We start from the raw sequence: 144,179 nt of genomic DNA, 5'->3' as shown, positions 1-144,179 counted from the left end.
CACTTAACAATTTATTGCACTAATCGCCAACAAAAAAAAAAGGTAAAAGAAAAACAAGAGAGAACGCTATAGTCGAGTTCCCCGACTATCTGATACCCGTTACTCAGCTGGTGGAAGTGCGAAGGAGAGTCTTAAACAATGACAGTTTTTGGCAATTTGTGGGCGTTAGGGTGGGCGTGGCAAAAAGTTTTTTTGCAAATCGATAGAAATTTACAAGACTAATACAAAAATGAAAAAATATCAAAACATTTTTTAAAAGTGTGGGCGTGGCAGCTTTGGGCGGTTTGTGGGCGTTAGAGTGGGCGTGGCAAAAAGTTTTTTGGCAAATCGATAGAAATTTAGAAGACCAATACAAAAATTAAAAAATATTAAAACATTTTTCAAAAGTGTGGGCGTGGCAGTTTTGGGCGGTTTGTGGGCGTTAGAGTGGGCGTGGCAACATGAATCGACAAACTTGCGCTGCTTCTATGTCTTGGGAGTCTGTATGCTTAATCTCAACTTTCTAGCTTTTGTAGTTCCTGAGATCTCGACGTTCATACGGACAGACAGACGGACAGACGGACGGACAGACGGACATGGCCAGATCGACTTGGCTATAGATCCTGATCAGGAATATATATACTTTATATGGTCGGAAACGCTTCCTACTGCCTGTTACATACTTTTCAACGAATCTAGTATACCCTTTTACTCTACGAGTAACGGGTATAATAAAAGATCGACCAGGAAATATTTCAGGTGATCGTATTTGGATGAAAAGATGCTTTATTGGTTAGATAGTACTTCTATTGAGGAAGCAAATACATAGAAGTGGAATTTCGAGCGAGCAACAACAATGTAAGATATGTATTTACAAATCTTTATTGAAAAGAAGGAAACAATAAATTATTTGGGCTACAAAAACTTTAATGACAGAAAAATAGAGTCATTTGGAGATCACTTCATGTGCTCCTTGTAATTTATCTAAAATTTTTAAATATTCCTGAGCATGCCCTAAATTGATGTGTATAAAAAACATGTACAAAACCATATGACCGTAGAAGATAGTAATAATAATTACATTTTTTTAATTTTATTATTGTTACTTACTTATGTATTTCTGGAGAATCATAAGATAAAAGACGAACTAATGGCGGTATTCCTCCCAGGGATCTTGTACGTTGCTTGTTTGGATCATCCATGTAGCACAAATGTTGTAAATAGGCTGCGGCATTAGCCTTTATAGCACTGTTCGGGTTGCTCAAGAAGCTTATAACTTCCGAAAGATTTGGATCCCGCCACCTCATTGTAGAACAAATATCGTTTTCTGATCCTCCCATGTAGTCATCCTTTTCTCCCAATCTTTGCGGCACAGTAGTTAAAGAGCTCATGGCGAATTGAGGTAATTTAAATTCAGCTGAACTTTTAAACGTTCGACATTGGGCATTTGCAACAGCTTCTGATCCATTAAGGTTATCATTAAAAGGCCTTCCAGAAAATGGTTTAATATTTGAAGTTGGGTTTTGAATTCCTGTATAGTTTGCATCCGACGCATAGCAGTAAGGTACGACAGCTTCAGCTGTGTACTCGGAGTCTATACCACAAGGTAGACCAGCTACACCATATTCGGGTGTATCCTCAAACTGACCAGCTTGTAAATATCTTACTGTGGGAGCTAATGGATGATTTTCAATGTCTGGAATAGAATTGTCTGTAGATGTCGTCTCAATCTTATTTTTAACCGAACAGTGAGGCGCAACTTTTGTTATTGCACCTATTCCTGGGGGTTTTGTTATATATACAGGAGTGCTTGAATATCCTGATGCCGAAAATTGTTCATAATTTTGAAAAGATGCAAACTGGGCTTGCATGTTTGCAGACTCGTGCGTCAATGAAAGGTCCATGTTTATGTGAGTTCAATTTATATTTAAACTGAAAAAGGAATACAATTTCTTTGAGATACGGATACTTCTGGCATATTTGAAGACTGTAATGAAAACAAGAGAGAATGCTGTAGTCGAGTTCCCGACTATATGATACTGGGGATACTGGGTCATGGCGCTACGTCTATGTCTCTGGAGTCTGCATGCTGAATCTGAACTTTCTAGCTTTTATAGTTCCTGAGACCTCGATATTTATACGGACAACCAGACGAAGAGACGGGTATGTCCAGATCGACTCGGCTATTGATCCTAATTAAGAATATATATACTTTATATGTTCTACCTTCTACCTGTTACATACTATTCAACGAGTCTAGTATACCCGTTTTCTCTCCGTATGTTATTTTGATTGTTTACAAAAATTAAACCAAATAAGTGCCTAACATTCTTTACTTAGGCTTTATACCTTTGAAAATTGAAAATAACAATTATCGACCTTTTTTGTTGACGTTATCGAATTTTAATGTCATTAAAAGAAGACTATACCTAATTCATTCTCTGTGCAAGTTTGCTTCACGAACCACCCAAAACTGTAATGCTTTAAACAAATTTTTGTATTACTTGTCTTACCAATTTCTACGTGCCAGAAACATTTAAGCCACTTCCAATCTAATCTAACGCCGACAAACCGCCCAAAACTGTCACCCTAAAGACATTTTAATAACAAGATGCGTAACGGCCATACATTGGTTCTGCACTATGCAGCCACTTTTTTCGCTCGCCTAAAATTGAGAGCGTAAAAATCTAAAAATAGAATTGTCTTGCTTGTGTGAGTAAAAACAATTCAGGACTAAATGTGTTGTAGAAGATGATTTTCGGGCCAAAATCAATTTTTATCTAACAAACGAATTTGATAAATGTTTATTTTATTTAAATATTTTAAATATATAATATTATTTTTTATTAATATTATTTTAAATGTTATTATTTAAATAATCTTATTAATATTATTCAAAAATTGATGCCGAAAGACTAGCTACCGTTTAAATATTTATATTTATATTGATAATTAATAAATAATAGAAAAGTTGGCGAGCTATTTTCCCAATCAAAATTGGGTGCAAAATTGATTCCTTGAAGCACGGAGTGCGTACATAAGCGCCGAAGAATCATTGTCTAATATTTTTCGCACGTCGTAAGCTGAATACTCTAATGATTTTAATAATAAATATTCTAATATAAAGTGAAAATTGTTATGTATTATTATGTACATAGATTGGGATATTATTATTTATATGATGAATTCGAATAATTGTTATGTTAAGGCAATGCAAAACTGGAGTTTTTACGTGGTGGTATATTTAAACAAATTTTTTAAGGGTAACCAAACGAAAAAATAAATTTTTTAAGGGTGGTCAAACGATAAAAAGCATTTTTAGAGAATGGTCAAACGATTTTTTTTTTAAATATTTAGTTTTAAGAGGTGGGCAAACGTTTTTTTTTTTTAAGGGTAACCAAACGAAAAAAAAATGTTTAAAGGGGACAAAAAGCATTTTTAAAGGATGTTCAAACGATTTTTTTAGAAAATATTTAGTTTTAAGAGGTGGGCAAACGTTATTTTTTTTTAAGGGTAACCAAACGAAAAAAAAAATTTATAAAGGGTGGTCAAACGATAGAAAGCATTTTTAAAGGATGGTCAAACAATTTTTTTTGAAAATATTTTGTTTTAAGAGTTGGGCAAACGTTTTTATTTTTTTGTAAAGGTAAGCAAACGAAAAAAAAAAACAATTTTTAAAGGGTGGTCAAACGATAAAAAGCATTTTTAAAGGATGGTCAATAGATTTTGTTTGAAAATATTTAGTTTTGAGGTATTGAAAATGCTTAATTCCTTAAGTGCTTATATTTTCTAAACTACAAGTTTTTTCAAAATTCTGAAGGGTGGTCAAACGAAGTTATTGCGATTAAAAAAAAAAGTTCAACACCGTCAACTGTTTGAAGTTCGAAAATTTTCGAAATTTTTCTAAATTTCATATCTTCAAAACTGGACGTGGTCAAAAAAAAAGTAATTGATGGTCAAACGATTCCACCTTTCAAATTTCAAAAATTCGATTTTTCGGACCCAGCTTCTTTGAGCTTGACAAATCTTATGCCGGAATAGAAACACACAGTTTTAGAAAACACTACTAGAACAGCCGTTCTAGAATGCAATTACATACATATTTAAATACCTTGTATTGGCAAGAAACGAAAAAGCAGTTCAGGACAATATCTTTCTAAGAATTATTTTAGGAAACATGGATTTAAGTTCTCATTTTTTTCTTTAATTCTGTGTAGAATTTCGCTACACTACAATATCCCGTCAGAAACAGTAGCATAGTAACTGAAATGTAGAACTAAATATTAGGTATTAAGTAAAACGTAATTGCAAAATCATTGATTTAATTTAATGAATGATTTAAGTTCATATACAGATATTGTTAAATGTTAACCTATAAAAATTTAATAATAACACCAAAATTACTTTAAATATACTCTTTAAAAAAGAGCGATTTGCGATTAAATATACATAGCTTGATAAAATGTCGCATAAAGCTAAAATATTACTCACAAACGATCTATGCGCGACTTAAAATGACTTAAGATAAAATCTCTTGGGACGGGTAAATAAAAGTGTATACATACATAGCCTACATAGTTCCTTTAAACGCAAAACATTTTAAGCGGCAGGCGTAGACGGCATAGACAAAATAATATATATGTGTACATATTCATTTTTTTAAATGAATCGTCATTAACAACGAATAAATGATTGCTTAACCATTTTTGCATACAAATTTATATGTGCCTACAAGTATGTATATACACATAAATACATATTTCTTCATACTGTGTTTGTTTAGTATCGAAAATCGATAATTTATATTTTTCTTGGTTTTATTATGTTACTGAAATAAGCATAGTTCAAATTTTCAGATTTCTTAAAAAAAACATATTTTAATTTTAATACCACCCACTTTGCACTTTTTGATTGTGAATTCCGACATATGTATGCTTAGATTAATATCACATACCCGAATTAGTCAATATATGATAGATTTGGCTCCGATAAATAACCATATGTAACAATACATATTCACCAAAATCCGATCAAATCAGTTATTCTTAATATTGATGTATATAAGTTCAAACACAAAATAAGAGAAAAATCTGGAGATGTTGTGACAAAAGAACTAGTTCGTTTTTAAGTGGTTCGATAATCTAGTATATTATAGGTTAATCGAATACTTGTGAAAACATCTACTAATTATCTCCAATCATAACATTGCTTGTAGTCCAAAACACGAAAAAGGTTGTGAAAATATATATAATATAGGGTTTCGACGATATTTCACTTTTTAAGAAATTATAAATGTATATCTTCCGAAAAATCGATATATCAAGTATTCTTAATATTTTGTTAATTTATTACTTTCTTTGTTACACTTTCACCAATAGCTTCTCTTGAAGCTTTTGAATTAATTATATTATATTTATTGACAAATAAAATAATATTGTAATTTAAAGAAAAGAAAACATCATCTGTTTTATCTTTAACAAAGTTTTTTAGATTTTGAGAGATTTCATTGAAATTAGTTCTCACATTCAAAAGATAAATTATCAAACAATTATATTCTCGGCTTCTAATAGTATATTTTAAAATAAAAAACTGTTCAATTTAAAATACTGTTGAAATAAATTTGTTACATATATTTTAAATTGAACAGTGTCTATTAGATGACTTTAACAAAAAAAAACCCAACCAAGCATTTTTAAAATCGGAACCAGGTAAGCAGAATATTTCAAATGCACTACACTTTTTAATTAAAAATAGTGTGACATGAGTATTGATGTGTGGATTTTTAATGGAATTGCTGCAAATATTACAGGTTGCGCTGTTTTTGTATGCGCTCATTTCCCCTCCGTTTTCGGTACGTCTTCTTTTCACTAAAACGATATTCAATGTATCATGAGAAAAAATATATCACTATATATACCTTTTTTTTATATACACTGGTAGGCACAATTATTTTGACAAAACGTTCTTTCGTGTTCCTCAGTACTCTTTTATCAGCAGCGTTCAAAGAGTGCGCAAAAGTTCATAAATAGCATATTAATAATAGCATATAAAAAAGTAGCAAGAATTTTAGTTCAAGCTCAAGATCAAAGAGTACTGAGAAACACGAAAGAACATTTTGTTAAAATAATTGTGCATACCAGTGTATTTATTAATCGATATTTTTCTATATATTTTATATAACTAATAATGAATTTAGAATAAAAAATGCACTTCTTCTATTAAGATGTTATGAATTGTAAAATAAATATTAGATATTGAACTTATTTAAAATTATTTGTTTTGATATATCTTAATATTTTCACACACAAAATTTACTTCTGGCAACAATGGAACTTGGTAAATGTAACTCATCGGAACAGCTTGTCTCTGCTAAGAAAATTGTGTCATATGTCGAAAGCCTTATGATGGCATTTCAGCTTGTAATTGAGAGCAAAGATATAGATTTAAGATAGCTTTATTATCAGACTCCTCGATAATGGACTCCTACGGTCCTCGTCGTCTGTTGCGCGTCGATTCTTCGTCGACTTGCGTCGTTTTCGATAACAGGCCCCGTACCGGCTCAAGCGGGACCTATATTATGGTTGCGCGGCCGCAAGGTGTGTTTTCCGTTAGATCGAACCAGAGCCTCTTCTCAGAATCACCTTTGCAAACACCTGAAAGCGCACGTCTGTTAGGATAGCTCCTGTCGCAGGACACCAATCACTGACTCCACAATCCCTTTTGACCACGCCAGGTCCTTGTATTTTCCGTTTCTAAGATTTTCCTTTGGTTGTGCGTTCTCATTGAAAGGTCCCGAGCTTTGTTTGCGCCGTCGTTTTATAGGAACTATAAAAGAGTGGGCGTGGCAAAAAGTTTTTTGGCAAATTGGTAGAAATTTACAATACAATTACTAATACCAAAATGAAAAAATATCAAAACGTTTTTCAAAAGTGTGGGCGTGGCAGTTTTGGGCGGTTTGTATGCGTTAGAGTGGACGTGGCAATATGAATTGACAAACTTGCGCTGCTTCTATGTTTTTGGAGTCAGTATGCTTAGTCTCAAATTTCCAGCTTTTGTAGTTTTTACCCTTTTACTCGACGAGTAACGGGTATAAAAATAGGATACAATATGAATAGGATAGATGTAAGAGTAATGTGTTTATATGCTTAAGAGTAAGAGTAAGAGTGTACTTATCCTTGTGCGTGTGGCAAAAAGATTTTTGACAAATCGATAGAAATTTACAGGACGAATAATAATTTGAAAAAATATCAAAACATTTTTCAAAAATGTGGGCGTAGCAATTTTGGGCGGTTTGTGGGCGTTAGAATGGGCGGTGCAAAATTATTTTTCGCAAATGTTAGAAATTTATCAAGTATCTTTTGTTTGTAACCTTCATACCAACGAGCTGGTAACCTTGTAATCTCATATGCTTTACACATTATTATATTCTCTTACTGAAGTCAGTTCTTTATTAAACGTTCACAATTCAACATTGCGCGTCTGTTTTATTATCTAAATAATCAACAAAGGCTATGGGCTCAGATCGCTCGTGAATTGTGAAAAAGACTAGAAAACGTCAGTCAAGAATTCGTAATGTGTATGTCAGTTCAAATAGCAAAACTTTATAACGGGTTTGTCTATGTGGAGCTTATTAACTAAATTGGATTTGTGGAATGTTGGGTGCGAAAAACACATCAAGCCCGATGAAGCACCGCAGGCAAACAGCTGATTAAAAGGCTTTAGCTAGTTTAATATTGAATTTTAAGCACTCGCAGTAGAAGTGAGCAACATCGGCAGAAGCATGTAAAATATTGGTCAGCACTCATATTCCGGCGGGACCAATCAGTTATGTATATCAAAGACTAGAGAGATTGAAAATGTAATCTTGGGATACTGCCTATCAGTACGTTAATTCGTTTGTGAACATAAATAGTAAATTAGCAGAGCTTGCAATAACTTTGAAATTTGAGTTAAAGGTCATAATGTTTTTGTCTAGTTTGCCTGATTCTTGGGAAAATTGTGTAGTCGCAATAGAGACATGCGACGAGATGCTGGCATTTAAAACGGTTAAAATCAAATTTCTCGAAGAAGGCGCCAGAAAAGAATAAAAACTAGAAGAAACAGAACCCGTGTACACATACACAAAGCAATACAACAGTAAACAGAATGACAATCGCCAAAAAGACAAAGATAAGTTTAAAGGAAAATGCTACAATTGCCAAAAACCGGGATATCGCACAAGTGAATACAAAAACAAAAAGAAAGAAGAGAAAAAAGAAAAAAAGCGAATAATCAAATTTATAAATGTATAGGAGTGTGGTTAAAGACAGAAAAAATATGTGGTGCCTTGATAGTTACGCTACTTCACATAAGTGTTGTGTTAAAAAAGCTTATTTATAAAAACATTATTATTGCTGAAAATATTGGGTTCAAAGTAAGGGGTGTTGTTTATGATCAAGGAGGTAACAATAGAAAATGTACCTCATTACTTGAAGTCACCAATGAGAAACCTTACTTTACCTTAAATAGTAAGAAATATTATATGTTCTATGACATTCCGCATCTTTTCAAGTCTATTAGAAATAATTTTCTAAAAGCTAATTTTGAAACCCCGGACGGATGAGTTGACTTTGATGACATCCGAGAGGCTTATTAATACGATCAGGGATTAATAACGAGAATGACTAAATTAACAAGGAGTCACGTTAATCCATTTTAGTATTGGCCGTATACAATAGTCTTGAATTAAATAACGTTTCAGTTTGGCATAATATACGAGGGTCGTTTGATAAGTCCGTGACTTTTTGTATTTGCCGCGCACCTGCTCTAAATACAACACTGCTCCTGTCAGCAGTTATCGATTAACAGCTGACTGTAAAATTTTGAGAAAGCTGCGTTTTTTGGTTTGCGTTTTATAGGCATTGAAAGCAGACGATCTCGTGAATTTTAACGAAAATGGAAAAAAGTGAATTTCGTGTGCTAATTAAGCATTATTTTTTGCGTAAAAAATCCATCACCGAAACCAAGGAAAGACTTGATAAATGTTATGGGGACTCTGCACCATCAATTTCAATGGTTAAGAAATGGTTTACTGAGTTCCGTTGTGGTCGTACCAGTACAAGTGATGCCGAACGTTCAGGTCGCCCAAAAGAGGTCGTCATGCCAGAAATCGTCGACAAAATCCATGGAATGATATTGGATGATCGGAGAATGAAAGTGCGTGAGGTAGCTGAGGCTGTAGGCGGGTACATCACATTTTACATGAATATTTGGACATGAAAAAGCTTTCCGCGCGATGGGTGCCGCGATTGCTCACACACGACCATAAGCGCAACCGTGTGACCATTTCAAAGGAGTGTTTGGCGATGTTCAACCGCAATCCAAACGAATTTTTGCGCCGTTTCGTTACCGTAGACGAAACATGGATCCACCACACCACACCAGAGACCAAAGAACAATCAAGACAGTGGGTTTCTCCGGGTGAACGTGCACCAAAGAAGGCCAAGGTGGGTCTGTCGGCCAACAAGGTCATGGCCACAGTTTTTTGGGATGCACAAGGTATCATTCACATCGATTACCTTGAAAAGGGTAAAACGATCACCGGCGAATATTATTCAGAGCTTTTGGACAGATTCGATATTGATTTGAAGCAGAAACGACCGCATTTGGCGAAAAAAAAGTGCTGTTCCATCAGGACAATGCACGGGTGCACACGTGTGTAGTCAGCATGGCAAAATTTCATAAATTGGGCTACGAACTGCTACCCCATCCAGCATATTCTCCAGATTTAGCCCCCTGTGACTATTTTTTGTTTCCAAACATGAAGAAATGGCTCGGCGGTAAGAGATTCGGGTCAAATGAAGAGGTCATCACAGAAACAAACGACTATTTTGAGGGCCTTGAGAAAACCTATTATTTGGAAGGAATAAAAAAATTGGAAAAACGCTGGACTAAATGTATAGAGCTAAAAGGAGATTATGTTGAGAAATAAAACGCTTCTTTGACGAAAAAAATATATTTTATTCAAAAAGTCACGGACTTATCAAACGACCCTCGTAGTTGCCCTCTTGTTATAAGTAAGATTATTGTCGCCTATTCTTCTTTTAAGTTAATATTTTAAAGATTTTACTACAGCTTTCCAAATGCCTCCGAAATGAGGTTCTGCCGGAAGAATAAAATGTCATTCAATTTGTCCATTTTCTAATATTTGAATAATTTTAGTGCTTTAATGTGCCTTAATGCCTCAACAATTTTAGCAGTGGTAACGGATGGTTCTATTATTAATTGCAGCCTGTAAAGGGGCTACAGTTTTGAGTTGGTAGGTTTAGTAGTTTTTTCGGTTTCATCGAAGAACTTAGTCACAATTCAGTTTGGGTCTGTACTTTTGTTTCGTGTATATTTTCTTTTAATTTAAGGGATTACGCAAAACATGTTCTTCGATGAGCGCAGCTATTTTATTTATTATATTGTATATTATTGTAAATTGGTGGTTGCCCAACATTTTTTATCTCCAATTTCTGTGCCACGATCGGCTGCGCTGTGTTAACGTCTTATTTTCCTACCTATTTTCATTCGGAAGACCATGCTGACAGTTGCTAACGTCCTTGCGGTTCACAATAAGCCTAATTATTTTCCGCGCGATTGCTCGCTCACCGTAGGTACAAGTTTATTGATTTGCTTGATAATTTTGCGCTTTCGGGTATCAGTTTGCGAAGACACAATATGCCCAGCTTTAAAGCGAACGGTCGTGTTTCAACGCTACGAATTTATTTATGTGTTTGTCAAAACCAGGGGCGGTTTTTAATAAATTCTTTATAGTTATATTTTGTAAACATAATTATTAAATTATTATTATTATTATTAATTATTAATAAAAAAGTTAACTTAATCTCTAGCTTTTCTGTCTTTGTGCTTTGTGTACTCTATCTTTCGTGCGTTGTCCGCAGTGCCATTTGCTGTTGTTTTTGTATGCACATTAACTGGGCTGTGAACCCGCTCTCTCGTTCTTACACACAACATCTAAAGTTCTAAGCGTGAAGACTGATCTCTTGCAGTAGGTTTGACAGTTTGCTTGCAATTTTTGATTTTGTTTTCTTTTTTGTACAGTGAGTGCCGATTAATCGGGGTTAGGCCAGCTCAAGGGTTGGCTTAGACTGAGGCTCGAGGGTGCAGTATAGGCATTGGGCTCACTCTACGTGACGGAACTGGAGTAGATAGGCCCGAAAGCAACCGTGGCCCGTGGGGAACTGCGTTAGGTGGTAGTCCACACATTTTTGTTGAGTTTTCTGGCAGGATTTCTGGGACCTCCAACGTTGGGCATAAGTCTAGCCAATGAGGTAGCTGTAATTGCAGCCTTCTTCCTAGCGTATCTCGCATGGTCCTTAAACGATAGCCCGTGATCTAACGTAACACCCAGGTACGTTAGTGACTCTGAGGTCACCTGGGCCCCGTTGACCGAGACCAGCATAGTCTCGGTCTTGTGCGCCGCGATTGCCAGACCGGCTTTCTCGAGCCAGTGGATGGCAGCTCCAATCGTAGCGTTACCTGTGCCCTGTCAGTCTGCGCTTGTTTTGGCCACGTCGTTCGCAAAACAGTGCAGCTTTACTCCCAGGGGTCTGTTGATGCCCGGGATCTCATTGTACATGATGTTCCACAGAATCGGTCCAAGTACAAATCCGTGTACACCTGCAGTACAGTAGTACACCTGCCGAAACTCGGTATCTTTTTGCGCCAGCTTCGGTAGCGTACCACAGGACCCGGTCCCAAAAGTAGCTGACAACGACTATCCTCAGGTACGCCTGGATCCCCTTGAAGAACACCCATCTGGCGGTATTAAAGACGTTCTTTACGTCTTCCGAAGGACGTATTGCTGACTTTCAAGGCCTTTTATGCTCTCGGTAATTGATTCTATTCGACTATACAGGATACTTTTGAACAGTTTTCTGACGATACCCAGCAGGCATAGAGGGCGGTAGCCGTTTGCAGCGTGTTCTGGTCCCTTGCCTTTCGGCCACAGGTCTAGTTTCCACCTTGTTTGAAAGACCCCGTCCATTGCTGGAATTCCGTCTAGGCCAGATACTTTTATTGGTTTGATAGGCTTGGCTGCCTCGACGACTTCCAGTTCTGTGACGCACGGAATATCGGGGACTGGGGCTACTGCTGTTGGCCGCCATAATGTGGTCTGCACTGGGAACAGTTCCCCTACAATGTTAGCCAGGACCCCAGGGTCCGATGGCGTTACCTCTCTTTTTCTTAACTTGTTGGTAACGAGTTTGTAGGCAAGGCCGTCTCCGTCTACGTATTTAGCAATTCCTTATAGGAACGCGTTTTGCCAGCCGCTATGCTGTATAGTCCTCCCTGAGATCAACGTGGTGGGTACTGCCTCTGGCTCGTTGCGCCGTTCCTCTAACCCTCAGGCATTCAGACCGTTGTACTATAGGCCAAAAATAAAAAACGTCGTATGATAAAACCGTTTTGTCTTAGCTTTTATGGGACTTTCTAAAAATAGAGTGTAAATAGAGAACAAATTAATTTTCGAGGCAGAGCGGAGTTTTGATTGCTTTTCGTCACAACAAAAGTTAATTTCAAAGTGGTTAAACGTGCGAAAGAGAGGTCCAATGTTAATTATTTAAAATGAGTTTAATAGTTTCCGCTATTTACTTTAATAAATTCTTATTGTGAAATTAATTGAATTGACCTATCATTTTTGGCGAATTTTTTTTTGGATTTTAGCTTGTTTCTGTATAATGTGAACATCATTTTCCTAGTTTAAGTGAACTTTTAGATATACTGCGCCGCGATCCTCCCTTAATGAGTGCTTTTACTGTTTTTGTCAATGTTTTAAGGCAATTAAAATGGTAAATCTAGCTGCAATTATTTGCAAACATACTCTCAGAATTCATAACTTTTGCTGCTCGTCCAATTTTTCGTGATGTTTCTTTTGTAATAATCATTTGTGTTTGTCAATTATGTTTTTTGACAATTTTGCTTATTATACTCGTTACTCGTAGAGTAAAAGGGTATACTAGATTCGTTGAAAAGTATGTAACAGGCAAAAGGAAGCGTTTCTTGATCAGGATCAATAGCCGAGTCGATCTGGCCATGTCCGTCCGTCTGTCTGTACGTCCGTATGAACGCTGAGATCTCAGGAACTACAAAAGCTGAGACTAAGCATACAGACTCCAGAGACATAGACGCAGCGCAAGTTTGTCGATTCATGTTGCCACGCCCACTCTAACGCCCACAAACCGCCCAAAACTGCCACACCCACACTTTTGAAAAATGTTTTGATATTTTTTCCTTTTTGTATTGGTCTTGTAAATTTCTATCGATCTGCCAAAAACTTTTTGCCACGCCCACTCTAACGCCCACAAACCGCCCTAAGCTGCTACGCCCACACTTTTGAAAAATGTTTTGATATATTTTCATTTTTGTATTAGTCTTGTAAATTTTTATATCTATTTGCCAAAAATCGTTTTGCCACGCCCACTCTAACGCCCACAAACCGCCAAAAACTGTCAGTGTTGAAGACTCTCCTTCGCACTTCCACTAGCTGAGTAACGGGTATCAGATAGTCGGGGAACTCGACTATAGCGTTCTCTCTTGTGTTCTTTTAAATTTTTTCAGAACGCAAAAGAAGTGTATTCATCAAATCGGTATTCGTCAATATGCGAGATATTTTTCGAGTATGTTTAAGCCGGCACTTCTTTATTTTCTTATTTTTGACTCCGCAGCTTTTTCTGAAAGCTCTCCAATAGACAACAACGCATTATCTACCACCTTCGCACCGTGAATTAATGGTTAATTTATCCTCCGCACCATCCAGACAATTTTAATAACAGTATTTGGAGCTGTAATAAAAGCTACGTGTTTCATATACTGTCACACCCCAATAAAAACTCAACCTGGTGGCATCCTTATAAGTTCCATATGTACACATTTGGTGTTGGAAAATATAAAAAGGGAATGCCATTAAAGAGAGTCGAGAGAGAACCAACGATCAAAGTGGACGTGATTGCAACGAGCGGAAAAAACATTAACATCGACTACAACTTATTTTTACCTTACTCCGTGTATTATCTTTATTTGATTAATTAAATAAAGTATACCCAATACTATAGTCGAGCTACCCACTCGCTTAATTTCTGACAAAACTGAAAGCTTACACACATATGCATCGCGAACCAAATTTCTTGGTGTGTATGTGACATTCTCAGAAGTGGGATAATATATTGTATTGAAGAGACTAAATTCCCATAACAATGACAACAATTTGCCGAAGTGGAGTCGGAGCGGTATCTGCTCACCAATCTAAAACGCTCAAAACGCAAACGAAATTATGGAGTGTAGTGCACATGGTAACATTCGTATGCCTAACACGTCTCATGCCTAACACGTCTCATCGCCTTTTCGCGATCGGGTGCGTCACATGTCAATGTTGCTACGCCTCAGCAATAGGGTAATATCGTTACGTTACAGCAACACGATAATACTGCTACGTTTCGGCAGCACGTTAATCTTATTACGTCACAGCAACATGATAATATTGCTAAGTCTCCGCAGCACGCTAATGTTATCCCGTCACAGCAACACGATAATGTCGCTGTCTTTCCTCACGCTTTGGGACACTGTAATGCAACAACGGCACCTTTCGGCAAGTACAATACACATTCGCAACATCGTCAAATATATAACGTCATATATAAACATCAAGTCCTTAGACTCGCAGCATTCATTAGACGCTTTAACTCCCTTCGAACTGCATATCGTTGGGATGATCGAAGGCTAATATTTGCAGCTTAACAAAAGATGCTCGGTATTGGGTAGACTCAACTGAAGAAGTCTTCCAAATATGGCCATAGTTTAAGTCAAAGTTCCTCAACGATTTTTCATGTCTCAGTAATTCCGCAGACGTTCACCTTAAAATGTCCAAAATTCGTCGAGATCTCAGTGAATCACCGAGACTATTTCTGTATAATGCTAGCTATTGGTAAAAAGGGTGAGTTAACCGATTCAGCAATATCAACACACATCGTCAACGGGATTAATGATTACGATTTTAAAAGGAATAATTATATATCTTGTACGATCTGTTAAAAGATATTCTTGCCTATTCAGCGCATAACGAAATAAAGCATAATCACTTTAATATGTCTAGCAAACGTGATCCCAACGCTCAAAAACAAAAAAATTGAAATTGCATTAAAGTGCTACAACTGTCAAAAGGTTGGACATTATTCCTCGAAATGTCCTGAACCTCAACGCAAGCCCCGTCGCGGTCACTGCAATCGTACCACACAAGACTCAGCCAGTTGTCCCGAAAAACCAAAGGCGGCACCAAATATTAATAAAATCGATACTTATGACCATTCGGACATTTGAAAAATAATATCGGTTAACGGAAATGGTACAAATGCATTTGTGGATCCTGGAAGTACACGTACGCTTATTCGGCATTAATTTGCTGAAGATGTAGGCGTATCACAACGTTGTGCTGTCACATTAAACGGCTTTGGTGGCGGAAAATTCTTTTGCACTCAGAAACTTCTTGCAAAAATCTTAATTGGTGGAATTTGTTTAGCGAAAACTTACTTTTGGGAAGAGATATTTTGAAAATGTATTGTCGAAAATATAAAAAAAATTGAAACTTCACAAGGCAGTTCATCGGTTGATAAGAAAATCATAGAACACGTCATATCGGAAAACTGCTTTGCGGATAAAACAAGCGAACTCGGGAATTGTTCTCTAACAAAAATGGAAATCAATTTAACGTCAAACATTCCATGTTATACAAAACCATACCGTACCCTGTTCGTCCTTAGGCCTATCGTCGCCAATATAATCTCCGAACTGCTTGAATGCGATATTATTTGTCCCTCAAACTCGCCATATGCCTCGGGAATCGTCATCGCCAACAAAAGTAATGGAGGGCATCGGCTTTGCGTCGACTACCGTCGTCCTAATAGTATTACTCCAAAAACTCCAATTTCTATGCCCAACTTGGAAGAACAGTTCGCCCAATTAGCAGGCCATGCATATTTCACGCAATTGAATTTACGCATGGGGTATCATCAAATCGAGGTAAACGAATCATCGAAACCGTACACAGCATTCGTTACTTCTGATGGCCACCACCAGTATAACCGAATGCCATTTCGTCTTGTCAATGCTCCAGTTGTCTTTCAAGCCGTAATGAATAAAAAAGTCAGACGCATGGAGCCAGGCGAAGTACTTGCATATTTGGACGATGTGATAATCCCGAGTAAAACATTTTGTTGGGTGTGATAGGGGTTGCTGTCCTGTAATTTTCCAAATCGGCTGAAATAGAAAACACTCGAAAGTGCGAACACTTGACTTTTCTAAGTCAAGCGTATGTTTATTCGTTAGTAATAGTTTTTACACTGAAGCTTATTCTAATTAGCTAGGCTCTTCCAAGCGTAGCGGAGACTCCTTGGAGACTCTGTGGTGAAGAGCGAGATATCATAAGAGGGAGATGAGAGCGGGGGACAGTCCAAACCCCGTAACTTGGACATTCCGCCCCCCTTGCAATCACTGGGCACCCGACACGATCCACCCAAAAACAGTTTTCTGGGCGACCGGCATTCCCTCGTCGAAGGTCAGGAATCCGGATTGGATGACCTTTGGATAAACATCTGCTCCCAAGACCATGGAGACGGTAGCAGGCCGATGGAACTGGTCATCAGCCAGCATGATGTCCCGGAACTTGGACACCACTGTGTCGCTCAATGCCCGGACAGGTGTGCGGATCTGCACACTGGGCTCGATCTTGAGCACGACCTCCAACTTCGTGCTCGCGTCGACCCTAAAGCGATCGTCGTCGTGCAGACCTTCTCGTCGCCAACATTGGTCATCGGAAGCGTAAAGGCTGACGCCAACGAAGCGTCGATGCAGCTCATGGGGGAGCACGGATCGATGAGTGCTGCGGTCTCGAAGGTCTTCGTCCCGGTCTCCAACTTGACCAGCGCTGTCGGAAGGATGTTCACGCTGTGGCGTTGCAGAGCGAGAGCGATGGGCCTGGCGTGGTTGATTCCGGGCGTCGTGGCGATGAACTCCTACGCTGAGTTGGCGGATTTTGCCGGCGGCAACGTTGGGACGAGGCCGAAGCTGCTTGCCAGGTTGGCACCGGTTAGAGACGCGAGCGCGCTCGACACCACGACGACGAGCTAACCTGCTCGTGCATGTGGAGCAGCGTGTGGTGGGATCGGTCGCACTTCTTGCAACGATCACCGCTTCGGCAGTCTCCCGTGGAATGCTCGTGAGCGAGGCAATTGGCGCAGCATTTGTTAATAAGGTCTGCTCCCAGACGCTTTTCAGCGCTGAGCTTTAGGAACCTGGCGCACTTCCGAAGAGGATGGATACCGCGGCAGACTCGGCATCGGTAGGATTGAGTACCTCGGGTACGTCTGCTCTCCAAGGCACGAGCACTGCGTGCGTTTTGTTGACGAGGGGCCATGTTGCGGGTAGTTGAATGTCGAAAGGAGATCGAAAACGAAATGAAAAATAATGGATGATTAGTGCTAGTGAACTACAACTAAGGACGAGAGGAACGCCTATTATTGTGGAGATTCGGAAGACTCCGTCCGCAAAAGCACCACTTTTGCCACTGGACGTTTAACAACTCCAAACTCCAAACAAAAACTAACACATACCCTTTTGTTATAAGACATGCTCTTCCCGTATAGTTCTTTAAATCGAACGGTCCGGCGTAATCCATGCCAGTATACGTGAATGGTCGGGAGAACGATGCTCTTTCTTTGGGCAGGACACCAATAAGTTGGCTTTGCAACCGCTTTTTGTGGATCACACATACTTTGCACGAATTTACTACTGCTTTCATCAGGTTCTTAATTCTCGGAATCCAGTATTTCGACCGGATGAGGCGCACCATTAACTGGTTACCACCATGGAGAGTTATGCGATGAGTGAAATTCGCAAGGAGGCGAGAAAGCAGGCAGTTATACGGAAGAATCACTGGATGCCGTTCATTGTATTGAAGGCTTTCGGAAGCCGCCACACGGCCGCACGCCCTGATCAGTCCTTGCGGATCTAGAAACGGGTTCATGCTTAGGATGGCACTTGAACTTGGCACTGGACGCTTTTCACTTAGGCAGTGGTATTCTACAGGGAATTCTCTGCGCTGAGTGTTCGAAATTAGGAACCGCTCGGCGGCGGCGATTTCAGTGGCCAGCAAATGCACATCAGATGGAGATGTTTGCTTCCTGCACCGCTGAATGACGCGATGAACATAAGCAAGGACCCGTAGAGCTTTCTCAAGCTTAGAGAAACGTGCCAACAACTCTTCAGAAGGAGCTTTTGCGAGATGGGCTTTCAGAGCACGCTTCTCCAGATCGGTCACCGGAGCGTTGTCGACCAGAGTCGGCCATTGGTTGCGTGGATTTTGCAACCAAGTCGATCCGAGCCACCATAACTGGCTATCGGCTAGATCTTGGAGGGAAACTCCTCTACTTGCCAGGTCTGCTGGATTATGCTCAGATTAAACATGAGACCAATTCGCTGTTTTTGTGGCCTGGGCGATCTTCGTCACACTATTGGCTACAAATGTGGTCCACTGGCACGCTGGCTTGCTTAACCATGCAAGCACTATCGTGGAGTCCGTCCTGCAGTAAAGTTCGGAGTTAATCGTAGGCATCTGCGGAATGATGGCTGCAGCCATTTCGGAAAGCAATAACGCTCGGTTCAGCACCAGTCTTGGGAGCGAAACCGTTTTGACTGGTGCTACCCGGGTTTTCGCGGTTAAGAGTTGCACCATAAATGGTGCTGCCCACTTCTACGCGGACATATATTGCCGCCCCATAAGCCTTTTGTGATGCATCGCAAAAGCCATGATGATCGACCTTGAAATCTGGTTGAAACGTGAGCCAGTGTGGAATGCGTATATGCTCTAAAACCGAATAACTTCGGAGAAAATTAAGCCATCGCTGAAAAAGCTCATTTGGGGTGTTTTCGTCCCACCCAAGCTCATGTAGCCATGAAAATTTTAGCTCGAACGATAAACGGCGCTAACCAGCCTGCAGGGTCGAACAATTTGGCAATATGGGACAGGACTTGGCGTTTTGTAAAGGACGTTTCAATAGCCCACTCTGGCGGAACGAAGAAGAATTCGTCGGAGGTTGTCTTCCAGCGAATACCGAGGGTTTTGGCAGTGCTTTCTGCATCGATCTCGAAAAAATCAGTATTTAATAGATGGTTGCTGTGAATGGCCGCTAAAACTTCCTTTTGGTTGGAGGTCCATTTTCTCTATGGAAATTCGGCGGAATATAGAGCGTCTCGGAGCTCTTGCACCATGAGCTGAGCTTCTTCCGTGGAGTCCACTCCGGCTAGAACATCATCCACATACATGAAATTTCGAATGATATTGCTAGCTTTTGGATGGCTGAGTTCTACGTCAGCTGCTAGCTGCTGCAGTACTCGGATGGCCAGTTTAGTAGTTACGCTCTCCGGATCACCGAATCGTATTTCGCTATTAAGGCCTCATCTCTTTTTAGACGCTGCTCATTTCTTAAAAAATAAGCCAACGCGAAAGACCTGGAATGCCCTAGCCCGGAACCGATATGTTCGGGGTCGCGAAAAGAAGGAGTAACGACATATTTGCCGCAATCGTCTCTCGTGGTCGTTTGAAGGAAATTCTTCTCGCACATGGAACCGGATTCTTTTACCAACTTTATTGGTATATTCTCCACCTCCCAAAATTTTGTGAGTAGTTTGTCCAGTGAATTATCGTACGCGTGGGAGATCTGCGCCGAAAAGGAGGAAATTCTGCTTTGTGCTGAGGCTGACACTGGCCCAGTTAATACCCACCGAGAGAGAGCCACAGATGTTGGTTTTTGCTCCACTCAGAAGCACTGAAGGCAGAATGTCGACTCCGATAAGGACATATATTTGTGGGCTCTCAAAGAATTTTGGATCCGCCAGTGGAAAATAGGGAAGATCCCGAAGGAAATTTTGCGGAATTGGGTAGGAAAGCAGATTTCCGGCTAGTTGAGGGAGGACATAGGCCGTCGTCTCCAACTGCATCGCGGGCCTAGTCGGAGATCGGATGGTGAAACTGCAGAGCTTATTGGACTGAGCTGTTACTGTTTGGTTTAAGCCTGAGACTTGGGCTTGAACCACCTGGAATGACAATCTAATTAGATTGAACAGTCGCTCGGTTATGAATGTTGCCTCTGATCCGGAGTCGATCAGGGCACGTGCCTTAAAGTTAGTGCCAACATGGGAAGTATTGATTACGACAGTGCCAAGAAGGATAGCTCTTGAGCCCGTGGCGAAATAATTAATGAGCTTGCTCATTTGGAACGAAATTGGCCTGATTAGCAGAAATTGGCTTGCAGGATTTGAAGGGCTTGAATTGCTGGGTTTTTCGGTGCAACAACGTCTGATGCCGGCCTTGGCATGAGGGCTTTTGCACTCACGAAGCTGATGTCCCTTTGCAAAGCAGTTTAAGCATAACTGCTTCCGTTTAATGTAGGCTGACCGGTCGTCAACCGACATTTGGAGAAAACGCGGACATACAGGGACAGGATGGTTTTCCTTGTTGCGCAAGTCACAACTTTTCGATTTTGGAGCCACTTTCGTCCCATAGGAATTTAGATTTCTAGAGGGCCCACTTTAGTTCATCGCTTTGGAGTGCGACTGACTTGGTACGGACGGTCTCACATCATCGATGGCCTCTAGGGTTCGATGACGTTCTGTGAGGAAGGTGTTCAGCTCTACCCATGTCGGGATGTCGGCTTTCTTATGGATCGACTGCTCCCATAAGCAGAGAGTTATCTTCGGGAGCTTGGATGAACACAGATATACCAGCAGGCAGTCCCAGTTCTCAGTGTTGATGCCTGACAGTTCTAAGGCAGTCAAGCAACCTTGAACAGTACTTTGCAGTACCTTCAAGGCCGCCCAGATTCCTGTGGTATCGACTGCACATTAAACAGTATTTTCAATTGACTTTTTACCAACAATCGTTTATTTTCGAAACGCTCTATTAGGTTTTCCCACGCAGAGCGGAAACCCTCGTTGGTGAGAGGCGAAATCGAAACGATGGCATGCGCGTCGCCCCTTGCTTTGGCATTTAAATGGAATAACTTTTCAACCGGAGTCAGCCGTGGATTATTGATATAAATGGCTGTGAAAAGATCCCGGAAAGTCGGCCAGCGAAGATAGTCGCCTGCGAAAACTTCTGTATCGCATGGAGGCAACCGACAGCCAGAGGAAATGTAGGCCTGGGGCGCAGCGTTCGCGGCTGGGATGGACTGAGACGTGCCCTGCTCAATTTTATCAACGAGCTGGGAAACACACCTTTCATAGACTGAATAGCAATAACTGTATTTAGCCCTGAGAATAGGCATGTTGCCTGCTGCCGCTTTGCCTACTGACACAAGGCACTCTGAGCAGAGGTCGAATTCCTTTTCAACCTTGTCTCAAAGGGTTTGGACTTGGTCGCGACGGACGCTAAGCATCGTGACGGTTGGAGCTGCGGATTCCGGAGTGTTAATCTGAGCTTCAAATTCGCTTAAGCGGTCAGAAACCGAAATGAATTTGGCTAGCGCTAGATCGAAAGCAGCCATATTTTTAGCTGTGCGCTGTACTGTGGCTTTGGATGGAGTAGCACAGTCGTCGGAAATCTGCGCAGGCGTTTTCACCGAAATGCTTGAGATTCTTGGACTCTTGGGCCCTTGTGGTGAAAAAATAGACCTGGGTTTGTCAGCGGACAATTTCTTCTTATCGTCCCCGATGTGCATAATCGAAGAAATGCGAAATGAAAAGGAAGCGGTTTTGGAGCACGGTCACACTTTTTAAAATGTGGACAGATTTCTTAGACTGCACTTAATAAATTTAGGCTTGCCGCCGTGAACGGTATAAAGCAGCGGAAAAAGATCGTATAGGATGTAATGGGTGAGAAAGTGGTGTAAAATTTACGAAGTGGAAACGCCGTAGTTTCGACTAATTGGACAGGTGACTCGGAAAGAACAGCGAATTATATAAATGACCTGTGATTTATGGTAATGAGGTCCACCTGATTAACGGTTGGAGCACTTGGAATGTGGAGCACGGTGAAAAAAATGTTTATTAGAACGTAGAAAATTGTATTTTTTTGTTTACAATTGGAAACGGAAAAATTGGAATGGTGGAATTGGAATCTTTTCTCCACGTTGTATGTACTTCTAAAACAAACACAAATTAATATCCAAGCAATACAGGAAACAATATTTGTCGGATGAACGACTTATTTATTTATGGATGAAAAAATTATTGTCTTGTAGTTTTTTTAAATTTTTTGAAAATTTAAAAAATAATTTAATAAGTATTGAAAAAATTTATTTGTTAAAAAAAGAAACAAAACGGATTTAATTTATTGCTCGGATATTGATTTGGAAATTATTGATTTGGAAAAAATTGATGGAAAACAAAACGCCTTTGCCGACGGCAAACAATTTACACTTTGGTATATGTTTAAAAGGAATGCAGATAATATGCGCAATGTATGTCGGAAATATATGTGGATATCATATATGTAATGTATATGTGATATATGTGGATGTAATATATGTAATGTATATGTGATATATGTAGATGTAATATATGCAATGTATATGGATGTAGTATATGCTGATGTAATATATGGAACTGGCGGGTAAATGTTTAATTAATATTTTATTTGGAATGGCCACAGGGTATGTGTTGTTTGTTTCGTTATAGTAATCTTCGATAGCAAAGCAAATTTTATTATGTGGACTGCGGAGTTAAAGCAAAAATGTGTTGCGAAAAGAATTTGGCTTGCGTTGGAACCAGTAAAAACGAGAACAGAATTTTTGCCACTTTTGGCAGAGCTTTGGACTTCGAAATTTTCACTGAACTTCTCACAAATTATTTTCACTTTTTCACATTTGGAATTTTGCACTTTTCGGACTGGATGAATATTTAAATATATTCGGAAATTTGGACTTAGAAATTTTCACGAATGAGGGTGAAAGGAGAACGGTGGGTAATATGGCGGCGCCCGTAGGAATGAATAAGTACTTTTCTTTAATAGCCATTTGTCGGAGAAATCCGTTAGATTTGACAATAAATTTTACAGCAAATAGAACGAAATTCGATTTTCAAACCTTTTGCTGCTGACCGGCAATTAAAAGGAATGGAAATTTCGTACTTAGAAATAGAAATAGAAATAGAAATAGAAATAGAAAACACTCGAAAGGGCGAACTTGACTTTTCTTAGTTGCGCGGGCGCGACCGAGCGTATGTTTATTCGTTTGTAATAGTTTTTACACTGAAGCTTTTTCCAAAAAGCTAGGCTATCCCAAGGAGGAAACTCCTTGGAGACTCTGTGGTGAAGAGCGAGAGAGCGTAAGAGGGAGCGTCCGCAAAATCAAGTGTTGCTGCCGAAGTTTAATCCGGGTCTGCCTGGCCTGATGCAACTCAATGGTGCGCAACTGCAAGTGTCGGTTTGGAAGAACAAACGATTGAAGAAAGTAACATAGTTATGTTGCTAAGTAACTGCATGCAGGGAAGTGCTTCGTCATGGCTGACCCAAATCTGCTATACTGGCATTACTTGGGAACAGTTCCGTACAGTTTTTACAACGCTTTGAAGGAAAGGAGACACCGGCAGCCGCAATTTTGAATCTGATAAACAGTCGTCCAGCACATAATAAGTGTCATGCAGTGTATGCAAGCCGCATGGTAACAACGTTGACAACAAAATGGCGCAACATGACAGCCGAGCAAATAGCTGTGTCAACTGTACTAGGACACATGGCGAATTCTGACAGCCGTTTGCAGCGTGTGGCGTTTTCGTCAGACGTTAGCTCGAGGAACCAACTGCAGATGGAGTTAAAGGCGTTTACCTTTAAGAAGAAGCGCAGTGCTGGACACACGGAGATACTGGCGGAGATCACAAGCGTGCCAAAATAATATGCCACGCATGCAAGCTGCCTGGGCATAAGATGGCGGAATGTCGACTCATGCGATCTTACGTGGAAGTCAAGCAACAGCAGCAGCGGGATTTGCGAAACGTCACCTGTTATCGTTGTGGACAGCTTGGACATTTGGCGAATGGGTGCATTAACAATGAAAAAAACCTGGAACATTCGAGAAGAAAGTAAATCAGTGCTCTGTGTCCGAACCAAAAGGAACTATGACACACGGAAGTGAGCTCTTTCCGATTTGTTTTGACTCTGGGGCGGAATGCATGCTCATTCGAAACAGTGTTGCTGATAAATTTGTCGGTAAAATACTTTATTATGTCGCTATTATCCGAGGTATAGGAGATTCTGGAATTCCGTGTAGACAGCAGAAACTATGCAAATGTAAAATTAATGAAAATAATTTAGAAATATTGTTTCATATCGCACCAGACGGAATCATTGTAATTGACATTTTATTAGTTAGAGAAATACTTGGTGAAGGATATGAAATTTTGTTTAAGCCTAATGAAATTAAACTTGTAAAGTCAAAGCCTGTACGTAAGCCATTATCCTTCTCAAATAATATTGATACCGAATTGGTCGGTAAGGACAAAGACCAGTTAATTAAATTGCTTCAAAATTATTCAGATGCATTTATTAATGAAATTCATTGCTCTAAAGATAATTCAGGTGAAATGACAAATCGGTTGGTCGATCCTAGTAATACGGTACAACGGACACCATATCGATTAAGTCCAAATGAAAAAGAAATTGTACGAGAAACTTAACAACAATACGGTCGCTGATAGGTTTCCTTTGCCATGACCAAATAGCTAGGATAGCTGGGGCAAAAAACTTTACGTGTTTGGATATGGCTAGTGGTTACCATCAGATTCCTATACACCCTGATTCTATCGAATGTACAGCATTTGTAACACCACACGGACATTACGAATACTTAACAATGCCGTTTGGCCTCAAGAACGCTCCATCCGTTTTTAAACGAGCGGTTATCAACGCGTTAAGAGATCTCGCTCATTCTTACGTAATAGTCTATATGGAGAATATCATGATTGTGTCGTCTACTATAGAGTTGGGTTTCGAAAGATTAAAAATTGTGTAGTAATCTTCGATAGCAAAGCAAATTTTATTAAGTGGACTGCGGAGTTAAAGCAAAAATGTGTTGCGAAAAGAATTTGGCTTGCGTTGGAACCAGTAAAAACGAGAACAGAATTTTTGCCACTTTTGGCAGAGCTTTGGACTTCGAAATTTTCACTGAACTTCTCACAAATTATTTTCACTTTTTCACATTTGGAATTTTGCACTTTTCGGACTGGATGAATATTTAAATATATTCGGAAATTTGGACTTAGAAATTTTCACGAATGAGGGTGAAAGGAGAACGGTGGGTAATATGGCGGCGCCCGTAGGAATGAATAAGTACTTTTCTTTAATTGCCATTTGTCGGAGAAATCCGTTAGATTTGACAATAAATTTTACAGCAAATAGAACGAAATTCGATTTTCAAACCTTTTGCTGCTGACCGGCAATTAAAAGGAATGGAAATTTCGTACTTATCTTGTAATTTGTTCGCTGGTGGACAAACTTGAAAATCCAGGTGATCTGGCTCGAATGAATCAAAATGTTGGGTGTGATGGGGTTTGCTGTCCTGGAATTTTCCAAATCGGCTGAAATAGAAAACACTCGAAAGGGCGAACTTGACTTTTCTTAGTTGCGCGGGCGCGACCGAGCGTATGTTTATTCGTTTGTAATAGTTTTTACACTGAAGCTTTTTCCAAAAAGCTAGGCTCTCCCAAGCGCTGCGGAAACTCCTTGGAGACTCTGTGGTGAAGAGCGAGAGAGCGTAAGAGGGAGCGTCCGCAAAATCAAGTGTTGCTGCCGAAGTTTAATCCGGGTCTGCCTGGCCTGATGCAACTCAATGGTGCGCAACTGCAAGTGTCGGTTTGGAAGAACAAACGATTGAAGAAAGTAACATAGTTATGTTGCTAAGTAACTGCATGCAGGGAAGTGCTTCGTCATGGCTGACCCAAATCTGCTATACTGGCATTACTTGGGAACAGTTCCGTACAGTTTTTACAACGCTTTGAAGGAAAGGAGACACCGGCAGCCGCAATTTTGAATCTGATAAACAGTCGTCCAGCACATAATAAGTGTCATGCAGTGTATGCAAGCCGCATGGTAACAACGTTGACAACAAAATGGCGCAACATGACAGCCGAGCAAATAGCTGTGTCAACTGTACTAGGACACATGGCGAATTCTGACAGCCGTTTGCAGCGTGTGGCGTTTTCGTCAGACGTTAGCTCGAGGAACCAACTGCAGATAGAGTTAAAGGCGTTTACCTTTAAGAAGAAGCGCAGTGCTGGACACACGGAGATACTGGCGGAGATCACAAGCGTGCCAAAATAATATGCCACGCATGCAAGCTGCCTGGGCATAAGATGGCGGAATGTCGACTCATGCGATCTTACGTGGAAGTCAAGCAACAGCAGCAGCGGGATTTGCGAAACGTCACCTGTTATCGTTGTGGACAGCTTGGACATTTGGCGAATGGGTGCATTAACAATGAAAAAAACCTGGAACATTCGAGAAGAAAGTAAATCAGTGCTCTGTGTCCGAACCAAAAGGAACTATGACACACGGAAGTGAGCTCTTTCCGATTTGTTTTGACTCTGGGGCGGAATGCATGCTCATTCGAAACAGTGTTGCTGATAAATTTGTCGGTAAAATACTTTATTATGTCGCTATTATCCGAGGTATAGGAGATTCTGGAATTCCGTGTAGACAGCAGAAACTATGCAAATGTAAAATTAATGAAAATAATTTAGAAATATTGTTTCATATCGCACCAGACGGAATCATTGTAATTGACATTTTATTAGTTAGAGAAATACTTGGTGAAGGATATGAAATAATGAAATTAAACTTGTAAAGTCAAAGCCTGTACGTAAGCCATTATCCTTCTCAAATAATATTGATACCGAATTGGTCGGTAAGGACAAAGACCAGTTAATTAAATTGCTTCAAAATTATTCAGATGCATTTATTAATGAAATTCATTGCTCTAAAGATAATTCAGGTGAAATGACAAATCGGTTGGTCGATCCTAGTAATACGGTACAACGGACACCATATCGATTAAGTCCAAATGAAAAAGAAATTGTACGAGAAACTTAACAACAATACGGTCGCTGATAGGTTTCCTTTGCCATGACCAAATAGCTAGGATAGCTGGGGCAAAAAACTTTACGTGTTTGGATATGGCTAGTGGTTACCATCAGATTCCTATACACCCTGATTCTATCGAATGTACAGCATTTGTAACACCACACGGACATTACGAATACTTAACAATGCCGTTTGGCCTCAAGAACGCTCCATCCGTTTTTAAACGAGCGGTTATCAACGCGTTAAGAGATCTCGCTCATTCTTACGTAATAGTCTATATGGAGAATATCATGATTGTGTCGTCTACTATAGAGTTGGGTTTCGAAAGATTAAAAATTGTGTTAGATGTTTTGACTGCAGACGTTGACTTCTCATTTAACGTTACCAAATGTGCGTTTCCTAAGACTACGGTACAATATCTGGTTTATGAGGTGAGAGCTGGAGAAATAAGACCCAATTCCCGAAAAATACTTGCGTTGAAATCCTTGCCGCCGCCGCAAACATTGACAAGCGTAAGATAATTTGTTGGATTGGTGTCTTATTTGTTCCTCGATTCTCTTAGATCATGAAACCAATATATTGACTAAGTTCGAGCAAAAACACTTTTAACTGGACTGATGATTTGGAGGAGATTAGGAAGAATGTTATCACTATTCTGACAAGTGGGCCAGTACTTTTTGACCCACAACATCCGATAGAATTGCTTAGTGATGCCAGCTCTTGTGGATATGCTAATGCTAATTCATCGGATCAAGGGGGATCCTTATGTGGTGGAGTATTATTGTAAAACCACCTGCCCTGCTGAGTCTAAATGCCATTCGTATGAATTGGAAACATTGGCTTTAATAAATCCGTTAAACATTTGTTCTGATGAGAGTTTGTTGTATTTACAATTTGCAATTCGCTAAAAGCATCGCGAATAAAAATTGAACTAATACCTAGGGTGCATCGCTGGTGGGCATAATTGCAATCTTATGCTTTCAAAATAGAATATAGGGAAGAAAAGAGCATGGCGCATGTGGAATTTTTATCCAGGAATCACGTGCCTGATGCAACACCAGTTCAAAAGACTAAAATCCTAGAAAAACGTGTAAACTTAGCAGAAATCTCAAATGATTGGCTCGCTGCTAAGCAACGTCAGGATTCTGAAATTTCTGATATTGCTTACAAACTGGCTAGTAATGATAAAAAAAGATTTGACACAAATAAGGCAGCAGTTGTAAGACATAAAATTGGATATTTAGTTTTATTAAAAAATGAATAACGTCATCAAACTAAATTAGATCCGAAGTTAAGGTACCATTTAGGATCAGTGAAGATGGAGATCGGTTTACATTGAAGTCATTGCATAGGCTGAAATAGAAAACACTCGAAAGGGCGAACTGGACTTTTCTTGGTTGCGCGGGCGCGACCGGCCGTATGTTTATTCGTTTCTAATAGTTTTTACACTGAAACTTCTTCTAAATAGCTAGGCTCTCCCAAGCGCTGCGGAGACTCCTTGGAGACTCTGTGGTGAAGAGCGAGAGAGCGTAAGAGGGAGCGTCCGCAAAATCAAGTGCTGCTGCCGAAGTTTAATCCGGGTGTGCCTGGCCTGATGCAACTCAATGGTGGGCAACTGCAAATGTCGGTTTGGAAGAACAAACGATTGAAGGAAGTAACATAATTATGTTGCTAAGTAACTGCATGCAGGGAAGTGCTTCGTTATGGCTGACCCAAATCTGCTATACTGGCATTACTTGGGAACAGTTCCGTGACTTGTTTTTACAACGCTTTGAAGGGAAGGAGACACCGGCAGCCGCAATGTTGAATATGATAAACAGTCGTCCAGCACATAATGAGTGTCATGCAGTGTATGCAAGCAGCATGGTAACAACGTTGACAACAAAATGGCGCAACATGACAGCCGAGCAAATAGCTGTGTCAACTGTACTAGGACACATGGCGAATTCTGACAGCCGTTTGCAGCGTGTGGCGTTTTCGTCAGACGTTAGCTCGAGGAACCAACTGCAGATGGAGTTGAAGGCGTTTACCTTTAAGAAGAAGCGCAGTGCTGGACACACGGAGATACTGGCGGAGATCACAAGCGTGCCAAAATAATATGCCACGCATGCAAGCTGCCTGGGCATAAGATGGCGGAATGTCGACTCATGCGATCTTACGTGGAAGTCAAGCAACAGCAGCAGCGGGATTTGCGAAACGTCACCTGTTATCGTTGTGGACAGCTTGGACATTTGGCGAATGGGTGCATTAACAATGAAAAAAACCTGGAATATTCGAGAAGAAAGTAAATCAGTGCTCTGTGTCCGAACCAAAAGGAACTATGACACACGGAAGTGAGCTCTTTCCGATTTGTTTTGACTCTGGGGCGGAATGCATGCTCATTCGAAACAGTGTTGCTGATAAATTTGTCGGTAAAATACTTTATTATGTCGCTATTATCCGAGGTATAGGAGATGCTGGAATTCCGTGTAGACAGCAGAAACTATGCAAATGTAAAATAAATTAAAATAATTTAGAAATATTGTTTCATATCGCACCAGACGGAATCATTGTAATTGACATTTTATTAGTTAGAGAAATACTTGGTGAAGGATATGAAATTTTGTTTAAGCCTAATGAAATTAAACTTGTAAAGTCAAAGCCTGTACGTAAGCCATTATCCTTCTCAAATAATATTGATACCGAATTGGTCGGTAAGGACAAAGACCAGTTAATTAAATTGCTTCAAAATTATTCAGATGCATTTATTAATGGAATTCCTTGCTCTAAAGAGCAAGTACATTCTATCGAATGTACAGCATTTGTAACACCACACGGAAATTACGAATACTTGACAATGCCGTTTGGCCTCAAGAACGCTCCGTCCGTTTTTAAACGAGCGGTTATCAACGCGTTAAGAGATCTCGCTCATTCTTACGTAATAGTCTATGTGGAGAATATCATGATTGTGTCGTCTACTATAGAGTTGGGTTTCGAAAGATTAAAAATTGTGTTAGATGTTTTGACTGCAGACGTTGACTTCTCATTTAACGTTACCAAATGTGCGTCTCCTAAGACTACGGTACAATATCTGGTTTATTCAGCGATTCTCTTAGATCATGAAACCAATATATTGACTAACTTCGAGCAAAAACACTTTTAACTGGACTGATGATTTGGAGGAGATTAGGAAGAATGTTATCACTATTCTGACAAGTGAGCCAGTACTTGTTATTTTTGACCCACAACATCCGATAGAATTGCATACTGATGCCAGCTCTTGTGGATATGCTAATGCTAATTCATCGGATCAAGGGGGATCATTATGTGGTGGAGTATTATTGTAAAACCACCTGCCCTGCTGAGTCTAAGTGCCATTCGTATGAATTGGAAACATTGGCTGTAATTAAATCAGTTAAACATTTTCGGCATTATTCGGATGAGAGTTTGTTGTATTTACAATTTGCAATTCGCTAAAAGCATCGCGAATAAAAATTGAACTAATACCTAGGGTGCATCGCTATTGGGCATTATTGCAATCTTATGCTTTCAAAATAGAATATAGGGAAGAAAAGCGCATGGCGCATGTGGACTTTTTATCCAGGAATCACGTGCCTGATGCAACACCAGTTCAAAAGACTAAAATCCTAGAAAAACGTGTAAACTTAGCAGAAATCTCAAATGATTGGCTCGCTGCTAAGCAACGTCAGGATTCTGAAATTTCTGATATTGCTTACAAACTGGCTAGTAATGATAAAAAAAGATTTGACAAAAATAAGGCAGCAGTTGTAAGACATCAAATTGGATATTTAGTGTTATTAAAAAATGAAGAACGTCATCAAACTAAATTAGATCCGAAGTTTAAGGTACCATTTAGGATCAGTGAAGATGGAGATCGGTATACACATCGATTCAGGTTGCCACGCCCACTCTAACGCCCACAAACCGCCCAAAACTGCGACGCCCACACTTTTGAAAAATGTTTTGATATTTTTTCATTTTTGTATTGGTATGGTAAATTTCTATCGATTTGCAATAAAACTTTTTGCCACGCCCACTCTAACGCCCACAAACCGCCCAAAACTGCCACGCCCACACTTTTGAAAAATGTTTTAATATTTTTTCATTTTTGTATTGGTCTTGAAAATTTCTATCGACTTGCAAAAAATCTTTTTGCCACGCCCACTCTTACGCCCACAAACCGCCCAAAGCTGCCACGCCCACACTTTTGAAAAATGTTTTGATATTTTTTCATTTTTGTATTAGTCTTGTAAATTTCTATCTTTTCGCGAAAAAACTTTTTGCCACGCCCACTCTAACGCCCACAAACCGCCAAAAACTGTCCTTCGCACTTACACTAGCTGAGTAACGGGTATCAGATAGTCGGGGAACTCGACTATAGCGTTCTCTCTTGTTTTATTTCGGTTTTGTGCTTAAACCTTTTGTTTGCATATAATTTTAATAGCAAGTATTGCTATGCTTGCTGGTCAGACTTTTGTTATTGATTTTGATTTATTTATAAAACTAAAAACATTTATTTTCAAATCGAAGTCTGAATCTTGTTGTGGAACACGTTAGAACCAAATAGATTCCATAGCGATCTCAGAGTTCGGAACTTCGATAGATATTTTTATCTTTTCATTTTTTTTTTGAACGCTTATCTTAGCTATAGTTTATTTAGGAGTTGTATTTTTTCGGTTTTATTATTACTTTTTGTTTGTTTTTGTGACTTGTGACGATAGAAATCTTGGAGACAGAAGCTTCGGGGTAAACAAAATGCATTCTCTGCGACAAGACCTCGCTACCGGAGTCGTCTTTCCATCATTGAACCCACGCATTGCCGTCACAAATTTCATAGCGAGTGTATTGTAGCATGCGCACTTGTTTATATACTAATAACAATATAGTAACAATATATTCACTACATACGTTAACATAAACAGCCGAGTCCAAGTTGTGACGATCTGTCAGTGCTCGGATGGCTCAAGGATGGCCAGGAGTCGTCTCAGATATTTATTTGATTCAGGTGGGGTTGTTGGAAGAGACCGCTCCGGTCTGCCAGTTAACAGTTTACAGGCCGGTTAGGTCTGACAACGGTGAGAACAGTTTTGGGACCGATTAGGTCTGCTAATGGTGAGAATGGTTTAGAGGCCGATCAGGTCTGCTATTGATGAGGACAGTTTAGAGGCCGATAAGGTCTGCTAAGCATAGGAACAGTTTAGAGGCCGATGAGGCCACCACGTTGCCACGCGAAATGGTCATTCTCAACGTTTTTTCTCCGTTCCTTATGAGGCACGAAATCGGTTTCCCGTACCTTTTGTTCTCTACTCTTCGTCCTATCTCCTCGATGGCCCCGGCGATAAATGCGCCTCTGTACCTCTGTGCCTATGTCCAGTACATCGCGAATCTGGCGACGCCGTGCCACGTTGGCGTGGTGCCGGTGTGATCGGAGCCGGCTGCGGTGGCGTCTCTGGGTTCTGCAGTCTTGCAGATCGCCACCCGGTTTTTTAGCTGTGGCATCCTAGGGCTCGTACTCGCCCGTAGCGTGTGCGCCACCCTCTGTTTCCCGCCGGCCGTCCTCTTTCTAGCTCCCTTCTTCGTCTTGCTGCCTATCCTTATTTTGGCCATCATCTGGGATCCGTCGCAGCTTAGCTGGTCTCCCGTTGCTGGCTCTTGTGTCGCCGCCTGAGCCGCCAGCTTTACCTGCTCAGGCTTCCGGCGTTTCCCGACCACTCTGCAGCACTTTGTCGTTCTGACCCCGTTTCTTCCGCAGACCCCGCAGAACAGCCTCGGCGGATTGTTACAGGCTCCCGCCGCGTGTTCTGTTACGCCACACCGCATATAGATTTCCGATTGTACTCGTACCTTTTTTGGCCTGCGGAGGGTTCTATCTCCTCTACTTCTTCTGCCAACTTGGGGAACTGTGTTAACGTCTCGAGCCGTGTTATGCGCGTGTATAGCTTTAACTTGCTTCTACAGTTCGTGTAAATCCGATCGAGTTTCTGTTTCTCCGATAGCTTGGTGAACCGCATCAGTTTCCGCAAGCTTATCGCATACTATCGTACCGGTTCCGACTCCCGCTGCTGCAGCTGTGTGATCGGTGGTAAGAAGTACGAAGAAGAAGGTAAGTAAGAAGTGTGGTATTCCACCAATAGCTTACGGCTCCTTCCAATATAAAGGGCATCGTCTGGACGAGCTGGTCTATGTGAATTCCATACCCTGTCGCCCACTGCTCCATCTTACTGATGAATTCCAATGGGTTGCTTGACCCTTGTAACCGGATACCCCAGCTTCGTACTCGATCCACGATTTCTGTTTCTACCCTCCGCTTCACCTTCTTGTCCTTTCCCTCCTCCATTTCCTCCATTTCCTCCTTTTGCTCCTCTGCCTCCGTTACCACTAGTGGTGCTGCACTACGCGCCGGACTCCTGTCCTTCTTGTGTCTCCGCGTTAATTTTGCGAGTCTTTCTTTCACTGCTCCGCTGTGATCCGTTCCTTTCGCGAATGTGGCTAATGTCCGCCACAATTCCTCGCTCCTTCCCGACGTTTCCAATCCGAACTCGACTGCGTATCCCGTTAGATCGTCTTTTGTTCCCAGGTACACCCAACTCGACATTCCACCGAGAGAGGAGTTCTCTTGCAACCCCTACATATGTTCGGGCGCCACTGTGACGATCTGTCAGTGCTCGGATGGCTCAAGGATGGCCAAGAGTCGTCTCAGATATTTATTTGATTCAGGTGGGGTTGCTGGAAGAGAATTCTACCCGGGTCCCAGAGGAGAAGACGAGAGAATGATACAATAATTGGGTCTTTATTCGTGAATAAAACAAAGTGTTCACAGTCGCTTCAGATTGGCTGCAGTCCTCGTGGCGAGATCGGCGGCTGGTTTCGTCCCTGGAGGGGTTGTACAGCTCTGCGATGGATACGGGTGGGTGCCGGACACCCGAGATGGCCGCTTACTCGGTCGTCGAGTCATGTCGCCGATAGTTTCCCCACTGCCTGTGAACGAGAGATAGTTGGAAGAGACCGCTCCGGTCCGCCAGTTAACAGTAGAGGTGGGAGAGAACAGTTTAGAGGCCGATGAGGTCTGCTAAGGATGGGGAGAGTTTAGAGGCCGATGAGGTCTGCTAAGGATGAGAAGAGTTTAGAGGCCGATGAGGTCTGCTATGTATGAGAAGAGTTTAGAGGCCGATAGGGTCTGCTATGTATGAGAAGAGTTTAGAGGCCGATAAGGTCTGCTAAGGATAGGAACAGTTTAAAGGCCGATGAGGCCTGCTAAGGATGAGGAGAGTTTAGAGGCCGATGAGGACTGCTAAGGATGAGAAGAGTTTAGATGCCGATGAGGTCTGCTATGTATGAGAAGAGTTTAGAGGCCGATAAGGTCTGCAATATGTAAGAAGAGTTTAGAGGCCGATAAGGCCAAGAAGGTCTCCCGCATATCCCAACTGATTTAATGCTGTTGCTACTATGGAGGCGTTCTTCCGGCAGACGCTCAATTCCCAAATTGATTTGGTCTGCGGCAACGCTAGCATGCTCTTCGATGGGAAGGCACGATAATTTTATTGGCGTTTTCACAAAGTATCCGATAGTTCGCGGTGGTATTGGCTTACAAAAGCTTTACGCAAGCAGTCTCGCGATACGCGCAACGGATGTGGATCTAAGAAAGTCAATTAGTGACCGGAAGCAGAAAGAGAGAAAGAGAGCTTCGACTGCTTTTATGATGCCATTGCGCAGATAACGGACTGTCTAGAGGTTCCAATTCCGGAAAAATATCTTATAGAAACTCTTCGCCGGAATTTACGTCCGAAAATTAGGCATAAGCTTTTAAACGTAAGCATAGATTCCGTCCAAAAGCTACGTGATATCTGTCGGCGTAGGGGGGGTTTCTTAGAGGACGTTAAACGTACTTATGGATACCAAAAGCCAGCTCCTTTTTGAAAGCAGGTATCCGAGGTAGTGCAGGAGTATTTGTCGGATGACGCAGAAGTGTTTTCTGACGCTGATCAAGTAGCCGAGGTATATGATTTTCCATTGGTGTTCTGGAACTGCAGGAAAGAGGGACTACCGATGTCACGATTGTGAGCAGAAAAGCAAAATATTTTGATATGGTTGTGGAGCACCAAACTCCTATAAACCATCCTGCCACAAGTGTCAAAAAACGTGAGACTGAACACACGACCCAGAACTTAGATGTCGTTGTCAATTAAAAAAGCAATTTGAGGAATTAGACGTATGTAGATACTGACGGCAATTCAGAATAAAACAATACCGCACATACCGACTTATTTTGATAAAACATACTCTCGGAACATACAAAGTATTAGGAACTTTTGGCAAGCAGCGAAAACGATTGAGGCTATCAGACATAAAAGTCAGGATAAACGCCCGTATGCTGAAGTTCGCCTATTAGATAGAGCAGTACTCGGCCTTTTAGATACTGGTGCGTCCATGAGTGCCGTGGGTGGAAGACTGGCCGAAGAAATTATTAGACAGAGGAAGCCAGAGGATGGCCAAATGCAAAAAGTTCAGTACGAGGAAATAACACAAGAGCTAGAATTATATATTATTCCTTCGCTGAGCCAGGATTTATATTTGGGCATTGATTTTTGGACCGTGTTTGGACTCTTGCCAACGGAAATAAGTATAGTGGAATTGACCAGTGACGCTCATGTCTTGCCTGACACCCAACGAGCCAAGTTGCTGGCAGTTATTGATCAATTTCCTTCTTTCGCTGTTTTGGGCTTGGAAAAAACAAGCATGCTTTTCCATTCCATAGATGTTGGGGAAGCCAAGCCCGTTAAGCAGAGACATTTTCCTTAGTTTTATAGAGTTATTTTTTTTTAGATTTTAATAAAATTTAATAATGTTCTAAAGAAGTTTGAAAGTGGCCGCAGCTAGCTTTGCCTTGAGATGTAGGGTAGCACTTGCAGAAGTGCTGTTCTCCCTTATCCTCTCCAGGGTCTCTATCTGGGACATCCCCAAGGGTCGCATTAGGGTTTGCATGGCCACCATGTAATCTTTGAAGCACTGGATAAATTCTGCTCATGTCTCCGAGAATCTGTTGTTTGCGATGAACCACTTTGGGGCCCTGGCCTTAAGCAGTTTCGGCATCGCTCGTTCGATTTGGTTGATATCCAGACCGTACGTCATTGCTGACCACTCCACCTGCTCCAGGAACTCCAACGACTTGTCGTGACCGTCGTACCGGAAGCTCCACTGCCGCACCTGCTTCGCTACCTTCGCGTAGTCTTGAGGGGCTACTCTTGCGTTGTCTCGCCGATCGCGGGTGGACTCCCGCCTCTCCCTCCTCTCGCGGCGGCTTTCCCGCCGTTCACTCCCGACCTCCTGCCTTTCGGGTCTACTCCCGCTGGCTTCAATCATGCTGTTGAAATCGAGGCTTCTCATCCGGCCTTCCACGCCAGTGACATTGACCCTGGAGCGCCCTGGAGGCCAGCTTGCGGCAGCAATTGCCCTCCTCGTTTCCGCGCCTGCGGCAGCCTCGCGTCGAATTGACGGCCCGCGTGCCTGGCCCCGCGTTGAACTGCTGGCCCGCGTGCCTACCACGCGGCCTTGGCGGCGATTGCCTTCCCTTTCACCACCATCCGCTCGAACCGTCGCAGTGTGGCGCTCCGTGCGTCCGCGAATTCTCGCAGCTCCTCCATGTCCCGCGACGGCATCGCGTCCCCGACGCAGATTCGCCCGTGGCCCTGCGTCGCACGCTCCGATACGCCATCCTGGCCCTCGCCATCCGGACTCCTTCGTCCTCGTCCGAGGACACCTCCGGGGGGACCGTCTCACCCCCGTCGTCCTCCTCACTCTCCGATGAGATTGGGCCCTCGGCCACCGTCTCCTACTCCGACAGATCCATGACGGGCACCTCTTCCGGATCCTCCTGAACCCGGGATGGGAATCGAGATACCAGGGGTGACGCCAGAAGTTGGAGACAGGAATCGGAATTCCTACTCCATATCGCTCCGGGCTGTTCCCTAGTGCCAGTCTCCCGCACCTCCCGGTTGGTATTCGCTGCGCGCTTAGTGTCCATTCTGCCGACTCGATTTTGAAAGACGGACTTTCGCTTTTCTAGCCGCGACGAAACCTCGGTTTTCCCTCTGCTCCTTTCTGCCATTATTCCGCGGGGCCTGTACCGGTAACGGAATTCTCCTCCGTGTACCCGCCTCCCACGGAATTCGCAACTGTGTTCGTTAGCCGTTAACGGTTTTCCGGCTGTATACCCTTCCTGTCCCGCTTTCGCGCTCCAACTGGCCTGACTTTTCGATACCCCGTATTTCGATTCCCCCCTTCTTCACTAAAGGGTTTTATTATTGTTTTCCGCACTCGGTGTCCTCTGGCACGCCGGCGCCCGCTTTTCCCGGCTTTAAGTCGCCAATATGAGTTGTCTTAGTTGTCGCGTGCTCTAATACACAAATTACTGGGGACGTGAATTTCTTTATTCTGAACGGCCCGTCAAACCTTGGTCCCAGTTTCGCCGCGAAGCCCTTGGCTGTTTTCGACAGGTTGTGCTCTTTGGCCCATACTGTTTCTCCCACCTTGGGTTTCCACGGCCGCTTTCGGAGATTATAATGGCGCGCCTGATCCTGCGCTGCCTTTTTCATATTCCTCCGCACCAGTTCGAAGATCTCCTTCAGTTTTTCCGCGTTTTCTGCCGGCGTCTGTGTAAACCTGCCCGTTCAGCCTTGGTTCCCTTTCCTGCGTGATAAATGCCGGCGAGTATCCGGTGGTCTCCGCCAGTTTACTGCCAGCTGCAGCTCCGGCCAGTTCTCGTCCCATGTCCTCTGATCGGCCCCTGTGAACTGCGCGATCATTTTTTTCACGGTCTTGGTGCTGGTGTCGCACACCTAGCTCCTCCAAATACCTCTTGAATGCCCTGCTCGTAAACTGGACTCCCTTGTCCGTGATCATGACTTTTGGCACCCCGTATCTGGCCACTATTCGCTCTCGCACAGCTTTTCGTAGCGTCTCGGTGGTTGCCCTACGGATCTGGACGATCTCGGTCCACTTGGAAAACCTTTCCACCAGGACCAGCAGCATCGAATTGCCGTGCTTTGACCTCGGCAAGGGGCCCACAAAGTCCGCACATACGGTGACCCATGGTTCTTCCGGCACCTGTGTCAGCATATTCCCGGCTGCTTGCAGCTGGTTGGGCTTGTATCTCATGCAGCTCTCGCAGTTCCTCACGTATTTCCTGACGTCTCGGTGCATTCCTGGCCAGTGGTACCTGGCTGCCACCCTCGCCATAGTCTTCCGACTTCCCAGGTGTCCCGCCGTCGGCATGTCGTGGTTCTCGGCCATAACGCGCTGCCTCTTCCTGGTCGGTACACACAGCTTCCATGACACCACATCCTCATTCCCTGTCCGTTGCGGTATGTGCCTATACAACTAACCGGCCTCCCCTAGGTAGTCTGGAAATTTTTGGGGATCCTGCTTCACTTTCCTCCGCATCTCTTCTGTCCACCTACATCCCTGCTGCTCGTCCGGGTGCCCTTCTTCCATCGCCGTTATCCTGCAGCTAGTTTCCTGCAGTGGCTGTCTCGACAGGGCGTTCGTATCGTATTGTTGGACCTCCAGTGCCCGCCTCACGATCCTTCCGGACGGGCTCTCGATGCTGTTCAGACACTTCAGGGCCATGTGATCTGTTATCACTTTGAAATGGTAGCCTTCACTACACGCAGCCCACACTATTGCGAAACATTTCTTCTCTGTTGCGGAGTAGTTCTTTTCCGCTCCGTTCAGCAATCTGCTTGAGCAGGATATGACCCGCTCGCCTTGCTTGGAGTGCTGTGAGAATAGCGCCCAGCGCGTAGTCGCTGGCGTCCGCCTGTAACACGAATGTCTTTGCGATATCGGGGTATACCAGGATCGGGTCGGCGACCAGCCTGGTTTTGAGGCCTCGAATGCTTCTTGGTGGGCGTCTGTTCACTCGCACCTTTCCTGTTTCTTGAGGAGTGCGTTCAGTGGTTGTACAAGCGTCGCAAAGTCAGGTACAAAACGCCTGTACCACGACGCCACTCCCAGGTACTGTCGCAGCTCCTTCACGTTCCCCGGGGGCTTCAGCTTTGCTATTGCCGCTACTTTCTCCGGATGCCTTATTCCGTCACGCGGTGGCCCAAGTATTGTAGCTCCTTTCTAAAGAACTTTCACTTATCCGCGTTTACTTTCAGGTTTGCCACCCTTAGCCTCCGGAAAACCACTCTCAGGTGGTGTCCGTCCGATTACAATTATGTCATCCTGATGGCGCGTGGCTCCATCTAAGGTCCTATCACCTGGTCCAACGTCCGTTGAAACGTTGCCGAAGCGGAGTGGAGTCTGAAAGGCATCACTTTCCACTGAAACAGGACCATTCCCGGCACCGTGAATGCCGTATATTGCCGACTCGTCGCTTCCAGCGGGATCTGCCAGTACCCGTCCTTCAAGTCCAGGCTGCATATGTACTTCGCCTCCCTTATATGATCTAGAATGTAATTGATCATAGGCATTGGGTATGCGTCCTTCACGGACTTCGCGTTGATTTGGTGGAAGACGCCCACAAACCGCAAAAAAGTGTCAGTGCTGAATTTTCTCTTTCGCACTTCCACTAGCTGAGTATAAGGAATCAGATAGTCGTGGAACTCGGCTCTCTTCTTTCTCTTAATTTTTTTCAATGGGATCCATTTCTAAATCTTTTTTTTTTTTATTGATTGCCCTTTTTTTTGTCTCTTAATTTTTTAGTAGTTGTTGTAATTTCTTTGTGTATTCATTTTTTCAAGAGAATTTGGGGTTTGTATACTATATTTCAATTTTGTACTTAAATTATAAAAAAATTGTTTAATTATTGTGAGGAGTCTTAAAACTCTCCACAAATCCGGGTGGAGGAGATGGGCATAGCAACGGAGAAGAAGGCTGGAATGCGAGAGGAGTCAAGGGCGGTCAGGTCAAACTGGAAATAAGGGACTTTGGACCCCGGCAAAGCGGAGAGACCGTGAACTAACGGTACCGCGCTGGACCTTCGACTCGAACCGGGCAAGGGCGCAGAGGTCGTACGGTAACGGTACGGACGTTGAACAAGCACAAAGAGGACGCACCGTGAACTTACGGGACACGAGTTGGACCTTGGACCCGAGCGAGCCGTGTGCAAAAGGGAAATAGCGGGATCCGCGCGGCCTATAAAAAGGCAACGCAGGCGCGGCTAGAGGCAGTCGGTCAAACTAACACGCGTAGGTCATACGAGCAAGCGGAGAGTGCGAGCGCGAGTCGCGCAGTCAGGACACAGACGTGCGGCCGGACAGTCTGAACAGACGCAGAAGGTGCGGACACGGTCGATCAGGAGAGTACGCGGAGTGCCATACGGGCAGAGAGTCAGTAAAGAAGGTGCCATACAGACAGACAGTCAATGAGAAGTATGCGGAGAGCCATACAGCCACACAGTCGATCGGGAAAAGTACGCGGGGTACACCGACATTCAATTAGAAAGTACGCGGAGTGCCACACGGGCAGACAGCCGATCCGGAACAGGGCGTGGAGAGCTACACAGTGACGCGAACAAGTGAAAGTACAAGTGCGTCGAAGCGAGCATCTAAAGACGATCTCCGCAAGGAAGGACCAGCGAAGGACAAGCAAACACCAGGACCTGGCATGGTCAAAAGGGGACGGTGGAGTCAGTGGTCGCAAAGCTGGTTCAGGGAGAAGCTCTAGCTGATCTTACGGACGAAACACCCTGCCCCATAACATCCTAAGCGCCGGCCCAGCCCGCAGGTTGGTCCTTCGGCAAAAAGAGACGGTGGAGTCAGTGGTCGCAAAGGTAGTTTGGGGAGAAGCTCTAGCTGATCTTACGGACGATACACCCCCATAACATCCTAAGTCCAGTCGAGCCGGCACGGATACGCCGTCGAGAGCGACGCGGGACCAGCGAAGAAGGACGACGAAGGAGCGACGACGCGCATCCGAAGGCGAGGATCACAGGAGTTTCTTATCAAGTCACTGAATAAAGGTGGTTTAAATCTGAATCTCTGTCTTCTCTTTGGTCGGGCAATCACACAAATCATAAATTTGGTGGGACGAACAAACAAACTCCCTGAGCTAGCCGTTGCAATTCGTAGCGAGCAGAAAGTAAGAAATCAGTTCGTTACATTATTTTTAGAACTTATTCAAATTATTAGCTCTGCTGATATAGCGTCTTCTATTTGCTGAACATATGAATATGAACACATTCAAATGAACTGAGCGAGTGTTGCAATTGTTATTGACTAAATGTCTTCTGTGTGGTTTTTGAACATTGTTGACCAAATTGGCCGAATTGTCTTTTGTCTGACTGACGGCAGATCCAAACCAATCCATTTCGAGATTATCGTCAATATTCTTTGTTTTTGATTTTGCTTGGGTTTAGGTTGCTTTTTTGTTTAATATTTAGTTTTGTTGCTTTTGTATTACTTTTCATATTAATTTTTGGTTGTGGTTTGCCGAGCCACCACCACCTATTTCTGACTTTCTATCCACGTACTTATCGGGCAGTGAGGGTACCAGAGAACTGCAACGAGTATGATTAAGTATGAACAAATACTCTGTTCAAAAAGAGAATCAAATCGGTACCAATCAACACGACCAACTGGTCCATTCAATATAAGTATGCCCAGCGTCAAACTGATTTGAATTAGAGCGAACTGTGCACGAAGTAGGGAATCAGACTGGGCTATACGGTATGGGCTACTTCGGTTGCAATCAAAGTGGATCGGCTAAAGCCGTACGGCGTTCCATAGCAATGAACGCCTTAAATGATTTGTTTTGATTTGGTTTGATTCAAATCATTTGAGGTATACTCGAGTAAAAATGTATGAACTGTAGGTATGAAGCGCAAACTGAACGATTCTCATAAAAAGAAAGTAACTTCAGGAATATATTTATTTATTTATTTACATATATGTAAGATGAGATTTACTCAACTTTGGTTTTTATTATTATAGATATTTAAATATCAGTATTATTATTAACGATGAATGTTACAAGTTTAGTTTAAGTTTTCTGCTTTCTTAACTCGTTCTCTGACGTCCGTATCTGCTGACTTCTACTCTCCGAATCCCTTCTCTCGCTCTGCTGCTGCTCTCTGCTGTCGCTCTGCTGCTGCTCTGCTGTCGTTTCTCCTGCTTCTCCGCTGTCGCTATTCTCTTCTGTCGCTCTGCTGTTTCTACTGCTCTCTTCTGTCGCTCTGCTGCTGCTCTGCTGTCTTAATACTTTTTCTGCATCTCTTCTTAAATCTACTCGGGTACTGCTTTTTTTGAGAAGTCCCAATACCCCGACTTACATTCGGCCATTCCTGACTATTCATCTGTCCCAGATGACCAATCATCCTCATTGTCCTGGACATACCTCCACAACTTCATGTAATCACAACTTGTGGAGGTCTTACATGGGCCTTCAAAATCTGCTGCCTTTCGAACTTCGTATCTGCCGTTCCTCTTGACAGTTGAAACTTCGTACGGTCCCATATATTCTCCAGCCAACTTCTTTCCCGCAACAAATTGTGTCCGGTGTATAGCGACTAGGTCTCCTACTTTATATGCGACTTCTGGTTTCCGCTTAAGGTCAAAATTCCTTTTAAAAGATTCCTGTGCGCGTTGAATCTCGATCTTTGCATCCTTTCTCAGTTGTCGTTGCTCGTCAAAACTCAAATACATCTCCTCCTCCAAAAGCTGTAGAATACGATCCATTGGCTTATTGTTCATCTGCATTCCGAATAGCAGCTCAAATGGTGACTTCTTGGTTGATGCATGTACGTGTGAATTGACCGCTCTCTGCTTAGGAATCCTTCCTTCTTGCCAAGTTTCTTGTTGAAAATGATGCATCTCACACAGTTGTTCACTACCTGCTGAGCCTTCTGTTCTAAGTGAGGAATCCAATACAATTGTTGAACAGCATGAACAGTTTTCTGTAGTGCAAAATGACCTGCACTATGGGCTTCAACAATTACTTCTTTTTCCATCGATTTCGGGATCACAAGGAGGTCATTGCCGTTCACCTCCTTGAAGACAAGTCCAGCTTTCATCTTGTAGCCCTCATATGGACGACTCTCCAGAATTTCCATAATTGCCTTTAGCATCTCATCTTTTCCTTGTGCGACTTTGATTCGAGCTGTGATCTCAGAGGACACGAACATCACACGATCGGGATAGCGACTAAGGCAGTCCACATGCTTCAACCGTTCCCCAGGGCGATGTTCCACTGCAAACTCGAAATCCTGCAGGTAAACAATCCATTGCGTGACTGCCCTCGGCACATCCGCTTTCTGTAGGGTTTGTTTAAAAGCAGAGCAATCCGTAACCAGCTTAAACGGCGATCCCAGCAGATAATGTCTAAATTTCTTCACCGCTAGATAAACGGCCTTTGCTTGTAGGATATAACTGTGCTGGCGGGACTCAGCTTCTGACGTCTTCTTACTCCAGTATTGTATTGGATGGAGTCTGCCATCGAAACACTGCATTAAAACCGCTGCAAATCCATCTTTTGATGCATCCGTGTGTAATTCAGTTTTGGCCGCTCTGATATACAACGTTAAAACGGGTTCCTTTGTCAACGCATCCTTCAAACTATGGAACGCATTCATCTGCGGATGGGCCATTTGAAAGCAAACATCTTTTCGCAGCAGGTCAGTTAATGGGCGTGCAATCTGCGAATAATTCAATACAAATTTTCTGAAAAATGCAGTCAGCCCTAAAAAAGCTTGGACTGCTCTGACGTTTTTTGGCACCGGAAATTTGCTGACCGCAGCTGTCTTTTCCTGTCCAGGCCATATGTTTCCGTCCTCAATGTTGTGGCCCAAAAAATAAATCTTCTTTTGCAAGAAGTGACATTTTCGCCACTTTATCTTCAGGCCAAATGCTCCAGCTCTGTTCAAACATTGCTCTGCAGTCTCGGCGTGGATAATTATATCATCCATGTACAAGTCGAGTACATCTCTGCTCATCAGCTCTTGGAACACGTGATTAACGTAACGAATAAAAACAGCTGGCGAGTTCCGAAATCCAAACGGGGTTCTATTGAATTCGTACAATCCGGATTTGGTGATGAAGGCTGTGAATTTTTTGCTATCCTCCTCAATGGCCACGTGGAAGAAACCATTCTCCAAGTCCATTACAGTAAAAAGGCGTGCTTTTTGCAGCTTTTGCAGAACGTCGTCGATTATAGGAACGGGAAAACAGTCTCTCAAAACCATCGAGTTCAGCTTTCGAAAATCGACGCAAATACGCCGTGTGCCATCTTTTTTGTTCACCAGTACAAGACGGCTAGCAAAGTTAGATGTAGATGGGCGAATGATTCCAGCATCTAACCATTCGTTGATCTGCTTTTCCACGTCATTCTCTTCGGCAATCGCAAATCTACTTGGGGATTGACGAAATGGGATAATTTCACCATCCGGAACGATTCTTAGCCTCACTGGAACTTCGGCTACCGAATCCACCGCCTTGTAGTTATTGATCAGCAGCGACACCTCTTTAGCGAACTGCGGAGGAACATCTATTTCATCATCTGAATTTATTATGTTGTAAATACTCATCTGATTTGGTTCCCCACAAGCTTTCTCCCCCAGCGGGGAAGAAAGTATCCGTCGGCCGACAGCGAAAAGTCAAACTTCGATACAAAATCAAAACCGAGCATCATACTCGATGTCTTCATCCTCCACTACGACGAACTTGTGTCTAGTCATCTCCTTGTCCACCGCAACCTCCGCCAAAAAGTATCCAACTGTGCACGTAATCTTCCTTCCCAGCCCACGAAGCATCGACGCACACCTCTCCAGAGTAACATTTGGTATCTTGTTAAAGATATACTTGCGCAGTATAGATACATCGGCTCCCGTATCTACCAGACACTCCACTGCCACATTGTTGATAGTGACATTTTTCATGCGACTTGAGCTGCGTACGACTTGGACGCCAGCAGCTGACCCAGGGCAATCTCTTGACATGTGACCCTCTTTGTTGCAACTGAAGCATTTTACAGCAGACTTGCAGTCCTTACGATGATGATCTAATGATCCGCAGTTAAAGCAGTGACTCTTCCTGTCGTGCTGTCCCTCGTGCTGCTTTTTCTGGCTCGACGTCCACTTTCCCTCGTTAGGATTAAATGGCTTCTCGACCACACGGTCGAACACCTCATACTGCTCCTGTAGTTCTTTAGACTTGCAACTGTAGAGAGAGTATCTGAAATCACTTCTCATGTTCAAGCCGTCAACAACATAGCGGATAACTGAACGTGCATCAATGTTGCCAAGTGAAGCGATCTTTTTCATCTTTAGTAGGTATTCGTGAAAAGATTCCTGCTTGCGTTTCTTGCGGTCGCGGAGCTGCTCGTGTACATCCGCGCTGCACACATATTGATGCATACGCATCTCTGAGTATTGGTGTACATACGTAGAGTCCAAAAACAACTTCGCTGTGTTCGTCATATTGGCGCGAGCCTGAACATACATCTGCTTAATGTTCAGATCGTAGGCTGCCGCATTCATCTCAAAATTTTCAAACCAATTTTTAACCGGCATGGACTCATCGTCAAACTCTGGAATGATCTTCGCAAAGCTTTCTGCCGTAATCGAGCAACCGTTGTTTCGCTCCTCCGCTCCAATCTTAATAGCAAGAAGCTGCACTAAATCTTTCAGCGTTCTTGTATTTTCGTCGATCGAGCTGCTTTCGATTAAACCAGCTGCGCCACGTTGCTCTCCACTTATCCCGACATGATTCTGCATGTTGTTTCTTGCATTCCCACCTTGCTCTCCGCTTGTTGCGACAAGTTCTTGCACGATTTTCATTTCTTTCGTATTTTCATTTCCACTTATTTCGCAATCGCTTTCCAACGGCGTACTCATTTTAATCTGTTTGTCTGCTGCAGCCACTGACCTTGTGTAATATGGCTGCTTTCCTTTTGAAATTGGAATCCGCGACGGCTCTTGCTTAATTTGCTTCTCACTCACACGCATTCCCCGTTGCTAACCGGCGTCTGTCAAACTCTTCTTCTTCGTATTTTGAGACTTCTCGGAACGGCGTTGAGACTTTTCGGGACGGCGTCACTTGCAATTTTCAGGTTAGGACGAGCCCCCAAATGTAAGATGAGATTTACTCAACTTTGGTTTTTATTATTATAGGTATTTAAATATCAGTATTATTATTAACGATGAATGTTACAAGTTTAGTTTAAGTTTTCTGCTTTCTTAACTCGTTCTCTGACGTCCGTATCTGCTGACTTCTACTCTCCGAATCCCTTCTCTCGCTCTGCTGCTGCTCTCTGCTGTCGCTCTGCTGCTGCTCTGCTGTCGCTTCTCCTGCTTCTCCGCTGTCGCTATTCTCTTCTGTCGCTCTGCTGTTTCTACTGCTCTATTCTGTCGCTCTGCTGCTGCTCTGCTGTCTTAATACTTTTTCTGCATCTCTTCTTAAATCTACTCGAGTACTGCTTTTGTTGAGAAGTCCCAATACCCCGTCTTACATATATGTCTTTATTTTATGACAGGACTTGTGTATCCGTGTGTAATTCAGTTTTGGCCGCTCTGATATACAACGTTAAAACGGGTTCCTTTGTCAACGCATCCTTCAAACTATGGAATGCATTCATCTGCGGATGGGCCATTTGAAAGCAAACATCTTTTCGCAGCAGGTCAGTTAATGGGCGTGCAATCTGCGAATAATTCAATACAAATTTTCTGAAAAATCCAGTCAGCCCTAAAAAAGCTTGGACTGCTCTGACGTTTTTTGGCACCGGAAATTTGCTGACCGCAGCTGTCTTTTCCTGTCCAGGCCATATGTTTCCGTCCTCAATGTTGTGGCCCAAAAAATAAATCTTCTTTTGCAAGAAGTGACATTTTCGCCACTTTATCTTCAGGCCAAATGCTCCAGCTCTGTTCAAACATTGCTCTGCAGTCTCGGCGTGGATAATTATATCATCCATGTACAAGTCGAGTACATCTCTGCTCATCAGCTCTTGGAACACGTGATTAACGTCGAATAAAAACAGCTGGCGAGTTCCGACATCCAAACGGGGTTCTATTGAATTCGTACAATCCGGATTTGGTGATGAAGGCTGTGAATTTTTTGCTATCCTCCTCAATGGCCACGTGGAAGAAACCATTCTCCAAGTCCATTACAGTAAAAAGGCGTGCTTTTTGCAGCTTTTGCAGAACGTCGTCGATTATAGGAACGGGAAAACAGTCTCTCAAAACCATCGAGTTCAGCTTTCGAAAATCGACGCAAATACGCCGTGTGCCATCTTTTTTGTTCACCAGTACAAGACGGCTAGCAAAGTTAGATGTAGATGGGCGAATGATTCCAGCATCTAACCATTCGTTGATCTGCTTTTCCACGTCATTCTCTTCGGCAATCGCAAATCTACTTGGGGATTGACGAAATGGGATAATTTCACCATCCGGAACGATTCTTAGCCTCACTGGAACTTCGGCTACCGAATCCACCGCCTTGTAGTTATTGATCAGCAGCGACACCTCTTTAGCGAACTGCGGAGGAACATCTATTTCATCATCTGAATTTATTATGTTGTAAATACTCATCTGATTTGGTTCCCCACAAGCTTTCTCCCCCAGCGGGGAAGAAAGTATCCGTCGGCCGACAGCGAAAAGTCAAACTTCGATACAAAATCAAAACCGAGCATCATACTCGATGTCTTCATCCTCCACTACGACGAACTTGTGTCTAGTCATCTCCTTGTCCACCGCAACCTCCGCCAAAAAGTATCCAACTGTGCACGTAATCTTCCTTCCCAGCCCACGAAGCATCGACGCACACCTCTCCAGGGTAACATTTGGTATCTTGTTAAAGATATACTTGCGCAGTATAGATACATCGGCTCCCGTATCTACCAGACACTCCACTGCCACATTGTTGATAGTGACATTTTTCATGCGACTTGAGCTGCGTACGACTTGGACGCCAGCAGCTGACCCAGGGCAATCTCTTGACATGTGACCCTCTTTGTTGCAACTGAAGCATTTTACAGCAGACTTGCAGTCCTTACGATGATGATCTAATGATCCGCAGTTAAAGCAGTGACTCTTCCTGTCGTGCTGTCCCTCGTGCTGCTTTTTCTGGCTCGACGTCCACTTTCCCTCGTTGGGATTAAATGGCTTCTCGACCACACGGTCGAACACCTCATACTGCTCCTGTAGTTCTTTAGACTTGCAACTGTAGAGAGAGTATCTGAAATCACTTCTCATGTTCAAGCCGTCAACAACATAGCGGATAACTGAACGTGCATCAATGTTGCCAAGTGAAGCGATCTTTTTCATCTTTAGTAGGTATTCGTGAAAAGATTCCTGCTTGCGTTTCTTGCGGTCGCGGAGCTGCTCGTGTACATCCGCGCTGCACACATATTGACGACTGAACTCTGTCTCCATCAGCATACGCATCTCTGAGTATTGGTGTACATACGTAGAGTCCAAAAACAACGTCGCTGTGTTCGTCATATTGGCGCGAGCCTGAACATACATCTGCTTAATGTTCAGATCGTAGGCTGCCGCATTCATCTCAAAATTTTCAAACCAATTTTTAACCGGCATGGACTCTCCGTCAAACTCTGGAATGATCTTCGCAAAGCTTTCTGCCGTAATCGAGCAACCGTTGTTTCGCTCCTCCGCTCCAATCTTAATAGCAAGAAGCTGCACTAAATCTTTCAGCGTTCTTGTATTTTCGTCGATCGAGCTGCTTTCGATTAAACCAGCTGCGCCACGTTGCTCTCCACTTATCCCGACATGATTCTGCATGTTGTTTCTTGCATTCCCACCTTGCTCTCCGCTTGTTGCGACAAGTTCTTGCACGATTTTCATTTCTTTCGTATTTTCATTTCCACTTATTTCGCAATCGCTTTCCAACGGCGTACTCATTTTAATCTGTTTGTCTGCTGCAGCCACTGACCTTGTGTAATATGGCTGCTTTCCTTTTGAAATTGGAATCCGCGACGGCTCTTGCTTAATTTCCTTCTCACTCACACGCATTCCCCGTTGCTAACCGGCGTCTGTCAAACTCTTCTTCTTCGTATTTTGAGACTTCTCGGAACGGCGTTGAGACTTTTCGGGACGGCGTCACTTGCAATTTTCAGGTTAGGACGAGCCCCCAAATGTAAGATGAGATTTACTCAACTTTGGTTTTTATTATTATAGGTATTTAAATATCAGTATTATTATTAACGATGAATGTTACAAGTTTAGTTTAAGTTTTCTGCTTTCTTAACTCGTTCTCTGACGTCCGTATCTGCTGACTTCTACTCTCCGAATCCCTTCTCTCGCTCTGCTGCTGCTCTCTGCTGTCGCTCTGCTGCTGCTCTGCTGTCGCTTCTCCTGCTTCTCCGCTGTCGCTATTCTCTTCTGTCGCTCTGCTGTTTCTACTGCTCTATTCTGTCGCTCTGCTGCTGCTCTGGTGTCTTAATACTTTTTCTGCATCTCTTCTTAAATCTACTCGAGTACTGCTTTTGTTGAGAAGTCCCAATACCCCGTCTTACATATATGTCTTTATTTTATGACAGGACATATTTATAAAGTCAATTTAAAAATATTAGGCTATCGACTGAGCCAGGTGCAATGACTTGAGTAAATGCTTTCAGTTAGTATGATGTTCTACCCGAACTCTTTCAAACGCATCAATCATACACATATTAGTGCAAATCATTTTTGGCTGTATCCTACAATAGTGAACGTGGAAAAGCAAATCAAGTATGAGGTGATTGGTAAATACTTTAAGTGTGTTGATTGTTGCTGGTCGAAGGCAAATGGCTCGATTCATATACATGAATCAAACCGAAAGAATCGTTGAGAGTCCAAATCAGTACTCGAGTATGAACAAATATGTTTGACTCGTTGCAGCTCTCTGAAGGGTACCGCTCAATAGTACAATATTCGACTTACAAGTGTGGAAGACAATATTGGCTTTATACATTAAAAAATGTCGTTTCCAGGAGTCCTGCCAATCTATGAAAGCTGTCCTCCTTGTCCAGTATGTTGTCATTGTCAACGGACTGCTCACCGCGATGATGCTGTTGTTGTTTTTGTCATGTTGCTTTAGATTCTTCTGTCCAACCGTTGACGTATTGGCACAGTGTGTGCATACCACGAATTTTGTAATATATATTTTTCTTTCCAATTGTTATTATTAACATAGGAGAGCTGACATGAGCGCGATAACAGATTAGGAATTTCATGATAATGAGTTTGACCGAACATTCCGAAGTTGGGCCACTCGAATGAATCCATCTTTCCCAGGTACGACCCCTTCGATGCGTTCGATTATTCATCGTCATGAATGAGGACCATTGCGCCAACCCTAATGTTCGATGATGATATCGTCCATTTTGTTCGTTCTTCAAGCTAGTTTATGTAGTCGGCTGATCATCCTCGCCAAAAACTGTTGCTAAGCAGCAGTCACTGCGTCAAGCCGTTTTATATTTGTAAGTATTGACGTAAAGATGGTGCGCTCTGGAAGGGGACGAAGAGATTTCCTACCAGGAAATAGCCTGAGGTAAGTGATCCGAGGTCGCTGGGATCTGAAGACAAAGCGTGAATTAAAAATGCCTTCTACTTTTGCTGTGACTGTGCAGAGTTTTTCAAACGTAAATTTAAAAGTCGCGCTTCCAAGAGCCCTCCAAAACTCTAGAAGAAATAAAATGAAACCTTGTAAAGTTGGTGGCTAAATAAGTTATCGTTTCTTAAGTGAAATTATCATCAATAACATCCGCAGATTCTGAAGATGATTGGCAGCTTCAACGAAATTGATTCCACTGTCGACGTAGATGACTGTTGGCATGGTACGCCGAGAAACCACACGATTGTTACTTCACATTCTAAACAATGCCAAACGTCGCAAGCCAAAGTTGTTCAGATAACAAAACATTGCCAAGGTTTTGGCTTTCTTCGTAAGTTGCGCGACACGAAAGACGTATGCAATTGTTCGTAAAAAACGAATGTACGTACTAGGTCAATTTTTTGAAAACATGGTTATCGACCACTGTTGCAGTGAACGTGCTCTTTCTTTACTCCGATTTGATGGCGTCCGGATCTAAGTCGACGATTTGCGGTGAAGTTGGCCAAGTTGCAGATGATTCCATCAAGAAGGGTAGGCCTAAGAACTACATAGATGCTTCGAGTTCTGGTCTGTGCCTCGTGATACAATATCAGCCGGATTGGCTGCGTTAGGCTATCTTTGGTAGGTCCTGAATTTAATAGATTCGGTTTCCGACGTTGCTTTAGCCAGTGAGGTACGATTTGCGAATCCGCCCAGAAGTATGCTGTGTATTGTCAAACAAGGATATACTTTATTTTACAGTTGTGAGCTCCACATAATTCCAGTTTGGGAAGAAATTTTTTCTTCACTGGTGAGACTCTCGATTTTCCAGTCAACGTGATGTTTTCACATTCTGTTTTTTAGCGCAGGTATAAGGAACATGAGTAAGCTTGAATTAATGAATCGCAGAATTCGCGTGGCTTAAGCGACCGAAGCTTGTGCTATAGACAAAGCGGGGAATTGACAATGATGACACCGATTGAAACGAGTGGAGACACTTGCCCTAAGCTGTATGAATGGCTTGCGGCACGCTTCCAATTGAGTCGGGCGAGCAACAGCTCATGGAAAATAATCGGTGACATCGGCCGATGCTTTCAATAGAATGGTCCTTTTCGTGACAGTTGCAAGACAGTCCTTAGGTATGAAGTTTAAGAGAAGCATGTGCTGGTTTCAGCTTATCCCAAGAGCCTTGTTAGGAAAGGCAATTGGTCAAGGGAAAGTGTCCTTGACGAAAAATTTCAGTCACTTGATATTTGATGGTTCGAAGCGTATCCAAATCGTCAGGGCCGGTAAGCAAGTCATCCACGTAAAATGACTACTTAATGACTGAAGGGCCGAGTGGAGAGTCTGCGCGATGCACCGTCTCAGCGAGATGGTGCAGGCTGCCTATTGCCAAGAACGCAGCAGAAGCAGTACCGTAGGTCACCGTGTTCAGCTAGTGCGAAGAATGTCGCCTGGAAATGTTCGCCAAAGATTGTACTGGTATTTGCGGTCATTGACGTCAATATTTACATGCTGCGATGGTGTACCGATAAAGCTTAAATTTCAGCAGCAGTAAATAGTTGGATCATTGTGCGAAGTTTAATTTGTCGTCCGACAAGACGCGTCGAAAACCCTGAGCTAAGTCGAGTCTCTGGTAGGTTTAGTGACACAATGATGGGGAATGTAGTAGTGTGGTTCGTGTAACTTAGGACAAGTCACTAGAGAAATGTGCCCCCTCTTATACTTTTCCATAAACTCGCAATATTGTATCCGAAGCGGTGCTGATTGCGACAATCGACGTTCCATAATCAGGAACCTGCGACGAGCGATACCGAATGACCTCCCCAATTGGCTTGGATTATCCTTGAACGGCAATTTGACGAATATTCGAACCGTATATGAATATGATTTGGCTTCCTATTTTTTGATGGCGCCTCAACACCCTCGAGTTCCCAGAGTCGCTAAAGACTGTGATCAATGGTGGTGGTGCAGAATAATAATCTGCCAGTTACAACCCATCCAAATAATGTTTCTGAAGCCAGAAAGACCTACTCTGCGTTGTCCGATTAACAAAGAATCAAACAATAACATGTCAATATGGCGCGGTTGGGTATATGTGTTGTCCGCTAATGGAGTGTTGTCTGAAAGATTCCACACAGTGGTCTCAAAATCGATGGCAGGCTGGTAGGCGATGTGCGAAGTAACGCAGAAATCAGCCAACAAATTGATGCAGTGGCGCAGTGTTTGACACCTGTTTGTGGCTGAACAATGCTTCGGATTTCGATATTGTGCCTGTTTAGCCGCAAGCGAATCCTCTGTTATAAAGTGCACCTTGGAACACGAATCGAGAAGCGCCCTTCCGATCTTGTAGGTTTCTGAGAACCATTGCGATTGCCAGTAGGATCTGTGATTTGCCCCCAGGATATGAATGTGTGTGTGTATCTTCTTTTAGTATAGATGCTGGAGATGCTGTTGGTTGCGGATGAGAGCATTCTATAGAATGGTTATTGGTAGAAGTGTATAATGAGCCCTGTTTCATTTGCGACAACGATTCCTCGATGAGCAGCTTGCGAGGTGATGACCGCCGCACAGGCAATTTAAGCAGAGTCGATGCGATTTTACCAAATGAAAGCGTCCTAAAGAATTCATGCACTTGAACCTGTCGCAGCCAAACCTCTTGTATGACGTCGATGAGCAAGGTACACAAGAATTGTTGGTAAGTGCAAACGAGGAATTATGTGGTATGTTATAGTTTCTCATGGCTAATAAGATCCAAGAACGAAGTAATCAAGTTTTTATACTCAGTATGATTTCCATTTCTTGACCGGGAGTCTGGTTTTGGAGTGTTGTCAAGGAACGTGTTGTTCAGTTCATCGCACAGTGGTCGAAAAGGCTCATTTAGCGGCGTTTAATTCATATCTTTTAACCCCTTTTTTTTGTAAAACTTGTTTGAAATTTTTTTAAGTTGACTATATATGTACCTTTAAATTAAATTAAATAAAACATTTTTTTGAACTTATATATAAGTTAACGCCAGTTAAACGTATACGTTTTCATGTTGCTCTCGTCCGTTGACAATCAGGGAACGCAAGTTCCTATGCAGGAGAACCCAAGATCTTGATCCCTTCACAAGGAGAACAGAAGTTGGTTGATTGATCGTTATGATTTTATTTATTGAATTCTAATTAGGGTTGGAATTCTGTTTGCCGTCTTGGTAGCCGCCGGTGCTGGCGTAAAAGTGCTTACGCTGCACAGGCGCTCTTGCCGGTCGTCGGAGCGCTTTCGCAAGAGCGCGAGCGTGAGAACGTTTACGTCGCAAAAACTCACCGTCCATGTGCCGGCGTGAGAATGCTTACGCAGCATATGGTCGCTGGCACTGTGCTCCACTTGCCGCTTCCGTTGTTTGTGCTGTGGTTGCGATAATGTTAATCGCAAGGGCGAGGGGCGTCTGCGGGGCTCGGCTAAGGCAGGTTGTTTACCTTAACCAAAACGGGTCATTGGCTCCGGTTGAGAGCAAGTCGTTAACTCCTCCCCATAACAATATCTGTGTCCCACACATCAGAGAGCCTTAGGCGGCCCGGGGGTGCGGAGAGCCTCCAAGCCAATTGACGCGTTGTCGATCTTCGGGATTCCCTTGGTCGAAGTTAACTTCCTCCATAAGAAGTATATAAGTAAGAGGATGAGCAGTGCCATAATTCCTACCGAGATTGAAGAGTAAACCAGCTTGGCCGTCAATAGAGACAACCTCCGAAGGTTCTGGATGCTCGCTTCATGCACGTATTCCAGTGACAGTTGGTAGTTAGTGGCTACCACTCGGGTTAGGACAGCCGGCATTGCCATTAGATGGTTGGAGGACCGATTACCAACCGTAACCGTTTCATTCGAGTATTGTACCACAAACGAACCGACGAGTGTATGTTCTTTTGCCTCGAAGATTACCGAGCCATTGAAATTGGTTAATAGAAGTGTTCCATCGTCGATAAGATTAACCACCTCTTTGTCGTTTCTCAAGTATGTACAGGCGACGTATCCGCCCTTCAATAGTCGAGGGATGCAGTCGCTTTCCTTTAATTTGAGGAGGTCCTTTTCCAGGCAAACGGTCGTGTTGTCATCGGGACTCGCGGCTAACTTGTTGTTTTCCAGTACCACTTGCCTTCCCTCGGAGATGGTCGAGTATAGGTGCATGAACTTGTATAATTCTGTCGTAACCTTCGGGAACGCCAGAATGTACAATATCATTGTACCATTTGTCATTACCGACGGACGGGAGAACTCGTTGGCTCGATCGCATTCTGGTAAGGGAGGTTGCTGACTTCGTTCAAGATCGTCTCCACCTCCTCATGGTCCAGGAGGTTCGAGTTGACCGTCCCCGTTTTAGCGAACTGACATGCCTTGATAATTTCGCCGACTTGATTAGCCAGTATAATGGCTCTGTGCAGGGTTAATGCTGTGGCCTGCAAGCCTCCATCGATCGTGTTGACTCTTTGGACGACCTTGTTGATTAGCAGCGCTGATTCATGCGCTGAGTCGAAGAGCTTCGAGTTGATTCGAATCTGCTAGTCCGTATTCGTCACAACTTCGTTTTGGGCTTTCAATATAGTGATCCAGTCTGTTGGGTCTGGAGACTCGGCGACCCATTTCCAGGATCCTAGAAATTCTATAACCGTGTTCTGCGTACTCTCGATAGTCGACGCATTCCCTCTGACGCTGCCTCTTCGTCCAGTTCACCGTGAAGCTCTTGCATTCTGCCCAAGTCGATAACGTGTGCCAGTTTAAAGACACCGTTTATCCGCCAAATTGCCCCCTGTTGTAAAGGGACTACTGGGGAGTCGTGCTTAATTATGTGGAAGGTACAAACGAGCTAGCAAAAGGCTTCTAACATTGGGAAGGAAAAGAAAGGGAGAGGGAAGTAGAGTGTTACATGTGCTCTTAAGCGGTATTATGCTGTCACAAGAAGTGTGTTTAGTGTGCTTATATCCTAATGTCTGTAATGATATTCTTGTATTGTATTTCGTGTATTGTGTTTTTGTATTTGGAATCATGGTGTTCGGTGTTCAGTGTGTGTTTTTTTATTTAAGAATTTTGTGTTTCTGTATGTTTTTTTTTTAGCAGAATTTCGTGTCTCTGTGTTTTTTTGGTAATATTTTTTGGTTTTTGTTACTTAAGTGATTTTTTTTTTTTATGGTTCATATCCTAAGCTTGTGAAAAATCTTTGCCAATTTGTATTCTTTTTATTAGAAATAGTGAAAGAGAAGGAAGAAGTTTAAGGGCTTGCCCTTGCCACTTCCTAACGTCTGACTTGTAGAAACTCTTTCCGGATTTCGTCCTAAGTGTCACCGTCCTATCCTCCTGAACCACCTCGGCCTTGAACTTGGGCTTTTCCTTTGTCTTAATCTGTTTGTTTTTGATAAAGGCTCTGTCACCTTCTTTATACTCGAGGGGTCGATGTCTTTTTTTATTACGGCCGCAAATAACCAAGGCCTGTTTATGCTCAATAAGACCCCTTATCTTATCTTCCCTAGTTTGTCGTTTGAAATCTGACAAACCCTGATAATTAATTCGGGAAGTACGATCGAAAAAAATATCTACCGGTTTTCTATTTGTTACCGAGTGCACAGAATTGTTGTAGCGGTCTACTGTGATAGGTACCACTTTCTGTTTTGAAAGTGGGATATTCGGTTTTCAAGCAGCGATAAATTTCTAGAAATGTGGAGTGGAACCTCTCCACCTGGCCGTTCACCTCGCTCTTCAGGGTTGGCGTATAGTAGAGTTCGATCTGCCTTATTAGAAACTATAACCCTAGGTACAGTGAAATAATAAATGGCCTCCAATAACTTTTCTCGCAGATGGAAAGCCAATTTGGATTCCAATGGGAAGAGTTTAGCGAATTTAGTAAATTTATCGATACAGCTCAAATAATTTGTTTTCTCTAGGGCGAATAGGTCAATGTGCAGTATTTCACATGGATAGTTTGGGATTGGAGTTGGCTGCAAATCTGATTTGTTAGGGTGGGGGTCACATTTGAATATTTTACAACATTCGCAAGCAGACACTTGAGCACTTATAGTACTGGCCATTCGTGGATGACCGCGCAAACTTTTTCGCTGTCATTCAAATCCGACACTAAACTTTGTGTTATACGAATTTTATAACCATTAAAGTTAGCGGAGCAACAGGTCTGGAAATCTGGCAAGAAGTCGTCGGGAATTTGAACCCCATTGATAATTAATTGCTTCAGGTATTCCTTCAGGATGGTATTGAGTTTAATTCTCGTCTGAGAGTTGATAGGGACTGTGTGACGGACATAAGCAGCATGTGTCTGGTCACAAGCGTATTCGGTCGCGTTTTCATCGAAGATCAGCTGATTTCTGTAAACGTTAATTGGGTTCTGGACGTGCGATATCAGTTGTGAAGCGTCTTGAAGAGCGTTGTGTACTGTTGCAGAGTCAGACTCTAAGTGATTAATTTGCGTGGGGATACGTGAAAGTGCGTCTGTGACCAGATTTGATTTCCCTGGTTTATAAACCATTGTACAATTGTATTCATCGATCCGGTACTTCCAGTGTTTTAATTTTGCATTGAAGATCCGGTTGCCTAACGCAAATGTAAGGGGCTGGTGATCGGTGTAAGTCCTAATACAACCAGCGCCGTACAGATAAGAACGAAGATTGTCTAGGGCCCACACTATTGCGAGCATCTCTTTTTCGTTGGTGGTGTAACATTCTTCAGTTTTATTTAGGGATCATGATATAAAAGCTATTGGTCTATCTTTCCCCTCTTCTTCCTGTGAAAGAACGGCACCAATTGCGTAATTGGAAACATCCGTCGTAAGATGAAAAGTTTTGTTGAAGTTAGGAAACGCTAAAACTTCCGAAGAAGAAAGAATGGCTTTTAAAACGGAGAAGGCCTGTAAAGCCTCTTCGTTCAATTCAATTGGGACCCTCTTTGATTGATTAGATTTAACCCTGGCGAATTCCCCGCGTGTAATGTTAGTGAGCGGTTTCGCAACTTTTGCGTAATCTCGTATAAATTTTCGGTAGTAGGAAGTCATGTCAAGGAAACTTTTTAATTCTTTGACATTAGTAGGTGGATTCATTTTCATTATTGCGTCGACTTTTTTCTGATCGGCCTTGGTACCTTCCAAAGTAACTAACTAACCAAGAAATTCAACTTGAGTTGATAAGAATTTGGTTTTTTCAAGGTTAACCTGGAGTCTTGCCTCCTTAAGACTGTTAAAGACTAGACGGAAGTTCGCCCAGTGACTGTCGTAATCTTTGCTAAAGACGATGATGTCGTCTATATAGACATAGCAAATCTTACCAATGTGTACTCTTAACACATCGTCAATCATGCGTTGAAAAATAGAAGGGGAATTCTTCAGTCCAAAAGGAAGGCGCAGGAGTTCGTATTTTTCATTCAAAGTGGATGACGCAGTTTTCGGCGTTTCATGTGAATCTGGTGAAATCATTGTGAGGAGTACCGTATCCACACTGATGCGATTGGCCCGATTGGTTAGACTCCATTTTTATTGCGGCGGGTTGCCGTGTCCACCTTGGTTAAGGCTGAGTGCCTCCAGGTCCATGCTGGTTCGAGTGAACGTAGGGACTGTCTATCGGAGGTCTATTATAGCCCTGATAGGCACCGGTGAATCTAGGCTGATAGTGTTGCGAATGTTGTGCAGATCTATTATTCCCCAGTGAGGGACCGGTGCCGGCTTTTGGAACAACATTTTGTAATTCAAGGCAGAAAGAATAGGCTTCTGGTAAAGTCCTTGGATTACGGACCAACAACCACCTTGAACAATCGCCGCTGACGCCTCTCATGAAGACGTCCAACGCCTTGTCCCTATAAGTTTCGATAAGAGCACTCACGACGACCGGCTCTCTATTGCCACTCCTCAAGTTATTCAAAATCAAAGAGAAATGGCTATTTACTGCCATATAGAACTTTTCTAGGGTCTGGGTACCCTGATTTAGTTGGCATAATTGGTGTTTGAGGGTACGAAGGTCCCTCTTATCAGCGTGGTTGAGGGAAAGGACGCGTTTGATTTCTTCCCAATCATCGTCCTCTATGCCATAAGCTAATATCGCCGTGTCGGCATTACCTCTAATGTCTGATGTGTAAAACGATGGACCTATACAGAGGCTTATTTTTTATGACTTGATGGTCACTTAGAATGGACTGCGCTCTATTAATCCACGATATATAAGCCTCCGGTTGGCCCTCAAATATTTGTAACTCTTTAACGCAATCGGGTAAGGTTGATATTTCCCTTAATTCGTACTCGTTGCGGGCCCTAGTTAATGGTACCGCCCAGGATTCCTGTTCTCGAAATCCCCCTCTAGGGTGACTAACCTAGCGCTCAACTTCTTATTGTCTTCTGTAACTGAGTTAACCGCGGTGATCAAATTGTTCAACGTATCGTTGAATTTGGCGAAGGTTTCTTTAATCTCTTCCATTCTATAAATTCGTAGGGAGGTGATACAAAAGGTAAACAAGGACGTGAAACCCGGATGAGTAAGAGCTAAAGCGGGACTTTTTTTTTTTAAACGGTGTTCAATACTCGAGTTTATATTTAGTTTTTATTATTTGCGACCTTTTGGCAAAGTTGAAACTCACCGTTGTATATGATTTCCTTTCTTGTTTGCTCTTCGAACTTGTACTCTTTCGTTTGAATTGATCTGTTAATGAAAGGAAAATTTATTAGTAAGGTCGCATAAATTGCATATTTTTTATAATTTTTTCCTAATAAGTCTTTCACTTGTTTGATGATCCTATCGTTAAATCGTTTAATATAATTTTTTACAGCATTGTGATAAAGGTGCTGTTTGTTTAGGGTTATTGATTGGATTCTCGTATACTTATTGGGGCACCGGGCGCGAAGGTCAGTAGATATCCTTTTTGGCACACAGCCTACTAAGGTACGGTTGCCTTACAGACTACTGGGCAGCTTTCTCGGACGCAAATGAGGCCGCTCGCAAATAAATTGCCGCCGCGGTTTTCTTTTTTACTATTTTATATTGGTGTTTAGCCACGACATTTTAACACTCGCGAAAAGCTATATCGCCGCAGTGCGTAGTCGTTTTTCATTACGCGGAATCACTACAACTTGTATGCACCCGTGGAAGATGTTGTTTGCATATTGTCGCGCATCTCCACCGCAGCGGGTAGTTGTTTTATTATTTTATATTGCACATTCGAATTTTTTATCTTTTTTATTTTTTGTAAAGCCGGTAAAGCCGGGTTTGTCGACTGTTCGGGCGCAAGTTAACGCAAGTAGCTTTATTGGCGGTCATCGTGGAACATATACTTCTACCTGTAGCAGTTTTTCATGTTGCTCTCGTCCGTTGACAATCAGGGAACGCAAGTTGCTATCCACTATGCAAGAGAACTTGTTGTTGCCACTATGAGCTACGACGTTTGGTCAATAATGTCCGAAACTTTCCCTAATTTTGTTTTCGTGGAACATTCTGTAAAGGGGTTTTCAGGTCTCCCAGGAGTCGATGGCGTATCAATAAGTAAAAGCGCTTCATTCAACCAGTACATATTTTTATACCCGTTACTCGTAGAGTAAAAGGGTATACTAGATTCGTTGAAAAGTATGTAACAGGCAGAAGGAAGCGTTTCCGACCATATAAAGTATATATATTCTTGATCAGGATCAATAGCCGAGTCGATCTGGCCATGTCCGTCTGTCCGTCCGTCTGTCCGTCCGTCTGTCCGTCCGTCTGTCCGTCCGTATGAACGTCGAGATCTCAGGAACTACTAAAGCTAGAAAGTTGAGATTAAGCATACAAACTCCAGGGACATAGAAGCAGCGCAAGTTTATCGATTCATGTTGCCACGCCCACTCTAACGCCCACAAACCGCCCAAAACTGCCACGCCCACACTTTTGAAAAATGTTTTGAAATTTTTTCACTTTTGTATTAGTCTTGTAATTTTCTATCGATTTACCAAAAAACTTTTTGCCACGCCCACTCTAACGCTCTCAAACCGCCCAAAGCTGATACGCCTACACTTTTAAAAAATGTTTTGATATTTTTTCATTTTTATATTGGTCTTGTGAATTTCTATCGATTTGCCAAGAAACGTTTTGCCACGCCCACTATAACGCCTACAAACCGCCAAAAACTGTGTTTAAGACTCTCCTTTTCCCTTCCACTAGCTGAGTAACGGGTATCAGATAGTCGGGGAACTCGACTATAGCGTTCTCTCTTGTTGGTTTTAAATTGTTTCATAATACTTCTGCTCTGCTCCCAGTTTTGAACCTATTTTGCTACAAAATTGCTAAATTTTTTTCGTATGGCAATCACCTGTACTTCATTATATAATTCCACATCAAAAATATTATCAAAAACATAACATTCAACGGCCTTAAATTTTTCAATTGAAAAGTGCTCACTTTGCCTTATATGAAAGAGTACCCGCTTTTGTACAGACATGGTACCTAAAAGGATAAAAATAAGCATAATAACGGCGAATATTAAAAGTTCTGATCTATGAAAGTTTTAGGTTATGCTAGTTGCTAGAGTAGGGTAAACATTAAGAAGGGCTTTAATCTACAGCATATAAGCAAAGACCATAAACAAAAAGTTTCATCGTCAATACAAACCTTAATATTTATTAAAAACAACTTTTTTAAATTTTTGTTTACAAAATAAAATTTTGGTGCAATTTTTACGATACGCTGCAAAAGGACGAGAAAGCTCAGTGCACGCTGAAACATATGTTGACTTTGGTAGCTCACAGCTGATTGAATCGACAATAGGACCGTTGCCTTTTTGCGAATGTGTGTCTTTAGCCGTTAACAATTTCTGCTAAAATTGGAAATGCGTGTTGAAACTAACTAATTAATATTATTACGCGAGACTTTATATGCCAAATGTTGTGATTGCGGTGAAATAGAATACTGTTTAGTTTCCAAAGCATTCACAAATTGGGGCACATCACGGCAAATTTAAGTTATTGATATTAATTATTGTTATACACTGCCCCACGTTGGACACCAAAATGTTTGATGCACAACGCGTTATTAGTTTCAATGAGATTTCCGCGAGTAGTATGGTATGTGTGAGTGTTACATAACAGAGTAGGAATTTCACAATGGGTAAAAATTTAAACGTAACATTTCACATAATAAATAGGTTAAGATCATGTTAAGGAGTTTTACCGAACACCAATCGTAGTCGTAGTGAGCGGACTGCTCAACAAGATATTTTGTTGTTCATGTTATTGTGGTATTTTTATGAACTTTTTTTACGCCTTACTGTTTGTTGTTTATCGTATTGTGTCTGCATGTGTAATTGCAGAATGCGCTTCCAAGTGGTCCCTTGCAGTGTTGTGGACAGGTGTGTTCTTTGGCTTCGGCAGGCTGGCTTGCTTGGATGGTATGATTTTGTTTTTGGAGTTGATAATGTTTATTAGGGCTGAGTAAGTGGTGGCTTTGGGCATTTTTTCTGATTTGTCAAATTTATCAGATAATCGAGCTCAGTTTGAAATTTTTGAGCGGTCGACCATCCTGGCTTTGGAGTTTCAGTGAACAATACCCACTTTAAGAGCGCTATTCTCTTTTTCACTTTATTTCTTACTCAACTGCGTTTTTTTTCTATTCCATTTACTCTACTCACTGAGGTTATATAACAATGTATGTCGCGATTTTTGGTTTTAGGAACGATAGAGATCACTGTTCCTTATTCAATGATGATCGCTTACATTTCCTTAGGGCTTTGGAGCTATGCGGAGTTGCCGCCTGAGCATATATTAATATAAGTATGTATAACGTAAATACATATGCGTATGTCGCAGAGTTGTAATTTTCTTGGGGCAGGTCTTCCTTTCTTCTTTTATTGCCCTTTCTTTAATTTTATTGCCCCGTTAATGGTATACACTGTTAGATCTTCTTTTTTTTCTTCTAAATTTTCACAATTTTCTCTTATTATATTGATTGTTGAGCCTGTGTAGATCATTCCCTTGTAAATTTTGTTATGATAACCTATTCGCACATGGGGACTGGTACGTTCTCCTGTGTCACTTGAGTGTCCGAGGTAGTTTGATGACAACTTATACCCATTCTGTTTTGGCCACTTTGACTCTCGCGTTGCCTTTTTAATGGCACCTGACCATTAGTATTATTTGAGGTTGAAGGTTGGAAATTTATGGAATGGTTTGAAGGTTGGAAATTAAGGGAATGGTTAAGAAGATTGTTTTTTTGGCCTTGTGTTAACTCCCTTCTAAACGTGTAAAAATTTCCCCTTTGATTAACCGGTATGGGAAGAGTGGAATACTGATTTTGATTTGTTGTAGGTTGATTTGAATTTTGAGGTTGCGTATTATTATTCTGATTCGTTCCAGGATAATAATTGCTGTAACTGTGATTTCTATTATTGTAATATCTTTGATTATTGCTTTGACTATGATTTCACCTGTTCCTGCGTCTGTTCCCTTCTGATCTATTAGAACGCTGATTTTCTGGACTGGCGTCATAGAGGCCTAACTCCATTGAAGCTTGTTTTAATTTATAAATAGTATCAATATCTTTGCGTGCCAATGGCATATAAATTTAACAGATTTAACAGTTCTTTTTAACTTTTCAGTGTAATTTGATTTATCTACAGGGTCGCTTTGTAATTCTAACTTGTCAAACATAATCCAATATTGTGATTCGAGCTTCTCGATGAACTTACAGATGCTTCCGGGGTATGATGTATCCTCCAGTTGTCTTATAAGTGTTATGTAGGGCCTGTGATCCTTAAATGCCATCGCCAAGGCCTTCTTTGTTTCCAGCCATGTATTTACTCTTTCTTGGGCCACGACCTCCAATGCTGCATCCACAAGTAATCGTTTTACTGCTCCGTAGATACCATGTGCTTGTCTGGCATCTTGGGTATGGTATAAGTTAAGTAGCTGCTCGATCTGGTTAACAAACCCAGACAGCTTGCCAGGTGTGCCATCGTAGTAGTTCAGTTCTCTAATTTGATTTAACAATTGATTTAGGTGGGTTTCCGAAAGTTGCGGAATTGCCATGGTGTATTTGTATAAGTTTCTGGATACACGGAGTATAATTTAAATTTGGTTTTAAATTACGGAATGAAAAATTTTAATTAATTTTGTTTCCGACCGCACGGGATTTTAAAATTATTTTGCAAATGTTACTGACCACATGGGTTTTTTTTTTCTTTTACTACTTTCACGTAAATTCTTTTGCGGATCTCAAAATAATTTTAGAATCACTGTTTTAATTCGCCGATCCTGGATAGCTAGTTGTATAGCGTATCCTTCAATGGATCAGTATCGTACTAAAGGGACTCTTTATTTGACAGATCCTACAGACTGCGCCAATTGTATAATCGCAATACTCATATGTAAAATAAATTTTATATTATTTTACTGAATGATTACAATATTTTTAATGATGTTGTTTCCTGATATTAATATTTTGTTGTTTGTACAATCTTGGTTGACAACTGTTTCATGAATATTCCATGTTAAAAGTATATTTGGTTCTATATAATTTATTGGGATATTTCTTTGGGTTTTAATGTATTTGCATTGAGTTTGCTCTTGTTTAATAAGTCCAACAATACATTTGTCGAATATTAATTTATCTGTATCTTTATGAAATACTTGGTTATTGAATACATAAAACTTATCGAATATTTGCTCAGTTAGAATATAGTTATGTTCATCTGGGTACGGAACTATTTGAAATATCTGAACTTTAGTGACCTCGCTAGGAACGTGGGATATAATCAAAATTTCGTTCGTGCCTGTCTTGAGCCAAGTTGATGTTTTTATCTTTAGCCTTTTTTTTCCGAATTTACGTGTTTCCAATGATCGTGTTTTAGTAATTTTGGGTTAAAGATTCCTAATCTGGTTAATTGCATACCTAACTCCATGTCTTCTATGTATTCTGTAAACTGCTGTAGGTTGAATATCAGTATCGCAATTTGTTGCTTCAGTTCTTTTTCCACCTTGAGCCTATTAATTATGTCTATACCGCTGTTGATTATGTCGATAACCATGTTTAGATCATGGGTTTTAACGGAGTCTCCTGACATGTTATTAATTTTTTCCTCTAACTCCTTCCTGTCGTCTTCATCTAATGATTTGGTACATTTAGTATTTATATGCCTTCCCTACTACGTTCAAAAGACCTCTTTTGCTTCTGTTAATAATTCTTAATCCATTTATTTCCCGTTTTAGTTTATCGACTTAATATTGTATCTGAGGTACATTGGGATAGTCGTTTGCTTCAGTTACTAGATTTTCGAACATAAGCATTGTCTTTGTTATGTTTATACTCAAATAATGGTATTCGTAACTGGTTGGAATTTCCTCCGTTCCAGTTTGGAATAAGTAGGCAAGTGGGCATAAGTATTTAGACAAGAAAAATATTCATTATATTTAGACTATCGTTGACATTGTTGATTTAAGAAAAATTACTTTTCTGCAAATTATTTAATTATTTAAATTTCATAAATTGAAAAGAGAAAAAAGTAAATCGTTTCTTCGCGACTTCTAGATAAGTTTGCACACCTTTTTTTCTTTATATATGACCAGAGGTTTTCTATTATGTTGAGGTCTGGACTTTGAGGTGGCCAATCCAACATCTCTCAGAAACTGCGTAATCAGTTTGGCCTTATGACAGGGGGCATTATCTTGCTGGAGTATGAAGGACTCCCCGATCAATTTATCACCAGAGGGGAATGCATGATTATTTAGGACATCCAAATATTTTGTTTGATTCATGGTTCCATTAACGGGAACTAAATCTTCCAATCCAGTGAAGGCTACGCATCCCCAAAACATAACAGGCCCTCCTGAATGACTTATTCTCGGACATACGGGTGCCACTTTTTTCCGATATTGTTTCGGTAATCGAACATAATTTCTTTTTTTGAGCAGTGAAACTCAAAAGAGCTTTCATCGCTTAACAATACATTGTTCCAGAATGATGCAGGCTGACCAACATATTTTTTGGCAAAATCGAGTCGCTTTAACTTATTTCGTGTTCCAAAATCGGCTTCCTTTAGACGTCTGCGAACCGTTCTTTCACTAATATTGATTTCCGCTCTTTATTTTATTTTTTTGACAACCGATCGGGGAGTTTGTAGAACATTCTGCTTAAACTTTCGTAAAATATAACCATCGTCTTTTTCAGTTGTTTTACGTGGTCGGCCACTACGGGCAACGTTTTTGGTTGTGTGTGTTTTTTTATATTTATTTATTTGGTAATACACAGTTCCCCGTGGAATTTTGTATAAATCAATTATATATTTTACCTAAATACCAGAGTTATACTTAATTATTATTTCATTATTTTAATGTTTAACCAATTTATGAATGAAATACAAGTAGGTAGTAACACGTGATTAAGAAAAAATGTTCAATTGATCTAAAAACAAGAGAGAACGCTATAGTCGAGTTCCCCGACTATCTGATACCCGTTACTCAGCTAGTGTAAGTGCGAAGGACAGTTTTTGGCGGTTTGTGGGCGTTAGAGTGGGCGTGGCCAAAAGTTTTTTGGCAAATAGATAGAAATTTACAAGACTAATACAAAAATGAAAAAATATCAAAACATTTTTCAAAAGTGTGGGCGTGGCAACTTTGGGCGGTTTGTGGGCGTTAGAGTGGGCGTGGCAAAAAGTTTTTTTTGCAAATCGATAGAAATTTACAAGACCAATGCAAAAATGAAAAAATATTAAAACATTTTTCAAAAATGTGGGCGTGGCAGTTTTGGGCGGTTTGTGGGCGTTAGAGTGGGCGTGGCAACCTGAATCGACAAACTTGCGCTGCATCTATGTCCCTGGAGTCTGTATATTTAATCTCAACTTTCTAGCTTTTGTAGTTCCTGAGATCTCGACGTTCATACGGACGGACAGACGGACGGACAGACGGACATGGCCAGATCGACTCGGCTACTAATCCTGATCAAGAATATATATACTTTATATGGTCGGAAACACTTCCTTCTGCCTGTTACATACTTTTTAACGAATCTAGTATACCATTTTACTCTACGAGTAACGGGTATAAAAAGTCAAAAATTTGATATTCTTCGAACAACAGATCAATGCGAACTAAGTTAATGTGATGTCTAAGTACTTTTGCCATCGCCCAAATCGTTGTCTGTCTAGCTTTCCTATCAGCAGAAGCATAATTGAAAAGGTAAACGGCAAAACATACCTCTCGCGTGTAACTGTAATTGCACTCTTTGCTTTAACATCAATAGATTACTGTTTATTCGACTGTACTATGAAAAGCATTGCTCGACAATTGCAAGCTAATGGTGTTCAAATACTTATGCCCACTTCTGTAAGATATCCATTCTTCGCACTTATTGGGTTTACTTCGATATTGCTGCATTTGACCATAGTGATAAGTGGTAACATGCAACTTAGCATTATTAGAAATCTGTTGCGTACTTTGCGCTTCTCTGGCTGGTCTGAAATCACGTATTTGCTCATATTAATCTTTTTTTGTTTCTTGAATTTTGATTTATAATGAACAATTTTCCTGCCGCGGTTTGTTTCCTTGAAATGTTTACTGTCTACTTGTTCAATCCTTCCTGTCTTTTTAAATAGATGGGTGTATTTACTCTTTACGCCTGTCTATATTTTATATCAACTTCAAAATCATGCCTATTCTTATTAAGATATTCGATCTTATCGATTTTTTTTTGTTGTACATTAAAGTCTGAGCTGCCTGCATATAAAAAAATGTCTGCCGGAAATCGTTTTGTACTATTATGTTAAGTTTTATGATTATACGTCTATGATTATACGTCTATACGTATAAAATTGTTTCGAATCTTGTACACCTATCTTCAATATTTTGTTCACTACCAATTCATTTACGGTCTTGTGATCAGATACACCATTTTTGCTGGTTGTTTCAGAAATTTGTACGCCTATGTATGCACATAAAAGCTGAATCTTTGTCCGCTTTAATTTCTTGTGGCTTTCCCATATCATTGAATATTTTAGTAATGGCTCTTTTCGCTTCTAGCCAATCTCTACTTTTTACTTCAACTAGTGAGGCAAATTTTGAATAAATATCAATACAAGATAGGAAGATCTGGTTACCCGTGAGATAAAAATCTATCACGTATTCTTCCCTTGTGTTAAATATTTCTGGTGTTGTTTCAAATGTCAATTTTGTGTCTCTATCTTCTGTTTTTGCCAGATTACAGATTTCACATTAATTAATAATATTTTGAATTAGCTTTTGACTATCCGGGTAATAGTATTTTTCTTTGAACCAATTAATGGTTTTTTCTATACCTGGATGTAAAAGTTCCTCATGTTTCTTCAGGATTAAATCCTTAAAATTTCGCATAAGTTAGTATATCAATTAGCTTCGTGGTACATCTGAATAGTTTCGTGAAGTTGTTAGGGCTTATGATTTCGGTAAATGTCAATTATTAGGACACACATCAAAGCACTGCAAGAACCCAGCCGCCTGTGTATCATGCAATCTCACTCCCCATATTACCGTGCCCTGCACTCGCATTTTCTGTGCAAACTGCACCGGCGAACACCAAGCTTCCTCAAAACAAGAAAATAAAATTCAGTTTTCGTGAAGCTCGCATAATCCTAAAACAACAACAAAACACAACAGCCAACTCCACGCTTACCTACTCAACCGTCGCAAACCAAATCCCAGCTTCTGCTGCTCTTATCACAAAAACCCGAAAAACAGACACGATTACGAACACCGACTTGCCCACCAGCTCGACAAAATTACCAACTCCTCTTTCACAAACGCATTCCTCTTCTCATGCCAATACTTTGAATTGAATGAAGAGAATCAAACTACCTCACCAAGCACCTCTGCCAAAAATGACTTATCTTACTTAAGCCCAGCTAGTAAACTGAAAATATATAGGGAACAATCCCGCGCGCTGCGATCGGAAGTTAATGCTCTGATCGGACAAACCAACAACAACGATATGACCTCTAGATCCAACTCTAACGAATCTATCACCTCACACACCTCACACATGTCTCACACCTCAAACCTACAAATAACAACCAGCACAACAGACTCAGACGACACTATGGATGATCTCGACTCTTAGTCCCGATCCTCCTCACCCTCACTTTCTTATACACGCAAACTCATACACACCTCATATAAATAAGAATATTAAATAAAATTGAATCATGACAATCACTATTTTACAATGGAACATCCACGGTATTTTTAATAATTATAACGAACTGACACTACTAATAAAAGACCATGCACCCGACATTGTATTCTTGCAGGAAAGAATGCAATTTCAAAAACTTTATTTGCCCCAAAGAATATACTGGTGACTTTCACAATTTTCCTCAAAACACGGCAGACAAACAAGGCATTGGTGTTTTCATTAAAAGGAACGTCCAACATGCATACCATGACATACAGTCCGACATTCTTTGCTCCGCATTGCAGCTTAATTTGGATCAGGGTATTAATATCATTAATACGTACATCCCACTAAACCAAACATTTTCATCTGCTGACATATCAAAAATACTTCAAAATCTTAATGGATCTTTCATACTCCTCGGAGACCTAAACTCGTGGAGTCCTCTATGGTGCTCGCCGCGCACAAACACAAGGGGTAAAGAAATCGAAAATGTAATTCATGAAAACAGCGTAATTGTCTTTAACGACGGTTCCCCGACTCACCTCTCAACTCACAACACCTTCACTCACATTGATATCTCTCTAATATCTCCACAGATAGCCCATAGGTGTAGCTGGTCTACATCAGGTAACCTCCATGGAAGTGACCACTTTCCCATTTTCATCCACATAGATACGCCTACCCACCCTGATAATACTTTACCCCTTCCCAAATACAAGACTGAGCTTTGTTATCCTTCTACAAAGCCAATATGAATGATTCAAGCCTCATCAGATACAAAAAAGCAAACGCCCTCTATATGCACACGACGCTATCATCTTTACAAAAATAAAAAAATATTGTTATAGTAACGCTAAATTTTTAGAAATATTGCAAGAAATTAAACTGTGGGGAGCAACCTCTGGGGCCTCTCTTGCCATTGATAAATGTCAACTATTACATATTTGTCGTAAACAACGTTGTAATCTTTCCGACATAGACTTTAACAGCCGCAAAGTAAAAGATGCAAACCTTTTAAAAACATTGGATAACCTTTGACTACAAATTACTTTTCCAACAGCACTGTCAGATTCTAAGAAAACAAATGGAAACTAGATTTAACATCATTAAATTTTTATCATCTAAATATTCCTGCATACACATTAAGACTCTCATAGATATTACGCGCGCTTTAATGCTATCCAAAATTTACTATGGTCTGACAATCTTCAGTTGGTGTGCAAAATCGCACTTAAAAAAGCTACAAGCCCCATATTACGGAGTGGTTCGTCGCGCCATTCACGCTTTTCCCACATCTCCAGTAGCGTGCACATTGGCAGAATCCGGTCTACTGAGTATTCAATCACGCGTAGAAGAAACTACAATGATGCTTATCCCGAAGCTGTACACCACGTCGAACTCCCTGTTAACCAAGAACCTCGCTATTTTCAAGCAAAAACGGAAATTTAAATGCATATCCACTTGAAGACGTTGCGCAAACTACATCAAGGAACTTGACCTCCCCTGCCTAAGCCCAGGAGGTCCTTCAAATACCCAGCTCATTGGGGTTCCAAACAGCCAAACATAAACGTTCAAATTTACAATGCTGCTAAAAAGGATACATGCCGTTTAGAATACCAAAAACGTTTTTTGAGTGCACAAGAAGATCTTGGTGAGAAAACCTGGATTTACACCGACGGTTCTAAAGTCACCGACTTACCCACGTTTGTGGTTGTTGACTGCAACCGTAAAATAATTGCAGGAGGTAGGCCCCCGTCGTACAACTCCATATTCACAGCTGAAGCTTTCGCCATTCTCAAAGCATGCCAAGTAGCCTCCAAAAACGCTGGTAAATCTGTTATCTGCACAGACAGCCTCTCCTCTCTTTCCGCTATACGCAACTGGAATCACAATGACCCCACATCACAAGAAATTAGGCATATTCTAATTTCTCATCCAACAAAAATCACCTTACTCTGGGTTCCCAGTCATAAAAAAATCCATGGAAATTAACTCTCTGACAAAGCCGCACAAGAGGTGAGACTTACACCATCAATCCTTTTCACTCCGTTTAACTGCAAGGATATAAGTTAACACCAGCGGAATTTAAAACAACAAATAGCCAAAGCTTGCACGCATGCGCGGCCATGCAGCTGCAATAACAGAAAATTGCAAGATCAGCGTCTGGAGCGCTTCCCGCTGGAGCGCTGACGGCAACTAAAAGCACCGAAGCAGGCAGAGGCAGCGACGGAGTTGACACCGACGCAGGCAGAGGCAGCGACGGAGTTGGCGGCAAAAATATCACCAAAAATTGTAAACCCACTTCAGTTCTAATTTTTATTCAAATGAAACCGGACCTCGAGTCCGAATTACCTTCTTGTGAAACAATTAATTAATGTTTTATTTAACTGGCGCCCAGCGTTAAAAGGGTCCTGCCGCGAAAGAAATCCTTCGTAGTAACAAAAAACCTGTAAGAGCACCCCATAGGCTGCCCTGGTTACGGTACGCGAAATCGCAAAATAAAAAAAAAACCTGTAAGAGCACCCCATAGGCTGCCCTGGTTCGCGAACTTGACAAAAAAAAAGATCTGTAAGAGCACCCAATAGGCTGCCAAGATTAACGCGGAAAGGATCCTGCAAAGAAGAACTCACTTACATCGGCCTAGAGGCTATCGCCGCAGACGACTGGACGGAAGTGTTAAGAAGGTACCCCAGTAGCACAAAAAAAAATTTTTATAAGAGAAATAATTTGAATATACTGGACATCGAATTTTAACAAGAATTACAATAAAAATATATTTGAGAATCATATAAAAATAATAAATACAAAAATATCAAACAGCAAAAGAGTACTGCGAAATATAAAAATCTTTTATGCAAACATCTATGCGAGAAATAAAATACATTTTTATTTAATGAAAATTACAAAAAAATATTTGCAAAACATACAAAAAATATAGGAAAAAATACTTTAAGAAAAAAATAAAAGTTTTTATAGATAAAATCTATATGAGAAATACTTTCAAAATATAAGGTATTCAATTTTGAACAAAAAATTACAGGAAAAAAATATATTGCAATAAAACATACAAAACTTATACCAACAAATTTTGGGGAAAAAAAATTTTTGCCCTTAACAGAAAATACCAAGAAAAATAGTTTATAACCAATCATGTCAAACCCAAACAACCTAGTTAGGCCTGCCCTACTTAATCCGAATACAGGCCCCGCAGTAAATAAAGCTTTTAATGTAATCAATATGCAGGGACAAATTCAGGAAATAGTAGAAAGAATTTTGAGCAACAAACTAAACGCAGACACTGCACCTCTACTAGATCAGACGGTAGATATCAGCAATGGTAATATGAACGAACTAGACCGGATCCCAGATATAGTAAAGTGTCTAAGGGAATTCTTTGGACAAGCAGGAGAATTTAGCTCATGGCGGAAAAGCGTAGAGAGAATATTACAAATCTATTCATCAACAGTAGGATCACCCAGATATTATGGGATTCTTAATGTTATCAGGAACGAAATTTTAGGCAACGCAGATTTAATCTTGGACTCTTATAACACCCCACTTAACTGGACTGCCATTTCAAAAAGCTTGACAGCACATTACGCGGATAAACGCGATGCGACAACTTTAGAATACCAAATGACCTCGCTGGTACAGGGTAATCAAACCACAACAGATTTCTATCAGCAAGTTTATACCCACCTATCTCTCATCTTGAACAAAATCACTTGCATGGAAATGGGAAAAGAATCAATAGATTTTTTTGCCAAATCCTATAGGGACAAAGCACTGGACACCTTCATTCACACCACTTTCAAACGTAGGTCGACAACCATTTATTCCGCACTTGGCTTATGTCCCACAGACTAATAGAACAACTCATTACGTACCACAACAACAATATGGGGGCATTACCAACAATATTCTGGCAATCTGCCAACGCAGCCACAAAGACCATCGGCTCCAAAGCCACTTCCTAAACCCGAGCCTGTGGACATAGATAGGAGCATGCAGACAAGACAAGTAAATTACATGAACAGACCCAAATTCGGACAGCTGGAAAAAAGACCACCACCACAAGGACCAAACGGACTGCCAGACAAAAGACAGAGAAATTTTCACCTAGACACCGCTAGCGAACAACAAAGTACAGGGTACAACGACGAACCTCCAGAAATTGACGAAGCAACACTCAATGAATACTATTCAGAAACCCCAGACTTCGAGCAAGAAACAGATGGAGCAGAATATACTTGATTAAATTTTTTAGAGTATAACCAAAGACATTATAATAATAAGATGCGTAACGGCCATACATTGGTTTTGCACTATGCAGCCACTTTTTTGGTGACGACCAAAATTGCTCTCTTTTCGCTCGCCTAAAATCGTGAGCGTTAAAATCTAAAAATAGAATTGTCTTGCTTGTATGAGTAAAAACAATAAAGGAGATCGTGTGCATGTGTGCGTGCTTATGCTAGAAGACGATTTTAGGGCCGAAATCAATTTTGATCTAAGAAACAAATTTGATTAATGTTTTGGTTTGAAAGAAGTTTTTTATACCCGTTACTCGTAGAGCATTTCTTACCACCCATAATTGCGCGCTTTTTTAAAAATATTAAAATAAAATAAAATTTAAGTGAATCTTATTTGCATTTTAAATACTGAAAATTGTTAATTATACCCGTTACTCGCAGAGTAAAAGGGTATACTAGATTCGTTGAAAAGTATGTAACAGGCAGGAGGAAGCGTTTCCGACCATATAAAGTATATATGTTTTAATATTTTTTCATTTTTGTATTGGTCTTGTAAATTTCTATCGATTTGCAAAAAAACTTTTTGCCACGCCCACTCTAACGCCCACAAACCGCCCAAAGCTGCCACGCCCACACTTTTGAAAAATGTTTTGATATTTTTTCATTTTTGTATTGGTCTTGTAAATTTCTATCTATTTGCCAAAAAACTTTTGGCCACGCCCACTCTAACGCCCACAAACCGCCAAAAACTGTCCTTCGCACTTACACTAGCTGAGTAACGGGTATCAGATAGTCGGGGAACTCGACTATAGCGTTCTCTCTTGTTTTTATACTAGTAATTTGACTAAATAACTATAGTAAATAATTAAAATGTATATAAAGTAAATTATTAAAACTACTGTAATTTAAAACAAAGAATTTTCAAAAAAAAAAGAAATTACATTTAAAATATTTCATAAAAATAATTCATAAACTAAAATATTAATTATAAAATAAATAAAAATATGGAAACTCCTTATTGCAAAATTGATTTCATTGATGCACGAAGTGCGGGGACATCAGCACCGAAGAATCATTGACGTCTTATATTTTTCACACGTCGCACGCTGAATACTCTAATGAAAACTATTCTAATATAAAATCATATTTGAAAATTATTATGCATTATTAGGTACATAGATTGTGCTATTATTATTTCTATGTTGAATTTAAATAATTGTTATGTTAAGGCAATGCAAAACTAGAGTTTTTAAGTGGTGGCAATTTATAAAAAATAATATAGATTTAAAGTCTAAGAACTTCTAAAATGAAGGGCATATTTTGTCATTTTTACAATGCATGTGCATACGTGTGCACCTATACAGTGGTCAGCTGTCGCTGTATGCGTACAAGAGAGCTGCTGGCTCTAGAGCTCTCCGCTCACTGGCTTTTGAAAAAAATTTCGAGAGAGCCTGGAGCCACTTGAAAAGCCACCACGAAAAAATCGTGTGCAAAAAAATCGTATGGCGTTACGCATCTTATTATTATAATGTCTTTGGTATAACCCTCTTCGTTACCATATTTCCAATCTAAAGCAGGTAATGGAGAGATGATTAAAATTCTGATAGACACCGGATCCAATAAACCCTATATCCAACCTAGACTAGTAAAAAAACCAATTAAAAACAACCAACCCTTTGTCGTTAACTCTGTGGGCGAACAAGTTCTTATATCGCACCACACAATCGCCAATCCATTCGACCTTAAAGATACTTTTATAAAATTTTATATGTTACCATCCTTAAAGACATTCGAAGTAAAAGCACAAATTAATATGCAAAAGGGGTATATTTCAATACAGAATTAAAATAAAGCAGAAAATCTCACGCGAAGTCAACAAACTAGATGTCCAAATAGAACACGCTATAGAAACTCAAAAGAAACATTTAAGAACTATTTGCTCTAAATTTAAAAATCTTTTTGGAGACACGGACGAAATACTGACATACACGACAAGAGTAGAAGCTACTATAAAAAGTACAAACGAGAGCCCAATATACTCAAGACACTACCCGTACCCGGAGGCTCTCAGTCCAGAAGTAGAAAAACAAATACAAGAGCCTCTGGATAATGGAGTAATAAGACCTTCACGGTCTTTATACAATTCTCCATTATGGATTCTACCGAAAAAAATGGACGCTTCAGGGGAAAAAAAGCACAGAATGGTAAATGATTTCAGAAGACATCAATAACGTACTTGCACAGCTAGGACAGACACACTTTTTTCAGTAATAGACTTTAAAAGCGGGTTCCACCAAATTCCACTTAGAGAATCAGATATCGAAAAAACCGGTTTTCTCAGTAAATCAGGGAAAATACGAATATACCAGACTAGCATTTGGGCTTAAAAATGCTTCTGCTATTTTTTAAAGAGCACTAGATGACATCCTTAGAGAGCATATAGGAATTAGGTGTTTCGTATACATTGACGATATTATAATTTTCAGTAAAAATGAAGAAAACCACCTGAGAGACATTGAGTTAATATTTAATGTTCTTGAAGAGGCAAACATGCGAATTCAGCTAGATAAGTGTGGATTTTTAGTAGCCGACACTGGAATAAAAAAGAATCCAGAAAAAGTTAGAGCTATCGTCGAATTTCCCGTTCCTTTTTAGGACTGTCAGGGTTTTACCGTCGCTTCATTAAAGATTATGCGAAACTTGCAAAGCCCCTAACATCCCTTTTAAGAGGGGAAGAGGGCCGAGTCCGTATTTCAAAAAACGCCTCCAGCAGAAAGCTAATCCAACTCGACGAAAACGCTAGGGAAGCATTCAATAAACTAAAACAAACTCTTGCCTCCGAAGAAGTCATGCTGGCTTATCCAGACTATAGTAAGGAATTTCAATTGACCACCGATGCTTCGGATTATGCCATAGGAGCCGTATTAGCCCAGGAAGTCAAACCAATAATGTTCATTTCTAGAACCTTGAGTAAGGCGGAAGAAAGTTATGCACCAAATAAAAAAGAAATGCTGGCCATAATTTGGTCAATTCAAACTCTGCAAAATTTTTTCTATGGCCCAACCAAAATAAAAATATTCGCAGACCACGAATCTCTTACACATCTAATTAACCCAAAAAGCCGTAACGATCAAATGAAAAGTTGAAAAGCAATTTTAGAAGAATACAATCACGAACTTTTGCACAAACCTGGCAAGGCAAACGTGGTTGCCGATGCATTGAGTAGACCCTTGCAAACGCATGAGAACTTAATGCAATGACAGAAACCGTGCACAGTAGTTTCAGCTCTCCCGAAAAATTAATACCTATGGCAGAAGAACCAATAAATGTGTTCAAAAATCAAATACTGCTATCCCTGGGAGAAAAATCCCACAAATTCGAAATTGTTTTTCCTACATACCACAGACACACTATTAAAGAACCAACATTCAATTCTGAAAATTTGCTAAAAATTCTAAAAGAAAGACTAAACTCTTCCGTTATAAATGGAATCTATACCGACGAAGAAACCTTAGGCAAACTTCAAGAAGTGTACCCACTTTTTAATAATTTCAAGACCAGATACTCTAATAAAATAGTTACAGACCTGACAGATGAAAATGACCAAGAAAATGCAATTTTATTAGAACATAAGAGAGCACACCGCAATAGTAACGAGAACAAACAGCAATTGTTAACAGCAATTGTTAGAAAAAGTATACTTTCCACAAATGAGGGCTAAAATCATTAAAATAACAAAAGAATGTCAGATTTGCAAGGAACAGAAATACGAAAGGCACCCTAATAAGCCCGCGCTACAAAACACACCAATTCCACAATACCCAGGGCAAATTATCCACGTCGACTTTTACCTCACTTGTAAACAGGTAGACCTCACAGCAATAGATAAGTTTTCCAAATTCGCACAGGCGAAAATAGTCAATTCACGTGCAACTCAAGACATTAAACATCCCCTGAAAGAATCTTTAATAAATTTCGGTATCCCAGAAATAGTGATAATCGACAATGCGACATAATGCGAATGCTGCAAGACGAGTTCAATATAAAGGTCTATAAAGCACCACCCTACCACAGTTCAGCCAACGGTCAGATCGAACGCTTTCATTCAACTCTTTCAGAAATTATCAGATGCCAAAAAGCTGAAAAATTACAAAATTCATTAAACGACCTCATAGAAAGATCTGTTATCAAATATACAAATACAAATAGGAGACCGGTTGATTTAATCTTTGGCAGAAAAGTATCAATTGACTCTAAATTAGATAGAAAGACAAAAAATTACGGACAAAATTAAGCTCACGCAGGAAAAAGATTTAGCTCATCATAACAAAAGTAGAGATGAGGTATTACCCTGGAAAAGAGATATTCGTACAAAATAACAGAAGATTAGGTACCAAGTTGTCAGCCAAATACAAAAAAGAAATTGTCAAAGAAAACAGGAACACAACAGTACTAGCAGAAAGTGGAAGAATTATTTACAAAAAACTCATAAGAAATTAAATACCCCATTTACAGAGCCCTTCTGACAGTGTGCGCTGTCACAATGACTACAGGGCTCGCCAAGGTACAAACAGGGACATTTAGATTGAACCATATTATTGACATAGAAGAATATGAAATGACCATTGATAAAATCAACCACACGGCATTTATGAAATTAAAAACTTACAACCCAATTCTACCATTCATAACATAAGAAATCAGGATTGCAAAAAATTTAATTAATAGCTTAAAGGTTAGGAATATTAGGAAAAGACATATAGATTTAATAGGCAGTGCTTGGAAATGGCTGGCTGGATCACCGGATAGCAGAGGTTTTGAAATAATTCAGGAAAAAACAAGAGAGAACGCTATAGTCGAGTTCCCCGACTATCTGATACCCGTTACTCAGCTAGTGGAAGGGAGAAGGAGAGTCTTAAACACAGTTTTTGGCGGTTTGTAGGCGTTATAGTGGGCGTGGCAGAACGTTTTTTGGCAAATCGATAGAAATTTACAAGACCAATATAAAAATGAAAAAATATCAAAACATTTTTCAAAAGTGTGGGCGTATCAGCTTTGGGCGGTTTGAGGGCGTTAGAGTGGGCGTGGCAAAAAGTTTTTTGGTTAATCAATAGAAAATTACAAGACTAATACAAAAATGAAAAAATTTCAAAACATTTTTCAAAAGTGTGGGCGTGGCAGTTTTGGGCGGTTTGTGGGCGTTAGAGTGGGCGTGGTAACATGAATCGACAAACTTGCGCTGCGTCTATGTCTCTGGAGTCTGTATGCTTAATCTCAACTTTCTAGCTTTTGTAGTTCCTGAGATCACAGCGTTCATACGGACGGACAGACAGACGAAGAGACGGACAGACGGACAGACGGACATGGTCATATCGACTCGGCTATTGGTCCTGATCAAGAACATATATATTTTATATGGTCGGAAACGCTTCCTTCTGCCTGTTACATACTTTTCAACGAAGCTAGTATACCCTTTTACTCTACGAGTAACGGGTATAAAAATCCCTGTAACCGATACCAAGTTATGTGAAACAAGTTTAATTAAACCAATAAAAATTGGTCAATTTGTCAACAAGGTGTAAGGAAAAATTATTCGCAAAAATTGCAAAATGTAATAAATACAATGAAATAACGATTTGTAAACATAAAAATATGATAGACATTAGTAACTCTTCATGCCTTCCAAACCTCCTAAAAAGTCGCCCTGCCACCTGCACTAAAATCAACAATCAACACATCCCTACCATCGATGAAATTGCACCCGGAGTTATACTACTAAATAAATTTAGCGGCGAGATATCAGTCAATGCAACAACGTCAACGCTTAATGGGTCATTTGTCATTAATTTCAGCAATACAACAATAGAAATTGATGACCAAGTCTTCACGAATAGGTACTCCGTACACCACCAACCTATGCCGGCAATTCTCCAAACTAAAATGGTCAAGGAACTTAATGTCAACAATACCAAAACCTTGGAGCTGCTAAAAACAACCTCACACACAGCTGATATATTGATGGGCTGTGTCATATTCACCGGAGTCGTTCTAATAACGATCCGCATCTTGATTAGGAGGGTCGCAAAATTCCGTGTCAACCCAAACACCGAAGACGAACAGATCAACGACCGCAACGAGTGGAGACACTCGATTTTAAAGGTGGAGGAGTTAACACCAGAGGAATTTAAAACAACAAATAGCCAAAGCTTGCACGCGCATCCGGCCATGCAGCTGCAATAACAGAAAATTGCAGGATCAGCGTCTGGAGCGCTTCCCGCTGGAGCGCTGACGGCAACCAAAAGCACCGACGCGGGCAGAGGCAGCGACGGAGTTGACACCGATGCAGGCAGAGGCAGCGACGGAGTTGGCGGCATAAATATCACCAAAAATTTTAAACCCACTTCAGTTCCAATTTTTATTCAAATAAAACCGGACCTCGAGTCTGAATTACCTTCTTGTGAAACAATTAATTAATGTTTTATTTAACTTATACAATGTCGAATTCAGCTATACCTCAAAGAAAAGAAACTCTCCGAATGGGCACTCTTCATGCACAGGTACCAGATTATAAACCCAAATTGCATCAGTTTCAAGCCTACACCGAACGAACACATAAAGGAATGCGCGACCTTCACCCGCTTACGCATCGGGCACACACAATCCACACACCAACACATACTGACGGGAACGGTGCGACCAACTGGCCAACTATGCGGGGACGAGCTCACCGTTGACCATATTCTGGACTCCTGCAGTCGATTGCGCTCAATTAGATCTCTAATATTTGGTACACATAGTCCCTCAAATTGTTTATATAACCCCTCTTTTGAAAATATCTTAAAAATTAACAAATTTGTCCAAAAAGCTAACTGTATTATATAAAGTAATAACCCACAAGTATCTAGTAGCTAGTACTCATTAAATTTATTAGGTTTAGTATTGTATACTGGATTTAATTTTGTTAAATAAATAAATAAATAAAATTTAAATTATCTTCATTAGCACTAAGTATAGTTGCGTCTGCGCTGTTTGCGACTTCGCCAACCATGACTTCTTCTATCTTTGTGCGGGAAAAAGCATCCGCGATATAGTTTTCTTTGCCTGGAAGATATTTTATTTTATAATCGATTTGATTTTTCACCTTTGTAATTTCATGTTCGGCTCTTTGATATTATTGGGCCATACCAATGGCTTGTGATCACTCATTATTTCATATGGCCTGCCAAATAAGTATGACCTGAAATATTTTGTCGCCCAAACTATAGCTAACAATTCCTTTTCAATAGTAACATGGTTGATTTTGTGTTCGTTCAGCGTTCTGCTGGCATAACAAACGGGCTTATGGTTCTGTGATAGCACTGCACCAATAGCAACATTACTCGCGTCAGTTGTTAGAGGGCTTTACAAAATCAGGGTAGATTAATATCGGATGTGAAACCTTTGATCAAAACCGTTAATCTTTCAAATTATTCAATGTGGTCTTTACATTTGATATCTATAACAGCACCTTTCTTTAGTTTGAGGGTCATGAGTTTAACTATTTTGGCAAAGTTAGGAATGAACTTGCGATAGAATCCACATAATCCCAAAAATTATTTTATCTGTTTAGGTGTCTTAGGTAACGGAAAATTTGTGATTGCATTAGTTTTGTTTGGGTTCGGTTTAATGCCATTTGTTGTGACAATATGTCCCAGGAATTCTTTTCTAATGAATTCACATTTGTCTAGCTGCAACTTCAAGTTGGCGTCTCTCAGTTTCTCAAAGACTTTCCTTAGAGATAAAATATGTTCCCCAATGAAGTGGAGTAGATAATAATAATATCGTCCGTATCTTAAAAAAGATTATTCATACATCTCTGAAAAGTAGCTGGAGCATCCTTTAGTCCAAAAGGCATACGTGTATATTCGTAATGCCCATGCTTAGTTGAAAAAGCAGTTTTTGCAATAGAATTTTCGTCCATCTGGATTTGGAGAAAACCCTTAGCTAGATCATTGGTGGTAAAATATTGGCATCTACCCAATTTATCCAATATCTCATCCATTCGAGAAATGGGAAATTTTTCATTAACAGTTATCTCGTTTAGATTCCTGTAATCAACTACCAACCTAAATTTTTGTTTCCCAGAGGCGTCTGCCTTCTTAGGGACCACCCAAATAGGAGAACAATAAGGGGACTTCGATTTCCCTTCTTCTATCATTTCTTGGTCAACACATTGGGGGTACTTATAGGGTTTACGGTATACTGGGTCTGGATGACATGTTTAATAGTACTGGTGAAGGTCACATTTTCGCCTTCCTTGTACTGAATGTCTCTATATTCGTATAGAACCTTCTTTAAACATGCAATTTCCTTTACGTTTAGATGTTCGAGTCTGTACTCGTTGCATTCGCGTAACTCATTGTTGATCGCGAAGTTGACTATATCGTTGTCAATGGACATGGGATCGATATGTGTTACATCATCCACTGTGTCACTAACAACTTTGAAAGTGAGGCATTTTGGTAATGCGGTCTCCTTTTTCTGTTCTTGATGCTTTGGTTTAAGGCACTTAGGTGCGGTCTTAACTTTTGGCATCTTTGGATTGATTTCCTCCACTGGAGCAGAATCATCCTTTTGCTGTGGGTCGAGGTATTTAGATGCGGTCTCGCCCTTCTTTTCTCAATAAAAAAACTTAAAGGTTAATGAACCTAGAGTAACCTTCTCGTTATCATAATCTATCTTAGCTTTCGTATCCTCTAGATACTTTCGACCTAACAGGAAATCATAATTGTCGGAAAATTTGTGGATATAGAATTTCCGAACAGACGGACATACTCAAGTGGGCTTCATTATTATGCGTTTCTTTAATTTTATAGCCACTTTAATGGTATAAACTGTTAGATCTTCTTCTTTTTCTTCTAAATTTTAAAAATTTTAATGCAGCCGCCAAAACTGTGCAGTTGACTAATTTTATACTCTTTATATTGTAAGCCGAAATAGTCATTAATAGCAGTTGGGATGCCAAAGTGCATCACACTCTCTCTCTCTCTTTGTTATCTACTCTCTGTTTGTTATCTACCTACTTTAAGCTCGGACGCTGCATTTCGGCTGTCTGTCCCGCCAATTGTCACTTCATCGTTTTTCGGCAAAGACTCAACTTGTGATTTCGATATAGCTCTTGGTCGGCCCTAGCTGCCAGTATAATAAACAAAATATTCGCAACAGCTATTGAAAAAGCTCAAACGCTAAACAATATTGATTTATGAGCCTGTGTCGATCATTCCCTTGTAAATTTTGTTATGATAACCTATTCGCACATGGGGACTGGTACGTCCTCCTGTGTCACTTGAGTGTCCGAGGCAGTTTGATGAAAATTTACATCCATTCTGCTTTGGCCACTTTGACTCTCGCGTTGCCTTTTTACAGGCACCTTACCGTTAGTATTATTTGAGGTTGAAGGTTGGAAATTAAGGGAATTGTTAAGAGGATTTAAGAGGTTTTGTTGGCCTTGTGTTAACTCAGTGCAATAATGTTAATGTTAATAATGTTAATGTGTAATAATTTTCCCTTTGACTAACCGGTATGGTACGAGTGGAATACTGACTTTGAATTGTCGTACTTTGTTTCGAATTTTGAGGTTGCGTATTATTATTCTGATTCGTTCCAGGATAATAATTTCTGTAACTGTGATTTCTATTATTGTAATATCTTTGATTATTGCTTTGACTATGATTTCCCCTGTTCCTGCGTCTGTTCCCTTCTGATCTATTAGAACGCTGATTTTCTGGACTGGCGTCATAGAGGCCAGTTTTAATTAATAAATAGTATCAATATCTTTGCGTGCCAATGACATAAAAATTCCATTCGGTAATTTTCGATCTATTACAGATTTAACAGTTCTTTTGAACATTTCAGTGTAATTTGATTTATCGACAGGGTCGCTTTCTAATTCTAACTTGTCAAACATAATCCAATATTGTGATTCGAGCTTCTCGATGAACTTACAGATGCTTCCGGGGTATGATGTATCCTCCAGTTGTCTTATAAGTGTTATGTAGGGCCTGTGATCCTTAAATGCCATCGCCAAGGCCGTCTTAGTTTCCAGCCATCTATTTACTCTTTCTTGGGTCACGACCTCCAATGCTGCATCCACTAGTAATCGTTTTACTGCTCCGTAGATACCATGTGCTTGTCTGGCATCTTGGGTATGGTATAAGTTAAGTAGCTGCTCGATCTGGTTAACAAACCCAGACAGCTTGCTAGGTGTGCCATCGTAGTAGTTCAGTTCTCTAATTTGATTTAATAATTGATTTAGGTGGGTTTCCGAAAGTTGCGGAATTGCCATGGTGTATTTGTATAAGTTTCTGGATACACGGAGTATATTTTAAATTTGGTTTTAAATTACGGAATGAAAAATTTTAATTAATTTTGTTTCCGACCGCACGGGATTTTAAAATTATTTTGCAAATGTTACTGACCACATGGGTTTTTTTTCTTTTACTACTTTCACGTAAATTCTTTTGCGGATCTCAAAATAATTTTAGAATCACTGTTTTAATTCGCCGATCCTGGATAGCTAGTTGTATAGCGTATCCTTCAATGGATCAGTACCGTACTAAAAGGACTCTTTATTTAAAAGTTCCTATAGACTGCGCCTGTAGGCCTGAATGATTACAATATTTTTATTTGAGAAGAACACCGACCGATTATAGGTAGGCCTCAAACAGAACTCTGATAATTACTCTGATTTGATTGACGTTCAAGCCTCGGTTTCGAGCTTTTCTAATATGGACTTTAGACTTTAGGGTTCTGATCAAATGAAGAGAGAAAGCTTTGGAGTTGCTGACTTTAATTGTCTTTGCATTTCTCTTGGATTCAAGTGCATTCGCTCTTGGATACAAGTGCTCTTAGATTCTTATCATTTTGTTTATTGAAATCTAATACTTCTGTTTTTTCGGGATTGCGAGACCGAGCTTTGAACGTGAGAACGTGACGATGATGCGAGGGCTTAAGCAAGGAATGTTTAAATTAGGCAACGGATAGTTAGTCTACCAGTGGGTGACTTATCAGGTATCTGGTATCTGTTGGGTACATCCAGAGTAGTGTGGGGTGTGTTTGTGTGTACATGTTGTATGTGTTAGTGTGCAGGCATGTGCTCAAGTCTTAGGGACTTATGGATATGTCACTATATTTATGTATGTTTATTATTTTTAAAAACGAAGTAAACACCCCATTATCGGGCCTCCCAGATTGTGTTAAAACAGTTGTATTAAACTTGTATGCCACATTCTGGTATTTCCGATGTTTTTATTTTGATTCCAACCCCAAGCTGCAAACATCACAACACAATTTTTATCTGTATTGATACATTTTATATTATAAATTTATATCTCTAGTCATTAAGAACATGAAGTACTTTAAAAAGAAAAGATTTCTTATTAGGATAGTCTAACAAAAGAGCCTTTGATATTTCTGTAAGATTATAATTTAGCTCGCTTTGCTTTTGAGATATCTGTTGAACTGTCAACTCAGAACGAAGTATTACTTGCTGTGATTTTAATGAATTGAGCTTTTTATAAGCTTTTGCTTTCATCTGTTTTCGTATTATTTGCTCCAGGTTAGCATGTTTAGCCAACACTCCTTCTTCTATTCGATCCTGAATGTTGGCATCCTCCTTAATTATATCGTTAAGATCTGTCTGAATTCTACGAAGCATATAAATCATACGTTCAATTTTATTAACGTCATCAATTAATTGCTTTTCCGATAAAAATGTTATTTCATTACTTATCAGCTTAGTCCTATTGTGAACTTCATCAAGTCTTACCTGAATTTGAGAAGCATTTTTTATCTGCTTAAATTTTGTTTGTAAGTGCTCCTTGACGGATGCATTGACAAAGATTTGTTCACGATGCATAACGCAATGCTCTAGATCTAAAACAAGACTTTCCTGGGCTCGTTTAAGTTGACTATATCTTATATTCATGCGGTGTATTTCAGTTTTCATCAGACCTATTTCACCTTTAACAGAGCGCTCTTTTTTCGCCCATTTAATAGTTTCTTCAAGCATTTTGTATTTTGTTTCCCATGATAGTGTTTCCCTGTGGTTATCTATTACAAAATCTTTGTAAAGTTCAATTTCGTTTTGTAGCTCAATAATTTTTCCTTCCAATTTTAGAATTTTAAGCTCTGTAATCTACGAAAAAATACTATTATTTATAAATCAAATTAGTAGGCCGAAAAGTATACCTTTAGTTTTTGAGTTTGCTCAGACTGTTCGTGGTCGAATTCACTCTCCTCTACATCATGGTAAATCCTCTTTTTATATATTTTGTCGTTAAGTAGTTCCAATTTCGATGTAAATTTTTTAATAAATATTTCTAACTCCTTTGCTTTTCTATATGATATTTCCAGCTCTTGGTCACTTTTTAATGACTTTTGTCTAATAATAGATAGTTCTAAAATGAGAAGAAAATAAATTATAAGTTGATTGAAAATTACAGAACGAGCTTGAGTTCTTCTGCTACTTCGTCAACCACCCGTACTTGGGTGCCTACAGCATGTACCTTTTTATATTGTATATAAATATTACCCCCATCTTAACGAGTTGTGGAACTATGAAAGTAAATAGAACAACGGTTTTATAAAAATATATTTAACGTGCATATTTATATTTTATAATTTGACAAGCGTCGATTATTTACAAATATTTGCAAAGAAGAAAGTTCCACAATCTATTTGGCATATCGGTATATATTCCGCCATGGGAATTCGGTAGTACACCTTTACCAAATTAAGCATTGAGAAGACTTTCCCACTATGTAGCTGTTCGGTGAAGTCGTGGGTGCAATCGGATAGTGATTTGGTATCGTAATCAAGTTGAGCTTACGATAATCGCCGCATGCTCTCCAGCCACCGTCTTGTTGGTGACCATGAGGAGTGGGCTGGACGAAGGACTTTTGGATATATGCCTTGCTCGATCAGAAAGTTGATTTCCTTTTACGCAGTTGCAAGTTAATCTCCGGATAGGCGTCTTGGTCAGTCAGAAACGGGTGTCCCATATGTCTCGAAATTTAGAAATACCCTGCACAGTAGAAACGGATGTTTGATTCGCCTGTGCTTTGATGGAGGTACGATCGGTGACGTGCAAACGCTGCCGTTTGCCGTTTCCCGTGGAAGAGCTGACTGAACTGATGGATTGCTGCTGCTGTCCTGTCCTCTAGTTTAACGGCGTAGAGCGTGCGCAGGGTGGTCGGCATTTATTTGCGTTGTTACGAAAGCGTTTGTGGTAGAAACAAAGATTTTCCTGCGCAAGGTAGTCGGCATTTATTTGCGTTGTTACTAAAGCGTTTGTGGTAGAAACAAAGATTTTCCTGTGCTCATGAAGTCTGTTAAACGGAATTATCGGTCTGACGCCACGTCTGATAAAGCATATGAGCTGCGTGACCGGGTGCGTGATTGGATGCGCTTGACATCCTAACGTACTTTCAAAGTCTGCAGGGGAAACTGCGCAGATAGCCGGATTCGCAGGAGAAACAATAGTTGGATATACCGATGGCACATGCTAACGTCCTAACGGCTTCGAGCATTTTGTCTGCGATCTTCGCAAGCTTGTCCAAGTCCGTCTTATGCCATACGGGGAGCAGCGGACGAATGGAAGCTAGCATCTTAATTATGCTTTCGTCGCATATTTGCTAAGATTAAGCGGCAAATATGCCGGTGGCACCTTTTCCTTGAAGTAGTCGTCGCAGTTTGGATTCGGGCGACTCAACGAACTTCTGCAGCAAGCTTGTTTTGATTGCTGCGTACTTGTTATCTGCCGGTGGACGAGTGACCAAATCCTCCACAGCTAAAACCACATCTTCCTCCAAATGAAGTGTCACCAAGTCGAACTTGTCAGTGTCGTCGACAATGTGGTGCAAACGGTATGATCGCTTTCGTCGTTGAAATTCAGGCGTCTTCTTTGTAAATTTTGCAAATTGTAACGGTTGTTGCGCGTTGACTTGAGTCAACGTATGTGTGTGAGTGTGCGGGCACTTGAATTTCACAATAGAACGAAAAATTGTGTTCAAATTTTCGCACAATTTACACTAGTCGGGGTCACAACTATGGCGATTCTAGTTATCTAAATAATATAACTTTTTATACCCGTTACTCGTAGAGTAAAATTGTATAAAAGTATGTATTACGCAGAACGAAACGATATAAAGCATATTGATATGACAATCCAAAATGTATACAAAAAAGGAAAGAAACTTTGTATGCCCATAAACGTTAAGTTACATACAAACATATGTGGGATTGGTGAAAGTTAGTATAATTAGGCAGCCTAGATGTATTGAGAGTGTATTTCATCAGCCAGATCCTAACAGCATTGCCAACAGTCTCTCTCTCCCATGGTGTCCCTTAAACAATATGTTTGGGTAAGACGCTGTAGAATGTTTAACGAGGTCAGTCGATGCGTTCATTAGTGCGAGAGTTAGTTTTTTCATTTTACAATTATCGTTTATATGGGTAATGTTCACAACCAAACTTTAGACGTGTCATGTTCTCCCGACTTGCAAAATTTTTTTTGACACTCCCACTCCAATGCCCAAAGCTGCCACGCCCACACTTTTGTAAAATGTTTTGATATTTTTTTTATTTTTTTGTTAGTAATGTCAATTTCTATAGATCTGCAGAAAAACTTTTTGCCCGCCCACTCTAACGCCCACAAACCGCCAAAAATTGTGAATGTTGAAGAGCCTCCTTCGCACTTTCACTAGCTGAGTAACGGGTATCAGATAGTCGGAGAACTATAGCGTTCTCTCTTGTTTTATTTTACGAGATTCAACCAGTTGAATGACCTTAAAACGTAGGAACCAACAGTGGCAACGAACATAACATGAAAGCATAACAGAAATGATAAATTACAACTTGGAATAATAGTTTAGATAAGTAGACTAGTTCAAAGGTATCCTGGATGACGCCTCTTCATTCTTTCCCTGGTCGTCAGGTTAGTCAGTAAAGCCGCTAGGTGGTTGGTGTGGGGTTAAAGCCGATCGTTGTAGCGACTTGAATGCCAATTAATCTGCTCTCTAACTGTGTAACTAAATACATGTAACTGAAGTCTGCATGTTACATCTAAAATTTCTAGCTTTTATAGTTCACAAGAAATCGATGTTTAATACCCCGATCGAATATATTTATAAACTTATATACATATATATATTTACCTTATATATGGTCAACATACATTTACATACATAAGAGCTTGTGGGGAACCAGGATGGAAATTTACAAGATTATTAAAAATATGAAAAAAAGATAAAAAGGTTTTTCAAAATTGTGGGCGTGACAGGCTTGGGCGGCTTGTTGGTTGGCACTTTTTGTTGTGAACCGATTGTACCGATATTACCGACGCGATTTGCGAAAGTTCTTTAGCGGATGATGATTGAAGAATTGAATAGGGTTTCTATCGCATCAACAATGTTTCATCCTACCGGCTGCGCCACTTACGTAGTTACTATTTTCTTGAGTCAAATAAATGATCCGTCTGTAACGAAGACAAAGATCAACGCTGAAGCCAAGTATAAATTAAAACACGAACGATTTCGGTGAGCGTCTTTATTTTAAAACTGTCAGCTTAAGACTGAATGTACAGAGTTTTGATCGGCTCGAAGTGAGTCGCGAGAAACGGAAATATGTTTGTCAGCATTTTTATTTATTTGTGTTTAAGTGCATGCAAAAAGAATGATGAAGTTATACAACAATCATGCGCTTTACTTTTTTGTGGATTCAAGTTTCGTTACGTTATGCTGTGTATTTATGCACGCGCAAGATTGTATGCGCGTTGTTTTTGTTAGGTTTAAGTTTATGTAAGCATAATATGAGAAGCATATTATGCTACTTCCCTCCCCTTAAAAGGAAGCTTATGCTTCTATTGGGGTTGACGTATATAATCTTGGTAATGCAGTTGGGTTTGTATCCTGTGTTTCCATAATTGTTTTTGTTGTTTTTAGTTTTAAGTAGATACAAACTATACAAAATGTGAGGCTAATGAGTGATACAATAATAGAGACTGTAATATTATTATTTGATATTAGTTTTACAATGTCCTTATGTTCTATTGGTTTTATTTTTATTAGTTCAATGGGTGTGTACAATGGGGTTAGATTTATTTCGGGATTTAGCTGGTTTTCGTTTAATGTTATCTTTCCTATTTTAATTTTACATTGTTTTATTGTTATTATTTTATTGCCGTTAATTGTTACATTTTTATTTATTTCTTGGCAATCTTGTTCTATAATAGTATTCTTTATGTTCCAAGTAAGGATATTGTTTGGTTCAACGTATTTAATTATCTGGTTAACTGTTGTGGGGACAAAATTGCAAATTGGTTTAGTTCTTTTTATAATGTTCTTAATACATTCGTTACTTATTTCTTTACTATTTTGATTATAAATTTTTCCATTTTCTTCAAAATAAGTATCTTTTTCGTTGTGATCGAGTTGGTACCCGTTATTATCTGGGTAAGGTATTATGTTAATTGTGTGGACAGTTTTTTGCTTAATGGGGATATGTGCTATGATAAGTATTTGGTTAGTACTAATCCAGGTTGATGTTTTAATTTGTAAGATGTTACTGTTGTCAACGTTCTCTAGTCTGTCGTAATTGAGTAATTTGGGATTAAATAGTCCTAGTCGTGAAAGTTGCATTCCCATTGCAATGTCTTCTATATACTCGGTAAATTGGATAAGTTCGTATATTAACTGTTCTCTGTTACTATGTTCGTCTAAGAATTCTTTTGTTCTTTGTATGTTTCTGTTAATGAGTTGAATTATGTCATTTATTTCATGTAGATTTATTGAACTTGTTGCTACTGATTCTAATTGTTTTTCAATCTTTGTTCGGTCATTGTTATCTAATGTTCCAAATAAATATTTAAACGCTGATCCTACTATGTTGATTAGTCCTCGTTTCTGTCTATTTGTCTGGTGTAAAGTTATTCCGCTAAGTTCTCTTCGCATTTTATTGTACAAAAGGTCAATTTGGGGAATATTAGTGTAGTTAGTTATCTTATTGTTAAAATAGTGGGTTAGGTTATCTATATCGGAAAGGTTTACGCGAAGACAATGATGTTCGTATTCTGAAGGGATTTGAATCGATTTATCGGAAAATAGGAGGTATCCGTGGTTAGTGTCAATGTTGTTGATTTGAAGTTGTTGGGTTTGGCATAATTTTGTAGACGTGAGGAGGAGTATTATGATGAACCAGGGGCCTGCAGAATGGGAAGTTCATTAATTTTTTTCTGTTTTTTAAATTGAGTTTTGTAGTAATGTGTCTCTCTATTCCTATTGGTGATTTTATAATGGTCTTCGTCAGTTTGTTCGACGTTTTTTGTTAATTTAAAAGGGTTTTCTAATTTTCCTTTTTGTAATGGTCCCTTTCTGTATCTAGTGTCAACATTGTATTCGGTTCTGTTTTTGTTTATTTCGTTAATTCTAACTTCCTTATCGTGTTGTGTATCTAGAATTGGTTGTCCGGCATAAATGAATATGTGAGCGGGGGTTTGTCCAGTAGTGTCGTGTTTGGTCTTGTGATTGTAGATGTAAAGGATTGTTTCTATTTTACTTAACTTGGTCTCGTTGTCGTCAGAATTTTTTATGATGCGAATTTTTTCATTTATAGTCTTGTGTAGCCTCTCTATGTCAGCGACACCTGTTTTCGTAGTGTTAAGTTGTAATTCTACGTCTTCGGTTTCGAGCCAACGTTTAAGGGCTAGGCTGGAGAATGCGCCGTCTCTGTCTGCTTTAAGAAGTCTAGGTTTCTCCAACTGATTAAATATACGCATTAAGGCGTTTTTACATTCTATCCAGTCCTTTGTCTTTATCTGTTCGAGAGTGGCGAATTTGGAGTAAACATCGATACAGCTCAAATAGTGATTCCCTTCAGAAGAATAGATATCTATTACAAACTTATCGCGGCAATGTTCGGGTTTAGGGGTAATTTTCATTGGCATTTTTGTATTGCGGTGTTCTGTCTTGGCTAAGTTACAAACTTGACATTCATTGATTATATTTTGAATAAGGAGTTGGCTATTAGGAAAGTAGTAAGTTTCGCTAAAGAGTTTTACAGTTTTTTGAATTCCTGGGTGTAATAACTTTTCGTGTGTTTTTAGGATTAATTCTTTGAATTTTGCATAAGTAGGAATGTTTTTTAATAAGACGAGACTTCGGAAAATCTTTGTACACTTTGGATTCATGGTTTCTGTGTACGCGCTTTGAATCACTTCAAAGTCTGCATCGCTTTCGATGTAAAGGGCGCTATTCTTCGAACAAAAGTGGTTGAGTAAGTATTGTTTGGCTGTTTCGAAGGTCATTTCTGCATAGGAGATACGTACTATTTGTTTCTTGAAATAGGTTTCATATTCTGTATTATTATTGGGGCCTTTCGAAAAAATGATTTGTCTTTTATGGTAGTTTATTGCTTTTTCAGATAGTCCTATTAGTCCGCTACTATCTTCTTCCGTGCTATGTTGCGTGGATTCTCCGAAAAATGTCTGTTCTATTTTGGTTCTAGACAGTGCGTCCGCGACATGGTTTTCTTTCCCTTTGATGTACCTTATGTCGAAGTCGTACTCCGATAGTCTAATCTTCCATCTAGTTAACTTGGAGTTAGGCTCTTTTAGTTTGTGTAGCCAGCACAATGGTTGATGGCCAGAAGCTACTTCGAAGTGTCGCCCTAATAGATAATGTCTGAAAGTTTTGGTTGCCCAAACTATTGCTAATAATTCCTTTTCTATAGCGCTGTAATTGATTTCATGTTCATTTAGTGTTCTGCTGATGTAACTAATAGGGTGTCCGTCTTGTGATAAAACAGCTCCTAAAGCTACATTGCTGGCATCTGTTGTCAATGTAAATTTCCTCTCGAAATTCGGTAATTTTAGGATCGGATCTTCAGAGATTAATAATTTTAACTTTTGGAATGCTTCTAAGTATTCTAAACTGTTTATATCTATTGTTGCTCCTTTCTTTAGGCACTTGGTCAGGGGTTTGGCAATGTCTGAAAAGTTAGGTATAAATTTCCTATAATATCCTGTAAGTCCTAAAAAGGCTTTAATTTCTTTAGTTTTTCTTGGTAACGGATATTTAACTATAGCTTTGATTTTATCCGGGTTTGGTTTAATCCCGTCTTTAGTAATAACATGTCCTAAGAAAGTTGTCTCTTGTTTTAAGAACTCGCATTTATCTAGTTGTAATTTTAAGTTTGCCTGTGATAATTTTTCGAAAACAGCTTGTAAGGCTTGAAGATGTTCTTCTAAAGATGTGGAGAAAACTATGATGTCGTCTAGGTATACTAGACAGCATTTATTTAAAAGTGGACGGAGTAAATTGTTCATGCATCTTTGAAATGTAGCGGGGGCATTTTTAAGCCCAAATGGCATTCGTGTGTACTCGTAGTGTCCATATTTTGTAGAGAAGGCAGTTTTGGCTATTGACTCTGAGTCCATTTCTATTTGATGAAAGCCCTTTGCAAGATCTATTGTTGTGAAATAATTTGACCTCCCCAGTTTCCCTAATATTTCATCTATGTTTGGTATGGGGTATCTGTCGTTTATTGTTATTTCGTTCAATTTCCTATAATCTATTACGATGCGAAGCTTCTGCTGTCCAGAAGCATCTAGTTTTTTAGGTACGACCCAAATGGGGCTACAGTATGGTGAATTACTTTCTCGGATAATGTCCTGTTCTAACATATCCTGGATCTGTTTTTCTACTTCCTTTTCATATGTCTGTTGGAAACTATAAACTTTAGAGTAAACGGGGATATTGTGTGTGGTGTTAATAATATGTTTTTCTTGGTTTGTGAACGTGAGCTTGTCACCTTCGCGAAATTGGATGTCTTGGTATTTTGTCAGTAGATTGGTTAGTTTTAGTTTTTCTTCTACGTTAAGGTGTTCTAATCGGAACAAGTTCTCCTGAAGTGTGGAGGTTTCTAAGTAAGTGGGGTCTTGTGGAAATGAAGTGTCCATTTGAAGATGGTTCTGTTCTGTAATGTTGTTACCGTCTTTTATCTTGTATATTTTGTTAAATAGAGTGGCAGTTTTCTTTTTATAGTCGATTATTGCTTTGGCTTCGGACAACAATTTGCGTCCAATCAGCATGTCATAATGATCTGAGAACTGGTGGATCAAGAACTCTTGGGCAATAGGGAAGTAGTTGTTAGGTGGTATATTCGTAAGTTCATTAATTATTAACGGGCCATTACTGGTGTGGATTAGGTAATTGGTTTCTTGTGTTGGTGTTTGAAAAATATTTCGCGTGAGCATATTTATCGTAGATCCTGTATCAATTAGACATTTCAATTCGGTATTATTATGTTTGATCGTTATATATTGGCTTGATCCGGGGCTACTAGCCGAAAATTTTCTGCTTGTTCGGGGTCGTCTGGTTCGTTGTCATTTGTTGTCGGTGTCTCCTTTTCTGTTGTTTCTGAATTGTCATAGTTCTGTTCAGGGGGACATTGAATTAATTCTGGGGTATAGTTCGATTGATAGGGATAAGGCTGAGGTTGAAAATATTCTGGATAGTAGGGATAATAGTAATTATAGTTATAAGGATATTCGGGTTGATTAGACGATACTTCCTGGTATCTTATCTCTTCTGTGCTCATTTTAGACTGTTCGCTGTCTGATGGTCTCTGTCTTTTTATTGGGTTATTAGTCCGTACGTTTCCGGTTTGTGGATATGTTGTAGGCATGTGAGTGTGGCTAGGTCCAAAGCGATTTTGGTCAAAAATATTTTGTCGGTTAAAAGCTGTGTTTGGTCTGGGTGCTTGTGTCAGAGGTATGTTAGGTTGTGGGTAGATAGGTCTATTTTGATATTGAGGTATCGGATTTGTGTTAAACCTGGGTACATGAGAATATGCTTGGTGATAGGGTTGATAGACGTTGTTATAGAATGGTTGGAAGGGTGCAAGGGGTCTGGTTTGATAGCTCATTTGCCTGTTTTGGGGAGTGTTTGTTACTTTGTTTGGAATTGAAGTTGGCTTTATATTATCTTTACTTGAGGTTGGTGCCTCGTAAAGACCTTTTTCTTGTAATATGTTTATTAATGATCTCAGGTTTGGAATATTACAGTTAATTATTCTGAGATAAATGTGGCTTGGAAGTTTTTGAATTAGATTTTCGATGCTGGTTTGTATTAATCTAGTATATAGAGTGGTTTCAGTAATATTGTTTTCTAGTTCTAATTTACTTATAAGTATCTGCCGTTTTCTTTCGGCTTCTTCAAGGAAATGACGAATGTTACCTCGATATTGTGTGTTCCTGAATTCCTCTAGAAGTTGGTGGTTCGGTGCTTGGGGCTTGTAGTTAAGTATAAGTTGAGTCCTGAGTTCACTCCAGTTGCTGAGGTTGGTCACTCCGAGGGCGCGGATAACATCGCCACTGATGTTCCGTTCGATGTGTCCAAAGATTATTAACTTCTGCCTTTCATCTGTAGTCTGATAAAGAGCCAAGATGAAGTCGATGCGACTGATGAAAGTGTACAAGGTGTTAGGATCTCCGTTGAAAACCTCGATTGCGTGTATTTGTCTTTCGACTTGAATCATATTCGAGTCAGACAGTTCTATTTGTGTTGGCGCTGCTACTGCCATTGTGGTTTGTTGGCTTTGAATTTTGATTAATGTTTGTGTATTTGCTGTTGGTTTATTTGTCGGTTCGTAACTTGGGTAGGGTTTCTTGTAGTTCGCTCACTTATTATTATAATATTTCACTTAGTTGCACTGTTCATTCGTTATAATTCGTTTTAGTTGTAATTGAGTTTATTTAGTCTTCATTTAATTTAGCTGTTATTATTATGGTTCACTTAGTTGTAAATAAGTTTATTTAGTTTTCACTAAGTTACACTGTTATTATTATTTTTCGTTTATTTCTGGTTAAGTTTATTTTTCGCTTAGGTTAACTGTTGTTATTGTAGTTCACTTAGTTGTATTTACGTTTATTTGGTTTTCACTTAGTTTAGCTGTTATTATTTGTTGCACACTTTGCTATTTCGCTTTGTTTTGAGTAACCTTTTGTGGATTTACTACTCAGCGAATTCAAAGGCGTCTTCTTAAAATTTTTATAATTTTAAGTTGTTTCACGTTCACAATCACTTTGTGGGATTAGGTACACCGTTGGTTGGCACTTTTTGTTGAGAACCGATTGTACCGATATTACCGACGCGATTTGCGAAAGTTCTTTAGCGGATGATGATTGAAGAATTGAATAGGGTTTCTATCGCATCAACAATGTTTCATCCTACCGGCTGCGCCACTTACGTAGTTACTATTTTCTTGAGTCAAATAAATGATCCATCTGTAACGAAGACAAAGATCAACGCTGAAGCCAAGTATAAATTAAAACACGAACGATTTCGGTGAGCGTCTTTATTTTAAAACTGTCAGCTTAAGACTGAATGTACAGAGTTTTGATCGGCTCGAAGTGAGTCGCGAGAAACGGAAATATGTTTGTCAGCATTTTTATTTATTTGTGTTTAAGTGCATGCAAAAAGAATGATGAAGTTATACAACAATCATGCGCTTTACTTTTTTGTGGATTCAAGTTTCGTTACGTTATGCTGTGTATTTATGCACGCGCAAGATTGTATGCGCGTTGTTTTTGTTAGGTTTAAGTTTATGTAAGCATAATATGAGAAGCATATTATGCTACTATATATATATTTACCTTATATATGGTCAACATACATTTACATACATAAGAGCTTGTGGGGAACCAGGATGGAAATTTACAAGATTATTAAAAATATGAAAAAAAGATAAAAAGGTTTTTCAAAATTGTGGGCGTGACAGGCTTGGGCGGCTTGTGGGCGTCAAATCCTGCGCTGCGTCTATGTCTCTGGAGTCTGTATGCTTAGTCTCAACTTTCTAGTTCCTTTTGTAGTTCCTGAGATCTCAGCGTTCATACGGACGGACATGGCCATATCGACAAGGCTATTGATCGTGATCAAGAATATATATACTTTATATGGTCGGAAACGCTTTCTTCTGCCTGTTACATACTTTTCAACGAATCTAGTATACCCTTTTACTCTACGTGTAACGGGTATAAATATCACAACAATCAAAGAAAAGGTTTCCATAGCACTCAGATGATTAGTATTCCCCAAAAACGTGCCCGAGACTTAGAATCAGATCAGCAACGCAAGCCCAAGACAATGCACACATTCGAGAATTTTTAGAAAATATCTTCGGAAGAAATACCACAGAAATAAAATTCAAAATGCATAATAAAATATTGATATATGTTCAATCATAAACTAAATAACGGTTAACTTCTGAAATTATCCAATCAAAAATAATCATACAAAATTTGAAACAATTGAATAAATATATGAGTTTAGTATTCCAAAACACTTTTCGACTAAACAAATATATTTTTTTAAAAAAATTTTCAAATCATTATGACGTTATGACAAAATTAACTTTATGAATAATAGTAAATAGATATTAATTACCGATGGTAAATATAGCTGAAAAATGTAATTAACCTTGCTCAAAAGTAGATAATGACTAATATATAATATTTATGCCTTGCATATTCATACGAGAACATGTAACATACAACGAATGTTATTGATATGCGAGCAGATGGTAGTGTGAGATAGCAGAAGATTGCACGTGCTTGGTCCGGTTCGGTAGATGGGTAAGAGAGAAGCTGCTTTCGCAAAGGCTCGCGAAACCGATTCTATTTAGTAATTATATGCATTCGCGTGCAGCGGTAGGGAAAAAAAGAAAGGAAGGGACTATGGAAACCTTTTCTTTGATTGTTGTGATATTTATACCCGTTACACGTAGAGTAAAAGGATATACTAGATTCGTTGAAAAGTATGTAACAAGCAGAAGGAAGGGTTTCTGACCATATTAAGTCTGTCCGTCTGTTCGTCTCACAATGGCGCAAAAGATACAGATACTATACAAAAATTAAATTTTTGATGACAACGGATCGTTCGCGTTCGATAGGCAATAGTTCAAAGGGGTTGAATCCAAAAAATGATTAAAATCGGTTCAGTATGTTCACATGTTCAAAGTTGAACCTTTTTTGGGTTGCAAAAGAAGCAGGTGTTTTTTATAAAAAATTCGGACTTTGTGGTCGATTTTTAGCATAGCTCGCAAATAACTGTCAACCGTTTTTCATTTTGCGGTCTGCACTCGAACACAACCGAAGAAGACGATGCGCGTGTGTCTCGCTCTGAACAGAACTTTTCGTTTCACTTCGTTTTGGTTTTCGGTCAACTGTTCTCAGTCGCGTGGTTCTTGTTATGCTCACTCAGCAAAAACTCAAAGAGAGCGAGCCAACTGAACGCTCGCTCGTTGAGGGTCAGCAGAAGAGCGAAAGACTCGTCGTAAACGGTCTTTTGTCTTCAGTGCCTTTTAAACAAAGCTTAGCAAACATTTTAACATGTTTATTAGATGTAAACATTAGATTTATTACTTATTCAGTATTAAGCTTTACAACTAGTAGCGAATTAACATTTTCTGCACTTTAAGAGCTTCGTCGCTCGCTTAAAACGTAATGAAGCGCTGAAAAGGCCCTCTCAACAGACACCTGAGTCGCCGGTGTAGCCAGTACAACGTGTGCGAGCGCATTCAGGTGTGGCGACTGCAGCTTAATATCAGTAAAATATCAGTAAAATCCACAAGCACGTGTGACTTACAAGTTGACTGATAATTAGCATGTACATACACAAATGCAAATGCATTCGCTCGTTGCAAAACGGTCAGCGAATAAGCAGAGCAAAAGGGAAACACGAAATTGGTTTTTGGTTGAGCACAGACCATTCGTTCAAGAGACACTGGTGAACGGTTCTTGTCTGATTTTTTGCGCAAGTGGTGCGCACAAAACAGTTTTTTGGTGACTGTTATTTGCGGGCTCTGATTTTTCGATAAAATATGTAACCGACCGGCTTGGTTATGGTCTCTATGGAAAGGGTCATCAAATCTCTGTAAAACCAAGGTAGAATAAATGTATAGTATTTTTTGCACATGCAGGCATACCTGTTTTACCGAAATACTAATTTTCACCTGTTTCACCTGTGCGTATGATGTGTTGTTCTTGAATATGTTCTTTATCATAATCAAACAAGATCGGGTCCCCCGACGACCCACCACGAATTTCCCAGGCAAAATATACTTTTAACTCAGCGTAAAGAACGCGCGGCTTAGTGCAAATTCAGCTACAAGCGCAGTCGCTCCGCAGTACAAAATTGTATGGCGGGCATAAATTTTTTCCTGTATTGGCGGCTTGTTTTTCAATCCCTGACTTTGTAATAATTTTAAATGAATAAAAATTTTTTTCTTAAAATTTATTTATTTTTTGTTTTTAAAACATTAAATATGTACCATATTAGCATTTTCGGAGAAAACAAATGAAAAGTATTGGTCGAAATTGGATGAAAATTGAGAAAACTGCCTCCAAAAAAATTAATTTTGGAGTATAAATACTACTAATTATCACACCATATTGTATGACAACTTAATCGAAAGGTACTAAAATTACCTTTCATTAAAAATAATTATGAAAATATCTCAACTGGTTCAAGAGTTATGATTTTTGTAACCCAAAAGTATCTAAGGCGCCACTATGCGTCTATCCGTATGTATGTATGTATTTTACGGCAAATCGCCGGAGTAGCTGTGTCTTTGTTTCTAAAGTGCTCGCTTAGAACTGAATACAAAGAATATGGAAAATATGAATTTACCCTAGCTCCAATGCATCATGCCATAAGCTTATGGTCGGCAAGCATTTCTCAGACTCAGCATTTATGCAGCACAGTTCGGTACCCCGGATACTGGGTGTCCGATTGCCGCTGCTGCCTGTTCTTAGCGCGAAGCGCTGAACTCAGTTGGGGCGCATCAGCATTTTTTATCTGAAGCTACTTAGTTGCTAGGGTATTTATAAATGTAAACTATATAGATTCTGACATAAATATTTGGTAGCTCTATTAGTTGTTAACTACTCCGCCCTCAAATCATGACCGTCCTCGGTTATATGAAGCTTATCGATGGTTTGTTGTATTTCGACGGAGGTTTGCCTTTTCCTTAATGCCAAAAAGAGGATGAGTGAACCAATCAGACCAACGTTCAGGATTACTCCAGCCACGAACCAAAGTTTAGGGAAGCCCGCGGCGTCAACCTCGCCCTTGAACCCTTGGATAAAGCGCAGATTTTCGTTGTTCATGCGGTGTAGCAAGGGCATGCTCAGTACCGGGTGGTGGCCGACGATGTTAAGTAGTGGTGATCTCACTACACCAGGCTGCTTGTCTATTGATTTTCGGAGATTTACGAACTCCGTTCCCTTGATGGTAGCTGACCGTTCGAAGGTTATCAGCTGCGTTCCTTTGACGAGCACCTCTGGGCCGCCGTCTATAGGCATTACTGCCCTCAGGTGGCTGGGTTGAGTGTGGCACTGAAAAAAGGTGTCTTCTTCACATTCTGATACATCTGACCCTGACTCTAGGATAGGCTATTAGTATATGGATAATGTTATCGGACTGAAGAGCCCTAATCTTAGAGGCTTCTAATAAACTAACTATTGGGGTGTATTGTTCAATGAGTGATTTCAGATAGGCATGATCAAGGATAGTGGGATTTATTATGTTAGCCTTAGCCAATGTTACAGTGAGAATTAAAATTTGTATCTCTGTTGTCAGCATTCTATTTCTCGCGTCCGGGGTTCCTGCGACTACCTTTAGAGCTGTACCCAAAAAGTCTAAACTTCTCGCAATTCGGTGGTGTATTTTTAAAAAGGACAACAAGTTTCTGAGATGATCTATAGATTGATATATTAATTGTATATATATATATCAACAATTAACAATTTGCGCATATGCGACTGTGGAAAAGACTCGGACAATTTTTCTGTCTCATCTTTCATGCTAATAAACTCGGATATATTGCTCGAGTGCCTCAAGCAGTCACGTTGTTCAAACACCAATACATCACCATCTATGACGGGAATGTATTTGGCGTGAGAGAAGTCGGTAATCCGTGCATTTGTCACTGCCAGGGTGATGAGCGTTATGAAGGCGAACCTGCAATCCAAACGTAGAATGAGACCACGGCGTATTTTCTTAAATCTGGCTTACTATCTAGAAATATGGTATAAGCAAATAAAAGTGGGAATATTTATTTGATATCCTTATGTCCCTCCCCTTAATGAGAACAGACGTTCCCAGGTCTACCTGCACTGTTTGTTCTGTGCACAACGGGGTAAGCTTGTTTCCTTTTATTGTTTTTGACAAAAACCTCATCTCCTACCTCAAAAACACGGTTTTGCCTAGCTGGGTTGCATCTTTTGATGTTATTTTTCTGGGCCTTTATCAGCTTGTCTTTAATGCCTAGGCAGCGATCATCGGATCCCGAGTGGAGGATCTCAACCGGTTTCTCCTGAGTGACCGAATGTAGGGTCTTATTGTATTCTATCGTTGCCCTCAAGATTAATTCTGTCGTATCGCTAATTTTCTTGTCTAGTTTTAGACACCTGGCGATTTCTGACAAGGTGTTTCCCCGAGCTCCTGTTTCTTAGGGTGCCTGTCATATTTGGCTTTGGTGCATATTTTGCAATTTGCAACCACTTCTTTTGCTAGGCTGCTTATTTTGGGGAAATAGTAATCGCGGAGGATTTGCTTGGTATTCTCCTGAGCTGCCCTGTGTGCACGATTGTGTTCTGTCGTGACAATTTCCAACTGCTCATTTCGATTGGTAACATCTATTACAATATCTTTACAGTATCGAAACTGCGTAGCCGGGAAATGGGCAATTAAGTCGGGTTGAAAGCTTGCCAGGGTGGGTAGATCGCAGTGTATAGCATTCATCGGGGTTCACGACCTCCTTTAGCATTCCCAATATGGTGCTTTTGTCAGCGAAATTGATAAAGTGGCGAGTTTTACTATGAAACAACACCAAGCTTCGCTTTAGACAGAAACGTGCTTCTTCTAAAACAATTTGATTTCTGAAGCAGTTCACTGGTTGGTCTGTCGCTTCGACCGTGTAGAACAGTGACAGTTCGCTGTGAATAGTTGCAGCGTCTGACGGAGGCTCACTTTGTAAGGCATTAACGTTCTGCCTGGGAAGAGCGTCCGCCACATGGTTGTCTTTTCCCGGTTTGTAGTGGATTTTTGCGTTGTGATCATCAATATACGCTTTCCATCTTTTTATTTTCGGATTTGGATTCTGATTGGATACCGCGAATGTCAACGTTTGATGGCCCGTATAAATGTTATTATCGCGAGTGCCATCCAGGTAGTGTTGTAACTTGCCTAAGGCCCACACTATGGCCAACAATTCTCTTTGTGGCGTAGTGTGACTCATTGTGATAGGTCTTTTATCTTGCGATAGGACTGCACCGATACCGTTCGCGGAAGCATCCGTCGTTAGATCAAATGGCTTCCTGAAATCAGGGTATCTGAGAATTACATCCTCAGAAACCAAAACGTTTCTCAGCCTCTCGAATGCATCTCTCTGCAAATCACCGAACTCGATGGGAGTCTTCCTGGACATGTGCTTGCTGATGGAGCCATTTTCTCCTTTTATTAAGCTTGTCAACGGCCTCGCGATCGCCGCAAAGTCTTTAACGAAGCAACGGTAATAACTGGCTAGACCCAAAAATGACCTTAGCTCATACAAATTTGTAGGCTCTGGGTATTCCTTTATGGTCTTAACCTTTTCTGGGTCGGTTTTTGCATCTCCATTGGTGACAATATATCCAAGATACTCAACGCTTTGCTTAAAAAAGTGCGTCTTCTCGTTGGATACCTTCATGTTGGCATCACACAGTTTTTTAAGACCCAATCTAAAAAATAAAAAATAATGAGGTCATCTACGTAAACATAGCATGATTTGTCAATCTGTTCCCGTAAGACGTCGTCGATCGCTCTTTGGAAGATGCTTCCAGCATTCTTCAACCCAAGCGGTAATCGACAAAATTCGTATTTTTCGCCGTTCACCGAAAAGGAGGTCTTTTCACAGTCATGTTCGGCCAAGTATATCTGGTGGTAGGCGGTAGTCTAACGTTATGAAGTACTTGGCTTTTCCTAAGTTTTCCAGTATCATGGGGATGTTTGGCATTGGGTACTTATCAGCGATGGTTTTTTCGTTAAGTTTCCTAAAGTCTATAACCAAACGCTTATTTTTGTTCCCCAGTTCATCATGGCCTTTTTTGCCATGCTGGATTGTTGTACGGTGACCTTGAGCTTCTAATAATGACGTTCTGCAGTAAGTCAGCGATTTCTCGCTTAACAAACTCAGATACACCCATGGGGTGCGGGTATAATTTGGAATATACCAACAAAAGAAGTATTAAACGGCAGTGCCTCGTTAGAGGCTGAACCTTCGTGCGAACGGTTTTGGTTTTTTCGCTGCCCATAAGTGTATGTCTTTTCTTCCAGAGCCCTTGCATACGTGGCCGCGAAGGCGGTGCGCTCCATGCTTGCTTCGGATTCCCTAGCCAAAGCCAAGGATGAGGGTAAATCTTTGGGCTGAGCTGGTAACACTATGGCCCTCAAGGGTTTCCTGAGCCCCGAAACGAACGCGTGGAGGGCATCATTTCTAACCTCATTATTGAACAATGCGGCGCTATCCGGTTCATGTGTCATAACGACTTTGTTCGTCACCAGTGTTAGTCGCTTTTCTACCTCGTCGTAATATTGCATCAAGGTAAGCTCACCTTGCCTAACCGTTTCAAGACCCTGCCTAAGGACACGCAACGACGTTTTGTCAGCGTATGTGCAGTCCAGTCGAGCAATAATGGCATCAAAATTTAGTACGGTGTTATGGGACACCAGAAGCGCTCTCGCTACCCCCCTGATTTTGTTTCTTATGATTGTGACAGCCTGGTAGTGTGTCTCGCTCTCATCGTATGACCTGAAAATTTCATAGGCGTCCACGGCTGATTGCCGCCACGCCACATAATCGTCCCATAATGGTCCCCCTCAAACTCGGGAATGGACTTTATTATGTCGAGTTTTAAGTCACATTTAACGTCTGGCTTAAAGCCAATTCTCTTATATGCTTCTACCTGCGGCGCTTCCACGCTTAAGTTCTGCATCTGTTCTCTAACCTGATTTAGTTGGGTCTGAAATGACTCCATCAGCCTAGTCTCCTGCTGAGCTAGGGCCTGGTTAACGGCTCCTTGTATGATCGCCTGCAACTGAGCAGCGTCCATGTCTGTATTATTGTTAGTTGTCGAGCGAAGAACTTGTTGTTCAAAATCCCACCCGTCGTCACTATCGTATTCTACCTTTACTTCTCTGTATTCTTCGCACATGTATTTTTTCCGAGCACGGTTTCGGTTTCCTAGAGGCGGCGCTATTTACGTGCGCGAAGAATAGAAATAATAATTTCATTTATTATGTAGAATTACTTTCAGTAAAGTAAAGTAAAGTATCTCAATGTAACTTTGTGTATGCAATGGGAAATGATATCTGATAAAAGTATGCAACAATATCTCACTGTAACTTGGAGTATGCAACGGAGTTGTTCTCTTTTATTTATTTAAAATCCAATTATTAAAGGCTGCCGACTTGAACATGCACTAATCAAACTTACATGGTTTAAGATACTCTGGGTTCCTAATAATAGTTGGGCGCCAATTATGTTAATCCTATGCTCCTGTATTCCTCCTTTACGGGTGGTCCCGGTAAATTGTAAATTGCAATTGCAAAATGTGATATTTTTTCATTTTTTTATTGGTCTTGTAAATTTCCATCGAAACTTTTTGCCACGCCCACAAACCACCTAAAGTTGCCACGTTCACACTTTTGAAAAGTGTTTTGATATTTTTGTATTCTTGTATTATTCTTGTAAATTTCTATAGATTTGCTAAAAAACTTTTTGGCACGCCCACAAACCGCCGAAACTTGCCACGCACACACTTTTGAAAAATGTTTTGAAATTTTTTCATTTTTGTATTAGCCTTGTAAATTTCTATCGATTTGAAAAAAAAACATTTTTGCCACGCACACTCTAACGCCCACAAACCGCCAAAAACTGTCAGTGTTGAAAACTCTCTCCTGCACTTCCACTAGCTAGAGGAATTGCCTTTTTTGAAATACATCACGTGATTCACGTTTCCGGTAACTCTCTCGTGCTGGTTTTTATGTATGCACCTATGGAAGCACCCATAGTTCTGCAAGTACCCGCTTCCTGCACGCTTTTTATACGTTCGTGTTCGGCTTTTCTTATCATTACATTAATACCGTCTCTGGTTGGCATGCTCATTCGGTAAGCCTGAAAAAAAAACAAGGCTTCTAAGAGCTTACGTAAATGATCGACTTCGATAGTAAACCTTTTGGTTATACAGTAGAGAATTTTGCTTTGATCTTTTGGGATGTCTCTCCAACGATTTAACTTTGCAATTTATAAATTATTCCTTGAATTGTGGATTCGCTATGAACCAAGTTCAATTTCGATTTTATAACTTGGACTGCGATGTCGTCATATGTGCCTTTTGCCAGGACCACTAATTTAATGGCCATTAAGAACCTTTAAAGCTGGATTTTTTGTCCATCAAAATCTGGAACTTACTAGACCCTTTCCTTATATATGCCCTTATGAAGGCTGAGTTGTCTGTCATTGTGCCTGATTTCTCTTCAGTGGTTCTAGTGTTCGATTCAGTTTCAGAAGATTCCTCTTCTACTTCTGCGAATTCTATTACAGCTGGTATTGTCAAAACTTTTTCTTTGAATTCCTGTTCTGATTCTTATTCAGTCTCTTCTACTTCGATTATTTTTGGACTATCAAAAATTCTAGGTAGGATAAATTTCAATTATATCTGCGTTTTATAGTTAGCAGACTTTCTAGAAGTCTATGTTGCTTTGCTGCCTGTGTTAGGTTTGTTCTATCTAGTTTTTATAATTGGCGTGCATTCTTAAAACATTCTACCAATATGCAGACATGCCGACTTATGGTGCCTTGAGATAATTGCCTTTTTTGGGTGAGACATTTGTATAACCTAGCAAATGTGGTTTAATATCTTTTATTAATGTCTATCAGTCCATTTATATCGTTTAATAAGACTTAAACCTGCGGTGCAGACGGACAACTCGGATAATTTTGAATATTATCCTCTGTTGTTTCTTTGATACTCATATAAGGTAATATAGATAGAACTACAGCTTTTTCTGATTTTGAGCAATGGAATACAGGGCTTGCAGCTAATTTAAGCTTGTCAATATAAGCATCCCCAAATTCCTTTATGCTTATAAACGTTTGAAATAGGCTCAATATTTGTAAAGATCGCAGTATGAATACGGGCCCCTTTATAATGTTAAGCCAATAGCCGTTGACATATTTCTAATCTGTTTATTTTAGTATGTTTATCTTTTGAAAATATAATATACTATCTTATTTTTGTTTTTAGTTTTCTATTTCTTATTTATTTTCGTTTCAATATCTCAATCATATTTATTTTTATTAGGAATCTTTCTAGTGCCTTTACTAGTGGTGCCTTTATTCGTTTTATTTTCCTTTTACTTTTTTTTCAAATCGTTTCTAAATTATCAGCCCTGCTGCCGCAATTTTTTAGTAGGCATTGTAACGAACTGATTTTATTGGTCTGCTCGTTGGCGTTAAGAGCATCTGTGGGCTTAGGAAAGTGTCACCGTTCTCTGATTAGGGTGAGCAAGTGCTGGGCTCTCAAGGCGTACGCCTCGCTAGCCGCAACCTCCACCACCAGACGCCTGTTCAGTTCCTACCGATGCTCCGCGCAAACGCCGGGCTTACGCCGCAGTCGCTGTGGTCAGACGCCCAGTGAAAGACGAACGTTCCACCCTACCTTTTCTGTCTAGCTGGTGCGGACGGACGCTGTCGCTGGGTGCCCGTCACTTAGACTGAGGATTGTCGTCGTATGCGGACTCACGGCAGCTAACGGCTGCGATCCCCAAGGTAAGGCCTGGCACAGGCACACGCCTGCTCTGGGAGGTAGCGCCGGTACCACGCCTGCTCGTTTCGTACGGACACAGGCAATCACCGGGTTCACGTACGTAGTCGCCGACTCAACCGACCTGAATTTCTTGCCGTCTCTTCGGAACCCTTCTGCTATCTGGCCCCGCCTGTTAAATGCTTCCGGACTAACCGTGCTTCGTCGTATTGGAGAGACTTTTCTTGTCCCGAACGTTTTGAAGTAGCGATCTTGTTCCTTGCTGACTATCACGGCTGTAGCTCCTGACTTCGTTTCTTCGCGTTGTTGATTCGTATACTCGTTCTCCTTGACTGTCCAGCTTCCAGTGTTCGGCCTGCTTATATAGGCCTCCTGTCTCCAATCTCCAATCGCCTCTCGCTCTCCATGTTCTCTCCTGCAAACCATCCGTTTTTCCAACTTTCTAGCTTTTGTAGTTCCTGAGATCTCTTTGCGTTCATACGGACGGACAGACGGATATGGCCATATCAACTCGGCTATTGATCCTGATCAAGAATATATATACTTTATTTGGTCAGAAACAATTAATTCTGCCTGTTACATACTTTACAACGAATCTAGTATACCCTTTTACTCTACGAGTAACGGGTATAACAAGGGAGAATGATATAGTCGAGTTCTCCGACTATCGATCGATAAATAAAGCAAGGTCGCGTCGGCGGAACTCCTCATCGCCCTGGAGCAAGGGTCCGCCGACATAGCTTTGGTAAAAGAGCCATGCTCCCTGCTACATGGCACAAAACAGAACGGCCCCACCGGAGGAACTCAGGAGCATGGTGGAAGCCAGCCCGAACGACCAACAACTGATCGTGGGTGCAGACGCCAACGCGCATCACTGCGTATGGGGTAGCCCCAACATCAACGACAGAGGTGAGTCACTCCTAAACTTTTTACTTTCAACCAACCTATGCATAGCTACCGTGGGGGAAGAACACACCTTTGTAGGTCCCACCTCCTTGAACGAGCTAGACCTAAGACTCGTAAGGGGACAAAGTACTATGGTTTCAGAATGGAGAGTCCTTGAGAGGCCATCTTTCTTAGATCATAAGTACATACAATTCCTATGCGAATTCGAACACTCTCCCGAACCAACCTCTTTTAGAAACCCCCGGAACACTAACTGGGGGAAGTTCAGGAATACAAACTTGACACGACTCGCGACTGGCCCGGGTCTAGTAAAATCCCCTGAAGACATAGAAAAGTCCCTAGAGACCCTCTCCAGGGAATTTAGATGCGCAACGCGCAGCATGCCCGACATCTTGAGCAAGGAAGAGGACCAGGCCACCCTGCTGAAAATTTGTCAAAATCGCCAGAGACGCGAATAATGATATAATCAATGGGGAGTACAAGATCCTACTCAGGGATTACAAGAAGGAAATACGCAGGGCACAAAGAAGCTCGTGGAGAAACTTCTGCTCCAATATCGAGACGGCCCCAGAATCGGCTAGACTCAGGCTGCTATCGAAGCAGTCAACCATACAGAGTCAGCTCAAACGCCATGACGGACAGTGGACTGAGGGCACTGAGGGCAGCAAAGGGGTCCTAACAGCACTAATGCATGCTTACTTCCCAGGATGTACAGAGATAACAAGCACCAGGACCTCGTAACTGGAGAAGAGCATCTCCCAACAGATCTAATATCCTCTAGAAGAATCCAATGCGCTATAGACTCATTTGCGGGAATAAAAGCACCGGGACTAAATGGAATATTTCCAACCAAAGAAGTGATCACCCCATGGCTACACGCTATATTCACAGCTTGCCTAAGCACGGGCTATATCCATATCCAACGGAGGACCTCTAGGATTGTCTTTCTGCCAAAATCAGGGAAGTGCAGCTATATGAGCCCCAAGGATTACAGGCCGATTAGTCTCACCTCTTTCTTACTCAAGACGCTAGAAAAGCTGCTGGACATATACATAAGAAATGATGACATATACATCAGAAATGATGCAGGACGACTACTGTCATCTAACCAGCATGCTTACACGAAAGGTAAATCAGTGGAGACGGCACTACACTTATTAGTAGCCACCATTGAGAAAGCCCTGCATGTTTCGGAGTGTTTGTGGATATATCCGGAGCATTCAACAACGTGACCACAGACGCTATAATGGATCGCCTAGAAGTGGCCAACACGCCCCCCGCTATCAGTTTGTGGATCAGAAATCTTCTAAGCTGTAGACGGGTACAATCCGATTGGGGCACCGCCTCCATGGTGAAAGGAGCACACAGGGGCACGCCGTAAGGCGGAGTCCTGTCGCCTCTCCTGTGGAATCTGGTGGTAGATGACCTGATCAAGAGATTCGAAAGGAAGGCCCCTAAGATAACAGCCTATGCTGACGACATAAGCATAATTATAACGGGAGTCTGTCCATCGACACTCGGCTCGATTATGGAATCAACGCTCAGGGAGATATGTGAGTGGGCGAAGAGGGTAGGACTCACCATAAACGCGGACAAGACGGACCTCAATCTCTTCACCAAGAGATACAAGGCGCCGTTGGGCCCCCCGAAGATTAACTCATCCAGGCTAACCCCGAAGACACAAGTCAATTACCTTGGAATTGTTTTAGACAGCAAGCTGACATGGAAGCCCAATGTACTAGAGAGGGTGAAAAAGACCACCATAGCGCTATATGCATCCAAGAAGATGCTTAGCGGCACATGGGGCCTCTCACCCGCTCTAGTGCACTGGGTTTACATCTCGGTGGTGCGTCCAACTCTGATGTATGGAGTCTTAGTGTAGTGGCAGGCTATGGAAAAGAAGACATGCAACAAGCTCATGGAGAGAAAAGGGTCGCTGAGGTCGACCCCTACAAAAGCACTCGAAACTATAGTTGGAGTTGATCCCCTAGACATCCACGCGCAAATTATCGCAGGAAAGGCTGCACAACGCCTAGTTGCATCAGGGAATATGTCTCTACAAGGACTCGGGCACAGTTCAATTTGTCGAGACATGAGCAGCATAACTGACTTCATAGTCACCAGGACGTGCCCGGATGTAAGAACAACGACATTCATGGGACCCGACAACTGGAAAACAGGTCAGTACCATGCGCAACACCTCAATAATATGGAAGGCTCACAGATGGAAGGAGGAGTTGGAACGGGCATATACTGTACAGACCCTGAAATGAGGCTGTCGTATAAGCTACCAAGCCAATGCAGCATATTCCAGGCGGAAGTATTCGCCATAGGGAAAGCCGCAGAGCTTGCGCTGAGCATTGACCGCCCACATGAGGCGGTCAACTTGTTCGTAGACAGTCAAGCGGCGATAAGATCCATGCAATCGTCAGCGGTCAGTTTCCAAAGTGTACTGGCAAGCAGGGAGGCACTAGATATTCTTAGCACGACCACGTCAGTGAGGATCTACTGGGTTCCCAGCCACTAGAGCATCGATGGTAATGAGACGGCAGACGAACTTGCAAGGGCGTTGGACTGGAATGAAATATCAGAAAACGTTCCTGGTCCCTTAGGATGCTCAAAAGCGATCTGGAAAGACAGGCAGACGCACGAGCCAAAAGCAGATGGAGAAGAACTTCCCCCACCTGCAAAATTTAAAAAATCATGTCACTATTTTTTTAATTATTTATTGTTCGTTTCTGCAGCTTCCTCCGAAAGCTCTCCAATTGACACTAACGCATGCTGTATTACTGCAGATCCATGAATTAGCAGGTTATTGACTGTAGCTGGCAAATAGTACCATGGATACTCTTTAATCGACTCCTTGGCTGTATCGAGGGCATATGTATAAAATTTGTTACATTATTTTTGTACCCCGATGCAATAGCTGGTAGTATTGTGTCACAACGATATATGAAATTTTCATTGAGTATAGCAGATACAGGGGACTCATCTATCCAGTTCAGCTAAACGGCGTCGCTTTGATCTTGATGATGGCATTGAGAAATCTACTTTTGGACGGCCACGATGATCACATTCTATTTTCTCAGATATATTATGGTTTCATTTTAATAGAATTGTATTCTTTTGATTCACATTGGTACTTAAGAAAGAAAGCTTTTTCCAATTGTAGCGAGTCCAAAAATACACAATTTGTTTACAAATATTTTTAACACATTCAGTTAATTCAATATTACATTCTACAGTATTGATGATTAATTTTTCTTCGTGATTACGCTTCTTTGTGCATATAAATCAAAAATATATTTGTGTGGAAAAACACAAAGCTCCGAATTGTCTTCCAAAAGCAAAATTAAAATTAAACAAATCAATATAATTTTATTATTTAATATAATAAAAGTTAAATCAACATGGAAGATTATACACAAATACAAAAGACAAAACGACACAACCGCCAAGCACAAAGACAAAGCCACAAAGGGACTTCACTGGGCAAACCTAGCTCAAAAATAGCAAATATGGGCTTTTAGTAGATTCAAGGTTACAAGCACATCCGCAAGTTAACGCAGCTGAACTTAACATTTAACTTTTTTTATTTCAATATCAATTACTATACATAAACAAAATGTATAATATAATAACTAATTTAAAGTGCGGAGTAACTAGCTACTGTGGCCATCGACTCGTGAATACAAAGTAAATACCTTCTACTTTAAAATCCATTTAAATTTTATTTAAATCGAAGCTCCTCCTTAAAAGTTTGATGACTTTGAAGTTTGCTTCTGGTATATAAAAATTACTATGCATGCAATTTCGCTTCATAAATGAACACGTGTGCATAATTTTAATTCTATATTTAAAAAAGTACTGTTAGGTTTAAAGCAAAAAATGGTTTTGTATGGAAATATTTGGACTATTTGGAGACAATTTGGTTACTTGTTTTGATATATTTTGATGTTTTTTTTTATTTTTGGCCTCTGACGGAACCACTGTAAAGGGGGCCTGGCCATCATTTTTTTTCAATTCTGAGGAAACTAAAAAGATTAATTTAAGAATTAATACAAAAATGAAAAATTTTCAAAACATTTCTCTAAAATGTGGGCGGAGCAGTTTGTAGGCGTTAGAGTGGTAACTAAATCTTTGCAAATCTTGTCTAAATTATACGAAGAAATGATTTAGCAGTTTAGTAAAAAATTTTATAAATATCTAAGCGGTCATGAATAAGTATGATATTAAGATTCAAGAAAATTAAAACTGTTTAGATGGTTACAATTTGTGAACACTGTTTATTTGCCAACATTGGAGACGCAATTAGTCTATGCTGATCAGCTGCGAGAGCATCTAAGCTCTCCTCTCTCATGCGCTCTCTCTCTCGCCCTAGTACTCTTGCACCTACACTTTGGCTTGAGTTCTGCCGTTCTCTCAAATCAATTCACCTCTCGCTGTGGGAACTTATGCATGCGCGCATCGCTAGCAAACTTCGCAAAAGAAAATAGAAAAAAAAAAAATAAACGCTTCACGGATCCCTTACATATACATGCATGTCTATATATTCCAAATATGTATGTATATTTTCTGCCTTATTCCAGGAACTAACCTTCGCTACGAAATTAATATAAATACAAAAAAAACAAAAACAACAAACATTAAAGCGAAGCATTATTACAAATCCCTAAGGCCGGACCGCTATTGATTTTTTGTCCAAAGTTTTGATTTAACCGCTGCATAGGCCGCGGTGTTGTTGTTGTTTCTTCTCCCTCTCTCTTGCGTTCCTTACGCATACACTGCTTTGCCGACGGCATAGCAGACAAGGTTTTAATTCCACCGTTCCGGCTTCGCAATTATTAAGTTGGAGAATAAGTGATTTTTTGCGATTAATATTTTCTGATTTATAAATGAATTATTTTCGGATTACGGAACAAAATTAACCTTTCGTGGGCCTAATTTTGTTTTCTAACCCAATACAATATAAAAAAGACCAACGTCCGAGCAACGAAATATTAATAATTATATTCACATACTCGAAGCATTATTACAAATCCATCATAAAGGCCGCTATTGATTTTTTTTCCAAAGATTCGATTTAACCGCTGCAGAGGCCGCGGTGTTGTTGCTGTTTGTTCTCCCTCTCTCTTGCGTTCCTTACGCATACACTGCTTTGCCGACGGCATAGCAGACAAGGTTTTAATTCCACCGTTCCGGCTTCGCCAGAATAAGTGATTTTTTGCGATTAATATTTTCTGATTAATAAATTAATTATTTTCGAAACAAGATTGACTTTTTGTGGGCCTAATTTTGCTTTCTAACCCAATAAAATATAAAAAAGATACATTTTTTGCCCGTTGGATTGTTGGAGTCAAATTATTTGCGGGCAAGCGTTTTCTGAACCCTTTTTTTTTACATTTTCCGCCGTTCTAAAATAACCCAGTTTTTTCAAACGGCTTTAGCGGCCGCATGCCATTTGGCTGTTCGGGTAATTCTTCTCTTATTTCGGCGACGACAAACTTGTCGCGCCAAGAGCATTGGTGTGACCGTCTGGGCGCTTCTTCCGATGCATCTGTTGCTGAAGTCAGGTGACAAGCCCTGATCAGCAGAAGTCGATTCTGAGAATGCCCACGGGAGGCGACAAGAAGCCGCGTACGATCCCTTCGATCCGCTTGGACAGGTCCCAATCCGCATCTCCGCGGACGTCTCTTTTAAAGCCAAAGGCTGCCACTACTATTCACAGGGCAAAAAGCGACGAAACCGTCAATACCACCCCCGGTCCCTCATCAAGGTTTACTCGATCGGTCGCAAAAATGACGCAAAGTGCGGTAGATGTCGCCCTTAAAAGGTTCTTTGCCACTACGGATCGAGTTAGCTTATTCGAAGCTTACCTCCACACTCCGGGCGCCTCGGAGCCTGAGAGATTTTCCCCGCAGATGTGCCGAGTCCATCTGCACGAAATCCGGGCCTTTTGGGAAAATGTGAAGAAGGGCTATTATAGCTGCTCCGATCTCATTTCCGTGTCCGCCGAGGACTGTTACTGTTATTCCGTCTGTTCGAGGTGTGTTGCCAATCTTCAGGAGATAATAAAAATGGCTGCCGTCTAGTCCACTCAGGCTTCCGTCAGTGTTCACGACGACAGGGTGTCGTCTACCGCCAGTGAACACCGAAGTTTTCGCTGATGATTAATTTCGGTGGCCCACATTCCGAGACCTTTTCACCGCGATATATGTCCAAAATCCTCGTCTCATACCGGTGGGAAGATTGTTTCACCTGCTTGTCAAGACGAGTCCAGTCGAGGCTTGGGATTGCCTCTTGGTGTTTAAGGTGTCCGCAAAGCTTCCCAAAACGGCAGTATTCTTGTGTGAACAATCTTTCCGAAACATGGCCGTAATTCCAGCTTGGAATGAGATGGATGCGTTCCTGACCGAGCGCCATCGTACTCTGGAGGGCGTCGACGAACGGTAGGTCGGAACCGTTTCGCTAGATCGATCAGGACTCGGGCCGCACCTCTTTCAGAAGGCACGGGCGCCTCAGAGAATCGCTCAGATGTGCAAGTATGCTTCACTTCCGGTTCAAGAGCCGTTCTACTGGGTGCGTAAGGTGTGTAATTTTTCGATTCGATCGCTTTCCAGACCAGGGATACAGTTAGAGACCGCAGCCTATGCTCTTCTGCATATCTTCCAAATCAATGTCTTGATAGGAGCAGACATTCTTCCGTGTATTCTCCTCGGCAACTGTAAAATAAACATTTGTGGATCACTTTCCGGCCAGGAAACCATTCTTAGATGGGTCTTGATAGGCCCAGTCCATTCCGCAGACCCCCGAAGGTTGTCCGCCTTCTTCACGCGAGTTACCTGCGCCCTCAAGCATTCGCTGAACCAGCTCCTCACCAAATTGTGGGAGGTGAAAGAAGTGCCCACACAGACCGTCTCCGAGTCTGATTCGTTTTGCGGACACAATTCACGATTATCTTCACGATCCTTTACTCTGGCTCATTACCTCCGCAACGAGCAGCAGCTGAAAAGGGAAGCCCTCCACCAGTATGACGCTGTGATCCAAGAATACCTTGACTTAGGTCACATGGCGGAGCTTTCTACGACGAGCAAACGGGACCAGTCTGAATGACATCCTAACTATTCAAATCCTAAAGTGGCGATTCTTTAAGTCGGTCCTTAATGCCGACATCGAAAATATGTACCGGCAGATTTGGGTAGACCCCAGGCATACTCCTCTCCAGTGCATTCTGTTTCGCAATTCCTATTCCTCCAGAATTGACCTTTGGTTCGTCGCTCTCGAAGCGTCAAGTCCTTTCCCAAATAGCCAAGATATTCGATCCAGCCGGCTGGGTAGCCGTCTTCATTGTCCGAGCAAAGATGTTTATTCAGGACATTTGGCTCCAGGATCTAGGCTGGGACGATGTCCTCCCACAAGAATTTTGCAAGAGATTTGTTGACATCCGGGAAAATTGTGGCCCACTCAAGGCAATGCTGGACAAAGAACATGGCCCCCCTCCTGTCTGTCGATGGTTCCAAGACAGCGTCAAGGTGACCGCCTGTGACGACGAGCGCTCTGCGGAGCTATACAAAGCCCCAGTAAAGGAGCTGGGGGAGGTGTATGAAGGCGCCGGACTTGTTGCGTTGAGCTGGTCCGACGTACCTTGCCGACCCCGTACAAGCCAAACCAGATCCAACCAACCAAGGAGCCGAACCAGATCCTCACCATGCTGCAGCGATGCAACCCCCACCTTCCCACCTCGGACTGGCGAGGGGTGAAGGTCGACGAAATGGAAGGGCCAACAAACCAGGCCATCCTCATCCTAAACAAGGAGTCCCTAGCTCCCATTAAGGCCGCTCACGGGGAGCTAAACTTCGGGTTTAACTCAGTGACCATAAAGGTCTATAAATCAGACTCCGCCAAGGAGGATCAGGAAGGCGGTGAAGGAGTGATCGCGGAGATTACCTATGAGATCGAGGCATCGGAAGCCAAGGACGGCTACTTGACCGATGCTTCAGTCCTCAGCAGCCTTGCAAATATGGGTCCAATGACGGACCTAGACACATCGGACGAGGAGAGAGCCGACACTACCGTGGTGGAGATGCCCACAGAAGATGTCCGTGAGGCTTGAGCAAATAAACCTCCACCACAGTAAGGCAGCTTCTGCTGCTCTTCAGCTCCATCTGGCCGAGGATGGAGTCGACATAGTCCTGATCCACGAACCTTGGTTGGTGGGAGGAAAGGTTTCAGGATTAGGGACTAAGGAATATAAGTTTCTAACAGCTCCCAGCGAAGGTAAAGTAAACAGCCTGCATCTTAGCCAAAAAGCACCTTAGCATTTTTCTGCTCCGTAATTAAAGCGATGCAGATAACGCGGCAGTCACCGTGGAGAGTCAGCTATCTCCGTTCCGAGTGCTGTCATCGTACAAAATCGTACGAAAGGCAAAAACCGCCGGATGAGCTGGTAAGATGACTGGTAGAAGACAGCGAAAAGCAAAACAGGCTGTGATGCAAACGCCCACCACACACAATACACAAGTACAAACACAAACGACCGCGGTGAGTATCTTTTCAACATTATCTTTTGTTCAAATTTCTTCATATGCAATAAAGGTAATGACCCAACCTTTATCATTAAGAACCGAAAAGAGGTAATAGACCTAACTCTCGTCTCTAAACCACTATTAGAGAAAGTAACTCACTGGAGGGTGCTAGATTAGCCCTCTTTCTCGGACCACAGGTATATAGAAACGACCCTCACAACCAACCCCTCGAAACCAGCAGTTTTCTCAATCCCAAGGAAATCAGACTGGCTAAAATACAAAAATATTTGAAGGGAAAAAATCCCAATAGATCCCCCTCCATACCCTCAAACAATTTCTAGTCTAAACGAACTAGTTTCAATTTTCACAGAAGCCGGCAACTTTGCACTAAACAAGGCCTGCCCCAAAAGCAAGCCCAAAAGAAAAGGAAAACCTCCCTGGTGGTCAGCAGAACTATCTCCCCTCCGAATGGACTGCAGAACCCTTTCCCCAAGGCAGGAAATGATGAGGCCCTGTGGACCGCCTCCAAGAAAACCCTTGCAAACTCCAAAAAAGCCATCAGGAAAGCAAAGCGATCCTCGCGGCATTCCTTCTGCTCAGAAATTTAAAATACAACTGAAGAAGCCAGACTTAGAAAAATCCTCTCCCAATCGGCCATAACCCTAGTCTTCATTCCCAAGGCAGGGAAACCATCACACACGACCCCCAAGTATTTCAGACAAATTAGTCTTTCATCCTTCCTACTAAAGACCCTTGAAAGAAACATCGGCCTGCATCTGAAATCAACTCTCAATCCAAGTCTCATCACAGACACGCAACACGCCTACAAGAAAGGGAAATCGACAGAGACAGCACTACACTCTCTCGTCTGCAAGATAGAAAAATAATGTCCCAAAAGGAATATGCGCTGGTAGCTTTCCTGGATATAGAAGGAGCTTTTAACAACGTGTAACGAATATATGAATTAAATCTTAACTTAAAGACGAACAATGGAATTTGAGTATTTATAACTATAAAAACTTAATGATAATCCTTAATATTAATTAAAATTCTATCTGTCTTCTGTCTGTTACATATTTTGGAATCACCTGACTCGAATCCGACTATGCTGGTATGGGTGCCAATTACGTGCAGACTCCTCATTTTTAAACATGCGTAAAGCATTTCGATAGGGAATTTATTTATTATCCAATGACGTCAAGGCTTAACCTTGAATGGGTTGAAGTCCGTACGGAGGTTAGAGAAAACGAACTTTAGTTTTTTGTTAGCCGTGGCATTTGGTAAGAACATATTGTTTAAAGCTTAGCTTAGTAGAGCTTTGGTTGCTAGACCTTGTAGGCCTGACCAAGTTGGTATTTTATTGAAAAATTCAAACAGGTCGGAATTATCGTAATCAGCTGTATCAGGGCAGCTCTGAAAAGCTTGGTTACTGAACATGGCGCTACCGTCAGCTGCCTGATATTAAAGTAACGCTCACAAAACGCCAAAAATGCCACTCCCACACTTTTATAAAATGTTTTGATATTTTTTCGTTTTTGTATGAGTGTTGAAAGTGTCTCAATTTGCCAAAAAAAACTTTTCGCCACGCCCACTCGATTCTCTAGCGATCAACTACCGGCTTGAATAGAGGAAAAAAAAACATAAGTTTCTTTTCTTAAAGTAAATAACATTGTTTTCGCTATTAAGTTTTCTTTCTCGTGGACGGATACTTATCGGCTAATATATTATCCCTACTACTCAACGAGTAACGGGTATAAAAACTACCCAAAATGCAGAAACGCAACTCCATTGTAACATACATCCTGAGACATAAATGTAGTTTATTGACTTACGTTTCCGCGTGACTTGAATTTCATTTAGCTGATCGTTTCTTTTTTGGGACAAATTAACAAAGTGATTCTGCAGCATTATCCAAAACTGCTGATGTTCACGGACTTGCAGTTCTCCTATGTGAATGGATTTTTCAATTTGTTTAATCTGAAAAACATGATTACCAATTAATAAAACACGATCAAATAAAGAAAAATAATCGATTTCCTCGATATAAAACAAATAAATAAAAAAAGGGTTGAAATACTTAAAAAAGTACAACCACAGGAATGAATGCAAATTGTGTGAGTACAGTTAAATAAAATAGTACTTGTTAGGTAGCCGTACTTGTGTCAGCAAAATCCAAGTACTGTAAATAAAAGAATTTCAATTTGATTATTGCCAAACTGTTATAAAGTGTGTCACTGAACCGCTATGTTACTCTAATACTATATTCGTTGAAAAGTATGTACAGGTAGAAGGATATGTCTTATAATCAGTATATGATAATCATAAGTCCAAATGCCCATATAAACGTTTATAATTTGTCTTAACAATTTCTATAGATATGGAAACATATACTATACCTATTAGGACCGTGACCAATACCGTAAGAGTCTTAAGCAATATATTTAAATGCCGATCTGGGAAACAATCGCTTCCCTCCCGGGCGATGCGTCTGAGATCTCGACGTTCATACGGATGGACAGACGGACAATGCTGGATCTTCTCGGCTAGTGGTCCGGTTCAAAAATATAAACCAATACTTTATGGTTCCTTCTACCTTGACTTACTTATCAAGGTATTGGTTTTACTTTACAAATAAAAGGGTCTAATTTTAAAAAACAGTTTTATTAATTTACCTTTAAATCGGTTGGATTTCCGGACGCATCGCCAAATAAATGGTCCATTTCCTCAATTTTGCAATTAATCTTTTCGTATAATTTCATTTTAATTTCAATTTGAATGTGTATCTTTTTTAAATCATTTTCCAAAGTAAAAGATTTATTTTCAGCATTTTTTAATTTTGTTTTCGTACTATCATTATAGGCTCTTTCATTAAAGACTACACATCTAAGTTTTTCAACCTCAAGCATTGAGGTTGACAACTGATTTTGCACTTTAGATAATGATAAATCGACATTTCGACGTTTTTCCTGAGATTTACTTAAGAGCTTCAAACGGTAAGCTGTAGCCTTGTCTGTTATTAAGTGATCCTGGGCTAAACTTAAAATTGTTTCCTCAGTGCAAAACTTTTGCGTAAAATATTTATCCAATGCCAGGTCTAGTTTCCGAACTTCAGTGAATAGCTGACTTCCCTCTCGTAAAGCTTCTTGCAAATCAGTTTCCGTTGTATTCAAGAACTCTGGCAGGTCATCTAGTTTGGCTTGAATCTTCAGAAGAGATTCGTTTTCATCCTGACCTTAAAATAAAAATAATATAAAAACTTGTGGGATGGAATGTCCTAAAATTGTTAAAGGGTGAAATATTTTAAAGGTATACCGACGTATATATTCAGGAACTGCTTAGACGTTTATACTTATTGAGCGTCTGGCGTCTAATAAAAAAAAAACACTTTCTACTAAAAATAATATACTAAAGCATATATAAATTTTATTCCCTATGGGAAATAATAGAAAAATATTAAATATGTGGAAAGAAAACTATTATAATATTTTGGTACAACATAATGTTGAGCAAAAAAGCTTTTTATTAGCAATTATTAATAGTAAAACGACTATTTAAATTTAGATATTTTGATTTAATATATTTTATTTAAGGAAGATACAGCAAAATTTGGCTTCGATGCGATTATGCATTGAGTGCGAGAGACTTAATTGAAGAGCGAGCAGCAGGACGTTAAGCCAAAAGTGCAGATGCGAGTACAAGACAGATACGAGTATATTCTTGATCAGGATCAATAGCGGAGTCGATTTGGCCATGTCCGTCTGTCCGTCTGTCTGTCCGTATGAACGTCGAGATCTCAGGAACTACAAAAGCTAGAAAGTTGAGATTAGGCATACAGACTCCAGGGACATAGACGCAGCGCAAGTTTGTCGATTCATGTTGCCACGCCCACAAACCGCCCAAAACTGCGACGCCCACATTTTTGAAAAATGTTTTAATATTTTTTCATTTTTGTATTGGTCTTGTAAATTTCTATCGATTTGCCAAAAAACTTTTTGCCACGCCCACTCTAACGCCCACAAACCGCCCAAAACTGCCACGCCCACACTTTTGAAAAATGTTTTAATATTTTTTCATTTTTGTATTGGTCTTGAAAATTTCTATCGATTTGCAAAAAAACTTTTTGCCACGCCCACTCTAACGCCCACAAACCGCCAAAAACTGTCCTTCGCACTTACACTAGCTGTTACAAACTAATAAGGGCAGACTATATGAGAAAACAGTCGGGGAACTCGACTATAGCGTTCCCTCTTATCTGATACCCGTTACTCAGCTTTTAGAAATACAAAGGAGAGTCTTCAACACAACAACAATTTTTTTGGCAAATCGATGGAAATTTACAAGACTAATACAAAAATGAAAAATGTTCAAAACATTTTTCATAAGTGTGGGCGTTGCAGCTTTGGGCGGTTTGTGGCGGGGCAAAAAGTTTTTTGGCAGATCGATAGAAATTTACAAGACTAATACAAAAATGAAAATATATCAAAACATTTTTCAAAAGTGTGGGCGTGGCAGTTTTGGGAGGTTTGTGGGCGTGGCAACATGAATAGACAAACTTGCGCTGCGTCTATGTCCCTGCCGTCGGTAGGCTTAATCTCAACTTTCTAGCTTTTGTAGTTCCCGAGATCTCAGCGTTCATACCGACATGGCCATATCGACTCGGCTATTGATCCTGATATAGAATATATATACTTTATATGGTCAGAAACGCTTCCTTCTACCTGTTAAATACTTTTCAACGAATCTAGTATACCCTTTTACTCTACGAGTAACGGGTATAAATATAATATAAGGTTGTCAAATATCTCCCTTCCGCTTTTTTGCTCTTTATTCAATGCTTTATAAAAAGTGTTACAGTGATCGGATTTAGTTCAAATATGCGCCGTTTTGTTCGATAATCTGTTTCCATCTAGACGGCAACTTCATAATACCTCCCTCGTAGAAGCCCCCCTCCTTATTTGCGAAGAACTCGGACAGCCACTTTTCACAAGCCTCTTTTGAGTTCAACTTTACACCACCAAGGGCATTCGCCATGGACAGGAACAGGTGAAATATATTTCCGTAGAAAAGGTAAAGCAAAATTGTATTTTTGAATTTACAATGTATAATGTTTACAATACATAAGATCTGCTGGCGGCTGCGTGTCCCAACATACTCCCCCAGTAGAAAGCGCGGCTTTTAACAGCATCATTAAGGGGTAGAAGACGCAGCTTATTCATTGCCCGCTTCATTGCGCGCCTTAAGGCTGTAAAAAATTGGTCCCAGAAGTGTATAAGTAACTTTAAAAGCATGAGATCCATCGGGACGGTACTTTGGTAGATCCTCCATTATGTGCTTAACTAATCAAGGTTTTGTTCCAAAAAAACTGACGCACTCGATTACTTTCTTGTTTACTGTTTTCCTATAATGTCATAGTAAATCGGTCGGTACGATGATTAAGTTACGGTCATTAAAATCCAACGAAAAATTATTCAACCAACCATCTACTCAAAGAAGTCCAACTCAGTCTTTGCCTAAATTCTGTGCAAGAAGAGTAGCAGACGTTCCAGGCAGTGCACAAGATTATTGTGATGAGGACGACGTCAAATGAAAAAGAGGGTGGTGCTCAGTTTTGCATTTACGGCAATTGCCGGATTTTTACTGCTTCAGTTAATGACCAGTAGTCTTAATGCAATTTGTGCAAAGAGTGTGAGTATTTTTGTTTCTTGAAATTTGCAGGGTTTAGGTTTTTAAGCTTTTACAATAATAAACCTGGTGCCCCATTACAAAAGGAACAAGACAAAGGATTACGATTTTTTGCAAGGTAGGAAAAGTGCCAGAAGCATTCTTGAAAAACAGATAGCAACCGATAACGTCTGTCTCTAGCCCGGATAGCTCAGTCGGCAGAGAATGGTACTCGTGGCTAGAGAAGTGTGTGGAAGCCACACGTTTATGGGCGCCGCATGATGAGAAAATAAAGATAAAGCAAATCACGTCATGATCCTGATGGCTTACGATATTCTTTTGCAAATGCATTACATGCGTCAACGCATCGATCAGTTTCATAACGTTTGACGAACAGTTTTCAAAAAAGTGGATCGCGCGGCCCGCGACAATCCATCTGGCATGCGGTCGCATAAAGGGGAGGGAATGTTGCGGAATCATTGCCCGATCGATCTATGCTCAAGCTACAACTTAGCTTATGGGGCAGTGAGGTCTGCTGATTGACAAACGTTACGAATGTAATTATTTTTACAAGCACTTCTAATATTTATTCTCGTTCAATCCAAAATCGATGAACTCACTGATTCCTGGTTCCCAAACATCTGATGTATAACTTTGAGATCACTTTTGTTTATTATCATTTAAAATCGTATGTCCTTTATTTTGTCATTAGACAAATTAATTTGTAAAATTCCTTAATCAAAAATACTTGAGTCTTCCCTGTTATAATAACAACATTCTAAGTGCCGAGTTACCATTTTTTTAATTAACGTAAATATAAATTGTGTGTGCTCTTGGCCGACGTATCCAACGTATTAGGTCAAGTAGCCAGGTCGTTCGAGTAGTATGAGTCCAAAAATATAAGGAGCGCAGATATAAAGCTACCGCATTTAGTGGTGCGGTGCAAAGGAAGTGCGGGAACTGACCGAATAACGTAAAATCTACCCTACCGACGTACTAGGCTAAGGAGCCAGGTCGTTTGAGGTTCGATCATTCTTTCTATGACCATTTCTGGGCGACGCTGCCAACGTACTAGGCCAAGTAGCCAGTTTGTTTGTGAGGCTCGAGTCCAGGGAAATAGGAAAACTGTTGTGGATTCCGAACGTAAAGATCAAGCCACCGCGAGTGGCGGATTCCGAACGTATCGGTCAAATAGCAGCAAGTTGTGGAGTCCAAAAGTATCGGTCAAACAGCCTGATTTTCCGACGACTGCCGGGAAGGAGTTTTCGGACATACACTGCCTTAGGTGGTCCAGTTCCCAAATTTAACCTAGCAAAAGCTCCCTAAGAGGTGGAACACGGAGGCATGTTGGCCGGATGTAACCAGGGCAACGACCAACATCTCCGGGAAATTGTTTTTTTGTTTGGGGCTTAAATTCCGGACGAGTGTTTGACTGAAGAGAGACTTATTAATCGCATAACAGCACCCCAACTTACCTTATTATAACAAGTAGTGGTCAGCAACGTTCATTTTAGATCGTGTCATATATTTAGCTGCATACCAGGCAAAACACCGAAAACAAATTCTCAAAAATACATAAATAAAGGGGGCAAAAGAGACAGTGTTATTTATACCCTTCACCGGGAGAGTAACTCCATCACGCACGCATGAAAAGAGCCATGCACCGCGAAATGCGAGCGCGGGAGACAGCCCCTGACTACATGAGGCACTTAATCCAGCATGCTTCCGCGGTACCAGGCAAGTTCCGAAGACCAATCGAATGACACCAACAGGCGGAAAAGAGATCTGATGGATTTGGGGGAGAGAAAGTGGAGATACTCAAATTGAACATAAGCGTTCAAATAATCGCTCTGAAGAAAAAAGTGGTTAAGTTAGAAGCCATACAAACCTTTACGGGGCAATCAAGAGTGGCACCCCCACCTAAACGACCCAGAAACCCCTCGGATAGCTTTCCACAGTAGATACCTCAACAATGCGTAGCAGCGGAGTCTAACATTTTAAGCTCCAATACTAGATAAATGGAACTTAAAATTCGACGGATCCGGCCGCGGTATGACCGTTGGAAGTTTTTTATTCCGTGGGGAAAGCTTGCAAGAATTATGTGGAATAAGTCGACAGAAAGTTTTCAGAGAATTCCATAGACTGCTGGACGGCGCAGCTTGCAAATGGTATTGCAAACTAATAGGGGATCAATCTGAAGATTACGATGTTGACCCTCAGGTTAATGAAACAGGCTTTTTCCACAACTGGAAGTGACTTAATGAAGGTCAAAGAATTGATGGAGAGGAAACAATGGTATAACGAGTCCGACATGCACAACTTGCTCTTAAATGGAAAACCGATTTGTTGACATATTTGAATAACAGTTGGTGAAATAACTTTTTAATTTTCCTGGCTTTATGCTAATTTGTTTTACCAGCGGGAAAAAAATTCATTAAAAAACCACCATCAAAAAAAATCATCCTAACTTCAAAACGAACGGTCGTGCTTTTCTTCTGCGCTCCGAATTTATTTTGCGATTGTCAAAACCAGCGACGGTTCCCAAAAAAAATGTTTTACAATTATATTTTGGAAACCTAAACTCCATTCGCTTTGCACGTGCACTAGTTTAAGCAAATTAACTAAATCTTAAGCAGTTTCACTCCAAGCTTCGAGAAGTAAGGACGTGTGACTGCTTAGCAGCGAGTAATAATCTCTTATCAGTGCTTAGCAACAACAACAACATCCTACACAACTGTTTATCAGGCTATTTTTAGAAAAGACACAAACAACAATTCGTAAAACACAAACAAGTGAACAAGTGCAGTCGGGCAATAGACCAACAACAACAATGCCGCCTGACATAAACAGACTTTTCAAAGCAACAGCAATTGAACCTAAGTGTGAATAGAACAGACAACAAAACGTTTGAAAATGTTTCACCATTTATTATTAAAAAAAAGTAATAGACTATACTTGTAACGGAGAAGTCGAATCATGCAAAAAAACAAAAGCCGGTGCTCTGCTAATTAAAACGAAAAAAACTACACAAGTCCTAAAACTCTTAAAACTTACCACCTTTGCCGACTTCCCTATAACTGCAAGTGAACACAAAATACTTAACTTCACTAAAGGAGCTATCTACTCCAATGAACTGCGCAACATCGGGGACGCAATCATCTTAAACGAGCTAAATTCCCAAAAGGTCACTGAAATAAAAAAAATTTTGAAAATGGAAAACCACAACCTCAATGAAACCGGTCTAATTATCTTAGCATTTGCATCACTAAACCTACCAGAGACACTAATGATCGGCTACGAACGCGTAAACATCCGACCGTACATCCCACTACCACTAAGATGTCGCAATTGCTTAAGACTTGGACACCCCACATCCACTTGCAAATCCACCAAATTATGCAACAATGCTCTGCCGAACAACATACCATTGGAAATGAACCTTGCATTAAGGACAAATTTTGCATCAACTGCAAATATGATATCAACAAGCAAAACAATCACAGCCCTACAGACAAGTCATGCCCAGCTTTCATAAAGCAAAAAGAGATAACATCAATAAAAATCTTAAAAAAAAGATATCATAAAACAGCAACCAGTATATATTTCTCACGGCACTTACCCCAGGACTCCAAATTCTCCACAATAGCAGCGGCCCAACCAAGTCATCAAACAGCCACAACTTACAAACCAACAAACAAATCTACTACCCTCAGCAGCAACAAATTAAACACCAATCAACAACAAAGAACAATAACAACATACCAAGACTTAGAAACTGAAATTGGATTTCCCAACAACATTTAAAACTATATCATCAACCAAAGAAGGTATATCTGAAGAACTCAAGCTTAGATTATATGGTAGCAAACAAGCCACTCTCACCAAACCACTAAAATGTTAAGATAAATATGAATCTAAACAAAAAAAAATAACAGAAACAAAAACACCACCCTAAACAGTGATAGCGAAAGCATATAACACCCGCTAACCTGCATACTGGTGCCCTTGATGGCCGCGGTGCGCTTGGAGTGCAACATGCGCTTGCAACAATGCAACAGAAAATCTCTTATTAGTATCTTAATTAAAAAAAAACCTATATAAACTCCCCTTATTATATATAATAAATGTTAAATATACTCCAATGGAATATGAATGGATATTTAAACCATTATGATCAGTTGCAAATACTTATAAAATCTCATAATCCCAAAATAATCTCCTTGCAAGAAACTCACCTACTCCTCACAACAAATATACCAATCCCAATCAATTTCACATTATACAACGCAAATTCCTCTATCAATAGAGTACACAACTCAATACAGCGACAAAACATTCCTATAAACTGTCAAAACCTAGACAACATAGCAGTACAAGTTCACTCAAAAATCAAATTTACTATAATAACTTCGTACATACCTCCCAAGATGACATTCAACCTAAAAAACCCAAATGACACATACAACAACCTTCATCCACCTGTTTTAATAATAGGAGACTTCAATAGCTGGCACAGATCTTGGGGATCACAAAACAATAACTCCAGAGGTATTACACTATTTAAATTCATTAATCAATCCTCTCTCACAACCCTCCCCAACTCACTTTAGCACCCACCACACATTCACAAATATTGACCTCTCTCTAGCTTCACCCTCTATAATGTTACACTGTAAATGAAGCAAAAACAACTCTCTCTCAGGAAGCGATCACTATCCAATTCACATTAGCCCTTTCGACGACACAGACTTTATTTTCCCGAAAACATGTCCAAAATTCAACCTCAACAAAGCCAACCGACCTCTTTTTAAAGAGATAACAGAGACACTCTCATCCAATAGACCACCGTTCAAAAACACTAACAAAGAAGCTGCCAATATCACAAAGATCTTAATCCATGGGGCCAACCAAGCAATCCCACAATACCAACAACAACGAAAAACCAAACTTGTCCCATGGTGGGATCCTACGCTGCAAAAATTAAAAGACAACAAACAAACAGCATAGATTAAATGAAATAGCGATATCAACAAAACAAACATTATAAACTACAAAAAAGCCAATGAGAAAAAGAATATCTATGCAAAACTTTACGAGTGAAATACACCCAAATACACCAGTTAGTAAAATATGGTCGATCATTTACCGCTTCTGCGGATTAAAATCACGACATGATATTCACTGCCTCTCTGAACTAAATGATCAAACTACTAACATTCAAAATAGGAATGATATAGCACGCTCTGCTCTCATTGGTCAGAAGCAGCGCTAGACGGCAACTTCCCGGCAATATTCAGACAACACAAATCCATCTCGCGACCACTTAACACCATCATACCCTCGCCCCTAGCATTGAATATAGAAAAGGACATCACCATGGTCGAACTCCTATCTGCTCTTAATCAAATAAAAGGTAAAAGATCGCATAACCTCTCATCCTTCTCCAAAGACTCCTTAACTTATTCAATAACATCCTCAACACACAAATTACCCAGCAATTCAAAGTCAGCTGCATCATACCCATTCTGAAACCAAATATGAATAAAACATCACCTATCGCCCCATCTCTCTCAATCCCTGCATTGCCAAAATACTTGACAAAATCATAGCAAGACGGCTATGGTTGATTGCCACAAACGGCAACCTTCTAAATAGCCGCCAAATGGGCTTCAGAAAAGGGAAATCAGTGTATGACTGTCTAGCCGTATTAGACTACCATATCACGTCCTCCCTTTCAACTAAAAGTCACGACTCTATTATATCGCTAGACTTTGCAAAGGCATTTGACAGAGTCGGTATCCAAAGCATTATCGACGAACTTATTGAATGGAAAATAGGACCGAGAATAATCAAATATATCTCTAACTTCCTAGCAAACCGACTGCAAAATTACTGTGTTAGCCAATAATGTATACTCCTCCCAGCAGCCGCTTAACAATGGAATCCCACAAGGCTCACCCCTGTCGGTGATTTTATTCGCTACAGCCTTTAACAAATTAAACAAACTTATTGACAAACACAAAAACTGTCATTTTACAGCATATGCTGATAACTACACAATCATCTACAAATTAAATAAAAAACAAAATACACTTAACATAGACCCATTACTCACTGACATCAAACAATTGTGCAACTACTCAGGAGCATCACTATCAATAGACAAATGCAAGCATTTGCACGTCTGCAGGAAAAGTATTTGCTACCTAACTTTCCAATCCAACACATACACCCTACAAAACGTAGACTCACTAAAAACTCTCGGTATTACAATTGACAATAAATACAGATGAAACAAACACATCGACAATCTTACACTCCAACTTTCCAATAGACCTAATATAATCAAATGCCTATCCAGTAACAAATTCAGATAATACTCTGTGTAGTAAAAGCAATAATAATGTAAAAAATTGATTTCGAGCTCCACCTTTATGGTACAGCGCCCAAATCAGCCCTCAACAAATTAAAATCAATGTACCACTCAGCTATTAGACTCAACCTAAACAACCTGCTACACGAAGCAAATATTCTACCAATAGAATATAGAACAGCTCATGCCATCCAAAAAAACTTCAAATTAATTATGAATTCAAAACAATCTCCCATAGAAACTATCTACAACCAAATTATTAAAGCTAAAAGAATTCCAAAAATCAAATCTTCGCTCCATAACACAATTTACTTATGCAAACAACTCCAAATCCAAATTTCCCCTATAACAACAACAAAAGAAAATATCCTGCACTGGGTAAGCAACGACAGGTCGTTTAACACCTCACTTCACTATACTACCAAACCAAACACTCCACCAATAATATATCAACATAAATTTGGAGAATATAAAAACACAATGAAAGATCGCATATTCTTATACACTGATAGATCAAAATCATCTGACGGTGCTTCTTACAGTGTAACAACTGAAAAAGAAATAATCTTCTACCAAATACTACCAGAATACACCTCAGTATTCACAACAGAACTAGCCGCGATATTAGCAGAATGTAACCATGCCAGTAAAAAAAGAGGAAAACACAGTGTGCACAGACTCCCTTTCTTTATTGAAAGCAATACAAAACGGCAACTACCATAACCATTATACAAACTCAATTAGAAAAATTATAAATAAATATAAAACCATTAAACTAATACTGCTTTGGGTCCCAGGACACTGCGGTATAGTGGGAAATGAGTTAGCAGACAAAACAGAAAAGAACACCCATAATTTTCCTTTAATCTTCAAAAACAACTACAATACATCTGATATATAAAACTTCATAAAGCAAAGCACTCAACAATACTTTAAACTAATACTTAACAACGCATCCCAATACTACAAAGCAATCTGCCTTGACAAAGCTACGAAATCAACAATAAAAAATACATCACGAGTCGACTCTTTGAAATTCACAAGACTAAGAGTAGGACATACAAACCTAACCCATAGCCATCTCCTTTCTAAACCCAAAATCTTACCACCACTTTGTACAAAGTGCAATGCAACACTCTCCATTACACAAATACTCATGGATTGCCCACTATATAATACAGAAAGATCCTTATATCTGCAAAAAAAATTTAAAAGAAATAACATCATTCCAAAACATAGATAAAACAATAGAGTTCCTCAAACAAACAAATATTTTCCATCTAATTTAATTATTACAAATCCAAATCATGTAAATAAAAAAAAAACAAAAATATTTAGTATTAAATACCACATGTTTATATGTAAATATGAACATATAATAAGTATACCCCATACATTTAAAAAAAAAACAAGCTTAAGGCCACAGCTGCTATTGCTTAATAAAAAAAAAAAGTTAGACTTAATTTAAATTAAGTACCAACTTGCTAATAAATAAAATAAATAAACTAAATCTTAAGCTTTTCTGTCTTTGTGTTTTGTTTATTCTCTCTTTTGTGCGCTGTACGCACTACTGTTTGATGCCGTTTTTGTATGTACATACTCTTACTCTGTTACTTACTCTCTCGCTGTTCCCCACCAAAGCGTGCTAAGCGCGCTGACCGCTTTGCGGAACATCTAACGGCTCCCTTACAAATTTTAATTTTGTGTCTTTGTACAATGGTCTGAATGACTTATTGGCTGTGTGATAAAATGGTGCACACTAAGTGCGCTGGTTTTAGCGGCCGATTACCTAGCTAAGGACCCAAATCTAAAATACTGTTGGGATGCTTGCCTAGGGATTGCACACGAAATAAAATCATTTATGCGCCAAACTATAGGTGGCTTAATAGGACTGATCCGCAGTTTTGGCGTAGCTAGAGATAGTTTTCGTCCAGCTGAAGATTTTCTTTCCGCGCTAGACTCACAGTTTAACAGCCTTAAGCCTAAGGGGAACGCCCAACAGCCACTGGCTCCGTTGTGAAGAGAATCCACTTTGGGATTGCTAGAGATTCCGATTTGTCCGTACTGCTTTCTCAACCAGTGATTCCACCTGTCCCGAATAGTTTACCACCACCACCACAAAGCAATATTAAGTCCGGACTACCGGCACATGTAGGCCCTTCAGAAATACAATCTGAAGTACCAAAACCCCTGACGGTGGTTCCACTAAAGAAACAAATTTTCGTATCTCGGCTTTCCCCTGATCATACATCATCATGCTGATGTATTGTTTTATATAAAAGACAAAACAAAAGCTGAAAATATAAAAGTGATTTTCTGACGGATAATATGGTTGTAAAGAGTCCTAAACTAAGATTAACAAGAGCAAATGTTATAGTCGAGTTCCCTGACTATCTGGTATTACGGTGATAAGTATGTAACAGGCAGAAGAAAGCGTTTCTGACCAAATAAAGTATAAATATTCTTGATCAGCATCAATAACCATGTCAGTCTGTCCGTCCGTATGAACGCAGAACTACAAAAGCTAGAAAGTAGAGATTAAGCATACAGACGCCAGAGACATAGACGCAGCGCAAGTTTGTTAATTCATATTGCCACGCCCACTTTAACGCCCACAAACCAGAAAGAATGTTTTGATATTTTTTCATTTTTGTATTGGTCTTGTAAATTTCTATCGATTTACCACGTCCACAAACCGCCAAAAACTGTCAGTGTTGAAGACATGTTGCCACGGCCACTGTAACGCCCACAAACCTCCCAATACTGTCACATCCACACTTTTAGAAAATGTTTTGATATTTTTTCTTAGCTTTGTAAATTTTTATCGATTTGCCCAAAAAAAATTGACACACCCACAATTCGTCCAAAAGTGCAACGCCCACACTTTTGAAATATGTTTTGATAACAAAGTGGTTGCTAATATGATCGATATATGTATGTATATAGTAAAGGAAAACGCTAGAAAATACTTACAACATGCTGAAAGATAAAAATCACATGTCAGTCCCAGCTATTTTATAAATTCGACTTATATTGATTAGGTTAAAACTAATCGGGTGCCGCGTTCAAGAGTTATTTCAAGGACTGTATGTCAAGGGACTTTTTAAAATAAAATAAGGGTTGTGTCTATTTGTTTGTCAGTTTGTACGCATACAAGCGATATTTTATTGCTCTGGGAAACATCAGCTTGACTTCGTTATCATAGGTATCATTTTTGAAAGGCATTTGGAAGTTCGATTCCATAGATTTTAAAATTTTTGCCAAAAATTGAAAACAAAGTATTATTTTTCTGGTTATAGGGCTTTAAAAATACCGAAAGCTAAATTTTTTTTTTAATTGCGTTCCCGATTATATTATATCCAAGATATTATATTTTATGCTTAAAGAATTAACATTCTTCCTACTTGATTTGCAGCCTAAGCGAATGTCGTCCATGTAAACTATTATTTTTATGCTCTAAGCCTGAGACCCGTTCACACCGAACGTGTGAACTCAAGTTGGCAGTTGTACTGTGTAATATAAAGTGACATATTCACATATCTAGTACTGTTCGAAGAAATAAGAATATGCAGAGTGTGGGATTTCGCGAAATGTAAGCAATCCATTTCCGGAGCAAGCGATGCCGCTCTTCTTAAGCGGCACTCGAAATTATTTTTTACATTCTATATCCCAAAGGGGCGATCCTGTACCCGAAATAATATATACAAAAGTGCAGCACAAGTACGATTTTTGTCCCAAGAGTTTAGTCTTAAGCTGTGATTAAAGAAATAAACCGTGCTATTTCTACAAGTTTATTTCTTCTTAGCGCTGTCCTTAGTCAACTGACGAGACATTAGTTCGACTCAATAAAACAGCATTTCACTATATATAAAAGTGATTTATACGCAAGTAACCTGGAAACGTAACCAAACCAATAACCTGTATATCCCGATATCACCATTATTTGGCAATGACATATGTTTAGAGCCAACTATAGGAGTTCTTTTATGAATAAGATTTTAAAATTTTAGGCACTGGACATAAATCTTTTTTTTTTTGACTGACGGTACCCTTGGAATATTTGGTTTCCAGATTGATGACAGCAGCCATAAGCAAATTTTAAGCTTGTATAAAAAGGGTCCGGTCTGTTAACGCATTCGTCGGCATACAAAGAAATGGAACAAACCACTACCTGGGAATCACATTCATCAGTTTACAGTTTTACCAAAAAACCAGTGAGAATGCTATATTTGACTTTCCTAACTAGCTAGTGAAAAGCGAACTAAAATTTTCAAAATTTCTCTGGCATATCGAAATTGGAATAAGTAATAATATATTTAAAAACAATTAATATTTGTTTTAAAAGTGTGGGCGGGACCGTTTTGGGAGAATTGTGGGCATTAGAAGGGGCGTGCACCCTTCATGATATACCGATAGAACTTAGCAAAACAAAAAATATAACGAAAAACAAGAGAGAATGCTATAGTCGAGTTCCCCGATTATTTGATAGCCCGTACTTAGCTAGTGGAAGTGCGAAGGAGAAATTTCAGCATTTTCTAAAATATCGGTAAACAAGAGAGAACGCTATAGTCGAGTTCCCCGACTATCTGATACCCGTTACTCAGCTGGTGGGAATGCGAAGGAGAGTCTTCAACACTGACAGTTTTTGGCGGTTTGTGGGCGTTAGAGTGGGCGTGGCAAAGTTTTTTTGCAAATCGATAGAAATTTACAAGACTAATACAAAAATGAAAAAATATCAAAACATTTTTTAAAAGTGTGGGCGTGGCAGCTTTGGGCGGTTTGTGGGCGTTAGAGTGGGCGTAGCAAAAAGTTTTTTGGCAAATCGATAGAAATTTACAAGACTTATACAAAAATGAAACAAGAGAGAACGCTATAGTCGAGTTCCCCGACTATTTGATACCCGTTACTCAGCTAGTGGATGTGCGAAGGAGAGTCTTCAACACTGACAGTTTTTCGCGGTTTGTGGGCGTTAGAGTATGCGTGGCAAAATTTTTTTTGGCAAATCGATAGAAATTTACAAGACTATACAAAAATGAAAAAATTATAAAACCATTTTTCAAAAGTGTGGGCGTGGCAGTTTTGGGCGGCTTGTGGGCGTGGCAACATCGATAAACTTGCGTCTATGTCTCTGGAATCTGCATGCTTAATCTCAACTTTCTAGCTTTTGTAGTTCCTGAGATCTCAGCGTTCATACGGACGGAGAGACAGACGGACATGGTCATATTGACTCGGCCATTGATCCTGATCAAGAATATATATACTTTATATGGTCGGAAACGCTTCCTTCTGCCTGTTAAATACTTTTCAACGAATCTAGTATACCCTTTTACTCTACGAATAACGGGTATAACAAGAGAGAACGCTATAATCGATACCCGTTACTCAGCTATTAGAAGTGCGAAAAAGAGTCTTCAACACTGGAAGATTTTGGCGGCTTGTTGACGGTAGAGTGGACGTGACAAAAAAATTCTTGGCAAATCGAGAGAAATTTACAAGAATAACAAATATGAAAAAAAATAAAATATTTTTCAAAAGTGTAAGCGTGGTTATTGTCGGTTTGTGGGCAGGTGGAAATGGCCACTATTCGTTCTGATTAGGAAAGGTTGCTTACTTACTTTTTAACTAATTTAGAATACCCATTTACTCTATGAGTAACGGTTATAAAAAGTTACATAGGTTATATGTAAATACATATCTGGAAATATATACAATGAAATACTTACATTCTCTTTTTAAGGAATTAGTTTCATCTGCCAGCCGTTGCTTAAAAGAATCCAATTTTTTATTAAGTTCCAATTCCTTTCCAATTTGTTTTTTAATAGCCTCTATTCCCGCTATATTGTGCTTTATTGCCTCCCTGTGTTTTCTGAAAATAAATGTTAAAAATATATCCTTTTTTTTGTGAGTAGTTTACCTTGATGCGTTTTGTACTTGAAATAAAATTTTGTCTCTTAACTGAATGGCTATAATAACCTCGTTCCATGCCTGTGTGAGCCGCTTGTGTTCGTTTTGCAAAACTTCCAAATCTGTATTGGCATTTGCTATGCTCATATTTAAAATATTAATCACCTCTTTCATTGTAGCTTCTTCTTTACAAATCGACTGTAACTCGTTTTCTCTCTTTTTTATTTCTATATCTAGCCGATAAAAGAGTATATCTGACTTTCGTTTTTCCTGTGATAGTTGGTCTTGCAATTGGGAATCTCTACTAACAATGCGTTTGGCATTTTTTACTTCATCTTCTACGGTACACGCCCATTTTTTGATGTTACTTCCTAAACTTTGCATGTCTTCCAGTTCTGCCATTCTTTCATGATACAGCGTTTTTTGTGACTTAGTTAACTTAATTTTTTCTTCGTTTACCGCCTTTAAAGTTTTTGTATTAAATTCTTCGTCTTGACGATTTTTTAAATGCTTTTCTATAACAGCAGATAATTCCATAATTTGTTTTTCTTGAAATTTCATTTTTTGTTGCATATCATACAATGTCAATCCTTGCTCTTCTCGTCGTTGTTCTTTCAGTTTGACATGGTGTTTTATATTTGCAATTTCATTTGCTATATCAAGTTTAGTACGTATTAAGTGACCCCTTAAACAGTCCTGAAACTTGCTCAGTAGTGGGTGATTTGGTGGAAGAAGAGCCATTTCCTCTGGTTCAGGTGATGCCTCAATATTGGGCTCAAAAATAAGAGGGAAATCACAATCAATATCTTCAGTATCAGACATTTTTTTTAATATAGGAAGTGTTTGGATGTTGAAAAGTAAATATAATTCGGACCTCGTACAGAGATAGAGTCGTATATTTTTAAACGTCAATTATGTTAAAAAAAAAACAAAGTGGTTGCTATGATCGATATATGTATGTACATATATAGTAAAGGAAAATACTAGTTAAGGAAAATGCTAGAAAATACTTACTTACAACATGCTGAAAGATGAAAATCACGTCAGTCCCAACTATTTTATTAAATTCGACTGATATTGATTAGTTTAAAACTAATCGGGGGCTCCGTTCAAAAGTTATTGCAAGGACCATATGTTAAGGAACTATTTAAAATAAAATAAGGGTTGTGTCTTTTTGTTTGTCACTTTGTGCGCATCCAACCGACATTTTATTGCATTTAAATTTATGCTAAAAATTGAAGACAAAGTATTATTTTTTCGGTATAGGGCTTTAAAAATACAGAAAGCCAAATTTTTGTAAACTCTGATGTTGTTTGCGATTCCTTGCTCCAGAGACTATTTTCGTGACCGAAATTGGAAACTGTTCGTCGTAATAAAACAAGTTTTGGTTCACTTCGATGTAATAAAATTCAATAACAGGTGCAGGACTATTATTTGCAGTAGGTGCACTTATTAATTGCGTTCCCGATCATATACCCAAGAAATGTTATTTTCCGCTTAAAGAATTAACATTCTTCCTTCTTGATTTGCAGCCTAAGCATTGACAGTGCATTTTCCGCGTTTTTTAATAATAAGCGGATATCGTCCATGTAAACTATTATTTTGGGGGTCTAAGCCTGAGTCCCGTAAAATATCACCTATGTATAGAATGGCAATAAAAACAGCTGTAAAAAAGTTCTGGACCGCAATTCTATTGGCACACTAAAGAATCCACTGTGTATACATATATAGTGACATATTCACGTACTTTTCGAAGAAATAAGAATATGCAGAGTGTGGGATTTCGCGAAATGTAAACAATCCATTTCCGGAGCAAGCGATTCCGCTCACCTTAAGCGGCACTCGAAATTATTTTATACAATCAATATCCCAAACGGGCGATCCTGTGTACCCGAAATAATATATACAAAAGTGCAGCACAAGTAAGATTTTTGTCCCAAGAGTTTAGTCTTAAGCTGTGATTAAAGAAATAAACCATGCTATTTCTACAAGTTTATTTATTCTTAGCGCTGTCCTTAGTCAACTGACGAGACATTAGTTCGACTCAATAAAACAGCATTTCATTATATATTATATACGCAAGTAACATGGAAACGAAACCCAACCAACAACCTGTATATCCCGATATTACCATTATTCCATTTGGCAATGACATATGTTTAGAGCCAACTATAGGAGTTCTTTTATCAGTACGATTTTAACATTTAAGCCACTTGACATAATTCTATTTATTTTTGACCGACGGTACTTGTATAGCAAGGGTTCGGTCTGTAAACGTCAGCTTAAAAAAATTAGAACAAACCACATTCATCAGTCCACACTTTTTCCCAATCGAAACCTTCTGACCAAATAAGATTCATGTCATTCAACATTTTGAAATCCCAAACTCTTTTATCGTAAATTTATTAAAGATTTCGCAAAAATTGCACAACCAATCGCTTTTTGCCAATGAAAGGAGCTAAAACAAAAACAAGTGAGAATACTATATTCAGGGTATCTTACTTAGCTAGTGAAAAAGCGAACTAGAAATTTCAAAATTTTTCTGGCATATCGAAATTGGAATAAGTAATAATATATTTAAAAACAATTAATATTTCTTTTAAATGTGTGGGCGGGACCGTTTTGGGAGAATTGTGGGCATTAGAAGGGGCGTGCACCCTTATGATATACCGATAGAACTTGGTAAAACAAAAAATATAACGAAAAACAAGAGAGAATGCTATAGTCGAGTTCCCCGATTATTTGATAGCCGTTACTTAGCTAGTGGAAGTGCGAAGGAGAAATTTCAGCATTTTCTAAAATATCGGTAAACAAGAGAGAACGCTATAGTCGAGTTCCCCACTATCTGATACCCGTTACTCAGCTAGTGGGAATGCGAAGGAGAGTCTTCAACACTGACAGTTTTTGGCGGTTTGTGGGCGATAGAGTGGGCGTGGCAAAAAGTTTTTTGGCTAATCGATAGAAATTTACAAGACTAATGCAAAAATGAAAAACTATCAACACATTTTTCAAAAGTGTGGGCGTGGCAGCTCTGGGCGGCTTGTGGACGTTAGAGTGGGCGTAGCAAAAAGTTTTTTGGCAAATCGATAGAAATTTACAAGTCTAATTAAAAAATTCAAAAATATCAAAACATATTTTAAAAGTGTGGGCGTGGCAGTTCTTGGCGGTTTGTGGGCGTTAGAGTGGGCGTGGCAACATGAATCGACATGACATGAATCGACATGCGCTGTGTCTATGTATCTGGAGGCTGTATGCTTAGACCCAACTTTCCAGCTTTTGTAGTTCCTGAGAGCTCAGCGTTCCGAATGGGACAGACAGACGGACAGACATGGCCAGATCGACTCGGCTATTGATCCTAATCAAGAATATATATACTTTATATGGTCGGAAACGCTTCCCTCTGCCTGTTACATACTTTTCAACGAATTTAGTTTACCCTTTTACTCTACGAGTAACGGGTATTATTAGAGAATCCTTACAAATTAAATATCTACAGCAGGTTTCCCCAGATCATTAAAAGACAATCAATAGAGGTAGGGCTACAAAATACCATATCCTCAGTTTAAGAAAGCGTCAACACGGACTACGGATACTTCCTATTCCCGGACAAACTCGTAAGGTTCCATTCATAATATGAGACATGGATAGGTCTGCTCAGTGTACGCGGACTCACGGTAGCTAACGGCGGTCCCCAAGGCAATCGCCTGGTGAAACAACAACACGCCAACCCCACGTTTGCTCTGCCTAGTACTCTCACGGACGCACCGAAGTCAATTGTCTCGACTGGGTCTACACCACAATTCCCGCCGCGCACTTTGGTCCTTATCTGGTCCGCATCTTATACGCTTTCGGACTGGCCTGGCTAACGCCAGGGTCTGGTCTGGACTCGCAGTGTAGCCAGGCGTCTCAACCGTGCTTTGTCCTAATGGACCTCACCTACCTGTGCACAGTGATTTCGCCAGAGAACAAAAATAAAATACAAATATATTTACATACAAAGTAATCAAATTGTCTCCAAATAGTCCAAATATTTCCAGACAAAACCATTTTTTGCTTTAAAGCTAACAGTACTTTCTAAAAATGTAATTAAAGTTATGCACACGTGTTCATTTATGAAATAAAATTTAAATGGATTTTAAAGTAGAAGGTATTTACTTCGTATTCACGAGTCGATGGCCACAGTAGCTAGTTACTCCGCACTTAAAATTAGGTATTTTATTATAAGTGTTGTTTATGTATAGTTTTTAATATTGAAATAAAAAAAATAAAAAACTTTGTATTCACAAACTAATATTTAAATAATCAGGTCAATGTTAAGTTAAACAAATTTCTTCAAATAGGCTTTTTTGTTGTCTTTTTTGTGCGTATTTTTCATATTTATTTAAACTTTTAGTTCCTTGTTGAACACTCTTGAAATCCCGACGACGCTCACCGCTTTGTCTTGAGTTTCACAGCGCCGATCTCCTCTCAACGCACGGTTCCATTCCTTCTTTTGAATTTTGACGCTGATTCTTGTTTCCGTGAAGCGACTCCTTGCTTCGCTCTTCTTCCAGTATGCCGTATTCCTGTTCTTCCGTCATCTGGTCACACTATCTTATGCCAATTGATTGTTGCCACCTTCCGATTATTTCCGTTGGTGCGGTGTAGACACTGGATGACCTTAGTATTTTTGCAGTGTGTCCGTCCTGTGCCGATAGTTTCGATACTTTTACTCATCGATCGACACGCCTTGTGATCGAGGCGCTCCTTCCCTAAGCTTTAATGACTATGGACAAACTTTTTGCGGTAAGTTTGCTTATAAAAGAAAATATTTAATCTTTGTTTATCCTTGGCTTTTTCTTCCCTGCAGCCTCATTCTGCAGGTGGCGGGGCTGTTGACTCTGGCGTGGGTTAGACGAATAAACAGTCGTCTTCGGGCAGGTTTGCTGCCCGACGCAGTATTCCGGTTTGCTCGCGGCGTGTCTCCGTTTACTCCAGCTTTGGCCTGACGCTGAAACGAATTACCGCATCCTCGTTCTCGCCATTATCCTCCACCAGATCCTGTTGCTAATGTGTACCGTGCGTTCCTTTCAGTGCTTTTGGTGGCAAATCTTACAGATTACAAAATCTACAATCTGGTACGGCCCATCAAACCTCGGCCAAGACCGAAGGTCTTTCTGTGTTGTTAAGACACTTTAGTGCCATGTAATCCGTCACTATCTTAAAGTATTAGCCATACAGGTATGGCTTTAACTTCCGAATTGCCCACATAATTGCTAAACACTCCTTCTCTTTTGCTGAGTAGTCTGGTTGTCCTGTGACCATTTCCACTAGGTACCCTTGCGGAGGAGGTCGTTGAGGGACAATGCGTGCCAAGTCAGACTCGAAGCGTCGGTACCAAGATGGGACTCCAAGGTATTGTCTCAGCCGAGACAATACGTCTGTGGTCGAATTCGACTCCTATCTCGAGCTGTGCATTGATCTTGCCGCACCTTCCATCTGCCAACCTAACTTGCCGTCTTAACCTTGTAATCGTTTCCCGGGCAGCCAGCTTGTCCGCCAGTTCTTCGCTTCGTGGTCTGCCTCGATCGTGGCCTGATGCTCCTCTTTGATTAAGTTGCCAGTTAGTTTGGAGAGGCGGCACCATGCGACGCCGGTTCGCCTCTCGGCAGCTGAGATCGCTGGTCAGTTCCCGTTCTCGTACAGCATCCTTTGGTTTCGGCAGCCTCTTGCGCAATGGCCATATCCACCGCACCTGGGACAGTCCTGCGGACTCGCAATATGGGTTTGGTTCTGACCCTAGTTGCCCCCGGGTGTCGTTCCATTGTGTCTCGGGGCAGTGACGGGCGGCCTTCATAGGGCTGTCGCCTGCCTAGTTCGTCTGCGTCCTAAAACCTTCTACACGTATCAGCTTAACTTATGCTCTTTTGCGACAGCTTTCCGTTCCTTGTGCGGCTCCTTCTCCTCGTCCACATGGTAAAATCTCAACGCTAATCGTAGGTCTGGCGTGCAGTTCTTCTTGATGATCTATAGCGTTTTCTTTTTTCCGTATACCAGAGGGTCTGCATCTCGACCATGTAGTTCTTAAATCTTCCCCAAAACCCTTGCTTCCAGCAATGTATCCCCTGGGCATAGTATGTTTGGAAATTCTTTATGAACTCGGCCCACGTCCTCCAGTGTCTGGTATTGGAGATGAACTATTTTAGAGCCTTTCCCTGCATCAATTTCGACATTACGCGTACATGTTTGCGGACCACTCGACCTGTTTTAGGAATATGAGGGGTTTTTCTCTCCCTGCTCGACTCTCGTCTCCCAAGCTCAGACTTGAGATGAGGTCTTCTCCCTCGGGTGGCGTCAGCTTTCTGCTTGGATCTGTTCTATCTGTATATGCTATGCTTGTTTCCTTGATCTTTATTTGGACTTGACTTGACACAATGTAATTCAATTTCCCGTTATGCTCGTTTCCTTAATCTTTATTTTGATTTGACTTGACACACTGAAATTCGATTTCCCGTTATGAATCTGATCTCCCGTCGTGAAAGTAGTCGCTTGCCAGGTGCTGCCACGGGCACACGTGATTGGTGGCGAAGAGGTCACCGTTCCTAGACTAGGGTGAACAAGTCCTGGGCTCTCAAGGCAAAGGACTTGCTAGTCGCAACGTTCTGTCCCTGCCGGTCCCGCCAGATGCCTGTTCAGTTTATACAAAAGCTCCACGCAATCGCCCGGTATACGCCGCAGTCCCTGTAACAAGACGCCTAGTGAAAGATGAACGTTCCACCCTAACCCTTTCCTCAAGCTGGTGCAGACGCTGGTATGTTCAGCGTACGCGGACTCACGTAAGCTAACGGATGCCGTCCCCAAGGCAATCGCCTGGTGAAATAACAACACGTCAAACCCACGTCTGCTTTGTCTGGTGCCACGCATGCTCGATTCTCACGGACGCACGTTATCTCCGACACAGTCGACCGGGTCTTCATCACAATTACCCGCCGCGCACTTGGGTCCTTGTGGGGTTTGGACCCGCCTGTTATACGCTTTCGGACTTGCCTAGCTAACGCCAGGGTCTGGTCTCGACTTGCGGTGTAGCAAGGCGTCTCAACCTTCTTCGTCTTCATGGATCTTAAATACCTGTGTCTCAATACAAAGACTTTCCTCGTCCCGAACGTATCGACGTACCGATCTTGCTCTTTGCTGACTATCCAGACTGTAGCTCGCTTGCTGATTTCATTGCTTCGTGTTTTCCACTTGTATCCTTGTTCTTCTTGACTGTCCACCCTCCTGCGTTCAAACTTCTTTTGTAGGCCTCCTTAAACGGTTTTCCCTTATTGTCTTCAGTCTCCGAATCCAAAGTCCACGTATTTACCGTTGGCCAGGTCCAGAGTCCGTTGCTCTCCTACCAGCTCCGTTTCTAAAAACTCGCTACGGATTCCGTTTCTCCAAACTCTGCGACTCCTCGGTTTCGCACTTCCGTTACTACGTGTTGATTTGTTGCGTAACTGGCAACAGGCTGGCCTTCCTTGAGCAATTGACATCTGCATTCGTGCGGAGTTCTAACTAAGAGTTCTAAACAAGAGAGAATGCAATAGTCGAGTTCCCCGACTATTTGATACTTGTTACACAGGTAGTGGAAGTGCGAGGGAGATATTTCAGCACTGACAGTTTTTGGCGATTTGTGGGCGTAAGAGGTAGTGGAAAAATTTATTTTTGCAAATCGATTGAAATGGCAGATTTGGGCGGCATGTGGGCGTAAGAGTGGGTGTGGCAGCATGGTTCAAAAAACTTGCGCTGCGTATGTCTCTGAAGGCTGGTTGTCTCCAGGATTAGTATATTGCTACAGCTACGCAGCACAGCGCTCAAGAATATAACTAGAAACATTTATTAATAACGGAAAAGCCTCTAAATAATTGCAACAGACAAGTTATTTTTACTAAGGGACCAGAGAAGGTAAAACAAAAGAATTATTATAAAAAGCCGATAAAAAACTTATAAAAAAGCCATGCAGTAGATGATAACTAAGAAGTTATTTAGCGAGAACTACTTTTTTCATATAGCCAATTACTAATTTAGAACATTATAAACGAATGCCAAGTTTGAAATCTACAAAATTCAGAGCATAGAAATACCAAAGTTCTATTTAAACTAACCCCGACTATAGAATGCTGTATATATAAATTCGTAATAGGCATTTATTCGGCCAAAGGCAAACAATACTTGAGCTGCAAAGACATTTATTCAAAATTCACTACATAAGAGCAGATAAAAACTAAGGACTGGCTAGATTGCAATAACGCCCTGATGGGCATATTTAATCAGTTAAAAAAACCAAAGCTATTAAAAGCAGATAGCAGGTCGCTCATTTTCGAGCCTAGCATTAAAAGAATGGTTAGAAACAGAAGGAGTAGAACTGCAGCTAAATACCACAAAAACAGGAGCAGCAGATATAAATTGTCTTCATAAAATTATTAACAAAAAAAAATAATAATTAATACTACGAAGAATCCTAAAAACCCTAAACAAAATAGAAACTATCCTTTTTACTAAAAATCACAAAACACGGGACAAACTCCCGCTAACCTATTTTTTTATGCAGGACAGCCCAGCAGGACTATTCAGCGACCGGAGATCCTAAAGAGTGAATAGGATTCAAAAATACTTGGTCTTTCTATCTTGCTGCGAATAATTTAATTATTTTTACATTAAGTGACTTTCATATTTTCTCTAAGCACTGCGTACCGTTCTATAAATATATTATTAAATAATATAAATAATTATTATAAAAAATGGTTTTAGCTTTGCTACTTTTCGTTTCTTGTAAGAAAAATGTTTAAAAAGTTTATTTATTATTTAGGAGGAGAATCTAACGACGGAACATAACCTTAAAAAGACCAACCGGGAGAGATCGATTTCGGAGGGAGAACGGAAAAGAGAATGTTTTTACGACGACAAAGTAGAACCTGTGCCGACAAATGACGCTCTCATCAATAACCCTGATATGGATCTTGCTATAACTAGCAATTTGCTAAAACTGCAACACGATAAGGACCTAACAAAACACATATATTGCAACTTTGGAAAGGTCGTTCAATGAGAAAGACAATCTGCCAATTAAAGTGTGGGTGAGAGAATTTTAATGATTTTCAGAAATTCATTTTTGCAAAGCGATCGATACAGGGTCTCGCAAAGAGGTTTTACTTTTTGCACATAAAAGAGTTAGCTTCCAGAGGAAACATTTAAAAAAAGTGCCCGTATTCAATTCGTGAAAATTCGTGTGAAAACAATCTAGTACTCTACAATTTAAATAAAACTGAGCGAATTTTAAGAAAAACTTAAGTGCTACGAGGTTATTCGCGGAAAATCCAAAAGTGAAAACAGTAACTCAACCATACCCATCAAATATTAATCAAAAATCAAAGCCAAGAATCACATTAACTTTAACAGAAATGTTACAAATGTGGTGCCAAGGGGCAAATTGTGAAAAATAGAGCAAGGGTAGATAATGTTTTCTCTGTAACTGTTGATAAATGAAACCGCTAGTGTAACTGTTAAGTTTATTTTATTGGTTAATACCAGACACTTGAAATAATTAGGCTTCTTGAGTACTACCAGTGTATCGATCTTTAGATTGTCGTTTTCCAAATGCCTTTTCGTGTCTTCCTAAAGAGATGTCAGGTAGCGATTGATTTGCAAAAACAAACTACAGGGTTCACGCAATGCAGAGTACGGAGATCCAGTCACAAAATGGGCGTCAGTGGATCCAAAGAATTATCTCCATTTGGGCTTCTATTTGGGTCAGAACAGTAGAGAGCTCCTCAAACGTTAGAGCCTTGAAACCAAGTATACGTTTCATACTGAGTTTAATTTAGTGAGCACCAGCTTCCCATATCCCTCCAAAATGGGGAGCAGATGGGTGTATAAAGTGTCAAAAAATGCCTTCATTGACGAAGAATCCCGTCAATTCTTATCTTTGGCTTGTTGAATGGCCAGGCGTCTCATGTCATCTAAGGTTTGCTTGCCTCCATGAAATGTGGTTCGGTTGTCCGAATGGCGATGAATTGTTAATAGGCTGCGATAAAAGCCTTTGTAGTCAGATCACTAACAACCACAAAGGCTCCATTGTGGTGAGGCACACGAAAATAGAAAACTATGCTTTTCCGATGAGTGAAGTTCGTCCTTTGGATTCCTTGATTGCGATCGGTCTATCGTAATCCAGCCCTGTATGCTGAAAGCAGCGGCTAGCTTGAACTCGAGGAATTGGTAGTTCTCCCAGGAAGAAAGCGTTTGCATTGGAAGACTGCCTTTCTTATGAGATTGCGGGCTGCCAGAATCCAGGACTGCTGACGGAGATTGTCTCGATTATCTAGCTGGGCAAAGCTCAGCTTCTCTGGCAAATCAATTCAATTGGCACATGTCGAATTATTCGGAGTTGTGTTGGAATATCATCCACATAGGCATCGTGCAGAAGTGCGTGGGCTGCTGCAGGGTACTCTTGGCGGTGATCGCCGGCGAGTTGCTTTAGAACTCGAACCACCAGAAAAGGGGACGGTGCCAATTCGTAGGTCACCGTCAGCAGGTGAAAATTAAGCAGGGGTTCATTCTCAGTTTGCGCCAAACAATGCACTGAAAATTTGTATGCGGCTTGAAAATTTGAATTCCGCGAAACACCTTTTCTACATCTGCGCACTTCACAGGTGCTGCCGGAAACGTAGACAAACGCCAAGAAAATCGCATTAAATCGGTGAACCAATATGAAGTCTGTCATCGAGCTATACTCCAGAGCTGTCCTTTCCAGATCCATCAAAAACTACACGACATTTGGTAGTCAGGCTGTCCAGTTTGATGACAGCGTGGTGCGGCAAACAGAAACAAGTATCAGGGGACTCTTCAGCCTGAGCCGGAGTTAGTTGTTCCACATGTCCACGGTGCAGTCGTCCAGGAAAGCTTCGTACTGCTGCTTCAATT

General features: G+C 40.4%; 3 protein-coding genes across 12 annotated transcripts in view; 1 reads left to right on the top strand and 2 right to left on the bottom strand.

The window, feature by feature from the left end:
* Positions 1 to 5,097, bottom strand: part of LOC26535936 (catenin delta-2) — a 16,551-nt gene extending 11,454 nt beyond the window's left edge. The window contains exons 1-2 of one of the 2 annotated variants that reach the window (XM_015189796.3): positions 4,934 to 5,097; positions 1,090 to 1,911 (exon numbers count right to left, since the gene is read on the bottom strand). In XM_015189796.3, the coding sequence (XP_015045282.1) occupies positions 1,090 to 1,883 (794 nt within the window). In that variant the 5' untranslated portion in view covers positions 1,884 to 1,911; positions 4,934 to 5,097. The remainder of the gene's footprint in view (positions 1 to 1,089; positions 1,912 to 4,933) is intronic. The other variant, XM_015189798.3, reaches the window with a different exon arrangement.
* Positions 5,098 to 49,267: 44,170 nt separating this feature from the next.
* Positions 49,268 to 134,177, bottom strand: LOC26536310 (coiled-coil domain-containing protein 40). Of its 9 annotated transcripts, none has more exons than XM_039371845.2 (7): positions 133,252 to 134,177; positions 133,061 to 133,203; positions 117,976 to 118,535; positions 117,136 to 117,280; positions 85,199 to 85,407; positions 84,777 to 85,145; positions 49,268 to 59,264 (listed from the first exon to the last, which is right to left on the bottom strand). In XM_039371845.2, exons 1-7 carry the CDS (start codon positions 134,061 to 134,063, stop codon positions 59,199 to 59,201), a joined length of 2,304 nt encoding a protein of 767 aa, XP_039227779.1. In that variant the 5' UTR covers positions 134,064 to 134,177; the 3' UTR covers positions 49,268 to 59,198. The 9 variants fall into 9 exon arrangements, with proteins under 9 accessions (XP_039227779.1, XP_039227782.1, XP_039227778.1 ...); XM_039371844.1 differs by lacking the exon at positions 49,268 to 59,264 and adding an exon at positions 84,219 to 84,707; XM_039371846.2 differs by lacking the exon at positions 49,268 to 59,264 and adding an exon at positions 84,495 to 84,654.
* Positions 114,487 to 115,923, top strand: LOC120320873. Its single transcript, XM_039371852.2, has 2 exons — positions 114,487 to 115,055; positions 115,121 to 115,923. Exon 1 carries the CDS (start codon positions 114,487 to 114,489, stop codon positions 114,889 to 114,891), a length of 405 nt encoding a protein of 134 aa, XP_039227786.1. The 3' UTR covers positions 114,892 to 115,055; positions 115,121 to 115,923.
* Positions 134,178 to 144,179: the final 10,002 nt, after the last annotated feature.

The sequence above is a fragment of the Drosophila yakuba genome, chromosome 2L, assembly GCF_016746365.2.
Source record: "Drosophila yakuba strain Tai18E2 chromosome 2L, Prin_Dyak_Tai18E2_2.1, whole genome shotgun sequence".
Taxonomy (NCBI): domain Eukaryota; kingdom Metazoa; phylum Arthropoda; class Insecta; order Diptera; family Drosophilidae; genus Drosophila; species Drosophila yakuba.
This window is presented reverse-complemented; position numbering and strand designations above follow the sequence as displayed.

Coding starts and splice junctions, on each gene's coding strand:
- LOC120320873 (XM_039371852.2), top strand. CDS start 114,487: ATGCTGCAGCGATGCAACCCCCACCTTCCCACCTCGGACTGGCGAGGG.
- LOC26536310 (XM_015189794.3), bottom strand. CDS start 134,063: ATGTCTGATACTGAAGATATTGATTGTGATTTCCCTCTTATTTTTGAG. Junction 133,204..133,251: donor CAAGTACAAAACGCATCAAG/GTAAACTACTCA, acceptor ATTTATTTTCAG/AAAACACAGGGAGGCAATAA. Junction 85,408..117,135: donor AATTCAAGTCACGCGGAAAC/GTAAGTCAATAA, acceptor TTCTCATTTTAG/AACTATCTATTATTAGACAA.